The sequence below is a fragment of the Patiria miniata genome, unplaced genomic scaffold (assembly GCF_015706575.1).
Source record: "Patiria miniata isolate m_02_andy unplaced genomic scaffold, ASM1570657v1 HiC_scaffold_28, whole genome shotgun sequence".
NCBI classification, from domain to species: domain Eukaryota; kingdom Metazoa; phylum Echinodermata; class Asteroidea; order Valvatida; family Asterinidae; genus Patiria; species Patiria miniata.
The window spans coordinates 5,753,584-5,873,776 of NW_024037067.1; the positions used below are offsets into that span (position 1 = coordinate 5,753,584).

Here is a 120,193-nt window from a genome sequence, read left to right on the forward strand (position 1 = left end):
AACACAATGTGTTTATCTTGAGTTCCCGATTTCACAATAACTGTGCTGACTTGACCGACGAGCAATTACGGAGTGTCCTTACGGGTGCAACAGTGTACTAAAATTCCCAGTGTTTGTAAAGCGCGCCCTCTTTTGTAAGAAATTGTTGACAATTATTGGTCGCCCCTAGCAGAAATTCCGCAATATTGGTCGTACCTAGCGGTACGCACGTTAATATATACCGCTAGAGGCGACAAAGGGCGCCCCCAGCGGTACAATCGTTAAACCGCTAGGGGCTACAATGGTGGTCGCCCCCAGCGGTACGCGCGTTAATATATACCGCTAGGGGCGACAAGGGTCGCCCCTAGTGGAAGTTCCTCTAGGGGCGATCAATATCGTTCGCCCCCAGCGGTATACCGCTTGGGGCGACAATAACGGTCTCCCCCAACCGTACAAGCATTAATATATACCGCTATGGGCGACAATATCGGTCGCCCCCAGCGGTATACCGCTAGGGGCGACAATAATGGTCGCCCCCAGCGGTACGCGCGTTAATATATAGCGCTAGAGGCGACAAAGGGCGCCCCCAGCAGTACAAGCATTATACCGCTAGGGGCGACAATAATGGTCGCCCCCAGCGGTACGCGCGTTAATATATAGCGCTAGAGGCGACAAAGGGCGCCCCCAGCAGTACAAGCGTTATACCGCTAGGGGCGACAATAGTGGTCGCCCCCAGCGGTACGCGCGTTAATATATACCGCTAGGGGCGACAAGAAAGGTCGCCCTAGCGGAAGTTCCTCTGGGGGCGATCAATATCGTTCGCCCCCAGCGGTATACCGCTTGGGGCGACAATAACGGTCTCCCCCAGCTGTACAAGCATTAATATATACCGCTATGGGCGACAATATCGGTCGCCCCCAGCGGTATACCGCTAGGGGCGACAATAATGGCCGCCCCCAGCGGTAAGCGCGTTAATATATACCGCTAGAGGCGACAAAGGGCGCCCCCAGCGGTACCAGCGTTATACCGCTGGGGGCGACAATAATGGTCGCCCCCAGGGTACACGCGTTAATTTATACCGCTAGAGGCGACGTACCGCTAGGGGCGACGTACCCTAGAGGCGACGTACCGCTAGAGGCGACTTACCGCTAGAGGCGACGTCGCCCCTAGAGGTAGTTATTCCTCTAGGGGCGACCGCTAGCAGTTGCACCTAGAGGTAGTAACCTCTAGGGGCGACGCCTCTATAGCGGTAAGTCGCCTATAGCAGTACGTCGCCCCCAGCGGTACGTCGCCTCTAGCGGGAAGTCGCCTCTGGCGGTAAGTCGCCTCTAGCGGTACGTCGCCTCCAGCCGTACGGTCGCCCCCAGCCGTACAAGCATTAATATATACCGCTATGGGCGAAAATATCGGTCGCCCCCAGCGGTATACCGCTAGGGGCGACAATAATGGTCGCCCCCAGCGGTACGCGAGTTAATATATACCGCTAGAGGCGACAAAGGGCGCCCCCAGCGGTACAATCGTTAAACCGCTAGGGGCGACAATAGTGGTCGCCCCCAGCGGTACGCGCGTTAATATATACCGCTAGAGGCGACAAAGGGCGCCCCCAGCGGTACAAGCATTATACCGCTAGGGGCGACAATAATGGTCGCATCCAGGGTACGCGCGTTAATTTATACCGCTAGAGGCGACAAAGGGCGCCCCCAGCGGTACAATCGTTATACCGCTAGGGGCGACAATAGTGGTCGCCCTTAGCGATACGCGCGTTAATATATACCGCTAGAGGCGACAAAGGGCGCCCCCAGCGGTACAAGCATTATACCACTAGGGGCGACCCTAGGGGACGTCGCCTCTAGCGGTAAGTCGCCTTTAGCAGTACGTCGCCCCCAGCGGTACGTCGCCTCTAGCGGTAAGTCGCCTCTAGCGGTACGTCGCCTCCAGCCGTACGGTCGCCCCCAGCCGTACAAGCATTAATATATACCGCTATGGGCGACAGTATCGGTCGCCCCCAGCGGTATATAGCTGTTACCACTACTCGAAAGTCAAAAATACTTAATCGAGTTAGTAAACATTTTGGTTTTGCAGCAGCAACAAATTAATGAGCAGTTAGATGATCTGCAATCCAATATAAATATTCTGCTTGAACTTAGGGCAGAGGAAAAAGCAGGGAACCCACTGGATGAGCCTGCGTATTACCCTCTTGATGAGGTAAATGATTCCAGTACTTTGAACAAACCTCATGATGATGACAATTCTGATTTCAATGATGAGAGTGAGTGCTCATCTGATGAGGATTTAATTTTGGTCGTTGTTCCAAATGTTGATAAAGTTGAAAACAAACCTCCTGTAATCAGTTCGATTAAGGGAACGAGTCAAATTGGATCTTGCATAGCTCATAGGCCATGTTACACCTGTACACTACCTGTAGTTGGAACACACATGTTCACCCAAAGTCCAGAGGAGTTTGGATTGAGGCCCTCTGAACGTCGTACGAGACTTTGGGGTTGCTGGCCAAATGCAATTACCTAATTTTTTATCATTGATTCTGCTTGACGATCAAGTTAAGTAATGGGTCCTGGTACTCCTATTATAGGACATGGTTTGACCAGCCTATCACCCTGTAGCTTGCTACTTGTTCACGTTTTATAGTTACTATAACAAAGTTGTTGGTTTACAAAATATTTTGATAGTGTGCTAGCTATATTGCTATGCAAACGTTTTCCAATATCTTATAAGAAGCATTTTGTTTTCTTATACTGTGTAAAAGTTGAAGAGCGAGTTTGAATTCTTCTGAAATCTGTTTAACACAGTTTGTATTATTGGAAGTACAACATTGTAACTTCTTTTTGACACCAGTTTTCTTTAAACACTGTAATCTATACAGAAAACAAGATAATATCTTTACTACAGCTTGAAGTTAAAGCTTGTAACATTAAAGTAAAGACGGATGTGTACCTTTAAAAAAAATTGTGTATTTTCCACTTTTAATGAGAGAACGAAGAAAGATTTTCTATAGCTTTTCATTTAAGTTTACTTTTGATTGCAAATGTGATCACAAGAGCTGGTCCAAGTTAGAGCAAGGATGCTGCATGAGTATCTCAAACTCAAACGTTCAGATTGTTGAAGATATCTATTACCCCCATGTTTTAAAGGTTATTGATTGTAACTAATGTAAACTGATGTGCATATCTCATTGGGTCATTATGATGCTTATGTACGTGCCATTCGGGTCGCATGGCATAAAAGCAGGGAAGTTGTGGGAGTCCCGATATAATAGGACACCGCCATTGTGTATGGTGTGTTTGTCGTGAGAGCTTTTTCTCTATGGCACCGCGATTGCGTGCGGAGGGACTTTCCCTCAATGAGAAATAATTTTGCGGAGAGCTCAAGTGGGCGATCGGTGAGAAATTCGGACACATGTAGGAGAATGCTGTACGCTAATGTCAGGAACTCAGGAATGACAACCCTGCTTTCTGAAATGAGACAGAATGGTACAATTTCGGGGGACTAAAGTTCCAGGAATACAGAATGTACAGGCCACTCTATGTACATGCATTGAGACATCCTAACATTTGGGACTGACTGACCCTGGGGGTTTTGTTTTGGGGGTTTTCTATTCCTACCTCCATGATATGACCAAGCATCTGATTGGTAATAAACCGTAGTGATCGAGAAGTGATTGATTGGTGTCCAGCTTTCATCCGTGTCAGTAATCAAGGACGGCCCCAGCCCTAGAATTATAGTACGGTAGATCACCACAGTAAAAATGGCGTCGTAGACAGGATGCAGGGAGTTATTGTCATCAAGCTACCTCTACCGAAGAGACCCCCAGAGTCGGACTGGATGATGGCCAGTACCGGGCGGTGTGGCTGAGGCCATACGCCGGTATCGGCGTGTAGCCACTTTGACATTTTGTCAGTAGTTGTACTTGTGTGACGAGCACAAGTCTGTATTGTTGGCATATGCCAACTTGTTTTCATGGTGTACAGCCATGGGTATTGATGTATAACCCTGTTATGTGAGACTTTTTGACAAACTCACTATTTTCGCTCACAACAGGAGATTTTGTTTAGTGTTGTTGGAAAGTGCCAACATTTTGTATTCACATACTACTTGTAAGGTGTGCTACAGAAATTTTCAGAGAAATTGCAGCCTAGAATATTCTTTTGTATTTGTGCGCTTTCACTGATCTATCCAGGGAATTTTTGCATTTGCATCCCCTGTTGACCCTTGTATACAGCTTCATTTGAAGACCGTTTGTATTGTATGGGTCTACTCTTTTCTGTCTAATTTGTTCCAAGGTGGAATCTGTCAACATTTTACCTTCCTGCTTTGTGTGCAACGGAATTCTTGTTCTGAATTTGTGGAACTATATTTGTGCTCACTGTTGAGTGGTTTTGTGAATAACCCATTGTGAGATTTTGTTTGGCAATTTCACCAGAATATTTGGGACCTTGTAGAGACATATTTTGTGGTCAGTGAATAGTTCACTTTCATGGCTATGCTTTTCCTTATGTTTTGACTGGATTTTTCCTGTTAAGCGTACACATTTTGATTGCATATATTGCATCTAGTCTTATTGTAGACATGTGACATTTTGTATTTGAATTTGGCCCTGATTGTGTTTACATCAGCTGAGATTCTTGTATAGCTTTGAAGCTTATAACTTTGGTTTGAATTATGGCCACACATGAGGTCTTGGTAAATGTTGTTGTGGAATCTCATAGAGCCTTTATTGATACTATTGTTGGAGCACTGAAAGGTATCCGTTGTCCAGTGCCTCAGCAAATTCAAGATTTGAAATGTGATCAATCAAGTTGGGAAAGAGACCCACCTGTTACAGAAAGGGCAAAGTGTAGCCCATATGGCCCAGCAATTATATCTGATTGTGACATAGATGTAGATCACTTTAGTTCAAGTGACCATGATAGTCTGTTACCACTACTCGAAAGTCAAAAAATACTTGATCGAGTTAGTAAACATTTTGGTTTTACAGCAGCAACAAATTAATGAGCAGTTAGATGATCTGCAATCCAATATAAATATTCTGCTTGAACTTAGGGCAGAGGAAAAAGCAGGGAACCCACTGGATGAGCCTGCGTATTACCCTCTTGATGAGGTAAATGATTCCAGTACTTTGAACAAACCTCATGACGATGAAAATTCTGATTTCAATGATGAGAGTGAGTGCTCATCTGATGAGGATTTAATTTTGGTCGTTGTTCCAAATGTTGATGAGGTTGAAAACAAACCTCCTGTAATCAGTTCGATTAAGGGAGCGAGTCAAATTGGATCTTACATAGCTCATAGGCCAAGTTGCACCTGTACACTACCTGTAGTTGGAACACACATGTTCACCCAAAGTCCAGAGGAGTTTGGATTGAGGCCCTCTGAACGTCGTACGAGACTTTGGGGTTGCTGGCCAAATGCAATTACCTAATTATTTATCATTGATTCTGCTTGACGATCAAGTTAAGTAATGGGTCCTGGTACTCCTATTATAGGACATGGTTTGACCAGCCTATCACCCTGTAGCTTGCTACTTGTTAACGTTTTATAGTTACTGTAACAAAGTTGTTGGTTTACAAAATATTTTGATAGTGTGCTAGCTATATTGCTATGCAAACGTTTTCCAATATCTTATTAGAAGCATTTTGTTTTCTTATACTGTGTAAAAGTTGAAGAGCGAGTTTGAATTGTTCTGAAATCTGTTTAACACAGTTTGTATTATTGAAAGTACAACATTGTAACTTCTTTTTGACACCAGTTTTCTTTAAACACTGTATTCTATACAGAAAACAAGATCATACCTTTACTACAGCTTGAAGTTTAAGCTTGTAACATTAAAGTAAAGACGGATGTGTATATACATGTACCTTTAAAAAAAAATTGTGTATTTTCCACTTTTAATGAGAGAACGAAGAAAGATTTTCTATAGCTTTTCATTTAAGTTTACTTTTGATTGCAAATGTGATCACAAGAGCTGGTCCAAGTTAGAGCAAGGATGCTGCATGAGTATCTCAAACTCAAACGTTCAGATTGTTGAAGATATCTATTACCCCCATTGCTTGTTTTAAAGGTTATTGATTGTAATTAATCTAAACTGATGTGCATATCTCATTGGGTCATTATGATGCTTATGTACGTGCCATTCGGGTCGCATGGCATAAAAGCAGGGAAGTTGTGGGAGTCCCGATATAATAGGACACCGCCATTGTGTATGGTGTGTTTGTCGTGAGAGCTTTTTCTCTATGGCACCGCGATTGCGTGCGGAGGGACTTTCCCTCAATGAGAAATAATTTTGCGGAGAGCTCAAGTGGGCGATCGGTGAGAAATTCGGACACATGTAGGAGAATGCTGTACGCTAATGTCAGGAACTCAGGAATGACAACCCTGCTTCCTGAAATGAGACAGAATGGTACAATTTCGGGGGACTAAAGTTCCAGGAATACAGAATGTACAGGCCACTCTATGTACATGCATTGAGACATCCTAACATTTGGGACTGACTGACCCTGGGGGTTTTGTTTTGGGGGGTTTTCTATTCCTACCTCCATGATATGACCAAGCATCCGATTGGTAATAAACCGTAGTGATCGAGAAGTGATTGATTGATGTCCAGCTTTCATCCGTGTTTAATCAAGGACGGACCCAAGCCCTAGAATTATAGTAGGGTAGACCACCACATTTATAACAAAACTGTCAAAATAACAAAAAGGAAAAGTCCGGCCCTTGGTTCAAATACAAAGTCATGTACATGTGGGTTTTTACGCACGTTTACGTGGTCACCGTGAAAAGTCGATTTAAACAAAATCATATAGAGCAAATTAATTTATGAAAAACTAGAAAACACTCAGAGAGCGCCGCCAAAACACGTAAAGGTCGCCCCTCGGAGGTATGCATGTGTGTGTTGTCATCAGTATCTCTGGGGGCCACCATTTTAGCACTAATGGTCGCCCTAGAGGTATGCACGTTGTTTTGTCATGAGTACATTTTTACGTGAATCATACAGGGGTATCTACACTGCAAAAACTGTAGTGTTAATTTAACACCGTTCGGTATCCATATAGGACAACACCAGTAAAATTTAACACCAGATGGTCCTATATAGATACCAATGGTGTAAATTTAACACTGCAGTTTTTGCAGTGTAGTTTATTCAGAGGCGCATGTTATGTCATGGCTGCCACTACAGCCATGATGCAGATAATATTGAGGGAAATACATCTTTCTATTAAAAAGATTGCTTTGTTATTTGGTTCACTGACTTATGATAAATTCATGGCAATAAACAAAACTAGAGAAAATACACAAACCCACTCGTTGTGGAAACGATTACTCAAAACTACCGTTATATTCAATTGAAATTTCGTCTAGCCTATTGGTCGTAATATACAAGACGAGAATATTTAATATCGAGAGAAATTGTCAAATAATTTCCTACGGCTTTTAAAAGGTCAGCAGGCGGATTTTTTTTTAATGAGGGGGTGTTACTAGAGTCAAAAACCCACTCAAAACTAAGGCTTGGTCCACCTTGTAGCCTTCCAATGTTGTCTTTTAGAACAGAACTGTCAAAATAAAGATGTCTGGCCCACGGTTCAAATCCATGTACATGTACATGCATTGTATGCGCGTTTCAGGGTGACCGTAAGGACATGGCCAAATTCTGCTAAATGAACTTCAAAATCTGTCACATATCAAAAATCTGCCAAATTCCCCAGAATTACTCGAAATACGCTATAAACACTTAAAATCACATGCCGATTTGTAGCATTGCCTTTATTCAGGTTCAAATTACAGTATAATCTATAGTCACATAAAGATGTTATGAAATCGCGTAAATTTCAGGCAAACTGCGGTTGTGTCATGACGCCAGTCCGCGCTTCCCATACGCAGTGAACCTCAGCACCTAGACCAGCCAACTTGTCCATTACGCAAGGGTTTGTTTGAAGAGATTGAAGCTTTTTTAAACAAATGTACATTTTTTTCAAAATTGCTATGTTTTTCTGTCAAATAACCATTTTTGCAGAATTCTACCAGAAATCTGCCAAAAAAATCCATTCTGTCAAATTTTCTGTCAAACTGGTTTTTTTTTTTAAAACGTCTAGATTTCTAACACTGTTATTTCGGTTGTGTAAAAATATTACACAACTTGTGTAAAATATTACAAAACTTGTTCAATTGTTTTCACAACTGGTTGCTAGGTTCATATAGTACACAGCCGAAATAACAGGATGGCGACCGTGATCGTATACACTTTTAAGTTCAATGAAGTTCAATCGACTTCATTATGAAGGGCTTCACTATAAAAAGAGACGCAACAATACAAAGCTATTTTCGCTCAAATCGTGCAGAATAATGGCCAGTGAAAATGAAAGAAGTAGGTAGGTAAAAGTTAGCCTAAGGCAAGAGTGAGTTGGATCAGTAACGCCGGCTTGCGCTTTGGGCATACATTTTGTACTTCTTGGCATTGTTATGGGAGTAGCCAATCAGGTAGAGCTTAGATTCGGAATACTGGGCAATAGCTGTGGTTTATACCTAGAGAGCTAGTAGTCTGTTGAGTCACCTCTGAAGCGAGCAATGCGCCTGAAGAGAGCTCTACTGCGCTAGTAAGTCGTGCTTTGCATTCAACATGGTTTTCATATAAAACGCAGTGGTTGTATAGACGTAGCTCTATGGTTGTATAATGCTGTAACACTGTTCAAGGCATTATGGCCATGTTCCTTTGATGTTCGTTTTCAAAAGTGACACCACTCAAAATCCACAGAAGAATATTCATACCCTCAACTGTTGAAGTTTCAGCTCAGGAAAACAGTGAAAACAACTTTTGATCAAGGCGAAACATTTTGTCCAGGTTGTTTGATTCACTTCAATCTTTTTGCTCTGACAGATTGTGGTTGTTCCAACTGTGACCACTGTAACCGCGATGTCGTCGGGGCCGGGGACGTCTCGTTCGGCACAGTAAGTTATACCGTTAGACACCTGTCGCGGGCAAAGTGGGAAGCCGCGCAAAGTTGGAATTCCCACTTTGTCCGGCTGGGCAATGAACATCTTCACCCCTTAAAAATTCATTAAAAGTCCATTTCCCCGTGAAAAGATCTTTAAGAGATGTTTCACGGACATTTACATGGGGCTTATATAGGACTAATCCTGTAATAAGGGTATTTTCACGGTTTTTTAAATGACCCGTGCCACTGAGGATTATCATTGGTTATACATAACGGTACACTGGGTGGGTCTATCTCCATGGGTAATCAAAGGACCTTCTTAAGGGTGTTTTCACGGACTCCTAATCTGGCTTAATGTGGTGGTCTACCCTACTATAATTCTAGGGCTGGGGTCCGTCCTTGATTAAACACGGATGGAAGCTGGACACCAATCAATCACTTCTCGATCACTACGGTTTATTACCAATCAGATGCTTGGTCATATCATGGAGGTAGGAATAGAAAACCCCCAAAACAAAACCCCCAGGGTCAGTCAGTTCCAAATGTTAGGATGTCTCAATGCATGTACATGGAGTGGTGTACATTCTGTATTCCTGGAACTTTAGTCCCCCGAAATTGTACCATTCTGTCTCATTTCAGGAAGCAGGGTTGTCATTCTTGAGTTCCTGACATTAGCGTACAGCATTCTCCTACATGTGTCCGAATTTCTCATCGCCCAGTTTACGCGAAAGTATTGCTCATTGATGGAAAGTCCCTCCGCACGCAATAGTGCGCGCTGTCATAGAGAAAACCCTCTCACGACAAACACACCACACGCAACGGCGGTGTCCTATAATATCGGGACTCCCACATTAATATGTTGAAAAATCCGTGAAAATTTAGTTAACAGTAATTTCAAGGGAAAATGGCTCTTTAACGAATTTTTAAGGAATGAAGATGTTCATGAATTCCAATACTGCCCGGCATAGTAGGAATTCATCCAAAACTTACTTATTGACAATTGTACAAAGTTTTCATCGTACTTTGAGGATTGCCATGCGAACATTTGTGTCCATGCCCAACAGCCCAACTGCCCATTGTTAATATTCCTTCATTGCACTGCATACTACTGAACCTGGTCAAAGTGTGAATTTGTGTCTATTTAGATGTGATTGCTATAGATAAGGGGTTTTGAAATTACTTGGTAATATTCCCACACTGCGCTAGTACCGAACCTGCATGGGAAAAGAGGGAATTCCGGGCAATTTCGATTAAAACGGACATAATTTTTCGACTGATCTGAAGTTACTTGTATCCAACAACTGCACATAATTATTTTTGGATTAGCAAAGTTCAACGAGGATAAGACCCTTGAAAAACATGTGAAGAGATGATTCTTCCTGGAACAAATGGATCTTAATCATGCCATTTAAAATAAAAATGTGAACTCCCCAAGCACCGCGGGAACGGGGGTGCTGTGGGTGCTGCAGCACCCCCAACTTGTTGGATAGGGGTGCTGGAATATACTACAGCCCCCTCCCCCTCCCCATACTGCCGGGCAAAAATGTGTTCCAGCCAGCAGTGTTCTACCATGATGAAATTGCGCCGCTACGCCGTACAAATTTGCTTGCTCTAAATAATAATTTTCTCAGCCCTTCCGTTTTGTATGTTTTTAGCATTGCCGCAGCTTAGCGCGGTCGCTTCGAACGTCTAGCATTAACACTGTAAAATATACAGAGGAGGTGTTTTTTTTAATCTTCAGGCAGTGCAGAATCGGTATTTCTTAAAAATCATGACATGTCCATGATATTATGAACTTGCGCAATGTTGTGGCGCCAGCAGTACATGGAGTAATGGTGCTCGACCCACAAGCAATAACCTCAGCCATGAAAATGGTGGCAAAGTTGTTTATGCTTGCCAGGAATAATTGTAGAGGCACTGTTTCATTCTATTTTACCGTAATAGTGAGGTACATTAGTAACAAAAATGCTAAGGATCGTTACACAGTGGACAAAAGCACCATTTTTTTACCAAAGCATCTCCATGGTATACCTTTTCGAAAAAAAGACGGACGCAAAAAATTGGATGATGGAAAGGGCATGTATGACGTCATTATGACCTCATCAGCTAATTATTACATGAAAAAATATAAATTAATAATAATCTTCAGAACTGCAAGCATCTTAACAACAAATTTGGTATCAAATTAAAGGGGACAACAAGATCTTTCATTTGAGTGGTATGTCATTGGGATGGAATATAGTTGAGGGTGATTTCGTGGGTCAAAAAACCTTTTTGGTCAAAAGACCTGTTTTTTCCGGCTAAAATCATGGATTTTGGGTAGTCACTTTGACACCTTGTTTTAACATGCAAACAGTATGTGGTATTGTGAGATGTTGTTTTTCAGTCAGAGAGAAAGGCTCAAATTATATGATTAAAGGGGTTTTGTAATTGATTATTAGTATCTTAAATGTTTAAACTTGTTCCAAAGATAAGCGGAAAAGTGAGGTACCTTAGTGATAAAATCGCGACACGGGTGGACAAAAGCACCATTTTCACACCAAAGCATCTCCATTGTTTACCTTTTCGAAAAAAAGGTAGGATGCAAAAAATTGGATGATGGGAAGGGCCATTTATGACATCATTATGACGTCATCGGCTAATTATTACACACTTATACATTAAAATTGAGATATTAGTTAGGAATAATTAAGCCATGGATCGTTTTTTTTACATTTAATATACGTTTCTGAGATCAAGGAAATCAGTGTAGTTGCCAATCTTTGAAAGATTTAAATACAAATAGTTTAATAAAATGAGGGATGTTTCCTAATTTAATGTATTAAATTAAACATGTATGTACATGTACATTTGACCCTCGCTCCTATCCCCTGTTGTGATCAATGATTTGTTAAAATGCAATGTCTTACGTCATGATTATCCCATAAATGATTACCTCAGGAATGATGCCACGAGGCATTATTTTCCACAAAAGTTTCTACTGTCACTTCGGCTCCGTATTCTTCATCAACTGGCAATGCATTTATTGCCTAAACCCTTCAACGTTAGCCAGGAATTGAGCATATACTTCTCCGGCGTTACAATTTAATCCTTTTTGTGGACAACGTAGTTTTTCTGGTGTAGTTTGCATGCAAATAATACAAGCAGTCCAAAACAGTTCACATAAGCAATAAAAAGGTAGAATGTTCAAACCAATTATACGTTCCAATGTTGCAAAATAATACCTTTTGTGGAAGTTTGTAAACTTGCAAAGGTATATTTTGCGCAAGATGAATTATATCTACAATTTCTACAAAGAATTCTGTTCATTTTTACCAAAATCTCTAATAATTAATAAACAAGACTACAGATGAAGCTTTTTTAAGATTATTTATTTGCACGATCTCAGTCGCAATCCAGCTTTGTGGAAAATAACAAGAAAGGATAAACTACTCACACAGTGGACCTTCAGAAATGCTCTGCTCGTGTCACGCAGAAGATGATGTCTGATGGATACTTTAATAGGATAGACGGTCCATCAACGACAAGGATGGTGCATTTAATCGAGAAACACACTTGTGCTTGTGCATCATGGATAATTGTTTGTCTTTTTCACGTCCCAAACTAAAAACCTTTACAAACTGCAGGACATGACTTGCTGCACTGGTTACAGCCCGATAGTACGAAGGTTCTTTAGTCCGAAGGGTCATTGGTCCAAAGGTTCGTTAGTCCGAAGGTTCAATAGTCCGAAGGTTCGATAATCCTAAGGTTCGATAGTCCGAAGGTCTCATTAGTCCGAAAATAGAATACGGTTAATTAATCCGAAGGTTCGATAGTCCGAATAGACGATAGGGTTCGATAGTCCGAATTGAGAAAAAGGTTCGATAGCCCGAATTGAGAATAAGGTTCGATTGTCCGAATGGGCAATACGGTTCGTCAGTATGACTCTTCGGACTATCGGACCTTACTGTTGATTCGGACTATCGGACCTTATTGTTGATTCGGACTATCGGACCTTACTGTTGATTCGGACTATCGGACCCACATAGAGTCTTTTCGGACTATCGAACCTTATTGTCAATTCGGACTATCGAACCTTAGGACTATTGAACCTTATTTTCAAGCCCGCTGGAACAAACTTTTGCCAGGGGGTGCTGGAATTTCTAAAGGACGGACAAAATTAATGCGAACGCGGAGCGCAAACCCCCTTACGGCGTGGCTTAAAGGGCCCCTAAAAGTTTTGGAATATGGATGCTCTGTGGTGCAATATGAGGCGATTCCTGGCCACTTTAATATGACTTTTTTAGCAAACGTTTTTTGAGATTATAAAGACAATTTATTTCACTTTTTTGTTTAGAATATACTGTTGCTCTTATAACGTTTCTACTGTACTGAAAAGTCGAAAACCCTGTATTTTTATCTCCATTCTTTGTTTCATTTAATTCTGGAAAAAAGAATTGTATCATTATGCATGACATCGCATGTAAATATTATTGTTGCTAGGCTGCTTTCTTACATTTAGTAAATTCCGTCGTGTATGTTTTGTTTTATTTTACGAGCCCTAACGGCGTGGGGCCACAGGGCCAGGGGCCTGCTTTAAGGCCCCTGAAAATGTTGGATTCTGTATGCACTGTGACGAAATATACTGAAGTATATATACTTAAACTTATAAAACCCGAAAGGATGTTTTTTGGTTGAAGTTAAAACAAAATGGTTCCACTGGAAGCGGGTGAATTTCTGTTCATAAAAAAAATATTCACATAGGCCTAAACGATGTAGCTCTTGATATATTTGCAGTGTTATTTGTTTGTTACAGGGAATGGCAAATATAAAAGACTAACAGAACAAATGCAGTTTTATGTTTATGATCGGTAGGTGGCAAGTTTGCGGCTAGGCAATGATTTATCGGTCTACTGAGTTTTTATGAGAAAAAACTTGCAGAGGGTAACACATTAATAGCTTTTTTTTTTATTAAAACCTAACTACACTGGAACTACTTTCAATGGAAGCCCGTCCCACTCCTATTAGGTTGGGATGTGTGTGAACCTTGCTATTTGTTAATATTGAATACAGAATGCTAGCAACGTCAATGAAACTTTTAAATGAAAAGAAACACCTTCAGGGGAAAGGTATGAACTTTGCCCCTATTGAAAGATCGAATGAAAAAAATCGGGGCAAGCATAATCAACTTTGCCACCATTGTCATGGCCGAGGTTTATTTCGGGTCAAAGCTTCCATCAAGGCGGAAATATCATAGACAAGTCATGATTTTAGATTCATTGAAAGAAACAGGTGCGGCGGAACCGGGGGGGGGGGGCATTTGCCCCCCCCCTGATTTTCCCAAGTGCCCCTTTTGCGGCCATAAATGTGCCCCCTCGACATTAAATGTCACTGATTATATCACTCTCCAATTCCCTTCCCCTCAAAATGTCAAATTAATTACTTGGAATCTCATCACAATGCTTCACTACCTTATTTTGTACAATTAATTACTGTACGAGCTCGGTAGTATATTGTGACGTCATTATTATGTCATAAAGTACCCTTCCTGTCATCCGATTTTTTGCATCCTACCATATTTTTGATCGTAACACATTGGCAAAGCTTTGGTGAAAAAAATGGTTCTTTTAAATACCATGTAACGATCCTTAGCATTTTTGTTACTATAATGTAGCTTGCTATAAGATGCCTCACTTTTCCGCTTATCTTTGGAACAAGTTTAAACATATTTATGATACTAATAATCAATTACAAAAACTCTTTTGGCATAGAATTTGAACTTTTCTCTCGAACTTAAAAACAACATCTCACAATACCACATACTGTTTGCATGTTAAAACAAAGTGTCAATGTGACTACCCAAAATCCATGATTTTATCCTAAAAAAACATGTCTTTTGACCAAAAAAGTTTTTTTTGACCCACAGAATCACCCTTAACCATATTCCATCCCCATGCCATACCACTCAAATGAAAGAGCTTGCTGTCCCCTTTAATTTGATACTACATTTGTTGTTGTAATGCTTGTAGTTCTGAAGATTATTATCAATTTATATTTTTTTCATGTAATAATTAGCTTATGGCGTCATAATGACGTCATACATGCCCTTCCCATCATCCAATTTTGTGCGTCCTTTTTTTTCAAAAAGGTATACCATGGAGATGCTTTGATGAAAAAATTGTGCTTTTGTCCACTGTGTCACGATTTTATCACTAAGGTACCTCACTATAAGGACGGCGTTAGCACAGTGGCGGTTGTAGGGGGGGGGGGGGCTTTACCCAATTTTTTGTCTAACCCCCCCCCCCCTAAAAAAAATTCCATATGTGTCCGGAGAAAATAACCGGTCTACATTTCAGCACGCCTCCTTTAAAAACATCCTACTAGACCCCCAAAAATATTGGCCCTAGAACTGCGCCTGCATTAGCAACTTGCGCTTGACACCAGTTGAATTATGCCATGATGGATGCTTGACCCAAAGTCAATAAACTCGGCCATGACAATGGTGGCAAAGTTGTTTATGCTTGCCAGGAATTGTATTGGCACTTTTTCATTCTATTTTACAATAAGGACGACATTAGCAACTTGCGCGCGGCGCCACACTGTTATTTCGGTTGTGTAAAAATCAAACGGTTGTGTACTATATGAACCTAGCAACCCGTTGTGTAAACTGTTGTTACACAACACAAAATGGCCCCTGAACCAGCATTGATCCAGCCCCGTGGAAGGCAATGATTGGCCAAATTTACACCATTCATACGGTACGGCAGCTTGTAACAATACAGCACTGCACATGCGCGCGCTCAACCACCTTTGCGTGAGAGTGACGCGCGCGTACACAACACAGTTGCTATGGGTGCGCGCGCGTAAGGAAGTTTTAAAACGACATCGTACAGCGGCAGTGCACTATACTGAGGATGTTTACGACGAAAGCGTAGATCTACGATTTATTTTCTTTAAACACTTCACCCATCGACATAATTTCCTAAACCAATCATCTTTGTAATTCTGGACACAAGGAATGTGTAAAAGAAATTTCAGCTTCCTCCATCAGGTAAAAATATGAAAACATTGTAATTTGTTTCGCTACGGTAGCAGAAGTCCAAACCCTGGACGTCGTCAAGGGCGGATCCGGGGGGGGGGGGGGGCAAAGGGGGCCATGCCCCCCCCCCCCCAAAAAAAAAAACGAGACCAATTTTTAATTTTTTTATGTGACATCGCAATAAAGGCAGGCAATGAGTACGCCACCATCTTTTCCTCAAAAAAACATTGGTTAAAGTGGTCAGAAATTGCCTCAGATCGCACCACAGAGCATCTAGAATCCAAAAAATTTTCGGGGCCCTTAAGCGGGCCCCGAACCCCACGCCGTAATTTTTTTTGACCCACTTTTTGGGGGGCCAAATTATTTTTTGGCCCCCCCCCAAAAAAATTGTGTTCTGGATCCGCCCTTGGACGTCGTACGCGTACGCATTGAAGACGTTGTCCGGCGCAGCCTGGGCCCGGCTCACGGTGGTGTATATAACAACGCTTATAGAAGAGGCAGGGTACCTATATAAGTTAAAAAATGGCCCATGAACATGAACACCAAAAAGTCTGGAAATATCGCCGAAAGTAAGTCACAAAATTGGAGCATTTCAACTGTTTATTTCGTTAAAAAGGTATTTATTAATGGGAATAACAGTGTGAGGATCCGGTCTTCACTGCGTGATAATGACTGGGTCATTATCACGCAGTGAGGACCGGCTCCTCACACTGTTATTCCTTATTTAATAACAAATAACAAGGTTCATGCTGCGGTTACACACACATCCCCAACATAATAGGAGTGGAACCGGCTTTTATTGAAACTAGACATGCTTATACCAATTGCAGTGTAGTTTCGTTTTAATAAAAAAGTTATTCATGCTTTACCCTCTACAATTTTTTCTCATAAAAACTAGACCGATAAAATAACACGGCAAATATAATTGGAGCTACATGTACATCGTTTGTTGTTTGATAAGTTTTAGTATACGTTTGTTTTACACTGATGACGTCATCAGTTAAAAAGTCCAATATTGATTTAGTTCAGACAGGATAAACGTTTGTCATACAGTGAAAATATGGACATTAAAATGAAGATACTTACATCTTTTGTAAGGCTTCGGGTTGACCCCAATCCTTTTAAAGCTCAGTGATATGATCGGCGCTAGTCAGAAGCATGCTTTGTGATTTATTTAATTCGCTAATATAAAAAAAGTGTGTTTATTAAAAAAAATTGTTAGGAAAAAAAAACATTTGAGAGTGACCAGGGGGCGACTATGTACATTTTTGAGATCTAAACAAAATAAAAGAGGACTACTTTCTTTATTGAAACATTAGCATTGACATTTCCGTGGGTGATGGTAGCGATGAACCGGAAAAACGGCACTCACCTACGCTGAGGAAACTGAATGGCATCAAGCGCATCCCGTCTAAAGTGAAGTCTCGGATAACTGCTGCTGGACACTGGAGATCAGAACCGTAAGACTCGCCCCACCTCACCTACCCTCCCCTCCCCACCCCTCCCCCTCCCAACCTCTCCCTCCCATCCTCTCGTACCAACTGTACCAACCAGCCCCCCCCCCCGGAATTTTTTTTGAATTTCAGCTGATCACATGTATAGCATACTACGTACATGTATACATACAGGGTGCCCCCCCCCCCCCAAAAAAAAAAACCCTCAAGCAACTCCCTTTTTCACAACGAAAACAATTCTTCAAATTGGAAAAAAAATATTTATTGAGTAAATGGCCAATTAAAAAAAAAGTGGCGCTTTTATTTTTCATATTTTCCACGGCCTGAATAATCACTTGTTTCTTATTGTTTTTATTTTATAATCTTTCTTTATTGTTTCTTGTTTCTTTTTAATTTTTTTGCAAAAATTACAATGGTCATTTCTCTTTATGGAAAAGGACCATTTTGTTTAACAAGATGTTTGCTGTTCTGCTCTGCCCTCTACTAATGGTTGCCTCTTTCCCTGTTGCAAGTTTTGGCCCTCGTTCTCATTGCGGCAGTCACCTTGGACAAAATGAAAAAGCGGCACTTTTTTGAATTGGCCATAACTCAATCAATATTTTTCCAATTGGAAGGAAGATTTATTTATTCATTGTTGAAAAGCTAACGAAATAAACTTGTCAAAAATTTATCGAGATTTCTGATGTATTTTTTTGAAAGCTGAGAAAAAGGGGGCGGCTTCAGGGTTTGGTTTCTTGGGGGACACCCAGTATATTGGATCAACCTGCCACCTAAGATTTTGACTTTCATCTCTGACTTTCATCTCTGAAGCAGTCTTTTATTAAATATAAGTGCTCTCATGTTTCTTTAACAGTAATACTAATTTTGTCAATATGGTTGCAAATTGTACCCCTGTCAGTCAGGAAGAACGTGAAATGAATGGGGCTTCCAACAGTGCGGAGGTTCCTGAGAAGGAAGTTCCCACAGTTCTCGTCAAATTCGAAGGTTTGGAAGAGAATGTGGATGACAAAAAGGTAAGTTAACTATTGTAAAAGCTTGTTGCCTTTAACATCACAATGGTGGAAATGAAAAAAAAAATCACTTTCAGCCTTGGATACGAATACAGAATTAGATATTTTGGTTAATTAAATGGGGGAATTCTTAGGGCTCATTGATATCGTCAAAAGGATAGGAGGTCCAACATGGGTCGTACAAGTGCCGAGCATTTACTGGGAATGTTTGTAAAGTATTTGTGTCAGTCTCGCCGATTGTTGGGCCAATGGGAATGAACAAAGGCATGAATTGAGGGTGCGATCGGCGGCGCAATCATTATTTAAAGAAATGCGAATGTTGGGAATTCTCGTGAGCCATCGTGTCCCGGAGGATTGGGCATTAGCCTACTCAAGGGTTTGTTTAATAAAGAGATTGAAGCTTTTTTAAACAAATGTACATTTTTTTTCAAAATTGCTATGTTTTTCTGTCAAATAACCATTTTTGCAGAATTCTACCAGAAATCTGCCAAAAAAAACCATTCTGTCAAAATTTTCTGTCAAACTGGTTTTTTTTTTAATAGCCGAAAATCGGCTAAAACGGTCACCCTGGCACTTCTAGATTTCTAAGGGTGCCGACCGTGATCGTATACACTCTCAGTTCTAAAAAGTTCAATCAACTTCATTATGAAGGGCTTCAGCACTTTAAAAAGAGACGCAACAATACAAAGCTGTTTTCGCTCAAATCGTGCAGAATAATGGCTCAAAATCGAAAGACAAAATAATGTTCAAACCTAACCTGTTGAATTTTCACAGCTCAGTGGATATTACAACTTTCAAGTGAAAAACCATTCACAACCTTTTGATCACGAAACATGATTTCGTCAATAGCGCTCTTTATTTTCAGAAATCAGTCAATAATAATCGTTGGAAATCACCTTCCCTTTTGTTCTTTCTTCCAGATGAGTGTCAAAGCCGTGCATACCTTGCATGCCTTTATATCAACGTGCGCTTATGGTTGTATAATGTTGTAACTCCTGTTCAAGGCATTATGGCCATGTTCCTTTGATGTTCGTTTTCAAAAGTGACACCACCCAAAATCCACAGAAGAATATTCATACCCTCAACTGTTGAATTTTCAGCTCAGGAAAACAGTAAAAACAACTTTTGATCAAGGCGAAACATTTTGTCCACATCAGGTTGTTTGATTCACTTCACTTCAATCTTTTTGCTCTGACAGATTGTGGTTGTTCCGACTGAGACCACTTTTACCACGATGTCGTCGGGGCCGGGGACGTCTCGTTCGGCACAGTAAGTTACACCGTTAGACACCTGTCGCGGGCAAAGTGGGAATCCGCGCAAAGTTAATTCCAATACTGTCCGGCAAAGTAGGAACGCATCCAAAACTTACTTATTGACAATTGTACAAAGTTTTCATCGTACTTTGAGGATTGTCATGCGAACATTTGTGTCCATGCCCAACAGCCCAACTGCCCATTGTTAATATTCCTTCATTGCACTGCATACTACCTAACCTGGTCAAAGTGTGAATTTGCGTCAATTTAGATGTAATTGCTATAGATAAGGGGTTTTGAAATTACTTGGTAATATTCCCACACTGCGCTACTACCGAACCTGCATGGGCAAAGAGGGAATTTCTGGCAATTTCGATTAAAACGGACATAATTTTTGCGACTGATGAAGTTACTTGTATCCAACAACTGCACATAATTATTTTTGGATTAGCAAAGTTCAACGAGGATAAGACCCTTGGAAAACATGTGAAGAGATGATTCTCCCTGGAACAAATGAATCTTAATCATGCCATTTAAAATAAAAAAATGTGAACTCCCCCAAGCACCGCGGGAACGGGGGGTGCTGTGGGTGCTGCAGCACCCCCATCTTTTTGGATGGGGGTGCTGGAATATACTACAGCCCCGTCCCCCATACTGCCGGGCAAAAATGTGTTCCAGCCAGCAGTGTTCTACTATGATGAAATTGCGCCGCTACGCCGTACAAATTTGCTTGCTCTAAAAAATAATTATCTCAGCCCTTCCGAGATCGAAACAAAATAAAAGAGGACTACTTTCTTTATTGAAACATTAGCATTGACATTCCCGTGGTTGATGGTACCGATGGTATACGGCACTCACCTACGCTGAGGAAACTGAATGGCATCAAGCACTTCCCGTCTAAAATGATGTCTCGGATAACTGCTGCTAGACTCTGGAGATCAGTACAGTAAGACTCGCCCCACCTCACCTACCCACTCCTCCCCACCCCTCCCCCTCCCAACCCCTCCCTCCCATCCTCTCGTACCAACTGTACCCACCAGCCTCCCCCCCCCCCGGAATAAAAATTTTGAATTTCAGCTGTTCACATGTATAGCCTACCACGTATGTACATGTATACATACAGGGTGTCCCCCCCCCAAAAAAAAAAACCTCAAGCAACTCTCTTTTTCACAACGAAAACAATTCTTCCAATTGGAAAAAAATATTTATTGAGTATATGGCCAATTAAAAAAAAGTGGCGCTTTTATTTTTTATATTTTCCACGGCCTGAATAATCACTTGTTTCTTATTATTTTTATTTTATAATCTTTCTTTATTGTTTCTTGTTTCTTTTTAACTTTTTTGCAACAATGGTCATTTCTCTTTAAGGAAAAGGAGAATTTTGTTTAACAACTTAGATGTTTACTGTTCTGCTCTGCCCTCCACTAATGGTTGCCTCTTTCCCTGTTGCAAGTTTTGGCCCTCGTTCTCATTGCGGCAGTCACTTTTTTGAATTGGCCATAACTCAATCAATATTTTTCCAATTGCAAGGATTTATTCATTGTTGAAAAGCTAATGAAATAAACTTGTCACAAATTTATCGAGATTTGTGATGTATTTTTTTGAAAGCTGAGAAAAAGGGGGTGGCTTCAGGGCCAGTTTCTTTGGGGACACCCAGTATATTGGATCAACCTAGCCTGCCACCTAAGATTTTGACTTTCATCTCTGACTTTCATCTCTGAAGCAGTCTTTTATTAAATATAGGTGCTCTCATGTTTCTTTAACAGTAATACTAATTTTGTCAATATGGTTGCAAATTGTACCCCTGTCAGTCAGGAAAAACGTGAAATGAATGGGGCTTCCAACAGTGCGGAGGTTCCTGAGAAGGAGGTTCCCACAGGCCTCGTCAAATTCGAAGGTTTGGAAGAGTATGTGGATGACAAAAGGGTAAGTTAACTTTTGTGAAAGCTTGTTGTCACAATGGTGGAAATGAAAAAAAAAATAAAATAAAATTTATTTTCAGCATTGGATACGAAAACAGAATTAGATATTTTTGTTAATTAAATGGGGGAATTCTTAGGGCTCATTGATATCGTCAAAAGGATAGGAGGTCCCACATGGGTCGGACAAGTGCCGAGCATTTACTGGGAATGTTTGTAAAGTATTTGTGTCAGTCTCGCCGATTGTTGGGCCAATGGGAATGAACACTAGGCATGAATTGAGGGTGCGATCGGCGGCGCAATCATGAATTATTTTAAGAAATGCGAATGTTGGGAATTCTCGTGAGCCATCGTGTGCCGGAGGATTGGGCATTCGTGGTCCACTGGATAGTCCGAAGGTATTAATTGATCTGAAGGTTCGATAGTCCGAACACACAAATTACCGAAGCCCGGGGGTTCATTATAGTCCCCAAATGAAATAAGGTTCGTTAATCCGAGCATTTTGATGCGAAAGCTGAAGGTTCCTTATTAGTCCAAAGGTTCGATAATTAATCCGAAGGTTCATTTGTCCTAAGGTTCGATATTCCGAATTTAGAATAAGGTTAATTAGCCCGAAGGTTCAACTACGGACTAACGAAGCTTTGGACTAACGAACATTCGGCTCATTGAACCGGACTATGGAGCGGTAACCGCGAAGTAACCCAGCGTTCGTTGAATGTTATGGCACAAAGATTTAAGGAGCCCAAGAACTAGATGTGGCGAAAATAACGTCGTGCGTGTCGCGAGGGGGGGGGGGGGGGGGGGGGGGGGGAGAAGATATGTGGACCGAGGAACTACCGCAATGAGTAGATGCGCACCTGTCCTCGGCTGTCTAAGAAATAACAAATTATCTTTAGGGGCGGGGGAAATAATCCCAGACAGCGCTGCCACCAGGCGAAATAGTTAAGGCCTAAACCTCCGGAGTTTCGCCTCTCCGGTTTAGCAATTCTCGATAGCTGACGTAGATCAGTCAAAATATATGACGAAGCGGAGAGGAGGACTTAAATAAATACAGACAGGAATCCAGAAATTCAGAACGAAACTCGTAAGGATTGTTTAATCCTGGTCCGCAACAATAATATCAACAATAACAAGTTATAAGAAACTTGTTGTATCCGCAACAATAATTATTTAAATCAAGTCAGGTATATTTACACTCTGTATTTACAATCCAGTACTATTCCTTTACTCAGTGTAATAAATTAACCTAAGTTGTACGAATCCTCGGTACACCAAGGTGGATGGGGCGAGTCACAAAAATTGAACCAAGTATCGTTTAAACTTGTCCAATCAATTCACAAATAGGCATCGTTTAAGCCTCTATCCTTAGGAAATAAATACACAAGCTTCCTCAGGATCCAACTTAGATTATCTTCTCGATAAAATACACTTAGGCCCAGGCCTCTCTTAATCCTCAATAATACACTTAGGCCCCAGGCCTCTCTTAATCCTCTATGAAATCCGACTCAGCAGCCTGACTCCAAATATATCTCAAGATCCCCTGACTCCTGTCGGTGTCTTAAATTAAAAATATCAGCTCCAACTGATGTAAATCACAGTTACTAACTGTCTAGATATCCACTCTCCGACTCTGGCTCCCCAAAGTTTTGCTCCCCAAAACTTTGCTCCCCAAAAGTTGGCTCCCCAAAAGTTGGCTCCCCAAAAATTGGCTCCCAAAAAGTTGGCTCCCCAAAAATTGGCTCCCCAATTTAATTCAAGTTGGCTCCCCCAACTCAAGTTGTAAAAGATGACTTACTCTCTAAGTATCTCCGCTAGCTCCCAAAACTTGCCAAAACACCATATGTAAAAGCAAACTTTGGAGATCAACAGTGCAGCTCGCAGCAAGTAGACCAACACCAACCAAAGAACCCAGATTGAACAAAATCTGTCCTTTTTATACCCTATGGCCTCCGCGCCCAGTGTGAAGTCAAAAGTACGCGCTAGTAAATAGGCCACGCCCACATTTGTAAAACTCATAGTACACTGAATTCACATAGCGATAGTTTCCCCTAACTTTCTCCAAAATTATACAGCAAAATATTCCACAAAAAGGCTTAAGTTAATCTTCAAGACATTCCTTACAGTAAGTGTGCTCTAAAAATGTGAATAAATTATACAGAATCACAAAAATGCTCACTTTTACCAGTGAATGAATGAATGTAAACAAACCCTAAGTTCATTGAAGAAAATTCATTGATGTCACAGATATGAATATTCACGAGTCAGTCACTGACTTACCAGCTGAACTTCCAGAAGATATCTGACAGAAAAGATACCAAAACTTTCCTAACTTCCACAGTTGCTTAAAACCAGACAACTTAACATCTAAAGAAGCTAGATAAATATTTGTCTCAACTTTCTACAAATATAAATTACTTGTTAGAAGTCCCAGTCTTCCAGAAATAATTTTAGAACTTTCATCCAATCACAAACGTTGTAGCCGCTGCTAAAATGGCAGCCATGTTGGATTTTACCATCATGCTATTAATAGCACAGCTGACATGTGTAAACAAACACGTGAGTGCACACACAGAATTTCGGCAGGAAAATACTCACAACTACTTGGAAATAAAACCTAAAAAGACAACAGGAATTTACCAGACGAAAATGCCAGATCTCTAGGATAATATAGGTAAGATTTAGAGTGAAGAAACTTAAGTAAAAAAATGGGATTTGGGGCTTTTTCGTCACATAGCCATAGGCCTAGTCATACTTAACTCATCATTCATACTCATAGTCGGAGAATTGGTATTATTTATGGCAGTGTATATTTTGCCGGAGACGGCAAACCTTTAGTAAACGTTAGTTTGCCGGATATGCACTGAACATGCGCAGTTACTGTTTTTTTGTACTTAAACATTTTCCGGTGACAAGTTTTAGTCTGGCTCCATGCTAAAATTATCGTTGTTACCTCGTATTCACAAGATGGGATTCAGACCATTTTATAATTTCGGACTTTATTTCCCTTTTAAAAAAAATCCTCCAGAGCCACAAATCTGAAAAAGAAAATGTAATACTCTGCAAAAAATGTTTGATACATGTAAAAATAATAAAAGAAGAATATTCTAATTTATTTGGGGATGAGAAAAAAAACCTTTAAAATGTGGTGCGGTCGGAATCGAACACGAGTCATCCCGCTTACTAGAGCCTTTGCTTAACCACTACACCAAACGTGCTACACAACTTTTGGTGGGAATTTAATACATCTTATAATTCAGCCCTATTTTAAAGAGTACAGCGCCCTCTGTTGATGTGGATTGCCGCCGGCAAACCTTTAGTAATCGTTAGTTTGCCGTCATTACCTCCGGCAAAATATCCACTACCATTATTTATAGAATAGAGTAGGCCTAGGCCCTAAGTTGTGGGGCGCTGTGGTCCAATGGTTATGGTGTTCGAACATGGTGCTTGTGCTCTTGAGCAAGGCACTTTACCATTATTGCTTCGTCCTTCAGATGGGACGTAAAGCCGTAGGTCCCGTGTGTTGTGTAATGCACGTTAAAGAACCCAGTAACATCGCTAAGACTAGAGAAGGGGTTTGCCCGGTGTTTCAAGTATGTGCGGCAGCACCTAGCAAAAAGGTGCTACATAATGGGTCTCATATGTTCATATACTTCATTTACCTGTCTTTGGTTGCGTTCTCCCAAGGCTTTGAATCCTCTGGCAAAAGGCGCTATATAAATACAGTTATTATTATAATTGCCCTCTTACAGTTTTTATTAGTTGACCAGTCCTTGAGCATAGACGACATCCTGAATATTCTGAGAAACAAGTGGGCCATGCAACCTCCCAAGCTGCTCATCTGCATCTTAGGAGGCGATAAATCGGATGCGTGCATGACCAGTGACGTGGCGAAAGAAATTTGTGAGGCTCTGGTTGAGGCAGTCCTGAGTACCGGTGGGTATATCACAGTGTTGCAGTCGAGTCCATCCTAAAGTCCATCACAAGTCATCCCAAGTCCTCACAAGTTCATCACAAATCCATCACAAATCCATCACAAGTCAATCACAAGTCCTCACGACAGTCCTCACAAGTCCTCACAAGTCCATGACAAACCGATCACAAAGCCATCACAAGTGCTCACAAGTCAATCCTAAGTCCTCACAAGTCCATCACAAATCCATCACAAGTCCATCCGAAGTCCATCCCAAGTCCATCATAAATCCATCACAAATCCATCTCAAGTCCAAAACAAGTCTATCCAAGTCCATTACAAGTTCATCACAAGTCCTCCCAATTCCATCACAAATCCATCACAAGTCCATCACAAGTCAATCACAAGTTCTCACGATTCCTCACAAGTCCCCACAAGTCCATCACAAAACCATCACAAGTGCTCACTATAGTCCATCCTAAGTCCATCACAAGTCATCCCAAGTCCTCACAAGTCCATCACAAATCCAGTACAAGTCCATCCCAAGTACATCCCAAGTCCAACACAAATCCATCACAAGTCCATCACAAGTCCATCACAAGTCCATCACAAGTCCATCACAACTTTATCGCAAGTCCTCACAAGTCCATTACAAGTCCTCACAAGTCCATCACAAGTCAATCACAAGTTCTCACGAGTCCTCACAAGTCCCCACAAGTCCATCACAAAACCATCACAAGTGCTCACTATAGTCCATCCTAAGTCCATCACAAGTCATCCCAAGTCCTCACAGGTCCATCACAAATCCAGCACAAGTCCATCCCAAGTACATCCCAAGTCCAACACAAATCCATCACAAGTCCATCACAAGTCCATCACAACTTTTTCGCAAGTCCTTACAAGTCCATTACAAGTCCATCACAAGTCCATCACAAGTCCATCACAAGTCCATTACAAGTCCATTACAAGTCCATTACAAGTCCATCACAAGTCCATTACAAGTCCATCACAAGTCCATCACAAGTCCATCACAAGTCCATTTTAAGTTCCCACAAGTCCATCACAAGTCTTCACATGTCCATTCAAGTCCATCACGAGACCACCACAAGTCCACCACAAGTCCATCACAAGTTATCCAGAACTAAATCAAGTCCGAATCCATTGAAATTAATTGCGACAAAGGCATTGGTCATCCTCTAGATATGTTAATTAGAAATGGACTTGTGATCGAATTTCGGGATTTTCTGATGACTTGCCTCGTGAAGGACTTGACTTCAACACTTGTGTATTGTGCAAGATATTTATTGAAACTTTGAGTGTTAGAAAAATATTCATTCGACTTTCCCTCACCGAGGTTTCAAGGTTAACGCTTATGCACGGGTAAAACAATAACTCTTTGTTTTTTTATATATCCATTGCGTGTATGGGTGGGGTGTCTGAGGAAAACTCCCGTGGCGACATTTGACCTTGTTTTTTTAAGTTGAAAACACAGTTATTTTTGCCTCCATTAAAAAGTCTTATAGATTAAAAGATTTTCGGAGGAAGCACTTTTCAGAACTGCCTCTGCCTGTATACCCTATCCTGTTTTTATTTTCGTTTCTTTTCTCCAAATTTTGCTAAATATTGGAGCAGAAAATAGAGTTTTGCTCATTTTATTTCTCGTAAATTTGTGTGGCCATGCTAGGTTTCGTTGACTGGTTCTTTTTTTGGGGGGGGGGGCTGATTGTATGTTTTACAGTTTTGATTAAATTTGACTTTTTTTTTCCGTAAAACTTTAGATGTCTGGTTGATGACGGGTGGTCTCCAGCTTGGATTGGTGAAGAGCATAGGGGAGGCCTTGGCTGAAGAAGCCACGGGTCGCGCTTTAATCAAGCAGAGGGATCTGGTGGCAATAGGCGTAGCACCTCTCAGTGTCCTGCATCAGAAAGAGAAATTCAGCGTCACCCGAAGCCTCCAAAGGTAACTTAACAAATAAAACCCTGTCAACAACAAAGCTTATTTTTTTCAACCTTTTATGGACATCCCTATGACCATTACATGGAATTAAAAAGTGTGTGAAATAAGTGTCGCGTGAACTTTCTCGGGTCACACGGCTGAGCACCTTTGTGAGTAGTTAGACTATGAGTGTAGATAAGGTTATCCAAGATACCGGAAAGTTAGCGCATGTAATAATTTAATAATTTATTGTTGCTTCTTTTGATTTGGGCATGGGTACACGTATATGTTTTACATGGTTGATTTTTATTCCTTTCATTGCTCCAAAACCGATCGTGCAACGAGGTAATCCTATACGATGGCACTGCCCGGCTCACAAGTGACAGTCGGTCAGTGATGAGTTAGTCAGTTTGTCAGTGAGATAGGTACAGAGACACCAAGCTGGCTTTTTTCATCATTTTCAGAGTACCCCGATAGTACTGGACTATTCTGCACATACGGCCGAAAAGCCGGGTAGCATGCTTGAACCGAATCACACTCACTTCATCTTAGTGGATGACGACGGACAGGAGCTGGGTATTGAAGCCAAGACAAGGAACCAACTGATAGCCAAGACAAGGAACCAACTGATCAACAAGATAGCGACTTGGAAAATAGGAGAAGACGTCACAAATGGTAATTTGGGCAAACTGCAACAGACATATTTGTCAAGATCTCATTTAAAAGAATCTAAAACTTCAGGAATGTTCAACTGACTTCGCCTCCGGAAATAAGAGAACGCTCTTCGGATCACCGAGGGAGGCTATAGATTTACTATTCCACTCGTAATGATCAGTCAATTTTTGTATTAATTGCAGTCGTGGGAAAATCATCTGCTGTTGTTATGTCCCTCTTTAACAAAGTTGATGTTTAGATCTGTTCATCTCACGGTTACTTTTGCTACTGACGTTGCCATTGCCGCATGTAACTGCAGTGTTTTTTCTACATTTTTCAATGTTTAGCCACAATTCCTGCTGTCTATCTCCTCCTTGGCGGTGACGTCACCATCTTCGAGACTCTGGCGGATGCCGCCAATAACAACATTCCGATCGTCGTCTTCCCAGAATCCAAAGGGGCCGCCGAGGTGCTGGTTGAAATCTTGGATGCTCACGAGAGGTGTGTATATTTAAAGTCTTTAAAGCCCGGCAGAAAATTCCAGTTGAAACTGGTTCAAATGTCAACTGGTTTCAACAGGTTCAAACCGGTTAGATTCAACTGATATTCAACTAGTAATTCAACTGGTTTCAACAGAAATCTGTTAATTGAAACCAGTCAAACAAACCAAACATCAACTAGGAACTCTTATAGAGTCAACAGGAGCCAGTTGAACCAGTCACCAAATTCCAGTTCAACTGGTACCAGTTGAAACTACAGTATGTCCTAAAAAAAGTGCCAGTCTGACTATTTTGAAATAACTACAAAACCATGAAGTCAATTTTGATTTTTTTTGATTCTGCAGATACTCCACATCCTTGGCCTCAACCCCTATGAGTTTCATTTAATTTCAGTCACGTATCACTGCACAATTATCGCCAATTGATCACAACAACATTTTTGGACCCTTTGACTTGCAAGTTCCTTGCCTTAATCAATTTCAGTACTGTACGTGTTATGTAAAAGTAGCGTAGAAAAATGGTTCACTAAAGAAAAAATCCTGGTTCAAATGATTAGGTTGCGATTTAGTTTTTTTTAACTGGGACAAAAACAAGAAAGAAAAGGAATCAAGGAACAAAAATAAACTTTTCAAACAAATTTAATTTGTCTCAAAAAAAAAAAAATCTTCCGAACAAAAACAATATCTATCCTTAAGCAAAAACTAGTTTTCAGAAATACTTCCAGGCAAAAATATCTCATATCTCAATTTGGATCAAAAAACAAATAGAACACTCAAAAAGAATTTGCCAAGGAAAAAAAAATAAACAGTTGGAACTTGGATAAAATTTTGGGATTACAAAAAACTCAGTTAAAAGAATAAAAACCAAAGAAAAAAAAGAGGTGAAAAACCACACAGCACTATACAAAATGAACTAAACAAAACTGCTATGAAACTACAGTAAATGTACTAAAGTATATTGAAAGCAACAAATTGGTCCAAATACAAGTTTGCCACTGTGTGATTTACATCCTTATTAGAGTAAAAACTGCAGTTTCTTCTGCATACCGGACTATTTTAGAATGTTCAACACCACTGATGGCAGATCGTTGATGAAAATGGACAACAGCAATGGTCCAAGTAATTGTGCCTTGGCGAGGTACACCAAATTAAATGCAGTGAGAAGCATCTGATGTACAACTTCACCTTTTTGAGTGACCTGCTTTCTCTCTGATAAGTGAGACCGGAACCAGTCCAGCTCCAGACCACAGACATTAATGCTACATAGCTCAAAGTGCACTTTTGTAAACATTTTAATATTTTCTGAGAACTGAGGGCACTGTTGTTGAAGTTTTTGTCTATAAAATTGTAATCCTAAATTCTGTTTATTGAAAACATTTTGTGCGTAAAGTTTTCTTATTTACTTATACTGTCATAATACTGAAACGATAATGAACCACTACCAGAGCATACAAATAACCACAGGAAACAACTATAAATATTCTAGTGACGTTTTATGCGGAAGCAGATGTGAAACCGAAGTTTCCGCCTTGAATGACATCTAAGTGTTCACGAATATGGATATTTGCAATAGCATAAAAACCAAAAAGGCACCAAAAGGCCCTTGAAATGACAATCCAAAACATAAATTCAACTAGTCAGTGTCCAGAGTCAGACATGAATCTAATTTTCTTATTCACAAATCGTGGGCCTACTTCTCAGGGCATAGACTTTAGAAAGATTTCAGATTAGTATTAACTGTTTTTCCAAAAGTTGCCCTCATCTTCAGTGTTGCTTTACCCACTCACAAATGCAGGATCGATCAGAAACAGTTCGGAAAAGAGGCCGTTAAAATTTTGATAAGGAAGCTCCACTTGACAGAAGACACTGCAGTTCATCAATTCAATGGGCAGATTCAGTCTGTTATCGAACGACGTCATCTAATCAAAATCTATCTGCCGAAGCAAAAAAAGGATAACGGCACCATTCTCACTGTCTTGATGCAAGGTAAGCATCTCTCTTCTTTAGACCCTTGTCTACAATTTCTTGTCAACGACGCAACTACCAATTTAGGCCTACTTGTGTGATCCGTTTGTCCAAGTTTACTTCTCCTAAAAACATGAAAATAAATAGAAAATAGGAAAGAAAATGATTTCGAACGTAATGAAATTCGGACTTTATTTCCCTTTACAAAAAAATCCTCTAAATAGTCCAGCGGATATGTCACAAAATTGTGCACTTTTTCAAAAAAGCGTGAAACTTGGCACATATGTTTAAATTCATGCGAGAAAATGTTTTAGATGTGGAGCCATCACAAATTCACCCTTTTAGGGTCGTGGTAGCCATTTAAAAAAAAAGGGGGGGGTAATTATTATGCCCACCTTTGGGAAAAATGGTGCCCACATTACATAAACGAATAAAACTTCCCACAGATGTTTATATTCCTGAGAAAAAAATCCAGATGTGGAGCAGTCTCGAACACACCCTTTTAGGGGCGTAGCAACCATATTTGACAAAAAGGGGACGGGGTTTTCGTTATGCCCACCATAGAAAAACTGTTTCCACAGACGTTGATTTTCACGAGAATAAAAAATTCAGACGTGGAGCCATCGAAAACACACCCTGAAGGGGCGTGTCAGCCATATTAAAATAGGGGGGGGGGAGTCATAATTCTCCTTTAAAAAAGTTGTGCCTACCTTTCATAAACGGATAAAACTTCACACAGACAATATATTCATGAGAATTTTTCTTTTTTCGAATGTGAAGCCATCATAAACCTACCCTTTTAGAGGCGTGGCATCCATTTTTAAAATGGGGGAGGTACTTAATATGCCCACCGTGGAAAATTTTGACAACCTTTATAATAAAATCCACCTTTTCATTAGATAATGACGTACGTATTTTAATTTACAAAAAAAAAATAATAATTTATGCACATAACATAGAAAATAATGTTAGATAATGTATGTAGTCTAAATTGTACATTGAATGTGGTGTAAACCTACTTGGCAGAAAATAATAAATTATAAATGTACATGAAATCACAGTGAAATTATTTTTTGACGGATCAAACGCAGTACAATGTGGTTTGACAAAATTGGTATCACGGATATTAAGAGCTGTGCCATCAAAGTAAAATTTAGTACAATGGTAAAACCATGGTGAAGCACGGTAAACGTTTTCTAACAACATACGTCATGGAAAAAAACTATGGTGAAACCATGATTACCATCGTGTCATTTCGAAGACCACAGTGAAACCATAGTAAACCATGGTAACCATTAATTGACAGTCAAAACCATAGCAAATTCATGATAAAACCATGGTAACCATTGCTACGTAATCAAAACTGTAGTGAAATCACAGGAAAATCATGGTAACCATGATCGTTTTACAGTCAGGACCATAGTGAAACCATGGTAAAAGCGTGGTAACCATCATTTTACAATAAAAAGCAAAAAGAAACCATGGTAGATCCATGGGAACTACCGATTCACCATAATTTTACAGTCAATAACATATTACAACCATGATAAAAACCATGGTAAAAAAAATGTATTTTTGGATAACCATGGTTATACTATCAATTTACCATGGTAACCATAACCATGGGTGATTTGTTAAAATCGGGTACTTTTTTATGAAAGCTTCCATGGTGACCACCACGGAGCTGATGCCAGCCATAAGATGCATGGAGAGTGCCCCACAAGGACTCGACGATTCTGCCGTCGTCACCAAAAGTGTAAAGCGTTCATATGCAGATGGATACACTGGTTCCGATGAGGGTGAGTACCTGGTAGGGCCATAAGAAGGCCGTCTAAATACCATTTTTCTGGTCAGTGCATGTAGGCTCTCCGTTGGGTTTACATGTTCCTTAAACAAGTAAAGAGAAAAATTGGCAAAGTGTTTTTCTTTGTTGTATAATGACACGGCCACTGCACAGTCCTTACAGCTAGGGGCTGATGTGGTCTCAAGTCTGACCTTGAGCTCAGCAGCGTGGCTACGGTTAATTATCTGTTGTGGTTCCTTGCTGGGAGACCAGTGGTGTGTGTTGCAACCATAGAGATATAGTAATTTAATATAGCGCTATGGTTTATACTCCATGCTATCATGGTACTTTTGCTTCCATGGTATAACTTCCACCACCACACGGGCTCTCCCAGTGACTTCGATGATGTCTCAAGCTCCGCCTACAGATATGGAAGAGGAATTCATCACGGAAGGGGAATTGGAAGTGGAGCCGCCGTCGCGTATGTGCAGCCGTGAGTATTTTCTGGAGCAATCGGTTCCATGATCGTTTTACAGTCAGGACCATAGTGAAACCATGGTAAAAGCGTGGTAACCATCATTTTACAATAAAAAGCAAAAAGAAACCATGATAGATCCATGGGACCTACCGTTTCACCATAATTTTACAGTCAATAACATATTACAACCATGATGAAAACCATGGTAAAAAAATGTATTTTTTGATAACCATGGTTATACTATCAATTTACCATGGTAACCTTAACTATGGGTGATTTGGTAAAATCTGGTACTTTTTCATGAAAGCTTCCATGGTGACCACCAGGGAGCTGATGCCAGCCAAAGATGAGTTAAGATGCATGGAGAGTGCCCCACAAGGACTCGACGATTCTGCTGTCGTTACCAAAAGTGGTTCCGATGAGGGTGAGTACCTGGTAGGGCCATAAGAAGGCCGTCTACATACCATTTTTCTGGTCAATGAAACATGACAATCCTTGTAGAGAAAATTCAAGTGATTCTTTTTTTTAGTTTTCACGAAGAGAAAAATTCCAACTTGCTTACTTTGTTCTTTGGGGCAAAAACAACGCGCGTATAGGTGTTTGAATTTTCACGAAGTGACAAATTGAATTTGCCCTGCAAAACAGCGCGCGTGTATGGGCGGCCAATAGGGCAAAAAAAAGACAACAAAATTTAAACAAAACCACAAAATTAAACGGAAATACACAGAAATAAACGAAAATACACAGAAATATTAACGAACAACTCAGAAATAAACGAACAACTCAAAAATAAACAAACAACTCAGAAATAAACCATCAACTCAGAAATAAACAATCAACTCAGAAATGAACAACCGACTCGGTCACATAACCGAACAACTCAGAATTAAACGATCAACTCGGAAATAAACGATCAACTCAAAAATATATACGAACTCAGAAATAAACGAAGAACTCGATCAGAAATAAACAACAATGTCCCCAGGGTGTCGAGCAGCAGTACACGCCCACCATGTACAATGCTCACCAGTGGTTGCGAGTGAACTTTCTCTCATACAATGTACATTATTTGTGGATTTACAGGGGTCTTATAAATAAAAAATCTCTATAACTTTAACAGTGCATTTGCCATTTTACAAGGTATTCAGGGAGCCGCAGCTATACTAGTAGCCAGCTGCTTTCTACGTACTTATGAAAGATCTGGTAGTTCAGCCAGAATATCAGTCCACACTTGGCATCGGCAGCACTTATCAGACAAGGCTAAAATTGCCTTCTTTCAGTTGAGTTTCTGTTGCTTTTCCATCTGGATCATTGATGTAGCCGGCTTGACCACCGTTCATAATATCATGCACTCTGTTGGGACAAATGACAAAATAAATGAAACGGTTTAGCATGAAAAGTTGCCAAAATCTCATCACAAACTATTTAAGACCAGGCCTACAGAGATGTTAATCAAGTTCAGGGAAGTGATGGTGGCAGTGTCGAGTAAATTACAGTGCAATCATCTATCATAAAGCTATATAGTTTCATACCCGGACATGATGACCATGACAGTGACCATGGTGACCCTGTGCACAAACATGGGCTTCGCCAGGATTTTTTCTAAAGGGGGGCAAAACTAATTTTTCCCAAAATGTCCTGTATTTCTCAACATATTCTTGATTTATTAGTTTTAGAGGGGGGCAGGGATATTTTGCCCCCCCCCCAACCCATTAAATTTACACAAATATGACTTTGAGCCTCTTTTTCTTTTCTTTTTTTATTCTTCCTTTTCTTCTTCTTTTGTTGTTGTTGCTATTCCGGGGAGGGGGGCAGCACCCTCTCCCTTGCCCCCCCCCCCCCAGCGACGCCCATGTGCACAAACCCTATGAAAATGGTCTGAAAAAATCAAAGTGTTTTCTCAGTAAATGCTTCAATATGTTCCCCAGCTGATGGCTGTTAGGTCATAACTGCCGGGAAAAATTAGTGATTGAAAGATTGCCATATCTGGCCATCCCCGTGCACAAACCGTATATATGGACTGCATGGTCTCAACATTTCTAAGTGTTCTCTCAGTAAATACTTCAATATTTTTCCCAAGTGAATTTGTACTTTTTACATTTTATCACTTTCTGATGATGATAGGTCACTGAAGGGAAAAAATAGTGATGGCCAGATATAGGAATCTTTCTAACTCGGATAATCTACCGTCTGACCACGGACAATGGTCCGTGGCTGACAACCGCACTGCCGCGCCAGTAGTAGTACAGTGGCCAAACCCGGCCGTACACATGACGTAAGACAATGACGGAATGCCATGGTAAACGTTTGCAAAGTCAACGTTTTCCGTCATAAAAATCAAATTGCAACCAGGCTTACCTTTCATGGGCTCATGCCATATTTTCAATGGGGAGCGCCATTAAAATCCTTAAATCATTCACACTGTATTAACTATTATGCACCCTTGTCACGGCTATTTCTTCTTTAGGGGGAGACCGTTCGCATGTAAATCACAATCCTTCTTTTTGCTAATGCAATTTTTTTTTTTTACGGAATTTATTTTGGGAGGGCTAGACAAAATTTTGGGGGGGCTACAGCCCCCCCTAGCCCCCCGTAGAACCGCGCCTGTTGCCAGGTGTTTCACGAAGTGACAAAAACCTCAATATCATGCAAAAGGTCATTCCGAGATAATCGCCTGGAAGTTAATCATTTTTTCAAAACACCTTTTCGACTAGTTTTTAGTTATGGATTTATTTAATTCTTTCATTGTCAAGTAACGTATGCTTTGTTCTTTGCTAATTCAAAGTTGTTTATTAGAAGTCTCTCTTAATTAAACTGTAATTCATTAATAAAGATCAGTTAAGGTTTTTGTCACTTCGTGAAAACAGCAAAACATAGAGGCCTCACTTTTTTATCCCATGAAGTTGTACACACTCTTTGTCACTTCGTGTAATCATAAAACCTTTTTAAGAAATTTTTACATTTACGCGTCTGACGTCACTGCAGCGCGCGCGCGTCTGTTCTTTATCGACATCGTTCACGGCGTGCGCGTCCACTCCCATCCTAATGCATGTGTAGAGAAATGCATTATTCCTCTGGCCCTGCTAACGAGGTAATTTTTGTCACTTCGTGAAAACAGAAAAACACGGATTTCAGGCTTTTTTCAAATGTTTGTTTACGATAGTTACAAAAGTAAACAATATTTCGCTTTGAAACTCAGCCAAATTCTTCTTTTTGTCAAGTGCAATAAATTGGCTGGCAAAACTCAAAATCGAAAATGTTTCAATTTTGCAGGTTTTTGTCACTTCGTGAATCATCTGAGCTTGGGGTCCCTCTGGCTGAAGAGAAAACGATTGGGCCAATTCAGACTATCACATATTTAGGGTTCGACATTGATGCATTTGCGGGGCAAGTTTGTGTTCCCCAGGAGACGGTCAGGGCAATTACTCAGCAGACACCAATGGCATTGGGCAAGCGAAATATTTCGCTGATAGACATACAGTCCATTGTTGGGTCCCATATAATGGGATAATTCGGCCCATTGTGTACACCAGCCTATATTCCTCTTTGTTCCTGATAGGATCAATGACGGACTGTCGCTACTTCCGACTATGAAAGCTTGATTGTTGGTTGGTGGAGAGAGCTTGGCAGTACTGTTGTATAGGATTACCCTGCATTTTAGGCTAAATCCGGCCCAGTGTGTCCACCAGATACATGAAACACTGAATTGAAAAGAAGTTTGTGGGCTTTTAGGACCAGCTTTACTAGGCTTTCATTGGCTTGTTTAAAATTAAACCAGCCACAGTGTCTAATAATAGTCTCTCACAATGCCCTTCCCCTGCAGTGAAACAACAACATGGACCGGACGACTCGGAGACAGACAAGATATTACGCCGCCAGTACGAGGACATGCACCGGGCTGTCACCGGGAACCAAATTCACACTGCCAAGTCCAATTTTGATGAAAACAGCGTGATATGGCAGGTTAGATAAACGAACGATGTTAATTTGAAGAAGACTAGAATGTCCCAACCGAACACCGAAAAAACAGTGACAATTTTGTGTAACACCACGATGATTGGGTGATTACGTGGGCGTACAATTCAAACGCTGGTTTACCACATTTTCGCATGATTGTAATTGCATGGAGGGCCTACCTGACCTTATTTTTCTACCGACAAATGATATTCCTAAATACCTAATACAGTTTACCCATTCCGATTGGTCGACAGCCCGTCTCGTGGTCGGTCTTGAGCGGATGATAATTGCTGGCTGGTCTTAAACACTTTTCCAGTGTCACATGTAATTTGGACTCCTATGAAATCCGGTGCCATTTACCGTTTTATTGGTTGAACATTCACAATCCTCACGTAGGCATGCACAATACTACCAGTGACTCAGTTTCATAGTCCTAAATTTGCACTACACCGGCACAGCTGTGTTCTGCGCCCCATTGCGCAGTACGCGCAACGCGCGCGCCAATCTCCATATAAGGATTAATTGTTTATCACTTTTTGCGACGGGGAAATTCCATAATATTTCTAGAGGGGTGTTTTTCGAAAAAACATAATTTTAATTTTCCAGTATTAAACATAGTGTTTAAAACCTGATAAGCGCACATTAAATTATTCCCTGATTAAAGACACAATATACATATTACACAATTAAGCCATATTATAATTGAAATGATAGTAAATGTGATGTATAACTTCAACCACCGCCATAATTTATGTATTAGAACTTGGACTTGGTGAAAAAGTTACTGCACATCGCCCTCGTCAATGATCAGCACAAATTTGTCAAGTTCTTCATCGTGGTTGGGAGGATTGACGTCGGGAAAGTCCTGACAAACGATCAACTGAAGAAATTGTACAACGAGGTGAGTACAATGTGTAACTTCAGAAATCTTTATTACAATAGGCTTAGAAAATGTTTTGGGAGATACCTTGCGATGTAAATGCTTCATTTGGCAATTTCCTAAGGGAACGAATTTGAAGTGGGGACAATCAAGATCCATAAGCCCCCATTAGAAAATGTGATGTCATTCTACATCTGATGATTGGGTTGTTGGTTTCACATCCCCAACCCATTAAAGACTACCCAGAAAGAAAAGAAAATTAACTTGCTCCAAAATGTAAAACCACGCTTCTCTGAAAGTTTTAGGAATTTTAAGGCGCTGATCCGGGGGGGGCGGGGGGGGGGGGGGGGGGGGGGGGGGGGGGGGGGGTGGGGGGGGGGGGGGGGGTCTTGCAGTTGACGTCCAGTGTTTCTTTCAAACATTTAATACACATGTAATCAAACACTGAAAACTATATAACTTCTTGTAAGCGGATTAACTTTTCTAAAAAAAACATATTCAATATTAAAAGCTGGATAATAAGAATCTTTTCATTTAAGTCTCCAATTTTTTACAGAGGTAAATAATGATAAGCAAATACATGTATTCCTCTTTAGCGATTGTTCTAGCTCATTTGTGTATTCGTTACTCTGTTAATACTACATTGTACCCACTGCTGTGTTCAGAATGGCAGATACGAAAAACCACAAAAACCATGAATTTTATGGAAAAGTGGAAACGTATACCTGAACTATGCAAATCAACGCTCTCGGGCTAGCGGTAGCAATTGGAAAACAATGGGCGTCTCTTGATATAGGCCTACAATTTAATGTAACTTTAGGTATTACATTTTCAAACTTTTCTGGTTTTGGTTAACCTGTGTAAAAAAAAGCACATCAGCTGAAGAAGCTTATTTGCAAAGTGATATGAAAACACAAATTTTGAAAGCTTTGAATTGGACTTTTACCCGTTAATTTTAAAATCTCAGTTGTCAATCTCATAAATTAATGGACAATGGAGTCAAAATAATGGAAATTACAAATACACGTACCGGTAGCTAATTTTCTCAGATTTAGCGTTATCTCCATGATGATTTCAATTTGTTGACTTTTTGGTTATTTATGTGTACCATAGATAGATAATCGCTCTGTTGTCTTCAAAATATTGGAGGAAATGAAGGAAAATGAAACGGTGAGAAACAATGCTTTTGTTGAATCGTATATCATTTTCAGTGGATCAGGGGAACTCTACATTTCATTGTAGCTGCTCATTTTCAATGATAGGTTTTCCCTGTTACTTTAACATGTGCACCATACACGTTGGAAAGATAAATACCCTAATTTTGATCCACAATATTGCATTGTTACTTCAATGTCAGACTTGTACAAATGGGTACAGCAGTGTAATTCTCATCAAGCATTCGCATTCATCTAAGCTTCTTCTTGGTCAATTAGACAAATAAGGGATGAACATGACACTGTGAAGCTGTTAAATGTTTACATGGGTGTCGCCAGGATTTTTTCTAGAAAGGGGCAAAGTCCACTTTCCCCTGAAATCCCTATATTTCCCAGCATTTTCCCGATTGATCTTTTTTTTTAGTGTAGGCAGGGACATTTGCCCCCCCCCCCCCCCCAACCCATAAAATTAACAACAATATGATTTCGCACCACTCTTTCTTTTTTTCCCTTTTTTTTGGCTTGTTTTTTTTTTTTGGCGAAGCCCATGAATGTTTACATCAATGTACATTACAATGGAACGAATCCATGCATGAGAATTAGGCACACGTAACTTTAATTTGAAAACCAAAGCTTCCCTTTCTCATCAATAAATAGATTTAAAAATACCAAAAAAAAGAATGTTCATAATTAAACTAGATTACCTTTTATTCACAGATGAAAACATGAGTAGATAATTATTTTTCCTGTATAGATTTATGCTTAACCATTTGCGAAATGAAATGACTGGTAGCATTTCTGACCGCGATTTTTTGCTAGCCACTAACGGAATGTAAAGAGACCAATTTGCCAAACATGGGACGAATTAGAATGCTACAGTCGTAAATTGCAAGACACACCCAAAATGAAATCACATTGTGCAAATTTGAAATTGGAATCAACAATTAAGCCAAAGAATGTTGAGGAACGAACTTAGTATTTTAACATCGAAAGAATCTTTCCTTATGAAACGAGTGATAAATTAACTATTGGAAAGATTTTCAAGATTATACGTATTTAAGTAAAAAAAAAATAAAATAGGACTGCTTGTTTGTTTCAAGTATTTTATTTCTGTTATCTACTTTTTCCTTAGATTTTTTTCTGCATTTCAGGCAGAGTGTTTCTGACCAAAATTTTGTGGCATTCTGAACTGACATTATAAAAATATTTTACTCGTTTGTAGAATTCCGACAACAAGTTTTCCCTGGAGGATGTCGATCGTCTCATGAAAGAGCTGATTTTTGACACGTACACGACTCATAGGGATGAGCCTGGTAATTATAGGCCAATTTCGGTACAATCCTATTTTTCCAAGATTCTTGAAAACTTGTGTACAGTATAATCAGTATGGTTTTCGATCTAATTTCTCCACTTCAATGGCACCTATATTGACTTAGCAGAAAAAGTAGGGCGTTAGCCATTCGCTAAGATTTATTACCCACAGTACCTTGCGGCCCACCCGCCATAATTCCTCTTTTCTCGTAGCGGCGCTACGTGAAGACGTATATTTTCAGAGCTCTCGATTTGCTCATTCTTCGTCTTTCTCCAGCCATTCATTATACCTAAGTTCATGGTTTTTATTCAACTATTTTGTCTTCTGTTGTTATATCTACAAGTTGAGTGAGTTTTTGTGACATGTGGTTGGGTTTTTTCGTGATATTTCTTTGGTCGTTATTGGAACATTTCGGGAGTGAGCTCTCATTATGCACAGGTTGCCGGTTGCTCACTCACGTTACACGGCTTTTACAAGACCGTGTGCCTGAGGCTTTCGCACAGGTTGCAAGTAACTCATGCCGGACCCAACTAGCAGGCTTTGCACAGGTTGCAAGCTACGTATACTCGCTTCCCACATAATACACGACCATCATTTAACGTGAGACTTCGTACAGGCTGCAAGTAACTCATGCCGTACTCACGCTTCAGGCGTATTATTCTGCTCTGTTAATTTATCCTAGAGCACTAGAGCGATACATCCTCCATTTTGATAGGCCTATCGCTCTTTTTCAAACTAATTTCCTGGCCGTTCCATGATTGTACCGGCCGCCACACTATCATTGTTCCGGACGTCCCGACCATTCCGGCTGCCGTCCGCTTTTTACAAATCATTTTATACTGGCTTTTATTTAATGGTCTGCAACCTTTATGGTTCCTTGCCAAAATGGCGGTGCGCATACGCTTTATATGCGAAGACAGTGTTTTTTAGGGGCGTGACCTGGGGGGCAGCGTTTCAAATAGGGGTCAGCCAATTACAGCAATTTGAGCGAAAAAAGGGGGTGATTTAGGGGTTGGAAAGAGCTGGAACTTAAAGGGAAAATACAACATTTGCTAACATCAAAAAAAAAAACTATCAAGTTGGAAATATCACATTGATGAGGCTGTAAGTAAAGTTTCTAAGAGTATATGAGTTATCAACAATGGCATGCCTGATAATCTATGCTTTCAAGGTTTTGCCACCTCTACTGGCCTTTACATCTTATTCAATACCTGTATTATTTTCCATTTCTGCCATGAAGAGGAAATAAATGTGTTTCAAAGAAACAAATTCCACTTCTCAAATCTGTGCTCAGGTCCTGTGAATATTGGTCTCAAAAGTTTGTGGGTGCAATTTTGGTAGTTTGACAGAGTTATCAAAAAAAAAAGTTTTCAACCCTTGTGTGCCTTTAGTCAGAGCAAGAAATCAAATGAGTAATTTACACGTTTTGTTATTTTTTATTTATTCTATATCTTCGGAGTTTAATAAAAATTCATTAACGAGAGTTTGTTAAAACTGTCATCAATGATGTGTCTGACCGAAAAAAGTAAAGTTTTTTTTAACATCATAAATAACTATTAACATCAATTAAAACCCGTTAAAAACACGGAAACATGAAAATACAGCTGATAAATATTAACCAGTTTATCATTAAACAAAAAGACTGACCAGTAGTGGGATAGAACACACTTAAGCGAACAAAAATGCACTTAAAAACCAAACTACTATAAAGCAACAAAAAGCACAAACAAACGAACGAGACAAATACGCACTGTGTCTTGCCCCTTTTTTTCATTTCTTGATTTTTTATCTTTATTTGTAAACTTTCACGTTTCACAGCCAAGCACCCATATAAGGAGTTGTTTTTGTGGGCGGTGCTCCAGGATCGCATCCCGATGGCCATGGTCTTTTGGAAGCTTGGCAAGCTGTCCATGGGAGGCGCGCTAGTGGCACTCAAGCTCCTGAGGGAATTGTCAAACCGCCAGGAAGAGATTGACGCAAAGAAAGCTGCCAATATGAAGCAGCATGCCGAGTATGTATGAGGCAGCATGCCGAGGATGAACAACAATCCCAGCATGCAATCAATTCTATCACGGAGGCCCCCTTCAGTAGCGAAAGCATTATGCTAGCAACTGCTCAGATCATCAGTCATGGGGCAGTTGCTTTGTACAATAGAGTAGTCAATGGTTTTTTCCACTGAGGGGTACAAGCATTACATTCACAGTGTGGACTTCCGAAGAAAAGATGACCACATAAACCAGTTGTCACGTTGTTTGGACTTGCCCACGTCCACACAATGTTCCCCTCCCTGGAAAACAGGTAAAGAGGCATTTTTGGGTTAGGTTTATCCGTCGCAAAACCTTGTGAGTGTACAGTGCCGATCATAAGTGTGAAAATGTATTCTATCTGACTTGTTGGGACTTGACCATCGACAGTGAAATACTCGATTATCCACTGGAGAGGTTCTTTTTCAAAGTATTTCAATCTTAAATTAGACCGAAATTTACTCTCGTCATCTGCAGATCTGCTTCCTAGTTTCTTTCTTTCGAAAGTGGCGTGGCCGAAGGGGACATGGGGGGGGGGGGGGACATTTCAATAAAAATCACCCCCCCCCCCTCCCAAGTTGCCCCCACTGGAAATTTTGTAGTCCTATAAGTATAAGTGACAGTGGTTAACGCGTTTAACAGAAATGGGCTCCCCCCCCCCCCACACTGTAACACCCAGCCCCGCCCCCCATGGTGAGAACCCTGGCTACGCCTTTGTGGGTATGACTGAGAATAAGGGGCGTACATCCTTGGGGGATGGGGGTATATATACCCCCCACTTTTTGACCAGGGGGTGGATGGGCTATTGGATCATCCCCCCCCCCCCCAACATTTTCGTGATTATAAAAAATAAGGATTTTGAGGTATTTTCAGACTTCCCAACAACCACAATGTATTCCATAGCACTGAAAAGCGGGGCATTTTTTTTAAAAGCTTTCTGTTTTGATGTAAGGTTAAGGCATGTAAGCGCGCAATTATACAAAAGACGTACCTCACTATCACGAACAGCATCCTGAGTTTAATATGGTTCCTCCCGTGGCACCCCCCCCCCCCTTTAGAATTTCCACAGCCGGGAATTATTTGGATTTTGGTCATCCCCCACCCCTCACTTGCCGGCACAGATTTACGCCACTGCTGAGAGTGTTTTAGCATATTGATGACTCTTTGACTGGCAAAAAAAGTGCAACATTCAGTAAACAAATAATTGTAACTGTTTCATGTTTTTTCTCCAATGAAATTATATCATACATTAAAGCCTGACTATTTCTCAATCCACTTGTTTTTACCCCATTCCATTTGGGCCCCTAAATCAAGAAATACAATCAAAAACTGAAAGGGTTTTCTCACCTGCACATGGTAAATCTGGCTTAAGCATTGAATGGGCATTGAAGTCAGTGACATCACAGGTCAGGGCGGCCCAAGTAAAATTTACACCCTTTCACTTAATTGGTTTGACTTCTGGATCTAGGGACCCAGATGGAATAGGGTAAAAAGGAGGAGATTGAGAAATAGTCAAGCTTTAGTGTAATACACAATTTCATTGGAAAAAAACATTAAACATTTTTAATTATTTGCTTTCAGAATGTTGCACTGTTTTTAGCACTGCACATCAAAGAAATACACAGAACACAGAGAATTGTCAACAGCACGGCAGCAGTTATTGCAACTTTTGTTTTGTTGCTCATTCATATGGAAATTAATATCAAAGAAAAGGCCTAACAGCCTCAGAAACAGCAATTAAATTGACCATTTAGAGTGATTGTGAATAATTATTTGGCAACTCTGCTCATGAAATCATACCCGACTTTTCCTAGGAAATTCGAGCAGATGGCAGTAGATATCCTGGACATGTGCTATGAGGACGACAGACGGCGTACATCGGAACTGTTGGCGCGGGTCATGCCGGAGTGGGGTGGTGCCACGGGTCTGGACATCGCCGCTGCTGCGAAGAGCAAGCTCTTCATATCGCAAGTGGGCGTGCAGAGTCTGCTCAGCGAGCTCTGGATGGGAAGGCTGTTTATTACAACACACACATTTAGGGTAAATATGTTATTCATTGCTAACCTCTATGGCTGGCAAATTCAGCTACACAAATCCAGCACAGCAGTCAAAATCAATCAAGGAACTGTAAGTTACCTCTTTTGTCTTGTCTGTCGATGGAATTTAACTAGTCACAGTGTACAAGCATTACATTCACTGTGTGGACTTCGGAACAAAAGAGGTCCACATAAACCAGGTAGCAGTGACGTTGTGTGGACTTGGGCAAGTCCACACAGTGTTTCCTCATTTCTGGAAAACAGGTTTAGAGGCATTTGAGGGTTATCTGTAGCAAGATGAAGAGAAACACTAATTTAGGGATCACAAAAAAAATTGGGTTGAAAGAGTTTTTATAGTGTGAGTACAATGAGTTTTTTCACAGGTTTTTCTTAACTACACGAAAACAAAGAAATGTCCACACTACGTATGTGACGTATGTGTTCACACGAATGTGTATAAGCCGTATACAAATGCATGGCCAGGGAAGAGGAAGAAAAATTTACCGTCTACCAGAACATTTATTACAAAAATAATATTTAAGTCTGAGGAAAAGGCTGATTTCTCTTCTTTCTTTTTTAATTTCAAAGATATTTTTGTTTGCTGAAACATATTACTTTTCTCTAGTTAGGGTAAATAGAACATTTTCCTCTTGAATGTTTTGTTTTGTTTTGTTTTTGTTTTGTTTTTAAATATGAACGTGTTTCCCACTGTGCGATATGGTAGTAGAATACTTAATCCACGTTGAAAATTGTCGCAGACTTTTTCTTGTAATTTTCCTACAAAATTGAATACATTTTGTAAACATGGGCGTCACCAGGATGGGGCAAAGGGGGGGGGGGGGGCGCTTGCCTGGAAAAGCCAAAAATAAGTCATGAAGTCATATTTGCTATTAATTTATTTAACAAAATGGGTGTCTGCAGGGGTGTGTCAATGGGGGTGGGGTGGGCAAATGTCCCCCTCCCCCCACCCTCGAAAAAAATATAAATTGAGAATATGCTAGGGAAAGTACAAGATTTTGGGGAACAGATTGCTTGGCCCCCCCCCCCCTAGAAAAAAATCCTGGCGACGCCCATGTCTGTAAATATATATTGTTACACATGTATTGTAATTGCTTCCTTGTAATGGTCCTGTGTTATCATGTTGTGATTTCTATAGATCTTCCTGTGTCTGCTCTTTCCCTTCTTCTCAACCTTTCTGATAACCTTCTGTGCCGAGAATGACACGAGTGTTCCACTGAAAAGGAAAAAGGTACAGAAGATATCTGTACAAAAGCCGTATTAAATTACGAGTTTTCCATAGGTTTGTGCACAAACATGGATGCGCCCACCAGGTATCACTTTGTTCATCGAGTCAGCGCTCTAGTAATTTAATATAATCAGCTATACGTTATATTCAATTACTAGAGCGCTGACTCGATGTACAAAGTGATGCCTGCTGGGCACATCCATGTTTGTGCACAAACCTATGGAAAACTCGTAATTTTGTACGACTTTTGTACAGATATTTGCATATCTGCATTTCTATTCTATACAGGTGTGATTATATAAGCCTGTTTACGCCCAAAAACTGAAACACACAATCAGTAAATGAGCATTTTCCTCTGCACAAACAACGCAAACACATGCTCGTATCTGATGCAGATGATTTGTGTATTTGTTTGCGTATGTTGTACTTGCGCATTGCATTGAGAATACATTTTTCAAAATTCATTTCATTAGGTACTACAAACAAAACACGCACATGAATTCAAAATGTCTGCCCCCAGGACGGCTTTAAAGTATCTCCGCGCGTAAGCATGAGGAGTTAGCGCTCTAGTTATTTAATACAGCCTGTCTCCAAAAAAAAATGGTACAATCAGAAAAAAAATTGGTTAAATATGAAATTTCAAAATAAGTCATTCTTACTTGGCACAATATTAAAGAACAAAGACTGGGCTTTCCAATAGTGTTTGTTTGATCTTATTTGCTTTTGTCAATTCAGAGATACAATCAATTTAGTGCGATACACCAAAATCGATTTTGTGCCACTTTTATGCATGGGCAGAGTTGTTTCTAGTACTGTGCCATGCTGTCTTGAAGCTCACAAAAGATTGCAACTTGGCAAAAGAAACAAACTCGATTTTTGTGTTCCGCAGTAAACTGGAGTTATCTCTAGATTGACAAAAGCAAATGAGATGAAACAAAAATTATTGGAAAGCCTAGTCTTTTTCTTTAATTTGATGCTCAAAACGACTTACTTATGTTGAGATTTATTGAAAAAAAAATCGTTTGCGATTGTACCATTTTTTTTTAGACAGGCTGTATAGCTCTATGGTTTAAAGGCATATAGGATCATTTGCATATACCCCACAAGCAACTTGCCAAATTCATCAAAAAGCTTATGACCTTACTGGTACTCAACATCACGTGAAATTATTCCGTCTGGCTTGCTGTCATTTAGAAGAAATCAAGAAATGAGGTGATTTCCATTGATCAGTCTGTCAGTTTACTGATTTTTGGAAAGAGTGATATATGGACGAAATCGTGTTTCGTGATCGAAAGGTTTGTGCATGTTTTTTTCACTGTTTTCTCAAAAAGAGTAATATCCACTGAGCTGACACTTCAACAATAAGGTTTTAACATACATGTACTTGAATTTGGAGTGGTGGTATTGTTGGAAACGAACGATATGCATGAAAAGCAAACCGATCCTCATTGCACAGTCATGTTAATGCTTTTTCATTGACAGGGACGTGTACCTGCGAAAACGTCGGGTAACAGTAATGGAATGGCTCAGAACGACAGGTAAGCTAGACCCTTAATTCTTATACAGGCAATCTAGAAGTCAGGAAAGTACCCCAAAAAAACTGGTAGTGTGATTTTTGCAACATTTTGTAAACAAGGTTCATTATAAATTAACACCAGCCTACTCTGATGTCTAATTAGAAAAAAAATTGTGATTATAACCACAAACTGCATGTTTTAAGCCACCTTTACTCCTAAATATAAGATCCATTCGTCAGGTCACTAGCTTCGCCTTCCAGAAGTACTGTTTGTTAATTGTCAGTGAGCTGTGGACATACAAGACTTGGCACAAAAAAGTGACTTTTGGCAAATAAGGCCAAAAAAAAAAAAATTCGGTCTCTGGTCAGACCAAAGTTCCGGAATTGACGCGGGGACGTGGCGTTTTTTTTTTTTTTTTTTTTTTTTTTTTTCTCTCCAAGCTTGGATTGTACAGACAAGGTGGGGTACTATTTTGCTATTTGGTGTCCTCATGTACATTGGTGTCTTCCATAATTTGCCTTGGTGCTCTCGATCATTTGCCTTGGTGCAATTTCCCATTCCTTGGTGCTCTTTGGTAAAAAAAAAAATTGAGGAGGTGCGGCAATAGAGGGCGCTGTTGGAGCTACTGCGGAACATTTTGGAAAAAAAAAGATTGACGCGCATGATTAAAATCGACGCGCGCGCTGACCAGAGACCGACTTTTGGGGGGGGGGGGTGGGGGCCTAATCAGAAGTGAATTGGACGGTTTGGTAGAGCAAGAGTTTTGCGAATAGAGCGCACATTTAATGTCTATTTAAGTAAAGATTTTGCGACAATTACGTTTTCTCCGAATCGGTTGCAGAAATTGTGGATATGGAGGGGAATTGGACGAACTCTGGTGGTACGAGAAGTTGAAACTTTTCATGGAGGCACCTGTTGTATGTTTCAGCTACGATGCGGTAAGTGGATTTATAGACTCGAAGAGGCGAGCACAACTAATGTACACAAACATATAAATGGGGCTTTTCAGAAGGGCTTTACTGTGTTTAGGAAATTCTGGGTTAACTCTGCAACCCAGGCCGAAGGGGCTCTAACAAAGTGGTTTTATGTTTGAATGAAGATCTTGTTAAAGATATTAACAAATTAATAAATGTCAGAGTAATTACAAATTACGCAAATGTACTGCACTTTTTGGTACGTTTGTACTATACAATGCTTGGAACGGCAGTTCCATTATTAATTATTTTTTACATCACTTCAGAAATCTATTTGATGTTCACATTATCAAATCGGTCATGATCTTTTTTTCAGGGCTGTAGTCGAGTCAATCACAAGTCCCTGCAAGTCCATCACAAGTCCTCCAGTCCCAATTCAACTCACAAGCTATTCACATGAGCTTTGACAAGGCATTTCTTTGTTATTTTTCATCCACCGTTTCTTGTGACTGAACTTGTGACTGAACTTGTGATGGACTCCACTACAATCCTGTTTGACATATCGCAATTGTCTATGGAAATAAAAAAAATCTTTCCATAAAAATGGAGCAACAATGACGCAATTTTTAATTTGGTAGAAATATTGATATAAATTCATATGAAGTCTCAATGTTTTGAGAGTTGTTAGTATCTGCACGATTTGCTTGTGAAGGCGTTTGTAGGTTTGTTAAGTGCAACATGGCGTTTCCCTCGGAAACTACAGGTATATCTGTTATTTTCAACTTTATTCTGTATTTTACTGCAATTTTAATTTAAAAAATACATGAGTATCCCGAAATGCACTTTTAAAGAAGAAAGAAATTATGCGACTCGTCACACACTTAGAATTGAAGTCTATAGAGGTGTTTTTCTGCTTATTCTATAGATTTCCCACATGGCGTTTCTGGTGCTGTTCAGCTACATCATGCTGTCCAACTTTCATCCAGAAGTCTCAGTCTTTGAGATTGTTCTGATGTTCATGGTCTTCACAAAGTTCACCGAGGAATTACGCCAGGTACAATGGCTCTTTGTTGTAGCTGTCATAATGTATACAGGCATGAGACATTCCCATTCGATACATTATACTTCAGTTGAAGGCTCCTTTTTTACAATGAATTCTGACTGGATAAAGTGACCTACATGTATATACTTTTCTTATTAATGCGTATGTTGCCATTGACTCAACCTTGATGGTATGGCTAGGCTTTATTCACGAGTCGGCCATATTGAATTGAAAGGGAGGTAAGCTCTTCATTTTGGAACTTGCGAAAAGAAATGAAAGCAATGACATAGATTTAATTACAAATTAACATCAGTCTGCTCTGATGAATAATTTAAAATTTGCAATTAAACATACCCTAATGTCTTAAGCCACATTCAAAAAAAAATTGAATGTGAGGCTTGAAACGCATAAGTATTCTGGCACCATCCCATTCAACAGTTTACAATTTATAAAAAAAATCAAGGAATACAATCAAAAATGGCTTAAACTAGTGACTAAAGGTGTATTGCCGTGGAGATCTGTCTTGTTTCCATAGTCTATTCAGTCCGGTGATTTAATTTTAGTAGTACAAAATATTCATTTTAGTAGTACAAAATGTTCATCCAAAACAATAATTTCAATGATCTAATTCAGCATATGATATAGGGGAAGTGTATTCTTCTGTGATAGATACTTCAGGAGGAGTACAACACGCTGCTGCACCGTTTCCAAGCCTGGCTGTTGGGCTGGAACATTGTGGACCTGATCTCCCTGGTCATGTTCGCTGTCGGTGTCGGCCTGCGATTCCACCCAGCAACCTTCGCCGCGGCGCGCATTGTGCTGGCTCTGGACCTCATGGTGTTCTACCTCCGGATTCTAAACATCTGCTACGCCAGCAAGCTTTTGGGTCCAAAGCTCATCATGATCACAAGGATGGTAAAGATCTCATATTTCAATTATTTCAATTATCAGTTTGATATTTGTGAGAGGATAGGAGTTTTAAATCCCCCTAGCGGAAACTAGAAGACTTAGTTTTTTTCTCTTTCCCGTGTATGTGCGATAGACCAAGCAGTTTTCGGGCATTCTCACCACAAGAATGGGCATTCAAACAAATTCATAGTTTGAGAGCGTATACTGAACTCTAACATGTCATGTTAAGGTTGGATTGTTTTCCATTTTTTCCAGATGGTGGATTTGATCAGCTTTGTCTGTATCCTGCTTGTGTTTCTGATCGCCTATGGAGTAACCTGTCAGGCCATCTTCTATCCTAATTCCACCGATCCAGAGTCCATCGCTAAAGGAGTCCTGTACCGATCCTACTTCCAGCTGTACGGCGAGCTGTTTCTGGATGGTTACGACAGTAAGTGACAACATTCACTGAATGAATGATAAAGGGAATCAAACTATTGTTAAAAAAAGAAAAACTTTCAGCTGATCTTTTTAATGGAAGCGAATTTGAAAATAAGACCGGGCAAGCCAAGTTAATCTTATCCCAGAATATGGACAAAATTCTAATCGGGTGATTCAGAATGGTAATTCAATGGAAGGCTAAGTCACAAGAGGTTAGTGGCATTCAGTGAGTCAGTGAGCGATAAAAACAACGATTTAGTGGATGTTCATTGAATCACAGCAAATATTTTTAGTTCCACTAAGTCTTCCGGGCGGGGTCCTCTGATCAGATATTGTAGTCAAGACCTCATGAGCTAATATCACAAGGCTGGTCAAAGGAAATCACACGTCAACTCACAGGTCCGGTCACAAATATACAGAAAACGGACGGTCACCGACGAATACGTTCGTCAAATTTGAATAGCAAGTGACTTGTCTTGGGATTGACGGATCCGTGATGCACCCGTGATGCACCCGACTACAGCAGTGCCTATACCACTCTGACTCAGCCGACACCTCTTGCCTATTTGTTCTAACAGACTGTGCTACGGACGAGACGCAACTTGAAGGTGGTATGGTGTCCTGCCCCCAACATTCCTGGTTCTCTACAGTTAGTTTAGTCTTCTACCTGTTCATCAGTAACATCCTTCTGATCAACCTCCTCATTGCTATGCTGAAGTAAGTCAAACTAGTACATGTACTCGGCACTGTTCCTCTTAACCAAAGTACATGTTTCCTTAAAGAGAATTTCAATTCACAAAAGTCAAGTTAATTCAGAACAGTCGATTTGTTAAATGGTGTGAATAAGTGTCAAGGCTTGTCATAACTTATTTTTAATGGGATGAATGACGCTCATTATCTAGGTACACTATTATGCATTGCTTTCATCTTAAATGCATTTTATAGGATCATTCGCTTTTTGTGCATTTGGTTCAATTGTTTCCAATAATAACACCACTCAAAATCCAAAGACGAATGTTCAAAACCTAACCTGTTGAAGCTCATGCAGTGGATAATATTCCGTTCCAAAAACATCGAAAAACCATGCAACACAATTTCGTCAAATAGCACTTTTTAATATCTTTTTATCAGTCAATTGACTGATCATTGAAAATCATCTATACAGTTCATTATTTCTTCAAAATGAAAACAAGCCAGACGAAAACAAATTTCGGTATACATTTGGGATAAATGCAAATGATTCTATATGCCTTTGTAAATTCTAAAACACCTTATTAATTTGGAATTCTCTACCTTAGACTTCAAATGAAACAAAATTAGATAAACTTCATTTATATTTTGTTTGTGTTCATAAAACAGCTACACCTTCACAGCAGTTCAAGAGAACACGGATGCATACTGGAAAATTCAGAGGTACCAGCTGATCAAGGAATATTACCGCCGCCCAGCGTTAGTTTCCCCTTTCATCCTGCTGGTTCATATGTACCAGTTGGTGCGCTACCTCGTGGAGCGATTTTCTGAATGCAAATTGTACAGGGTGCCTAATCTCATGAGTAAGTATGTAACGCCGCAATTTTCGCGGTACAAACATAAAAAACCAAAACTACCAATTTATTATGAAAAACCGTACTTGGCTGAAAGGGAATACTACTCTTAAGCATCCTGTGAAATGCACCTGGGGTGCTGTCATTTTCAAGAAAAGTGCATTTTTTTGTATCAATTTCCAGCGATGGCTGCCGTTGGAAAAAATGACCTCTATTTCAAATACTGCCCTCAATTTACCAAATTTATTTTCCACATTTTGTTTGCAATCGGTTGCACATTCGTGAACGGGCAGCCTCGACTCCATGGGAGCGTGCGCGTTCCTTACACTAACCCCTGGCCGTGATGATGACGTAAATGAGGCTGATTGCCCTTACAGAAATGTCCCATGTAATTCCCATGGGAAATTTTCCCATGGGACCCCATGGGAATTGCATGGTGAATTGGACACCATGTAGCATGGGATTTTTCCCATGGGATTTTTCCCATAGGCTTTTTCCCATGGGAAATTTTGTATGGGCTTTGTTCCATGTATGGTTTCCTTTCATTTCTCAAAAAAATATTGCTCCATGGTATTTTTCAATAACAACTTCCTATACATTTTAACCCTGTGTGTTAAGTACTATTCACCAAATAGGTGAAGCACATCGCGGAACTCCAATGGGGGTTGTTCCACGTACTAGGAGTGGTTTGTGCACTCTATAATATTATTGCTCCCATACCACTTGTCAAGTTGTACCATATTATCACAGTGTTCCCAATTTATTTTCTCATAAATGTTTCCAACCATAATAATAAATGAATCAATATTATCCAAAGTTTGAATGACACATTGTCCACATAAAAAATACTGTATTCATCATTTAACTTCACTTATCAACAGAAATATTCAAAAATGTGCAATTACAACACTCGTTATTGTAAGAGATTCTCACAAAAATGTCCCATGGTGGTCCCATGGTGTCCCATGGTGTTCCCATGGTGTTCCCATGGTGTCCCATGGTGTTTATCCCATTGTGTTCAATTGGTGAACATCCACAGGAGTTTCCCATGGTCAGCTTAACAAATAGAATTCTTGATAACCTCTATGACCACAAGGGAAATATTTTTAATTGAATTCAAATTTACAGCTAGGCGAATAAGTAATTAAATCAAAGAAAGGTTTGCCTATAACTTGGGAGTGCAATTGGGTCTATGATGGTTTTTCATGGCACATGCATGTTCTCCAGTATAACCCGGCAGTGTCCCCGTGCTGCCTTTTAAATCTCCATGGTGTTCCCATTGTATCCATAATTTATATCACCCACATTATGGTGTTCCCATGGCGTCCGAATCCTCATGGTGTACCCATGTGTCTAAAATCCCCATATCCTCATGGTGTATCCATGTGTCTAAAATCCCCATGATGTTCCCATGGTGTCCAGTAAATCCCCATGGTGTTCCCATGGTGACATACAATCCCAATGGTGTTCCCATGGTGTCCATAAAATCCCCATGGTGTTCCCATGGTGTCCATAAAATCGCCATGGGGTTCCCATGGTGTTCCCATGGTGTCCATAAATTCCCATGATGTTCCCATGGTGTTCATTAATTCCACATGGTGTTCCCATGATGTCCATCAAATCCCCATGGTGTTCCCATGGTGTCCGTAAAATCCCCATGGTGTTCCCATGGAGCTCATAAAATCCCCATGGTGTTCCCATGGAGCTCGTAAAATCCCCATGGTGTTCCCATGTTGTCCATGCAATCTCCATGGTGTTCCCATGGGTTTCCCATGATGATCATTTTAACTTACATGGTGTTCTTGATGACCCCCATGGGTTTCCCATGGGGTCCCATGGGAATCCCATGGGACCCCATGGGAATCCCATGGGATGCTCATGGGACATTTCTGTAAGGGTGGATATTCACAGCGTATTGCGCGCGCATTTTGAAGATTGCACGCCGGGCGCGCCCATGATGCGTTTGCGTGCTTTGCACGTAACATCACGTACGAAAAAAGATTGTGATTCAAAAGTCGCGATGCCTGTACGATATGGATTATGGCAGCCTAGTTTTTCGCTAAAAAAACCCCTGTATTTTCGGTTGTAAAGGGACGAAAAGGGTACACATCTTTGCTAAATAACGCAACGTCCAAACGTTATGTTTGAAAGGATTGATTCTTCAAAATCACAACTTTTAACATTTTAAAGATGGCGTCGGAATGTAAAACGGATAAAATGAAGCCTAATTATAATGTGCCATATTTTGACACATTTAAATTACACAATTCCAGGGGTTAAGATCGCACAAGGCATGATGGGAAACAACATGGCGCAGCAAGATCGTACCCATGGGGAACGAGGTTGGTGAACGGGTGCAAGCCAGCTGGTCTGGTTCCCCGACCTGACAATTTCCCGACGTGTATAAATTGCTCCGTTTCGTCTGCCGTAGAGTCAGGGAACCATACTACAAGAACAGCATTCTTTTTATTCTTGGTTTTTTCAGCATCTATGAACACAAAACTTTTAACAGGTCATTTTAACAGGGCTATTTTAAGTTTAAGGAATATACCATGCACCATTTAAGAGATGTGTCAACCACAATGGAGAACAGGGACATTTCGTGTACTGAAACGTTGCCAACGTTCGCAAACAAGAAGATATAGCGAACGTTGGGAATGTTTGTGCTAGAGGAACGCAACTCCTGATGTGATATCCAACGTTTCGATTCGAACAGCTGTCCTGAGACTATTTATCAATCTATTATGTATGCCATAGCATGAAAAGGCTGATTGTCTTGTGTCATGGTGGTCATTAATTTGCCTGGTTTGTTAACTGACACATCAGAGAGAAACTTTCAGCCCAAGGTGATGGCGGAGCTGTTGGCCTTTGCGAAGTTGAAGTGCCAGGATTATCTGACCGATCTGAAAGAGAAGAAGGTGGACAAAAAGAAGAAGAAGATGGCGAAAATCGAAAAGAAGTAAGTTTTTTTTAGAAATGCAAACATGGAACTTACTTGAACTTTTATTATAGTATCACCTGAACTTTTATTATAGTATTTATACCAAACACTTTGTCAAGGAATTGCCTTTTACGATGTTACCTGAACTCCCTAACAGTCCTGAATCCTCCGAATTCAATATGATTTTGCACACCCCCTAGGGAGTTAGGGTTGCTATGGATGCACCTGAACTTTTGTCACTGGGACTTGATTTTAAGACCCTATTTATCTAAAGAATTATGAGATTGATTGTGTTGAAACTCGGTATGTAGGTAGACCGGGATGTGTTATAGACACAAATTGAGCTGAGGTGACGTCGTCATGAAGTCATAGGTTGATATTATATCGATTTTGAAGTTTTGGACATTTGAGCCATATCTCACGAGCGCAATACTCTAAATTCAAAATTCTTTTTGTATTAGATTTGTTAAGCAATAGGTTTATGTTCAAAATTTTGAAAAATCTGTGACGTCGTGATGACGTTATCAAAAATGCGATTTTATAAAACACATGTAAGGGAATGTCTGATCGTCATGAAACTTGGTGGGTAGATAATAGTACTAATGCACAAAATCTGAAATGACGTCACGATGACGTCATCAGCAGATTTTTTTACGATTTTAAAAATATTTACAATTTTATTTTGCTTACAAACTGTAACACTTTTATTCATCCGATTGCCTTCAAATTTGGTACGGACGAAAAAGCACAATAAAATAATGAGCATTGCCAAGTATTGTTGCAATGACGTCATCACGGGACATGTGACGTCATCATTGATGCACATTTTTCAAAGTCTCGCATTGAGGAAATTATTAGTCTGATTGGCTCAAAATTCTGTTTGAACATAGTCTAACGCGTGTTATGTGAGGAAATTTACCGCTGAATTTGTGATAAACACCATCGTTGTGTTTTTATGAGATTTAATTTCAAAGAAAAAGTCTATCATTTTAACGATTTATCAGACATGATAATATTTTGCAGATCGGTGGATTTGACAAATTTTAGCAGAAAATGTACGATCTTCCAACACATGTAACATGTGTGTTCATTTTTTTGTTGAGTATTTCTCATCATTTAATCACAGATTTTTATGCATGAAACTGAACATCATTAAAAAAAAATATGATTCTGCATGGACACACAAAGTATAAACTTGAAACATCATAGAAGGTAGAAAAGCCAGTTGCATTTTCCGTAGACAATCAACACGTCTAGTTTTAAAATTACAATAGTCTTTCTTAAACTACTAGTCTTTAGTCAACACTGTCTTCCTCGTTATCTTCCTCTTCATCTTGTTGGAACAGTTTGTCAATGAAGGCTACCCAGAAGCAGGTGGAGGAAATAAAAAAAGAGTGAATTTTTTTAGAAATGGAAATATATAGTGGACGGGGGACTAGCTGAGGCCTCCAAAACTCTTAAATGCCACGAAAGAGGGAGAGAGGGAGGGATTGTTATTAACTTGAAGTTTTGTTATGGTATCACCGGAACTTTTATTATAGTATCACCTAACATTTTTTCAAGGAATTACCTGTTACGATGTTACCTGAACTTTAAAATTGCTATGGATGAGCCTGAACTTTTTGTTAGGGATTACCATAATTTGTGTTAGGCGCGTATCACCTGAACTTTTGTCAGGAGTAGTACACGGCACTCGACGTGTTATATCGTTACTGTTATAATATTATTTCCACTGCTATGACCCACTATGTAACTTGTAATTTTGTGGTACGCACTGTCAACGAAACCGTGAATGAAGTCGGTCATAATAATAAGTGGGCGGGGTCATATATGCATGAGGGAATGGGCCAGCCGCGTATGTAAAATTCGTTTGAAATGGACTTGCAATCGGAGTAAAGCGCAACAAAACAAAACTTACAAATCTTGATTGGACAGAATTGATATGCATGAGGTGTGAAGGAAAACTGTAGCAAACCATAAAATCTCTGGACAGGAAATGCGTGACGTGTAACAATTAAGAACAATGGCATGCCTTAAAATCTTGATTGGACAGGATTGATATTCACGAAGCATGAAGGAAAATGCATGACGAAATTGAAAGTTACATTAGTGTCCAAAGGACCTATGTTTGAAACACCGTGTTTTGATTTGTCTTTTTCTGTTTTTTCCCGATATCTTTCTTCGCAATAAGCCTCTGTGCTGATGACGTCACACTTGGTTTACGTGTGTGCTTTCCTATGGTGCTCAGTGGACCGTGGGCCCCCACTGGCTCCATAGGAAAGTGCACATGTAAACAAAGTGTGACTCATCAGTACAGAGGCTTATTAAATCGTTATTTTCCTCAATGTAACGTAATAGTATGAAATTACAATAATGGATTACTGTAAGAGTGCCTATTTTCTTTTGTACCAAAGACACTACTAGATTATGTTAAAATTACAATAGTCTTTCTGAAACTACTAGTCTTTACTCATCACTGTCTTCCTCGTTATCTTCCTCTTCATCTTGTTGGAACAGTTTGTCAATGAAGGCTACCCAGAAGCAGGTGGAGGAAATCAAAAAAGAGTGAGTTTTCTTAGAAATGGAAATATGTAGTGGACGGGGAACTAGCTGAGGCCTCCAAAAATGCCACTGGGAGGGATGATTATTAACTTGAAGTTTTGTCATAGTATCACCTGAACTTTTATTATAGTATCACCTGAAGATGTATTATCGTCTAAGAATGGCCTGAATTTTTGTTATGATGTTACCTGAACTTTAAAATTCCTATGGATGCACCTGAACCTTTTTGTTAGGGATTACCATAACTTTTGTTGGAACCTATCATCTGAACTTTTGTCAGGGTATGATCTGAACTTTTGTCATGGTATTACTCTAACCTTTTCTTTTACCTGAGTTTTGTTATGGTATCACCTGAACTTTTGTCATGGTATTACTCTAACCTTTTCTTTTACCTGAGTTTTGTTATGGTATCACCTGAACTTTTGTCATGGTATTACTCTAACCTTTTCTTTTACCTGAGTTTTGTTATGGTATCACCTGAACTTCTGTCATGGTATTACTCTAACCTTTTCTTTTACCTGAGTTTTGTTATGGTATCACCTGAACTTTTATAATAGTATCGCCTGAAATGTTGTCAAGGAATTGTATGCATTTCTGTTGTGGTGTTACCAGAACTTGAAATTGTTATGGTATCACCTGATTATATGATGTTTTTGTTAGATATTACCATAACTTTTGTTATGATATCACCTGAACTTCTTTTACATGGACTTTTCTTCCCAGGCTCGAGGCACTGTCCTCACGCATGAAGAGGAATCAGGTGAGTAGTGCTGCACGGCAGTGTAAGGTAGTGCCTCACCCCTTTTTTGTACACGTTCTTTGGGGATTGTGGAGTGAGGAAATGTGGAGCAATGTGGATCTATGTATAAAAGGGTGGCCAATAGGTAAGAGTATTATAAAGAATAAGATAAGAGGATGAAGAGGAAGTCAATTTACAGTGTATTTTGAAGGGATTATGTAAGAATTTCTATTACGTGCGGTGTGCTTGGTTGCCTATTGGAAGTACAATATAAATTGAACCTGAAAAGTGTGATTTCGTCATTTCGTCATTTCGACTACGAAAAAAGTAATTTTGACAATAAAAGTGTCATTTTGACGAAGCAAAGTGTAATTTTGACCCCCTAAAATGTCATTTGGACAATGAAAAGTGTAATTTTGACAATAAAAACTGTCGTTTTGACGATGAAAAATGTCGTTTTGACGATGAAAAGTGTCATTTCGACAATGAAGAGTGTAATTTTGACAAAGAAAAGTGTAATTTTGACCCCAAAATGTCATTTTGACAATAAAAAGTGTCATTTTGACACTTAAAAACTCGTTTTGACGATGAAGAGTGTCGTTTTGACAATGAAGAGTGTCATTTTGACAATGAAAAGTGTCATTTTGACAACGAAGAGTGTCATTTTGACAACGAAGAGTGTCATTTTGACAATGAAGAGTGTCATTTTGACAATGAAAAGTGTCGGGCCAAATAGAACCCGGAGTAATTCCCGCTCAATTCTGACCAGGACTTTTTAGAATGTCGTGCAGATGTAAAAACCTGCCATCTTTGAAGCGCATATATCCTTCAGTTCACACAGTAAGTATACATCATATATTTCTTTTTAAATAATCAGATTCTGAGTGAAAATTGTGACGTAGGAAAAGAAGTAACAACCCGAACGAGATGCGACAAGAAAAAAGCAACAAGGCCCCAAACGGCTTATGAGTAGTGATGTAGGGTGGACGGAACACCTGCTTGGACTCCAGTTTGCCCTTTTCCTTTACTGAATCCCACCCTTTCGTCCAGTCGAGCAGGATAGACGGAAAGCTCTTTGTTTTTCGTTATTATCTTGGAAATATAGCTACAACCATCAGAGAACGATAACTATGCCAAAGGATGTTGCGCATTCATGTTGAGGTATAGCCTTGGTCAATGCTCTCGTCGTTATTCGTCCCGTACGCGGTCAATCGTCGGCATATATCCTCACGCACCATGCACATGCATGTAAAAATACAGCGCGAACAGCGATCTCATGCGGCCACTATTTTTTTTATGCAAATCAGTTGAGGACGATCTCGAGCCTTGGTTCAATCGTCGGCAAAAACTTATGTTTTTCTTTATTTTGCGCTGGATTTCTAGCGCACGACCTCGTATGCGAATACAGATAAGTGTAGGCGGGGCTAATATGTGGAGTGTCCAATCACACCTTGGTAAATCCGGACGTCATCAAATTATTTGCAGCTATTCGCCTTTTGCGGACGTGACAGGAACCACAGTTTTTGTGCATTGGTGCCGTGTGCAGAGACACACAATGTGTACGTGTATGGATTATGTACGGTGCCACGTTTCACTATGCAAGTTTCCACGCAACGATCAACCAATAAGAAAACGACATTTAAGGTCAGTTAAGGCTATTAACATAATGAGCACCACCCCCAAAACCTCACATGGACGATTGAACCAAGGCTCTCGATCGTCCCCAACTGATTTACATATAAAAATAGTGGCCGCGTGAGGTCGCTGTTCGCGCTGTATTTTTACATGCATGTGCATAGCGCGTGAGGATATATGCCGACGATTGACCGCGTACGGGATGAATAACGACGAGAGCATTGACCAAGGCTAGTTGAGGTACAACTGTTTAACGGCTTGGTTTTTGCTGTCACGATTTCGAGGTCTTTTTTAAGCTCTGACAGGAGCTTCTACGTGTTGATCACTTGGTGGTCAGTCGGTCGGTCGGTCTGTCTGCCTGTCGTCTGTCTGCCCCGAAAATTGACCCAAGTGTGGTGTTCCATATGTGCCATCGGCGCTGATATTTTTAAGCTCTGGCAGGGATAGGCCTAAGTTTGGTCGATTTCATGCAAGACTGTCAAGTATGACTTCTTGCAACACGACCAGAGCTTATTGTGCACTCGCACTTTTTGTATCCTCCTAGGAGTACCAACTGCCACTACCTTTTTTCCTACCAGCTTAGGGGTTCCTAATAATTATTTTCTATCTTCCTATAAAGGGGTTTTGTGATGCCTATTTTTCAATTTCCTATGGGGGTCTTTTCAAGAGGAGTTTTCAGGGGTTTTCTCTATAAACACTTCCTATTTTTAAGCTCTGGCAGGGGCTTTTATACTTGTCACTTGGTGGTCGGTCGGTCGGATGGTCTGTCCGTCGGTCCCGAAAATTGACCAAAAGTATGGTGTTCCATTAGTGCCATCGGCGTCGCATTTTTTTTCGGCGTCGCATTTTTAAGCTCTGGCAGGGATCGTTTTAATCAATTTTGCATGCAAGACTTTCATACAAGGCTTCTTGCAACACGGCCAGAGCTTATTTTGACCTCGCACTTGTTTTTAAATGTCGCGGCTACAGTGATTTAGTCAAAACATTAAACTAAAGGTATCATAGTTTTACATGTTTTGCTTAGATTTTGTAGATCTTGCCGACAAAATGTGGAAGAGTCCACCCTTTTTAATTTCACGCTAGTGCCTTGATATTGTGATATAACAAATGGTAATTACTCGGACTGTTCTCCAACATGTTTTTCGCCATCATGTTTATGCTGCACCAGTGTACAATGATCATGTGACGCGATTTTCCCGGAACAATTTGAGAGCTGACAGACAAAATGAATGGTTCGTTTTTGGTAAGGTACACTTAAGATGCCCGATACGTTGTGGCCCATTAACATTACTTTTCAGCATCACCAAATAGGACACATCAATATGTTCACGTCAAAAGTGTAAAACTAGCAAAGTTATAACAATTTTTTTCTGTAAAAAGATATTTACTCTTTAAAAGCATAGAGATTTTGAAGTAAACAGTAGTAAGGTATAGAGTTAAGTTGTAGCAAAAGGTGTTTATGTACGAATATATTTTTAATGTTTAAAATACAAAATAACTTTAGTATCTAAAACCTTGCATTGTTTAATATACCAAAAAAGCTTCACAGACTTAGTTTCGATCTTACCTTTTTAACAACTGTGCTACATGTCATCTCATTTTGTCCCGTTTGAGCATTGTGTTCATTCCATTGAACATGGTAACTGTCAAAGGGGACCACGGTTTTACAAGCCCCAAGATTAACACATTTTCTTCGTGAAAATGACAACACTCTCAAATGACTAGTCAAATTAAGTTGTTAGTTCAAAAGGTTTGTGGGTAATTGTTTGGAAATATGTGAGCAGTTCATTGACTTTACAAGGTTGTTTGTGTAGTTTTTTGTATCGTTTAGTTTGAGTTTTTATGTTAAGTAGGCATAAGGAACAGTGGCGTATCACTAGGGAGGCTGTTTGCAACCTCATTTTGCCAGCATTTACGCAATACCTCTGGACCACCTTTTATATGCTATGTAGGAATCCGACGCCACCAAGATCTAAAAACCTTAACATGCTGCCACTGTAAATATTATCAAATTTAGTTGTTCAAATTTACTATTATAAGAAATTTTGAATTAATCATATTTTGTGGCTTTTCATGCATAAAACTCAGTGGTATGTATTTGGTATACGAGTGTTTTCTAGGGTGCATTTCAATTTTCTATGAAACGGCATGGGTTTTGTATTTTTTAAAATAAAGTATTTTTATAATTTGTAAACAAAAATTGAAAAGCTGTTTGGTGTTTTGTTGTACTTTGTAGCCCCGTTTGACCGCCTTGGAAACCCCTTCAAATCAGTCGAATTTCTTCCAAAGAAAATCCTGTTTCTGTAAAGACACGTTCTTGCATCATGATTTTCAAAAGGTGTCTAGAAGAGATATCCCAAAGTAACCTACTGAATTATTGTGGAGTTACTTCAATATTTGGATTAAAGCACAGGCGTAGTTAGGAATTTCAAACAAGAGGGTCCTAGAGGGCGGGCACATTTTTAGGGCTGATGCGAGCGGGAAGCGCACCCCCCCCCCTCCCCTGCGGCGTGGGGTCCGGGGCCCACTAAAAATACGCTCTTGTGCAATCTGAGACGATTCCTGACCACTGGGGGCGACCGATATTGATCGCCCCCAGAGGAACTTCGGCTACGGGCGACCTTTCTTGTCGCCCCTAGCGGTATATATTAACGAGCGTACCGCTGGGGGCGACCACTATTGTCGCCCCTAGCGGTATAATGCTTGTACCGCTGGGGGCGCCCTTTGTCGCCTCTAGCGGTATATATTAACGCGCGTACCGCTGGGGGCGACCATTATGGTCGCCTCTAGCGGTATACCGCTAGAGGCGACGTCGCCTCTAGCGGTAATTCGCCTCTAGCGGTACGTCGCCTCTAGCGGTACGTCGCCTCTAGCGGTACGTCGCCCCTAGCGGTACCCGTACCGCTATGGGCGACGTCGCCTCTAGCGGTATATATTAACGCGCGTACCGCTGGGGGCGACCATTATTGTCGCCCCTAGCGGTATACCGCTGGGGGCGACCATTATTGTCGCCCACAGCGGTATTTATTAATGCTTGTACGGCTGGGGGCGACCGTTGTTGTCGCCCCTAGCAGTATACCGCTAGGGGCGACGTCGCCTCTAGCGGTAATTCGCCTCTAGCGGTACGTCGCCTCTAGCGGTTAGTCGCCTCTAGCGGTAAGTCGCCTCTAGCAGTACGTCGCCTCTAGCGGTACGTCGCCCCTAGCGGTACCCGTACCGCTAGGGGCGACGTCGATCGCCTCTAGCGGTAATTCGCCTCTAGCGGTACGTCGCCTCTAGCGGTTAGTCGCCTCTAGCGGTAAGTCGCCTCTAGCGGTACGTCGCCTCTAGCGGTACGTCACCCCTAGCGGTACCCGTACCGCTAATAATAGTCGCCCCCAGCGGTATACCGCTGGGGGCGACTATTATTGTCGCCCACAGCGGTATTTATTAATGCTTGTACGCCTGGGGGCGACCGTTGTTGTCGCCCCTAGCAGTATACCGCTAGGGGCGACGTCGCCTCTAGCGGTAAGTCGCCTCTAGCGGTACGTCGCCTCTAGCGGTACGTCGCCCCTAGCGGTACCCGTATCGCTAGGGGCGACGTCGCCTCTAGCGGTAATTCGCCTCTAGCGGTACGTCGCCTCTAGCGGTTAGTCGCCTCTAGCGGTAAGTCGCCTCTAGCGGTACGTCGCCTCTAGCGGTACGTCACCCCTAGCGGTACCCGTACCGCTATGGGCGACGTCGCCTCTAGCGGTATATATTAACGCGCGTACCGCTTGGGGCGACCATTATTGTCGCCCCTAGCGGTATACCGCTGGGGGCGACCATTATTGTCGCCCACAGCGGTATTTATTAATGCTTGTACGGCTGGGGGCGACCGTTATTGTCGCCCCTAGCGGTATACCGTTAGGGGCGACGTCGCGTCTAGCGGTAATTCGCCTCTAGCGGTACGTCGCCCCTAGCGGTACCCGTACCGCTAGGGGCGACGTCGCCCCTATCGGTATACCGCTGGGGGCGACCGATATTGATCGCCCCCAGAGGAACTTCCGCTAGGGGCGACCTTTCTTGTCGCCCCTAGCGGTATATATTAACGCGCATACCGCTGGGGGCGACCACCATTGTCGCCCCTAGCGGTATAACGCTTGTACCGCTGGGGGCGCCCATTGTCGCTTCTAGCGGTATATATTAACGCGCTTACCGCTGGGGGCGACCGTTATTGTCGGCCCTAATTTTGAAAAGCAAATCTAGCCAGAAATCGAATTGGAATGTGATCATTTAGGGCACCTTATGCATTCCTTTCACCAAGTTATTTTTAGGAAAACATCTGATGGTAGTGTAAGCAGTGCCTGCCTTTATTGCGACTTCACTTAAAAAAAAAAAGTTAGGTTCGTTTGGAGGGGGGGGGGGGGGGGCAATCCGCCCTTGCGCACCTCAAGTAAAAGAAAGGCAAATTCGTTGTACAAAAAAAAATCACTTTTCTTTTTCCGGAAGCCCCAGAAGTACTTTTATTAGTTCACTTAAATTCATAATTATCTATATATATCAAACACAGTTTTCAATGAATCAACTCCTGGTTTTTATTTTTTTACAATAGTAACATAAATGTAGAATATTGGTACACTGATCGATAAGATACTAAAGTTAAAATTAGGCCTTAGCATTCTTGCTTATCGGGCAAACACAAATACTGTCGGTAATCACATAAACGACCTTAACAATCATACTTTGCACACACCTTGCATAATTTTAACAGTTTTTGTTCACGCTGTTAAACGAAGTTAAACTTTGTGTTTCCCGCCAATGGCTGAAATCAAAATGCACTGTACGATTGTGCAATGCCGTTCGATGTACGGACCAAGACTACATCAGTATGTTTGGACACAACTTAATTACTTACACGAGTATACAGTTTTTGTATAGTATTAACTTTTGTACATTATTACCCATAATATACAATGTATAACATAAACGTATGGTACAGTTGTTATATATAATCACATTGTATCGGTTCAAAGAACCTTCGTTGTATAAATTACATGTACAGTACGCGAGCAAAAGTCAGTTGCTAACAACTCCACCAGACATAAGGAAAATCTGACTAAAAATAGAAGTAAAGTCTGACAGATAAAATCAGGAAGAATAAAAAAATCTGTTTCTTGTTAGTTCTTCATCCGTACAAATCATTACTCCTCTTAACCGTCGGCAGCATTGTTTTTTTGTTGTTGTTGCATAGGCAACAAACATCGGTGCATAGCTGATTTTTCTCATTTTGTTCTCCAATCAGAGACCTTTCTCCTTGGAACACAGTTGAACTGTCCGAAATAATAAAATATCGGTTCTCAAGACTTCTTATAAAAAGCTCTGGTTATGTACACATGCAGTCTGTTGGAAAAGTGGAACACCGAAACGCCTACAACGAACTACGTGTACACCTACTACGGTACCCAGAAACAGGACAGTCAATGTCAAAGACTTTAACTTCTTAACAAAAACAGTGAAGTTCATTATTGAATGGTGCACTGACTGACAAGTGTTTCCCCAAACGCTCGTTGAGATAAATAGATTATGCATTTGCACCCGACGGGGTCAAAAACTCGTCTTAACCGAATTCTCATTTACCAAAGTTCGTATTAAGCAGTTAATTTCCTTCTAGGAATGTGCACACTTGGGTCGGGACTGGCGAAATATGCTCGTCTTAACCGGATCCCGTCATAACCGAGCTCGTAATAACGAGACACATTCGATTGTAGCTTGCAGAATAATATACGACCAATTAAGATTAACCCGCGACCTTGTGTGATAAGTTAAGGTTAGAATTCCTCAAGGTTGACTTAAAACAAGAAATATCAATGTCTTTCAAGAAGCTTGGCACCACCACCAAACCCACCTACCCAACTCCCTGCCCCCCCCCCCCCCCCAAATATCCACGCGAATTTCTATGGAACAAATTATGCACATTAAATTTCATACTGAACTCCAGTTTTACCATACATACTGCTTTCAAACACTTGTATAGTTAATCACTTGTATAGTTAATCACTAGAAACAAAAGGGGATAGGTCACCCAAAATACCCGATCTGGTTGAACTGGTTTTGAACTGAGTTTGAACTGGTTGAACTGGTTCTGATCTGGTTGAACTGGTTTTGGACTGGTTTTGAACTGGTTTTGAACTGGTTGAACTGGTTCTGAACTGGTTCTGAACTGGTTGAACTGGTTTTGACCGGTTTGGAACTGGTTTGAAACTTGTTTATCTGGTTCAAAACCAGTTAAACCAGTTCAAAACTAAGTTTTACCTGAGTTGTGCATGGCATCCCTACCTAAAATTAGCAACAATAAAAAACCTGATAGTTGAAAACAGCACCACTGTCTCACCTAATTGGTTGATGCCCATCTCCTGGAGGTCTTCCCACGTGATCTTGGACACTGCGTCCATCGTGCCATAGCTGTTACTCAAAAAGGTGTTGTAGTACTGGTACAAGTCTAGTAACTTCAGCCACATCACCACGTCAGGCTAATAAGAGAGAGAGAGAAAAAAAAAGAGTGAGAAACTAGAGATAGAGATTAGGGGTTGCAATGAAAGTGTGATAGTCTGTGACTTTTTCAGGCAACACCACATCAGGGCAAAGATGACTTCAAATTGCTCTACAATCTTTTTCTCCTTTTTGTCCCGTTTTATTTAAAGCTAAAAACTATTTTTGTTTTTCTATTTTACATGTTTTCAACCACCTGAAAATATGCTTGTATCTGGGGTTACTTTTGCGCCCATTACGCACATAAGATGCGCCAAACTTATTGTCAGGAGGCATATAATTTCAACATTTGTAAAGTAATTTTTGCCATATCTGAACATGGGCCAATTTTTTGGGACGATGTCTCATTCAAAAGTGGAACACTTCTGTATTGGTAGAAAAATACCAATTTAGAAAGGAATCTGTTTTCCCGGATGAAACTCGAAAATAGCTCAGGGAATGCAACTTTTAACAATGACGAAGTAGTGACACTAAAAATACAACCGAGGTATGGCACCACACCTATAGTGGAAAACGAAGTACGTTTTTATCTGTGATGAAGCATACTTTTTATAAGAACAGAAGTGGCAGCTTTGGATGACATGAGTCAGAAGTTCTTTCAATGTGCATGACTGACCACTTTTTTACAAAAGCATGACAGTCAAAGAACCAAATAAGTTTAAAGCAAAGATAGGAAAAAACTGAAAAGCAAAAAAAAAATCCATCGCAGGTATAGGTTAAATAACTGAAATAAGACAAAAGACTCCCCTCAGATTTGGCCCTTAACAAATAAACAAAGACTTAACAAATATTGATTGAACATCTTCTGTTTTTAAAGGCAGATAGGAAAATTTGCTTTTCATGCATTTTGTTCGATTCAAATAATTAACACCACTCAAAATCCAAAGAAGAATGTTCCAAACGTAATATCCTGGGTGCGTCACTGGAAAAAATGCCAATGATCCTATATGCCTTTAACTTGGAATGGCCAGGCTCAAAACTGGATAACAACGATAAAATGAAGACAAATTCTGAACTATTAACAAATTTACCGGTTTGTAGTTTGGTATCCCGTCAGGTTCGTTGAGTTGGCTAATCATGGCCGATATTCTCTTCCGATGACCAGGCTTAGTAACTCCAATGGCCGTCAGATCCTACAATTAAAAGCAATATAAAAAAACCAGTTAATTTTCCGAAGAAAGCATGCACAGTGGAACGTCGCTATACCGAACAAGGCTATTGGCCTTATTCACGAGTCGGCCATATTGAATTTAAAGTGAGGTGAAATCTTCATTTCTGTAACTTGCGAAGTGAAATGAAAGCAATGACATAAAGTAAATTACACATTGTACCTGTCTACTCTAATACATCATTTTAAATTTGTGATTGAACATGCCCTAACGTTTTAAGCCACAACAACTGAAAGTGAGGCTAGAATGTATAAATAGTCTGGCGCCGTCCCACTCAACAGTTCGCAATTAATCCAAATACATTCGGGGAACCCGACCAAAATGGCTTTGTGAGTATTAAAGGTCCACATCGAACATTTGTCCTTGGCTCCAGAAGTATTTTACCGATTTTAAATAAAATCTAGTTAAAAGCCTGTTTACAAAGACAAGTCTTAAACTTTACGCTTAAACAAGTCCATGGACTGGGAATGGTGAATGTCAGCAGGCAACGTATTCCATACATGTAATTCTGGGGCTGCTGACAAAATGAGATATTAAGTCTTCATCGCCAGTAAATTTCCCCTCGGCCCCGTTGAAATTTTTTCTTCTAGAAAAAAATGACAGTGAAGAATGAGCGTGCCCATGGAATTCATGCCAAAATTTTCAGCATAACAGGAAGGCAATGTGGCGTATGTGGTGGAGGGGGAGTGGTGGAGGGGGAGGGGTGGCGGGGGGGGGGGAGGGGCAGAGCCTACCTCGGGTGTCATCCTGGCAATGGTGGGCATGTCGTATCCAGCCTTAGAGAAGTTGTTGGTGTATTCCAGCATGCGCTGCCTTCGCAGCCATTCGTATATCCTGTCAGCATCCTGCAAAAAATAAGAGGAAATACTCTAAAAGTCTGCCTTTTAAGCAAGTAGGACCATCTCAAATTTATGCAACTATCAATGGGCCTCATGACACCCCCAACCCCCCCCCCCTCACATTTCATCATCTATATAGATATAAGACACAAACGGTTTGAAAATCGACAGAAACTGGGATCAAACAATAAATAAAACAAAAACAAAATCTACACAGTGTAAGGGCACTCCCGCAAATTTTACCAACATCAATTGCTTCCAAAAGAGGGCGCGCTACATCAATACTGGTCACCACCGTATTACGCGGATTACGATCCATGGATCTGCCCAAACGAAGTCGGCTTCAGCTGAACAAAAATAAAGCACTCTTTGAGGAGACGATAATCAAGAAAAACACATTGTACTGAAAGGAACTTGCGTACAATAATTGTTTGAGATGGGACACAAAATGAATATTGAAAACAAGGATGCATTTTTAATTTTATTACACCAGTACCCGGACGTAATGAAATTCCGACTAGTATGATAAAAACCAAGCTAGTATAAGCTTTTTAATTTCATAACCTAATAATTCGGTTAATTAGACTACTAATTGTTGAATAAATAATTTGCTTCATAAATGCCGGTTGGTGTGTCACAATCCAAGGGCGATTTTTTTTGTCTCTCAAACTACATCCGCAAACATGGTTGTTTAGCGCCCTCTACAATACATTTATGATACGTACGCAGGTATATAATTATTTTTCCCCATAAATTTAATTGAGTCGTGCGATAGCTCAGTCGATACAGGTCGCGATGGTTGCGGGTTCCAAACACCGATTGGAACTAGAATCATTTTTCTTTTCTATCCTGAGGCTTCGGAGGATTTTATTTATTTTAGTCAAAATTTCTTTACGTCCAAATTCATTTTTTCTAATTTTATATTTTCTTCTCATGTTTTTTTAGAAAAGTATAATCCAAAACACCACATGTACAACCATATGCAGATGTCGTTTGAGAGAAAAAAAATAATCGCATCCGCGGGGGGGGGGGGGGGGAAGAAAAAAACGAGCCGGAAGCCGGCAGCTATAGGCCTTCACAGTCACATGGGTAGCCAGATTTCACGAACATTAAAAAAAAAGTGAAAATGTCTCTTTTAACAGGATGTCCTAGGCTTGAAATGTTACGCACATGCTCGCGGCACATGGTAGATGAATCATCTGTAATGGAATTAAAGGCGGCAAACCAAAATGTTCCAGTAAGTCACTGCATCCGGAAACGCAAGGAGATTTTAACTCTTGAATGATTGAGCTGAAAGCCACTCCACGCTCTCGGCTGCCTATAATCCGCGGTTTCGATTTGTCAAGAGGACCAACGGATATTTTCGAGTAGCAGTGAAACCTTTTAGTGAAACCTAAAAGTCAGACCACACTGTTGTGTATTTTGGGCGTGCTGTGTGAAGCGCATTATTCTCTGTTGAGTTGAAACCTGGAGGAAGAAAGAGATCGCCTTGATGGCACACACACCGGGCTTCTTATGAGGGTGCAGAACATCCCATGGCGTGAGCACAGGACTAAAGAACAGATTTACGGAGACATTCCACCTATCTCTGCTATTGTTGCTCAACGACGAGTTCGCTTTGCTGGCCACTGCTACCGTGCTGTAAACCAGGTCATATCTGACGTATATGTTGGCGACTTCCATGCCCTAATAGAGGACGAAGACCCTTCAACTACATTGATGTGATTGGCAGAGACACCCAATGCGAAATTCAAGATCTTCCGCACATAATGAGGGATAAAGACACCTGGCGTGGCGCTGTGAACGAGATCTCGGTTGCGACTGCTAGACGATGACAAAGAAAGTGTGAAAGTTGGACTGCTTTAAAAAAAAAAATACTGCGCATGTCGCCAATTCAATGAGCACACATTATCTGACTAAGGTCCGCATGTACCGGATTTCAACAAGTCCAACATTCATGTATTGGCCTATTGCTGTAATTTTCATCATCGCTTCACATAATGTGCGTCTGCCTTCTGTTATACGAGCGAACGAGGCGTATGTGGTGTCATCGACCGTCGTTGCCATGATAACGAATCTCGGATGCGGTGATGCGTGACTTGTTTTCACAAACGTCACTATTCGTCGTAGGCGTGCGTGCGCGCACACACACATCATCGCACGTACACATTTTCGTCAAGCATTGACACCTGCGAGAGGAACGTGTTTTCGCAATTCGTTGTTTGTAGAGAGTGTAACGCATGTCGTCACTTGACAGACCATTAGCCTATATACTCGATTTCGCCCTGTCTGTTAGTCCGTCTTTTCAGGGGTTGCTTTGAAGGGTTGGTTAAAGTCGCCAGCTTGCAACTATCTACGATTCGTCTGTAAGAACTTGAAGGTGTACCCCTCATTGAAGGGATACATACGCATCATGGCGAATGGCATGGTGCAGCTAGTTCTCAGCCTTGTTGCTGGTATGACTTTCGGTCTGGCAGTGGAAAAGAGCCGAGGTGAGTGTATATTTTCTTCCTGGTATAACAACATTATTGATTCCAGATGTGTTTTCATTTTACAGAATGATCTTGGTTGTTTAAATTGGACATTTTTGATCCATGATTCCAACAGGTAGTATTTTGTAGATTCTGCTTGGGTTGGGGACTGTAAGAGTCCATTTCATATTGCGGTTTGTGATGAGCTTAATTTAATCACGCAGTCAATCTATGTGACTGTGCACACGTTTAATTGGAATATCCTTATATCCCTCCTGCTTGAAAACACTTGTCACGGTACTTCGTATATATGTGTGTAGAGGTTTGTCAAGGATGTCTATCAATGTTGCGCCTATACCGGCCCCATCACCTCCCCTAGCGGCCCTGATGTGTTCCACGCGAAGGTTTTGTCAACAATATTGAAGTAGAATCAACAGTCGTCTTCTGTATATGTTTGCCTATGCTTACTTGATCCGTTTGTGTGTCTTTTATAGCTTTATGTTATACCGTATTTTGTATGTATATTGAATCTCTATAATATTCTTGCAATTTTATGGGTGCATTTTTCTTCGTCAGGTTTCAAGATATACACACCTTTTTGTGTAAAAAGATGGGGGAGGGGGAACGGGCAATCCCCCCCCCCCCCAAATATTGTGTATTTTCAGGAAAGAAATTGAAACGTTTATCCTGGTTTATAACTTATCCAGTTAAGTGTGCAGGACCCGTGGTTACACACACCTTTTAGTTTTAAAATATTTACACTATATTTATAAAATCCCCTCCCTTTTTTGAAAAAAAAAACCCTCGAGCCCTCTTGATCCGCCCTTGTCCTTTGATTCCATTTTGTATTTCCATGACAGCCTAGCATAAATTCGGTTATTATAAAGTTAAAATAACACGAAATAAAAATGTGAGGGTATATATTTTCCCAACTGATTTTCGCCTAGTATAAGTCATCGGAAATCCAATTTTATAAAAGTGTGGCTGCTTTTGGTCACCTTATACATCCAATCAGCTAAAATAAATCGGAGTTAAAAAAAATATAATCGAGTTATCATTTTAAGTGACAACCCATCTCTTGCGGTTGAAGATGCAAGTTTTGCAAAGTCATGCTGATCCACGGCGTATCATTCATGCAGCTGATTGAAATTACAATACATGCAGCGATAATAGATTGCTCAAACGTCGCACAATGATATAGGTGAGGTTGAATAACCTTTGTTCAACCTTTTATTGCAACCAAGGTTATTCTGCGGCAATTGAAAGGCAAACAAATCTTTTGAATTTTTTTCGCCAGTATTCAAAAGTAAAGAGCAATTCCATCTCATAGGAAGGCCAGCTGTAAAATAGACAAGCGCTAAGCAATATGTGAATGTATTGCAAACAGGGGGTGTGTATGCCCCGAGTTGCACCTGTTGACAGAGCACAATGGTTAAGTTAAAGGCACGTACGATCATTTGCTGTTTTTTTGTATGTTGTTCATTTCCGATAATAACGCCACTCAAAAACCGACCAAAGAAGAACGTTCAAAACCTAACCTGTTCAAGTTTCAGCTCAGTGGATATCACACTTTCCGAGACTAAATTGAAACAATACAAAAAAACATGCACAACCTTGTTGATCACGATTTCGCCCATAGCGCTCTTTATTAATTCCCAAACTCCATTATTGACTGGGAGTGTTGGACATCACAGTCTACAATTCTTGATTTCTTCTAAATGACAGCAAGTGGAAACATTTCACGGCGTTTACACTGTGAAAAAACTCCAGTTGAAGTTTAAGTCAGTCAAACTTGAAACCAGCCATTGCAGCTGACCCATGTATACCTGACTCAAGACGGACTTAAGTAGATATATATCCATGCACAACGCCCGTTGCCAAAGCAGCCAGCCCTTAATTCCATTCATATAGTGAGTACAAAGTCTGGCACCATCCCATTCAACAATCCACAACTTATGAAATACATTCCGGGAACTAAAAATGGCCAACTTGTGCATAAGGCCCATAGGCGTATTAATATGTGGCACTTGACGCGCTTCTGTGAAGATGTTCATAATAGTCTCGCTTCCATTTTTTTTTAAATGTGGCTAAAACAGAGTATGTTTTATAATCATTATTCACCAGAGCAGACTGGTGAACAATAGCCTCGACTTGGTTCGAGATGGCGTTTGTGATTTTCCACCATTTCTGTTCTTCTTGGACAGTGTTCGAGCCTGCCACGATCCGAGATCAGTTCGTCTACTCCCGGTTCATCATGCTCAAGGTCTTCCTCTCCGCCCTGACCACAAGCATCATCTGCTTCTGCCTGCTGGCACTCATCCCGCCGACCCGGAAGCACTTCCTTCAGATCCGTCAGGGTTACCTGGCCTGTCTGACCCGCAAGGGGGCGCTCGTGGCGGTCATTGGAGGGATGACCCTGGGCGCAGGCATGGCGCTCTCTGCTTCGGTAAGTGTGCTTGGATGGGCAACTTGCCCTTGCAAAAGATTATAAACAAGTCATTTTGTTTTGAAGGCGTTTCGAAGTAAACCTTTTTTCATCCGGTGATTTTCTCTTTTGGAAGTGTTAGTTTTTAAAATTTTAAGAATACATTAAAAAAATAAAATTAAAAAAATAAAGGTCTTTTAAGTTATGTTTATTTATTTTTTATATTTTTTTTAAAAAGTATTATTGGGATTTTTGAAAAAATTTTTTTAAAGGAATTTAGAACTACGCCTTATGAAGACAACATATTCTAAATATTATCCGATTGAACATTTCAGTATTAAAAAAGACAAGTTCTTTTAATTAATTGCAGTGTTCTTGTTATCCCGACAGTGTCCTGGCATCGTTCTGGCTCAAATCGGAACTCTGGTGCCAAGCTCAGGTGAGTTCTTAATCATAGCTTCGTACATTTTATATTATGACACACACGGCAAAATATGATCACTTACTAATAGCGTAAATTCAGAAAAAAACTAACGAAGACCTTAAAATTGCTTCAATTTAAACAAAGACAAAAACTTCTACTTTTTTTTCTTTTTCTTTAGCCACAGGCGTGTTAAATGTTAAACTGATTAATTTACATTGGCCAAGATATCAGTTCCGGTTTTAGTATACATTTTTCGTTTGTTCTTAGGCTAAACATTTTCTTTTAACGCAATTCGAAAAAAAAGTCGGTCGGATCCGGTATCTTTTTGACGAGAATCAACACCCATTTTCATTGATGATCGATTATTATTTGCTTTTCTTATATTATATTTCGTTGGCTTGGACTTTCCCTGTTCACAGTTTACACTCTGCTGGGCTGTTTCGCCGGAGTGGTGATCTATGCACTGACAGAGTCTTCAGTGATTAACTTGTTCGCCTCGACGCCCCGTAGGCCTCAAACGTGAGTAGAAGGGCCACGCCACGCGTGGCACAAGCCGCCAGGGGTGCAGACCTGCAAATAGGCCCAAAATTGCCTACGCGAGCCATATCACGATTTGTATGCTCTCAAAGTCTTTGCTATTAGAACATTTTGTGGACCATGAACTTGAATGTTTTTTTTAAATATGGGTGGAAGCTGTGCACAGGAGTGCGAGCTCGTATTTCTGTGAATTTCGGGGGAAAAATGGGCCCTAAGGCCAAAAAAAAAAGTCTCCGGTTTCTGGTATGCGCGCGCGTCGCCGTAGCCATGCACGTCGGCAAAATGAAAAAGGTTTTTTTTCAATGAAAGATGATGTCTCAAAACCGCCAAACTCACTGGTTTGACTGGAATCCTGCTGCTGCACAATTTTAACGTGTTTTTAGATTGGGTTATGGTCGAGAATAAGCTTTATGTGGCCTCTCTGGACTCCCATATATTTGCACTAAGTTTAGTCGGGCACCATTTGCAGTCATCAGCCGACATTTGAAGCAAAAAAATTAGGTAAAAAAAAAGAGCCACGTCGCCGCACCACTTTTTGGGCAAGATCCATACCAGAAACCGGAGACTTCTTTTTTTGGCCTAAAATTGCTCTGTTTTGCAATGGAGCGCAGGCATCATTTTTCAAAATGGTGATGAGCCACAGGACTACTTTTAGGGGTGATCATCCTTGGATGAATTTTTCTCCAACAAGTCCTGGAATTACCACCCGAAAATTGAACAGAAAATGAAAGAAGATGAAATAAGCTTCAATTTGATGGGTGTCTCAAACACATTGGAGAGTTGTGAGTATTTTATACATGTGTAATTTTTGGAAGTGCGCGTAATTATCACTGAGATCTACAGGAGTCGATTTGCAGGCCTGTACCCTCGGAGCAAGTTGGAGCCGACCAAATTGCACAGCCGGCTGAGTGAGCTATCAGAGCCGATCACCCTTCCAACCACACCCTTTTGGGGGGTGGGGCGGGGTTGTGGTGTTGGGGGGCGGGTGGTTGGAGGTCAGCAGTAGAAGTCCCCCAGCACAATATATTATACAACTGGTATTTTAAAAGTGCATATTTCCCAAAACCATTATAACACCAGTATTAACATTAATGCGTAATGACCGAGATTCTATATAAACACTAGCGTGGAGGGGGGGGGGTCCCGTTCAGCTGCTTAATGTTTTTATACTATATAGTAAAACGGGGCCGATAATAATAATAATTTGACTCAAAGTTCCTAAGTGTATTCTCAAATTGCCTTAGAATGGGGGGGGGGGGGGGGGGCATGCTCCCAGACTCTCTATGCAGGCGTACGCCTTCACTCCGAATACCCCCCCCCCGCGCCTCAATGCATTTCCAGAAAGCTAGATCCACCTATACACACATGCCCTATTTCGAATCTGTGCAATTATGCTTCGTGAAATACGTGAAACCTCATCTTTGAATCAACGAATATTGCCAATGTAACTGTTTTGGGGTATTTTTGGGTAAAAACTCCATTTTTGCTATAAGATTAAGTTTACGGTTGCACTTTGTAACGAATCTTCTTGTTGAGTCTGTGAGGTTCTAAAAAGAACCGGGGAAACTCAACGTTTCGGACAGTATGCTCCGCCCGTCGATAGGAGACTTAATCTTATTGGTGTGGCCTTACCATGCAAACCTTCAAATCTTACCGGTACATTTTTTGCTGTTTATTATTTGTCTGTCCTCGTCACTTCTCCTGAATCTGTAGAGTGGACCGGTACCTAGGGATCCCGTACCCTCTGCTAGGCGTCACTACGGCTGTACTGACGTCATCTGTTGTCTTCATCTTCGAATCCTTGTTTCCATGGCAAACTGAATATAAGGTAAAACAAAAAATACTTTTAAAAACCTCAATGTTTTGGTACACTTATTTGTGCAGTTTCGAGTCTGGCAGCGAAAAAACGGTCTTTGGACTTTAACTTCGACAATTCAAGTCAATGTTGAGACCAAAATATTTTGACCGAAAGCATGGGCCTACACTCCAAGTACAATTAATGTGAACCCGGTTTTGTTAATTAAGCTATCATGGTTGAATACGTTTCTTTGTACAGAGTGGACTCAAGTTCGGATTAGGAATCGGACTCAAATTTACAGGACTCGGAATCGGACTCGGAAATGGTGGACTCAACTTAGAGTGAACTTTTAGGATGGAGTTTCGGTACCGACTAATTTCTGTCGATTGAAACATCATGCATGAGAATGTGTTGCCATGCATCATGACTACTTTTGTTTACAATGAACTTTTGTTTTTGTGTTTAGGGTTGGAATGTGGGATCAGGGGATTCGTTCCTATCGCAACGGTCGTGGCCGCCATACATGTCAGGTAGAGTACAAGTTTGTTCTGAGTACCTGAATTCGTGCACAGTTAAAAGTAACCCAATGTATGTTTGTATGCTTTCAACTGTTTAAAGAAGGCTGGCCGAAATCTGGAAGATATCCATAAAGAAATAACCCCAGAAAGCTATTTTCTTTATTCTTTAAAATACGCACTGTCCGTGCCTTTCAATGAATTTATTTTCTCCTCGCGATATTTTATCATGTATATTTTTATTTTAACAACCCCCCCCCCCCCCCACTGTTTTTGTCTATTTTTGTTCGTTGTCTGCAACTTTGTGATAAACGGGCTTTTATTTTAGGTTGCAATCTGCGCACAAACAGATCCGCCCTGTGAGTAGACTGGTTCGCTGTCCCTAAATTCTCGATTCTGAGAGAGGCCGGGAACCAGTCCACCCATCGACGATTGAATTATCGTCGGGCCACACATTATTAAAAAAAAAAAGTCAAGCAGCTATTCCATAACCAAACGAGGGCCGATTTAATTTGTTCGATGTCTCACTCAAAGGAGAAAAACTTTTGTATTGCCTGAAAAAAATAACATTTACTTTGGGGGGGGGGGGGTTGAAAACGTTAACAGCACAGACAGTACATCTTTAAATGATTTGGTTTCAAATCGTCAGTTATCGGTTTCAATATATCGTAGGGAATGCCAGGTAGCAAACACGCCCCCAAAAGAGAAGTATTTTTTTGAGCCGAAAATTCCGGCCGCCTTAAATGTAACTTCTTTTCTTTTATTATATTAAAAATACATGTACTATTGTTTGCATATAATGTATTTCCAGGCATTTTGATCGGTCTGCTGCAAGTCCCTGTGATATTCACGGTGGGGGACACTGTGGGGGGAAGTCAGAGTTTCTGCACCCTATTGTCACAGTTTTTAGTCACCAAGAATATGGAGCAGAGGATACCGTATTTGGCGCAGTACAAACGGGGTATCGACAACTGGTGGCAGGTACGGTGGTTTTTCTTCAACTCAGTTGGTATTAAGTAAGAACGAAAATAATAAAACGTATTGAACTACTAAAGGGAATTCCAAAATAATAATTTTCTAATTGATTTCCAAATATCTTCGGAAAGGTCAAGAATAAATACCCTTGCGATGAAGCTACGGACAGAGATATTATTATTATACATGAAGCCAAGTGACGGACTTTTTTCTTTCAAATTTCGATATAAACCAATTGATGACTTTCTTTTTTTGTTACATTATTTGCTTTAGGTGTTGTTTGTACTAGGGGCAGTTGGCGGAGCGTACATATCAGCAATGTCTTCCAGTTCCTTGGGCGTGGCTGGCGGGGTACCGCCCACTGCCGCCTTTGTGGGTGGGGCCTTGATGCTGTACGGAGCCCGAATGGCAGGCGGATGTACTAGGTAAATATGGAACACAATATGAAGCAATTCCTATGTCTAATGTAACACCTTGTCTTACGAATTGGTCTGATAGGACTATTCCAATTTTTCTACTTTAAATTCATCTCCATCTTTTGTGATATACCCCGATATCCTTTGGGAAATTGTGAAGAATTCACCTTTATAAATTCGTCTCTTTGACAGCGGACACGGCCTGTCTGGCTTCGGCCTCATGATGGCGCTCTCCACAGTCACCGTTCCAGCCATGTTTGCTGGTGGCACGGCGATGGGCTTTTTGGTCCGTTACCTTGGAAACGTATCATAAGTTTGCACAGGGGAGTGGATATAGCCAAATGTATATGGAGTTTAACAATCGTTTTCCCCAAAATAACTATGATTATTGCTCGAATTATATTCAGTTAATTTTTAACTCAAATTTTATTAGCTAAATTTTTTATAATATTTTTTTTGGGAAAACGATGTTATTAACTATTGTTATTGTTTTTTAACTACACAGTTCGTTTCTGTTATACATAATTCACCAACATTATAGATTTAGCTAACTGCAACTATTATGATACATTTACATGGAGTAAATGCATCTCTGAATATCGCAGTCGTATTTAGACCAGATGAACAAAATAACTTGTTGTTGTTAAAATAGACTAAGTTACTTTAGTATCCCGTGGTGTAGGCCTATACATTCATTGACCAGCATAGCTTTTTGTATACCTGTCGTTAATTTATAGTTGTACAATTCCTTCAACTGGAGAAAGAACAGCAGCTGATAGGAAACCTTAACTTGAAAGTTATAGTTCATCAAACGTCGAAACAACACTGACTGTAAACTCAGTGATGTTGGTCTCTTTGCTGATGAGGTTTTAACATTTTCCTTTTTCCTCCGAATAAACTTAATCGAGATTAGAACATTTTTTCAACCCTTGAGTACTATAACGAACCTATGTTTGTTTACGGAATTTCTTTGTTCAGGACGAACTGTTGTGTATGCAGTTTACACATTAGTGGCCATTCCTTGGCGGTTTTGGAATTCAACAACCATTTCGTTAATTTCAGATGATATTCCGAACAATTTGTGACATTACTAATTCCATTGCCTTGTTGCCTTGTGGAAGCCTGAGCGAATACACAATGTTTAATTTGATGATGTTTAAGGTATAGTTCAGAAGAACCAACAACAAGGAAGTCGGCGTGGGCGATATGTGAGGATAGAGAATAACAAGTCACACGTGAACTTTCCGAGACGGAAGACCATTCACGAAGTAACTATGTGTATCCTAGGCAGGTAAATATGTAAATTCTAAAGTGCCGATTTACCAGAAATTCGACTTTTAGCCAGTGAATGGTCTTCTAATGATACTTGACCCTCTAAACATGGGTTAGACGCCTTCCTTGTGTAGTTATGTGCTATATTGGCCGAGATTTGCCAAAAACATGATTTTTCGGTAATGGCGGCACTAATTTGCATAAAAATAATACGTGGGAAATTTTTTGAATTTTTTAACATAGCAAATCGTTTTCTACGCATTTTTCTGATCTAGAGACGTTGATTAGAAGTTGATTTCCGAGGGTGCACGATACCCCCTTCTTCCCACTCAACTATTGTTAGTGTTGGGCTATGTAAAAAAAAATATTGTTATGGACTTCACATCGTGTTGGAAGGGATACATAGGCTAAGTATCCCTTAACGCATTTGTAAATTGATGTACATCAATTGTTTCTTTCTTTACCATAAGCGGACAATTTTCGGTTTCATATTTGTGCAATATATTTGCACTGTATATTTTTTTGCATTGATAAGTCATTGAGACTCTATTTTCATTGAAATCCCACTCTGATATCCCATTTCGAAATGTTTTTGCAGAAATTGCAAACAATTTGGAACAGACTCATATTTATAGATTCCTACGTATTGACATTTCTGTAAGATTTCGATTGTTATATAAAGCAAAACGCGTTAATAGGGATCGATTTCCGTTGGCATCTCACGTTAGATGTCGAGTGGATAAGGCACCGCCACCTAGGGTGAAGGTAGCTTCTTTGAGTGGAGTTTTGTTTCTTTAGAATAACGAAGGGGTCGTGAGCAATATATTGAGATGCAATTCGTACGTATACGTCACTCATTTTCAAGGCTAGCTGCGACAGGCTCTTTGCTTGAATACAGTTGTTTATATCATTGGACTCACTCCATCTCGCCTCCACACTAATTTGTTTAAAACTGATTAGTTCGTGGTTTATATTATACCGAGTTACAAGCCCCATTGAAAACAACCTGTAGTTTCATATCTGCACAGAGAGCTTAATGAAGATTTGATTGTCCATGCTTTACCTCATCAGGAGGTGGCACTTTCACGCAGGGCAATGTTTCTAAACAAGAAATAACGAGTTAGACCTTTTTTTCTGGCACGAGGTTAAAGAATATTAGATTCAGCGCCGTATAATTTTGGTTAACTTTTGTTGCGTCCTATCGCTCGTTAACACTGTAATTGATTGATTTGATGTCGCATAGGTTGGACAGGTGCATCTGTACCTTCTTTCTCCGAAGGCCTACACCATCCCTCATGATTGCCCTCCACTTAACAGATCGGGGGGGGGGGGGGTGGCGGACAGATACATAACGTCCGATACTTTAGATTAAACAAAATTTTGATTTTGAACAACCCTGATTGAAAGGTAAAGCTTCTATTAAAAAAACGAAATAAAATGAGGGAGGTTTTGTTTTCAAAATGGCGATGAAATTCATTACTTCTTTTAGGGGTGGTAAAATGATGTTAAGTCATAAAAATATCACGAGCTAACCCCCAAAACAGTTTTAGCGAGGTGGGCCCCTCAACAGTAAATGGAGGGAGCCTACGTCCAGCATTGATTTGTTAACAAAGCCACACAAAAGCGAGCGAAGACATACGAGCCAGACAATGGTGAGTCACACAGACCCGATCAAGACCCCCCCCCCAAAAAAAAGGCAGACATGGAGATTTCGAAAATATGAGTAAAGAATTCTAACTAACTTGAAACACCTGTTGTGATGACTTCCATTTTGCTGTCTTGGGCACGTCGTCCATTGCCAAATCGATTTTGTGGACTTTTTCATTAGTGGGAGGGGGAGGACTGGAAGGGGGAGAGGGAGGGGGAAAATCAGTGTACGTATAAGGAAAGAATAAGTATCTTTTTTCTGTTGTAGCAGATTCTACCATTGACAATTAGGGGGAAGCGGGGAACAGTAAAATGCAATAAGGTAAGTTGTTGCGGTAGCACCATGTGGCAAAATCTCTTTTGTGAGTATGTGTGGTTCTGAAAAGAATCGGAGGATACTCAACAAGGGCACTCAAATAACATGCAGCAACCGTATAGCTATGCCAACATAGTTCTCCAGGCTTTCTGTTCCAGTGCAAAAACATGTACCTCACTGTTTGTACGTGACTATCATTCTGACCTCACTATAGTCTTCAGTTCTGAGGAAGATCGAATTTTGTTCTGACCTCATAAAAAAAAGATCACAGCTTATTACTTTTTGGAAATCATTTTGAAATTTGGGAGGTATATGGTTGTGCTGTACGTGCAATCAAGTTGAACGTGCATTTTAGGGAAGGGACACTGGATGGGATTTCGAAACACGATATTGTTGGTCGTTCTCAGGCTCCAGAAATCCTATCAGATTTTCAATCAAAATTCAGTGCCATTTTTCTGTTGTTTGGGTCAGAAGCTTTTAAATCGTCTTCAGGGAAAGAGAAGTGTGTGTGTCTCAAACCTGAGCTAGTGTCTCTGTACGTGTGACAACACACGTGCATCTATGTGAACGTGTCTGCAATATCTATGGGCCTACGGCGAGTTCGGCCGACTTCTCTGTTGGGATATAATGTTAAGTGCTATAACCTGGTACGGACACTCGATGCGCCATGTTAGAAACGCTGGTTTAATGTGTGAGGGGGAATGGAAAACACGCAGCGCGAACCTAGGAAATCAAGTAAGATTGGGTCTTCTGGCGTGTGCAGCAGATCACCAAAACGGACTGAGGAAGTCTGTTGAAATGTTATACAGTGCCTACGGGAACAGACTATTTTGACGAGACGGGATATGCCACATTGAAGACGAGGAGAAATGAGAGTGCGATGTTACATTGATATCGCATGGGATCGATACCGATTAATGTGACAAATACGATTGCAGATATCACATTAATTTTACTACAATATGTCCGCAGTGCAAACTCAAAACGCCATAAAACAGACAGGTATACGACGAGGCAACTTCGACGGATCGGACCACGACAACGAGAGGCAACGACCACAACAACGATGACTTCCACCTTCTCTAAAACCAGAGCTGTACCCTTGCAAAATCCTCACAAAAGTTCCACCTCTGACCCAATTTTAGACTGTTTCCCGCCCCCTAAAAATATGAGGACGGGTAGCTAGCTCCCGTTTAAAGTCATTGGTTGGATGACCTCTGCGCGCGCAGCACAATTGTTTATTTTTGAATCACTATTCAGCTTGTGCATGGACCATACTTGTGTTCTTATTCCTCCATGCTTGAACACATGGTCATCACAAAACAAACTCTTGTCGTACCACGAAAAGTACGCAAAATTGCCAGTGTCTCCATGAAGGCAACTTCCAAGCATTTCAAATCCATAGGTTTTAAATACTGAACAGTAATGCCCATGTCTTTGATATTTGCCAGAGACACTTTCGAAGTTGGAAAAATCGAAGCTCATGACTTCCGAAATTGTGCATTCGTGGCCTATTGTCATGTTGCAATATGTTGCAATATGTTGCAATAGGCTGGTTGCACGCAAACATTACCCTTGTGATTTTGAATGCATATCAGGAGGCAGGATTCAGACCTATCCACGTCATGCATATAATTTGCATACATTAGGAGGAAAGCCTCCTAATGTATTCAGGATTCACTGCTAGTTACCTGTCCCCATATCTTGAAGCTCGGAGGACAATGGGGACAGGGAACCAGATTAACCCAATTTGAAACTTTAACTCTGTCCTAACCTTACTTAAACTCGACTCCACGTAATAAAAGCACATGATATTCATTTATCGAAAAAGTTACACAGCTTACTTGTTTAAAGATCGTACGGTACCAGACATCCCGTGAAAATATTCCGTCTGGCTTGTGTCGTTTAGATCATAGAAGAAATCAAGAAATGTATGATTTCAAACAATCCGTCAATTGACTGATTTTTTTTGGAATAAAGAGTTATATAGACGAAATCGTGTTTCGTGATCAAAAAATTGTGCACGGTTTGTAACTGTTTTCTCGTGAAAGTGATATCGACTGAGCTGAAGCTTTCACAGGTTTGTTTTGAGCATTCTTCATTGGATTTTGACTGGTGTTATTATTGGAAACGAACAAAATGCATGAAAAGCAAATGATCCCATCTGCCAGTATAGAGTTGAACAATAAAATCGACTTCAGCGGGGTTCGATCCTGCGATCTCCCGAATACCGTGCCATCTGAGCTATCCAACCCTCATAGAAACAGGGTTGGGTACCCCAGTTATTGCAGTATGTCGGAGATATCGCTGGTTCGAAATCCCGTTCCAGGCGATTAATTCGCTCACTTTGTGAAACTGATGATCATCAAATTAGAAAAACAATCCTAATTTCAAATAAAAAAAATCATTTTAAATTCTTTTTGGCGAATTGGCTAATCGTACAACGGTTCAAGCTTGTGAATATATATATAAAAAAAAATGTGTATAAACATGAAGGTTAATCAATTTTATACAAGAGTAGCCTTTATTTTTTTAAAAATATATTATTCAAGTGAATCTGTCATCTTTTCCCGAAAGATTACTTTCAAAGGAAAGTGAGATTCCAATCTGAAGTATGGCAACTATACCTCAAATTATTGATCTTGACATTTACGGGGTATAACAAAATATTCAGCCAGTTCTATATTATCGGTTAGACTCGCAGGGTATTAAGCCTATACCATAGCAAACGGAGACGGGTGGATATTTCTGACCACGTTATCTGACCAAGAAATCGTCAAAGAAAAACAGATGAACAAAGCCAGGATGAATTAATTCAGTCGACGACTCCAAACGTGCGTGAAAATGCGTCAAGAATTGGCCGGATTACAGGGCAGGTGGATCTCACACATGGGTGGATGGAGCGCGTGTGGAAGGGGGGGGGGGGCTGGGGCTGCTTGCACAGTGTGGCCGGAGATGGGACTGACGTAAATAAGACCAAAAAGATTACGAAAAGATAGTATCTATAGGCCTTAGGAAAGTCTTCAATAACAAACTGGTTCAGTGGTAAATAATTGTTTATTTAAAAGAACGATATATTGAAATTATACTGTACGGGGTGGGTCCGGAAAAAACACACACCAAAATGGCAGGTCAATTTTTCTTTAGAGAAGTTCTGCATGTAGCACTTTCAAAATCTGAGATATCAAAACCCAATCAATACGCTTTCTTTCAGTATAACACTCATTTAAGTCTGATGTTGAGAAGTTACGGAATTTGAAAGTTCTGCCAAGGATCACAAAAAGGTAAGTGTTCTTTCAGTTTCAGCAAAACAAAAACAATTCGCGTACATCCCTATGTGAATTGTTTTCGTTTTGCTGAAAGAACAGGTGCCTTTTCTGTGATCAGTGGACAGAGCATTAATTTAAAACGGTGTTTATGTTTAAAATTCCGTAACTTGAAAAGTACATGAGTGATGTGAATGATTCTTGAACTAGAAAGAAAGCTTATTAATTGGGATTTCATATCCAAAATCGATAGTGCTACATGCAGAACTTGATTAAAAAAAGGTCCTGCCAGTTATGTTTCCAGTGTTTTACTCATAACACCCTGTATTGGCTGTTTATAACATCCAATTTCTTTCATATTTTGATGGGAATGAATATTCCTATCGCGACAATCAATATTTACCCATGTTTCCTTTCAACTCATAAACATTTCTATCGTTTGACAGAAAATGAGTGACTTGTCCATTTCTTTGCTTCAATTTTTTTTTAAAGTTTTATTGTAGGTAATTTAGGGAAATATTTCAGTTGTCACAAGAGCTCGTATCGAATCTGTCGTTGATAAAACGTTCATATCATCGCTGATAAAATAAAAAGTCGCTGCTAATCGAGCCATAGGCTTGATTTACATACCAACATATCATATATACTTTTGTCCCAAAAACAAAATTTACTATAATAGGCCTACACCAATCAAACCTGTCGTTTGAATTCAGACCATTTGTTTTTTTTAGTGCGACAGTGATATTTGACAAGGCGTTAATTCAGTACTGCGATGTGACATACTTTTCCAAGCTTTTTGTAGCAACATCGAAAAGTTCACGGGCAACATGCGTGCACAACATGTTTTGATGCGCGTCTCTGCGTGCTTTTCTCCTTGATTGTCTTGACATATCACGCTGCGTGGATAACAAAATTGCCCTTCCCTTCGCAGGAGCTAAGCATGTCTTACCCGCCGATGCACTCTCCCGGCCCGCGGCCCCTGGCTATGGTAAATTAAAGATCACCTTCTCCGGCATGCTTTCTAGTACATGTAAACAACATTGAAAGAGCCTAAGATGGCGGCGCCCATTATTCATAATAAATTACATCGCGGACGGTTGCCTCTTCCTTCAAATACACACAAGAATGAAGTTCCTTCATTTTTTTTCAAAACTGCTCGAGGTACCAATTTGCAGGAATTTCACGTCGGGATTGAGGTATGTGCCGAGTTTCTGAAAAGGATCTGCACTCCTGTATAGCACTCATTTATTTTGATCTGGCGGCAGATTTCACACGTGCTCCCAGGCACCTGTGCATCACTCCCGTGTCTGCGAAAAGGTTGCGATTGCCCTTCAGGCAGGGCAGGTGAGATAGTGTAAACAGGAAGCACCTCAGACGATCCCAAAGAAATGGCAATGGAAGTATAAATTACTTACTACAGTATGACTTTGAGATTGAGACTATTTTTCAGTGTCGTATTTACTTGTGCCCCTCTCCTTCGGAACAGTGAAAAAAAGTAATTTGCACAGCTGACTTTTTTTAATGCATTTTTCACCTGAACAAGTCTAAAAGCCACTCCAGTTAAACCATGGGGCGGGCTACAAGAGAAATTAAAAGAAGAGTCTATATGTACTCAGGAAAACAGAAGGTTCCTCTTGAAACGGGACTTCCTCCATGGTTGCGGAGGGAAACAAGCACCAAGCAAGGAATGCCAAAGAGATGCAGCACGTGGGAAAAAGCTTTTGGAAATATCCTTTCGTTATACATCTATACTGCAAAAGTATATTTTTATTCGTGTACTTGCTGCTATATAAAGAGCGCCACCCTTTATTCTCTTTCGCGGGTTCCCTTCAACGGGTTTTCATTATCAACGACTACACAGATTGCATGTAACTGATGAGGAAAACAATTGTAATATAATCGATAACCTTATATGAGGAACATTCTGTAAACGGGAACCAGTGATCGGAAAACACGCAGATTAAAATAAGGAAATATAACATTTGTGCATTTGATGGGCCTTATTCACAAGTCGGCCATATTGAATTGAAAATAAGGTAAACTCTTCATTTTTCGAAATTGCGAAGAGAAATGAAAGCAACTTAATCTTTAATAAATTCCAGTCTGCTCCAATGAATAATTTATATTTGTAATTTTTAGAGCCATGTTTAAAAAAAATGACAAGTAAAATAAGGCTGCATTGTGCCTGCATAAATAGTCTGGCGCCATCCCATTCAATAATTAACAATTAATGAAATACATTTAGCCTTCAGGGAACTCGACATAATGGCCAACTCGTGAACGAGGTCAATTGGGCCTCGGAATTAATGCATCACTTGACGAGAAACTGTGACTCTGTTGTAGTTTTCAGCTCGGCCAGTTGCAAATTTGTGGAAATCGAATGTCCCGTAAAAAAATAACCCACACGACGACAGATTTTACAGTTCTCCAACCTAGATATTTCCCCAGTTCACATTGAATGTCTCATTTGCATAACCGTGTAGTACCAGGACAAATCATTATACATTTTTACTTCATCATTTACATTAGTGTCACGTTGAAACCAATGGCGATAATGAAAAGGCGAGCCTTTGAAGCCATATAAAAGTGGAACTATTGGTTTTATCAGGCAAGACTGAAGCAAATAATTGGGCACAGAAGCTTGAAATGGTCCGGCCTAGGCTTTTACGCTACTGACTCTCCTATGCGGTGGATAACGGAGCAAAACAGTAACCTTTTCAAGTCGACTGGAAGATGTGTTGCGTGACTCCTGACATTTTCAAACCAGCTTTGGCAGGTGGGCCATGCTTGACACAGCGGGCGCGCCGCGCTTCGGCCTGCCTGTATTTACCCTTTCTCCACCCGATATCGTTGGTGACAGGGAGGTATTGGGCTGTCAAGAACGCGAAGCAGGTGGCGGTTATTGGTCTATTGGCAACGCCGCAATGTGATATCATAACGAGCCTAATGAAGTAAAGGAATTGGTAGCCCCAAGAAGCGAACTTAGAGAGAGTTTGAATTTGAGAACTTGACAAACTTGGTATAACGTTCGCACCAATACACCTGATTCCATCCATGTATCATATTGCGGCTAACTGATAACATAAACAGACCAGCGTTAGAAGTATTATTTCTGGACGAGTAGTTCTGAAACTGGATCTTTTGAATCAGCTTTTCATCAACTTGAGTTGCCCCGGAAACCACAACGCCTTCAGGGTGTAAGCCTGTCTGGCATTACGATCGGAATCCCGCATTTGTTGCTTGACGTGTGATTGATTTTAAGGATTTATACGAAGTGGGTTGCGATGACAGAATTAATTCCCATATTTTTTTGGTCACGTTGATTGATAACAATTTGCATGTCCAACGGATTGTTTTGAGAACAAATCTGGCTTGTTCATGGGCGGATCCAGCTTTGCTGTGACAGGGTGGGTTGGTGTCGGGGGGCGGATCAAGAAAACAACTTTTTTGGGGGAGGGGCCCAAAAAATTTGGTCCCCCATAAAATGAGTCCAAATAATTACGGCGTGGGGTTCCGCTTAAGGGCCCCGACCCATTTTTGGATTCTAGATGCTCTGTGGTGCGATCTGAGGCAATTTAAGTGATGTTCTTATAGGAAACGAACAAAATGTATACGAAAAGCAAATGATCCTATATTTTTCTCCAAGAAGAAAAATATACTACTTCCCTTTTTGCAATGTTTTTTTTTTCAAACTGCTTTGATACCATCTTTTAAAAAACAACAACATTTAGCTATAGCGTTTGCCTCAATGAAGACAGTACGCCGTCCTGAAGTATGAAGTACTAGAAAACACAGGTGTCGATTGGGAATATTTTCATGCAACTGTCTTTTAAAGCGGCTCTCAATCAAATTATGAATAATGCATACTGACTGACTGCTTGATTTAAATATCGGTATATCTTTATTATTCAATAGATCGCTTTATACCAAGTTACAAGCATGCACATTTCATATTGTTTACAGCTCTGGTAAATAAATAATCCATAATTGTTTTAATAATAATAAATTATATATATATACAGATTTTTGACAATATTTAGTTAAGGCTATGGTGATCATAATATATACATATTTTATGTACATTTTATAATACCTGTCATAATCTTTGTATTGATGCATTGTTGTATGTACCCTTATTCCTAATTGGACAATAGGTCACTATACGATGCGCACAACGTGTCAATCACAGGCATTCACATTATACATTATTTACCACAATACTTATAACTCAGATGAATTAATGGGATAATATAGACATAATTAGGTACGAAGTTTTTGTGTGTGTACAGCTGCGGTATTATGTTTCATTTGTTACTACACGGTAAGTCAAAAACAAAGTGACAGAATCAGAAAAACATGATACAAAATATGTGGCTAATTAACATAGGGATAAAGTGCATGTTATTGACTAGTAACTGTGAACATTTCACGTAATTTGCATACTCCATTCCCAAGTTACATAATAAAAAGATCACAAAAATAAAAAGATTACAAAATTCAGCTGTCCACCACTATCATTTACCGTTCCACCTACGAGCTGCTGAACACCCATAAAATACAATGAAATACGTTTCCCCAACTCAATGAATGAACGAAAACTTGCAAAGGAAACCAAAAAAAAAAAAAATCGCCATCGACACTTCGGGGGGCAAAAAGAGTTCACTTGTTAGTCATAATCAAAACACAACATCTTGCAGTAAAAATTATGTTTCAGTGTGGATCCAAATGATCTAAATCTCATTTGTATCTGAATGACTGTGTGTAGTCTGTAATTCTCACCCGGCTGAATAGCTTCCAATGGCATTTGCTTCTTGAAGTAAAATATGTACAACTTCTGATGGCATCGATCAATTTCAGCAGGGCCTAGTTCGTTGTTTTCTTCAGATAAGTGGACGAACATACTATTTTAAGACATACTTTATATGAAACTTGATTTCTTTTTAAGAGGCAAAAAATCATTCATCCACGTCCAGTTCTTTTCGAGTCACCCTATACAGGGCGAGTCAAAAAAGCGAAACCTAAATGTCGGGACTATTGTTTTATTAAAATTCTGCATATATCACGTTCAAAATCTTAGATATGAAAGCCCAATTCATAAGCTTTCTTTTAGTACAAAAATCATTCAAATCAATCGTGTACTTTTCAAGTTACTAAATTTTAAACACAACCACCGTTTTAAAGTTCTGTCCACGGATCACAAAAACAGTGTGCGCCCTTTCGCATGTGAATTGTTTTCGTCTTGCTGAAAGAACACTTACCTTTTTGTGATCAGTGGACAGAACTTCAAAACGGCTGTTGTGTTTAAAATTCAGTAACTTAAAAAGTACATGAGTGATTTGAATGTCTCTTGTACAAAAAGAAAGCTTATGAATTGGGCTTTCATATCCTAGATTTTGAAAGTGCTACACGCAGAACTTCAATACAACAATAGTCCCGACATTTGGGTTTCGCTTTTTTTTTTAATCACCCTGTATTTAGAAATATCTGCAGAATGTTCTATTTGGGGGGGGGGGGGGGGGCTGTTGCCGCAGAGGGCCAGCCTATAGGGTCCTCAGCATACCTCACTGAATAAGCTGACACATTGTCTTTGTGAACTACCATCGGTTCCTTATCTCACCGACTGTCTGTCAATTGTAAACTACACTGATCTGGGAGCACTTTTACGAGTCTCGTCTATTCATGTTGCATCTGCACAACATCTACATGTGCATTATTTTAGTCTGGCGCCGCTGCTTTCATGTACGCTTTCACGACACATTGTGAAAGAAGGGCGGATCCAGAACCAAAGTTTGGGGGGAGGGGGAAAAGGGCTCGAGTATTTTTGTTAAGGGGAAGGGGTTCAAGTATATAGTACCGTGCGCTATTGCCACATTGTAATATTAAAACTAAAAGGAATGTGTAGCTGATGGCTTGCGACGGAGATGCGCACATTTTAATTTATTTCCTGAAAATTTATTTTGGAGGGGGGGGGGGGGGATGGCCCCCATTGGCAACCCCGGATCCGCCAATATGTGAAAGCACCACTAAGTAAAGTGTCCATGCAAACGATGAAAGTGGATGTTTCATTTCCCTCACGTGACCATTATACGAGCTTCCAGTCATTCTAAATCAACTGATTACCTTGTCTTTTTTTTTCAATGAAAAGGGAAGGGAAAAAGGGAAGCCAGAAAAGGAAAACTTTTCCCGGCGGAACTATTTTAACTTTTGTATATTTTTGAGACTATAAGCCGGTAGTATTGAGGGTAGTCAAGGGTAATATTGAAAATTGAAAACGCCAAACTGAAAATGCCAAACTTCAGTTTCACGATAGTACTTCTTATCAAGGTAATTTAATTTTCTATTAGAGGTATCACTGTTCGCATCTGTTTTAACCAAGTGGAACAAGTACAAAACAAAACATTTAGATATTGACAGAAAAGGTTAATTGTGTTCGAATGCGTGCATACTTTAATGTCGTCAGGGGAAAGACAAATTAACAATTTTCATTTTGAAAATAAATGCACAGCCATTACGTACGGTCTGTTACAATGCGCGATTGCTTTTACGGGCATCAGGAGAATATGTAAGAAAATATTTTATTCTACATTTTGAAAACCAATTCATTGCCGAGCGCACGCTTGCCATAATATATTGCGAGATTGGAATCCCCGACAGCACCCAGCCACGCACGGAATGGACCATATGGGGCTGGGGACGATTTTATTCTCGATCCCCGCACGGCTCGCAAATCGTCCGATCGCCAAGACTTCCATCTAAATTGCGGTTCAGCACAGGGGGGCTATTGAGGCCTGCTCTTCCCAGCATCCCGCCGCATCACGCGCGATAGACCTCGGTCGTTCATCACCGTTGTATTTTTATCGCCCCGACTTAATAGGTACATATATCACGATGGATTCTTAGTCGTTTATGATCCATGTCTATAGACCCTAATATAGGTTTGTATATAAGTGCCCAAAGTCACACAAAATAAAAAGTCGTACGAATTCCTTTTAATTGCAAATAAATTCGGTGCAGAATGGTATAGGTTATGTAAGGTGCAATCTAGCTTTCTGAGCCAAAAAAGGGAAAACATGAAATCATTAACATCATGCCATGAAACTCTTTAACTCTTTCATATTTTTTAAACCATTTTTTTTTTGCTGTTTTGTCGTATGGCGAAAAAGTAAATCATATAATAAGGTTCCACAAAGAAAAAACAGACATGTTCGTTTGTTCAACTTAAACTGAAGAGAAAAAGGGAGAAGATATCTAATCATGTTCCTTATGTGGTTTACTAGTTGTTGCTGAAAAATAGAATATTTAAAAATCAATGCCGTAAATTACCAAATGCAATATGTGAACGTACAACCTTGATTACATTCATTTGCTTCTTCCCTGTTTTCAGGGACCTCCTCTCCAAGTCTCTCTCAGTTCACCCACTCCAAATTTCCACCACCTTAGCTTGATTGCTCTTACCCCCATTCACTCTCAAGTGCTCGTTCCAACATCCAATATTCACGCTTTGTTCCCCACGTCTATACTCAAAAGTGCATTGCTAACATGTAATTTGGCGAGGAACCTCATTTAATTATCTAAACAGACCGGCATGGGGAAAAAAGAGTGGTATCTCAATTCAACTTCCAATTCCAATTATGCTGCAGTGCACTTCTTTCTCACCTCAGTTCATGCAGAACGCTTTCTTTTTCTAGACATGCATGTGAATATATTGCTACCTCACAGGAATGTAGGAATGTTTAGATAGTGCGCTTGCACCACCGGACCAATGCACACTAACACCTGGTAATGTGCTTGATGTATACGTCAAGACATTACCCACTAGAAGCCAACGACAGACCGAGGACATCCACCTTTATCATTCCGCTCACGCATGTCCTCATCTTTCACGGTCCTCACTTGTCTCTGTCCGTTCCATACCTTGACATCCGTCAGCTTGTCTTTCCTCACATCGCCATATCTCAACTCGATTTCCACCTGCCTTACACACGCAACCAGAATCTGTCTTCTTTCACGATCTGCGCTCTCTCCCAATCCTTTTGCAACATCGTTTACTATTCTCATCTCAATCCTAAATGTTCTAGTGCACATTTTTATCAAGTATGATCTTATAGATTATTTGTCCAGATATTGTATGTTTTGATGTCATCTGAAGTTTAATGGGGAGTTATTCTATCTGGTTCGTTTAAAAAGAACTTGATCAGTGGTCTAAGCTTATCTTATCTGATCCGATCTTTTATGTTATATGAGCACACGGCTATACCCATTATGGTATTATGTCTTACATTTTTTTAAATTGTTATCACATGGACCCTCAGTTATTGCGGTGATTCTGATCTGCTCTGAACACTGTCGAATCGATCTGACCTGACTTGGTCCGATCTGATTTACCTGATCTGATCTGATCTGACCTGATGTGATATGATCTTTGTCAATTCGATCTGATCTGACATGACTCGAGCTATCTGACATGACCCGATCGGAATTTATCTGATCTGATCTGATCTGATCTAATCTAACCTGACGGGATCTTACCTAACCTCACTGATCCGATCTAAGCTAATCTGTTCTGATATGATTCGACCTGATCTAACCTGTCTGCTTATGACCTGAACTGATCCAATTTGATCTGACCTGATCTAATCTGATCTGATCTAATCCCTACTTCCTCTTTCACCTACATCAACATCTATAAATGCAGTCATTCCTCATGACTCGCTCTCCTGCTATGTTGCATCTCCATCGTTTGTATCACATGAATTGCCTCTCATACCACATATTGCCAAACTGGTCATCATTCTATGAATTTAGGGGTCAATTTTATTTCCTGTCGCTGATGTCTAAGATTTTGTAATTCTGATGCACTATGCAGTCGTCCTCCAAGGTTGATTTTTAATAACAACAAATAAATCATTTGAAGTCATTCTTAATAATACTTGAATGGTAAATCACAAAATACTTACTTCACAGGGACAGGAAAAATGTCAAACTTTGTACCCTAAATATTATAGAATGACCCGCATATCTGTTTGACTTTGGTAGGCCTAGCTATGTTCACATCATTATCTTCTGAATCAGTTTATTTCATCAGATGGCAGACATCTGTTCTTATATTACATTATCCATCGGGGGGGGGGGGGACAAACAGCATGGATTAGAGTCCTGAAAGACAGAAGTTCAATGGGGCGTAAGGTGTTGATCACATTAAAATCGATTAAAATGTGGAGTTCGGTGTGGGCACATAATTAGATTTACTTTAATTTACTAGCCGTTGGGGAAAACGTCGCTTTCGGCTCATTATAGTAAGCAAGTGCGAGAGCACAATAAGCTCTGGGCGTCTTGCATGAAAGTCTCGCGTCGCGTAACGTTGACCCAGACAGGGCTCTGGACGAGTGCTCTGAAACGTGCAAAACTAAATCAGGCCCACTTTACTCACAGTTTAGCCAGCAAAGTTCTCCCAAATTTCCACTGGGGCAAAGAAAATGTCCTCAGTATTCCACCTACCAAGTTTGCAGACTCAATTCAATTTTTTTCAATATTTTGCACATGAGAGGGAAGTCAAGTTATTTCAAAACGGGGCTAAATACTAGACTGGTACATGTCCATCCATGGTACAACCATTTGAAAAGACTGACCTCTTCATTCAGTGTCAGTAGTCTGGTGGCTTGACTATGGAGAAATGTGTAGTAAATTGAGACTAGTTCCCGCTTCATGCCACATGTTTCTTAAATTCTTTTGGCATGGTTGATTGATGCAGTACTGAAGCTGCCTTGGACTGGTTGTTTTAGGTGCCAGTCTATTTTCTTGTTTTGCATGTTTTCAATACCTTATGTTTTGGGACTCTCATCTTTTTTACACAGTATTGAGAGTCCCAAATTTTCGGACTAACGTTGACCGGAGATTGTGCGTACAAGCCCGGGCCGCCGTCCCACACGAAAATCACGCAGCGCTTCTCCCCGAAAATTGACGAAAATAAACCCCCTAAGTTTCCCATAATATATAATAATAATAATAATAATAATAATAACTGGATTTATAGAGCGCCAAATTGCCAAAGGATACAAGGCGCTGAAACAAAGAAAGAAGAACTACAGAAAGAACAACAGAAAAACAACAAGGGCGTACGACCAGCTATGGTGTGGGGGGGGGGGGGGAATGGGTTTTGAGAGCCTTCTTGAAGGTTGGCACAGTATCGGAGTTTCTGATAGGGATGGGTAGACTATTCCACAATCGGGGAGCAGCAATAGAGAAGGCCCGATCACCTGCGAGTTTATTTGTCCTCTGGACAACAAGAGATTTCCCATGAGAAGAGCGAAGGGAGTGAGACCCGGTTCGAATTGAGAGGAGAGAAGAGAGGTAATCAGGGGCAGAGGAGTTGAGAGATTTGTAAGTGTGGACCATAGTACGGAATTGAATGCGTTGTGCTATAGCGTGGTATTATACCACGTGACTATAACATTTCTGCACATATTTTGCCTCCGTTTACACAATTTTGATAAACAACTTTACGAATTGTTACAAACAATTTTTGTTAAATATTTAGTTATTTTGTTTGTTTGTTTTTTGAAAATTAAAATTTGGTAGTTATATTTTATGGGAAACTTATGGGGGCAGACCGACCACGACGTGACATGTAGAAGCTCCGCTGCCAGAGCTTAAAAACGTTGGTCAAAACATGTCACTCGGCTGTTATTTCGTGAATGTGACAGGTTTGAGAGATGAATACTTCATGTGCCATTGCAATGAACTTGTCTGCTGTGATTGATACGTTAAGAGAAACTCGCCCTGCATCCCGAAACACGATACCATTTTGGTATACGGGCCTTGAATGCATGCGGCATGTGACGTGCGTGATTGCATTCATCCCAAATATCCAAATATACTGAAGAAGTTAACCACATTGGTAAACATGCACATGACTATAGGTTAAAAATTGATTTAGCATACATTTGCAACTGACTAGCCAGCAGTCTGTCCTATCATGGAGCTATAAAACACATGGGTTTTTATTTTACATCTGCATAAATGGGAGCCGGTGTGAATTCCAAACGGACGCCCAACGTGCGTCCGTTGATATACCAACTTCCTGTACAAATCGACAGGGCAATTTCTAACCTCGAGGGTGAAATTATTCAAGGTGAAGCTATTAGGGAAGATAATACAGGCGTGCGATTGCAAAAATAATCCGATCACAGGTTCACTTTAACTTGTAAACTACTGAGTTGTGAACGGTTCAATTTACTTCGGGATTACCCAGCACACTTCGGGGTTGAGTTCCACAGTAACTACATTTACAGCGGACTGCTGGATCACAAACGCGATAGATGAATAAAAAATAAATAAACTGGTCTAGAATCAACACCTACCACTGAACATTCTGGAACCAATTTCATTAGCATTTTTTAAGTATGGAAGGACACAATAGTAGAGCGTTGATGGAAACGGGTGAATGTGAGTAGAAAAGAGTTTACCAACTAAAATAGCTGTCTACTATTGTGTTATCCGCCATACTTCAAAAGGCTAATGGGGCTGCTTGGAGCACAGAAATTAGCTTCTCAAAAATTGGTTACAATAAAAGGGCCATAACAGGAATTTTACACCAGAAATTTTATTTTGTGTTAATATGCATTCCTCCCAAATGTATGAAAGCAATGTGACATCTCTTTTTGGTTAAAAGTTTTGTAACTCCACTTTTTTTAACATTAACATAATTATTTCATGCCTTTTCTGACAATTGAGGGCACTGCTGCTGTGATGTCACTATAGGAACACACTCTTTATTTGAGGGGTTTTCTGTTCAAATTGGGAACCCGAATTTGTGGTTATCATAATTTGTGTTCATAGACTTACTTTCATGTACTGATACAACAATGTGTGTTACATTGTACATTGTACAGAGCAAAAAAATGTGAAAAAATACACCCACGATTCCAATCCCCGCCCCCCCCCCAATAAAAATCTTTCGACTTTTGATGCAGGAACACTGAGGTTTCTGCCTAAAATGACATCACAGTTTTGCTCAAAATATAGACATTTGAATGAGCAGCAAAACCAAAGAAGCATTAAAACACACTTGAAAATGACATGGTAAAGATTGAAAGTAAAAGATGAATGGGTCATAAAGGTGCAATAAAAAGTATTACATTAAAAAAAAATCCATTACATCGGCTGTTAAATTTAAAGTGTCGTGCTATATGTATGCTTAACACCCACACCAGGAAATCATGTCCAGACCCTCGCACGTGACATGAACCAAAATCAGCAACATTTTTAGCAACCTGAAACTCACATTTTTACTGCAAATTTGAAAACGTGTGTGTAATGATTGCGCTGGTACCAAATGATGGTGCCTGTAAAGTTATTGCGTTTGGATTGATGGCAATGTAATGAAGAAACCATGAAGCGTGTCACACACACAAAAATTCCACTTTTAAACTATCCCCCAGCTGAGATTTCAGACGGGTTAAGACAGTGTAACACGTACTGAGCTCAACTGATACGGACATTGGCCATCGATTTAATGGTACTGGTCTACATAACAAATTGCTAAGCTCAGAATACATTCGCTTAGCCAAAACAGGTTACCAGTTTTGAAAAAAAGTCGTACAATGTATACCCTATGAATGGTGTTCAGCTAACACCAGTTCAGCATGGAATATACATTTTCTGCCTAGCGTGTCAATGAAACTTGGCATGGACATTATTCATGAAGTGAACAGTCCCGGTCACAACTACACAGTGCAAATGTCAAGCACTTTTACAGGGCGTGGCCCAAAACGGTTGCAATAAATAATGCATGTATCACAACACAAAACATGGCCATATTTTTAATTTTTTTACCAAAGTTAAAACCATGCGATGCTGCCCATCTTAATATGACACTTGCCCCTGTAGTAGTGTACTTGTACACGTAATTCACTTAGTTCGAGCCGCTGGGCTGCAGCAATTGTTCAAATAACAAAGTTTATGATCAACGGAGCGCGGTCAAGTCCAACAGGAGCAAAAACGCTTAACAGCCGTCAAGCAAACCGCATTTAGGGCAGTCAGGCGAAAGTCATCTCTAATAAAAAGCCACAGGAGAAAAACAAAACGGACAGAGAAAATGCGACGAGGGATGTTTTTATAGGAACTAGCCTCGAGTTAAGACCCTGACTGCGTACTTGACGGGCGTCTTATCTTTGACCTTTGCCGTCAGTCACAGCTGTCAGCCACCATTAAGCTCTGACCACACTTTGACCGAACATGTGTTTTATAATGCGACTGACATAACAGGCGAGTTAAGAATGTTAATCAAGTCACGGTCACGCCTACGAACCTGCTCCAGCTGACTTTGGCAAAAACATCAAGGATTTTTAATGAGTGATATCAATCATCTCACTGATTAAAGATTATACAATATTTTTCCTGCACTTTAAAGAAACACGTGCGAATCACCAATGTCCATGATAGCATATCATGTGACTAAAAGTAGCAAATTGCTCTTTTGGTAATAACGGTGAACGTATATCTCACTGGTCATTTTCAAACTGAGAAGTGGTCATCTGCTAATGCAATAACAGTATTGAAAATCTAATTCCATGACGCCCAACGCATCAAAGATAACATCTTTCTCGCCATAAATGAGACTTCTTCGGTCTGCCAGCAATGCTACGGAATACAGTTGCTTGCGCCTGACAGCAGAGGCTTACAGTGTTTGTTTTTCTCCACTCGGTCGAGCGAGAATCGAAAATATTGAAAATTGCTTTAGGCGAGTTTGGGAGCGATGAGAAGCGTGTGCGGTGACAAAGCAGGTGGGCAGGCTTGATGAAAGCTGAAAATATTTCGCGGATGAGAAACTTGTTTATTTATGCTAGCTTCTCGCATCGAAGACCCACACAAAGAAAAACACCTGTATTGTGTAGCGAATAACCAATATTTTTTGTGGTGTCATGTTTACCTCGGGCGACGATATCTACGGTTATATTTCTTCCATCTGCTGTCATTCATGCATGTTGATTGTGCATTGATAAAATATGCCTCACGGTGTCAACAGGGAAACTGAGCAGTCTTGGATGAGAAAACCACGTAGGCCTATACTTTCAAGACCTATATACGACGACCGGTTGTGCTTACTTTTGTGGCATTAGGGCGACCACCGTGAGACGGCGACATTTTGCCGGTCGTTATACTACGCAAAAGAGCCAAAGAATGTTCTTGTCGCAAATTGGCTTAATCGATTGTTCTTGGTCCAAAACATAAAAATACCAAAATTTGTTTGGGTCGGATAAGGTAAAATTGGGTAAGGTCACATTAAAGTTTTTTTTAAATTTTGTACACATGTCTATGGAGCGGTCGCCTTATATATCTATAAATAGTCATATAGGCCTATAGGCCTACTCAGACTGATGAAACATAAGTTGATTTGAATGGCCATAGGTTGTTATGGCCATATGAATGGCCATAGGTTGTTATGGCCATATGAATGGCCATAGGTTGTTATCAACAAGGTTCACGTCCTCCGGACCGTTTGGACGTTAAGCCATCAACTACACGTTCAAGGACCTTATAAACCTGACATGTTTTTATAGCTGGTCAAATCCGTGAAAAATTCTCCCCACCACAGATATTTTTTTCTTCTCAGTTTTATGACATTAAATCGATAGAACCTTTAATTACAATACGTTTGTACCGCTTAATAAAACGGCAACTCAAGTAAAAGCTTATGTAAACAGCATTTTGGCATTTTCTGCGATTCAATTAAAACAAAGTCATGACAAATTTACTCACATCGAACGACTAAGATATTGCCCACACAATACGCACACAAGTATGTTTGAGAGCTTTTTAAAAACAGAATTGGAACATTTGGGTACTTTTAGCCAAAACGAAATGTAAACAATGACTTTTTGACATGTTAAGAAAAATATGACATTTGTCACTGTATTAGGTGAAAAGAAATCGCTGCACTCTTCAGACAGAAATGCTGCTTTTTTCAGGTTTGTTTTTTTTCAAACGGAAAGCGTAAAAACTCGATAAATCTACCAACGAATACCCATAAATAGTTCAAGTTTAGTTGCAAGGTAAAAAGTTAAGTAATGATCTGAAATGAAATAAAATGATAATCTAAAGTTAATATGAATAAAAGCAAAAAACCAAAGAGGAAAAATTATTCAAAAAATTGATTATTAGACAATTATCTTTAAACAGGGAAAGATGTTTACTTTAACAGAACTTTTCATTACTATATTTTTTAAACAATAATGGTTTGTTAAGGGGGAAATTGTATTTTTCCCCTTTAACATTTAACAAATTCGCAAAACAAATTATATGGTCTACTGGTAAGCTCTCGAAATTTAACTTGACGGACTTTCCCTCTCGTGAACAAAATAGCGAAAAGTGTAAATTTCAGGGCTGTTTGAATTATGCAGCAATGAAAGGTCTAATATAATGTGAATACCAATATGATACAGATATCAACATTATTTTTTTCGACTGGTATTAGCTTGTCTGTAACTAAACGGTAACTAATCTTTCGAATATGTTTCAATAAGATAAGTTTTACATTACATAAAAAGACGGTAGATTGTTTGAAACTCAAACGTTAATTTCAGTTTCGATCAGATTTTCAAAAACATTAGTGTCAATTTAATTGATTACACATTTTGATTGTCAAGGAATTTTTCGATGTCAAATACAATGTAGCAATTTCAGTGTAGTATTATACCTAAGATCGTATCGTTTTTACCTTCAATTGGATTTTCAAACATGAAACGATCTTTTGGATCGCAGCAGCTTCAATCGATAGTGGCGGGGCACCACTTTCGTCCTCTCCCGTGAACTTGTACACCGCGCGATACACCTCTTCAACGCCTGCCGGAAATTCTCGGACATGATGGAGTAGATGATGGGATTGAGGCTCGAGTTGAGGCTAGACAGCGTCACCGCCATCATCTTCAGGGCCAGCGTCCCGTCCGTCAGGGGGAACTTGCCAAAGTTGATCCACATGTACATGACGTGGTGGGGCAGCCAGCAAATACCGAAGGCCAGAACCACCACGCTGACGATCATGGTGACTTTCTTCTTGGCTTTGTTGGACGAGGAGTCGGTGTCCTCACTGTTGGGCTTGAAAGTGCGCCACAGTGTCCGCAGGATGAGCACGTAGGACAGGATCATCAGCAGCAGAGGCACCATGTAACAGGCTGCGAACAGAAAGGCGTAGTACCGCTTCCTCTGGGTGCGGTTATTCCATCCCCACTCCACGCAGTAAGACAAGACCACGCCGTCTCCGTCCTCGATCGTGTGGATCAGGAACACGTGGAGGAAGGGCGCCGAGCAACCGACAGCTAGGACCCAGATCAAAACGATGATGGAGATGGAGTTTTTCAAGGTGCGCACGCCGAAGAATTTGAGCGGGTAGGCCACGGCGAAGTAGCGGTCCATGGACATGGCCACGAGGGTGAAGATGCTGGCGCACATGGAGACGTAAGTCAGGAACTGTACTATCTTACACATGAAGCCGCCGAAGATCCAGGACGGGAGGGTGATGATGGTGGCTTGGAAGGGCAAGCAGATGAGGAGATACAACAAGTCGGCCACGCTGAGGTTCAGAATGAAGACACTCATGGATTTCTGGAGTCCCCTCAGACGGCCCGTGGCAGCGACAATCACCAGGATGTTGCCTAAGACACCGACCAGGAACACCAAGGTGAAGAGGACCGTGATGATGACCTTGACAGTGCTGACCGGGTCCCCGATGTCTTCATCATCCCCGGGCCCAGCACCCAGGGAGCTGTTCCCCTCATTCTTGCCATCTCCAGTGGACATATTAACTATTCCCACGAACAACGGCATCTCATCACTTGTCATTGACATTCTTGCCTGTTTGTATCCACACGTTCGAGGAGCTAAAAAACAAATCGCACTGCGAGCCTTATGCACGATTGTTTTGTGTCAGTGTTAAAGACAAGAGATGGCAGTATTAATGAAAAGGCACACGGGACAAAATCCCGGATAAAATTTCGAGGCACGAGTACAAAGGTCAACGGTTAATTTACCTTGGATAGAAACAGTGTCAGGCTCAGTCTCTCACAAGCAAGTCAAAGAAGATGCCCCTTTCTTGCATCGCAACTCGTCGGCAGAACAAATGCGCTAGCCGGTAACAACGAGTGGCCTCTTCAAGAGCTGGTATGACACGAGAACTGACCTGAGCGAGAACTCCCGAACTCGCAGCAGTGGGTCCTAGCTCTATGGTTAAACCGAAGGATTGGCGGGAATGCCGCCGGCAATCAAATCAATCTTGAAGATTTCCCGCAGTAAAATCCGGTTACTGTTCAATTTCCGCACACCAGTACCAACAGTCGAATTGGAGACACGGGCAAGATCCTCGTATCCTCCCTCCGCATAAGCCGATCGTGTTCCTGCCGGTGTTTCTCCAAGTAGAATGGCGCCAAGCCCCAGCATCAGGCGATAAAAGGTTGAAGTGGGGTCAGTATATTCGGATTTCCGAGGCCTTGTCGATTCTGGAAATGCGCATCTGCCAACTCCTCCCCTTACATCTTCTGTCGCTTCCCCTCCTCGTGTCTGGGGCGTTTAAGTCCTCCCACTAGATCTCGCCCCTGATACAAAAAAAGCCGGTTAGGTTGTCACCCTAGGCGACGGACCGGTGGGTAAAGATATAACATCCTTCCTGCGAAAACATGAAGCCTTGATTATTTTTGACTCTGTGCCACAAGCGGTCCCCTTTTAAAGCTTCAAAATCACTGTTTGATGTGACTGATTTCAGTGACGTGCTTGCTGACTGCGGTCGGCGTTCCAGCTAAACCGGGGGTTGAAATAACACTGAGCCTGTCGTCTGAAATCGTCGTCAGCTATATGTCGACGTCATGACGTTGAACGAGGACAACGCACGAGTGTGATTTGTAGTACGCTGTATGGCTTGTCTCTATGGCTAGTCTGGGCACTCAACTAAGCAGCAACTGATGCGCTGTATGTCGCCGTCACGGTGTGCTATCATCCTGGTGACAGCAAGCGGCCACGTGACCGCCACCGACCAATCACCGGCGCTGGAACCGCATGGCGTTACCAGGAATTGCGATACGCATCAGGCATGATGTAACCTATGATGTGATGTGAAAACTGAAAGCGGAAAATTCAGGGACGAATTATGTCCATCAGGTATCCACTTCTCATCGCTGCCTCCCGATGCCAAACCTCCCGTTTCTCCACAGCCTCGATGATAAGTGGTGCTTTCTGTGAAGGGTTTTCCGTTCTTCGAACCCCCCAAAAAATGATGGGGGCAAGAAGATTCGAAGAATGAAGTCCCGTTGAGTAGAGGTCAGGTTGTAATTTAGCTCGCAAAAAAAAAACCCCACATCTGACGAAGCCTGATGAAGAAATAAGCATGCACATGGAGGGATAGTTAGCAGTTTGGTCAATCACAGGCGGTTTTGCGATAGCTGGGGATGGGCTATTGCACATTTCATAAGTAATACCCTTCAAGTAAACACGTACTGTTCTTTATTAAATCGTACATTTAGATTAACAACAAATTATCTTCGATTCATTTTGGCAACTATTCTTATATCCTGAGAATATATTAAAGGGACATAATTCGGCCTGAAACGCCCGAAAATGCCATGTTTTGGATGGTTTACTTATCATATTTCAACGGTCTAGTTGAAAGGAGACAAACCTTTATGTCTTTAATACCGTTCCTGAGAAAAGACGAAAAAAAACACCGGTTGTTCACATCGAACGCGGCGGACATACCCATACGTCTATTCAATGCAGCGTACATGTTGTGTGTGTGGTGTGGTGTGTGTGTGGGGGGGGGGGGGGGGGGGGTGCTGGAATTTACTACCTTAAGGAGACATGCACACAATAGGAAACAAAAGATTGTATACGTCTCCGCAAGAACATTTCTATAGATGAATACGCTCCACAAGAATTTCACGAAATAGATATATGGATTTTACTCAAAAACTAGGAATTTCCAAGGTAGGTTGATTTGTCGCAAATGGAAGGGTTTTAGAAAAGGGATATTTAGTCCAAATTTCAGCCCAGGAAATTAATTCTGGTTAAAATAAGAGCATTTTGAAACTTTAATTTCAAACACGAAAACTTCAGTACACGAGAACAAAGAAATGTCTCCACAGGAATACAAATTCCAGAATGGGTGGGGGTACACTAATAATATTACAGATAAATGATGTTGTTTCTTATATGTCCGCAGAGTGGGAACCACACGTGCGGTAGGATCACAGCTTGATTTTTCGGGGACAAAATTGTGACCCCCGAAATTCGTTCTTGCATGGTTCTCGCAAGAATAACACAACAAACGCCCATTTTTTTAAGGATGGTTGTGTGGAAGTTTATATTCTATTTTTAAAGTTTTCTTTCTATTTAACACAATTTCGTTTAAAACGCGTTTTGTAGCCAACTGGGAGCATTCCAGTCCGTAATGTTCCTTTAATTTCCGAAATTGACTAACAAGACGGATCATCTTTATTCAAACTGACAAATTTGTTTTGTATGCGCGTGCCAAGATGTGTACCCTTAAGTGAGAAATGTGGCGTAACATACGAACATGGACCACTGATTTTATTTCCTGGCCTCGGAAAGAAAAAAAGAGTGCAATACAAATGTTTATAGTCAATAATGTAACATTTATACCAACTGTATCCTGTCAGTTTTAATAGGATATTCAACTCATTAATCAACTCGCAAAGTTAATATTTGGATTTCAGATTAGATTTGTGTAAAAGGTTCCGTAACCATACTGCCGTTTTCAAGTTCCCCTTAATTCTCCATATAGACTTTTTTAAATCATGCATGCTAGCAAATAACATTCATCATCATTTACGTTGAGAGAAAAAGTGACGTCGGAAATGTAATTATACTGTCCACCGGCGAACACGTGTCTTTTTAACTCATTCGTCACGTTTTAGTGAGGCGGTGAAATCTCTGTCTCTTTTTGAAGTGAAATGGAGCTGGCGCCATTTATTTAATCACGAGCGGGGTTTGATTCTGTGGAAACGGTCGACCCCCACTTGTGATCGTATTGGCCGGAACGTCTCAAGTGCGGGGCAGGAGTTCAAACCGACCCCAATGGGACTCATTCGCAAGATCGCGCTCCCGATTCCAATTCATTTGTGGTACACTCTTAAATTGAAAGGTGCCAGACTTTTGTTGTTGTATATGATTGCAAGGTTCGCCAGGCTTCATAAATATTAAGGGCCGCGCAAGAAACGTGACTTGACTTTTTCCCTATTCATCTGAATACAATGAGGCTAATACATAGGCCTACCTTTCATCAACTTTATCATCTTAATTCTTGTACTCATCCTCAGTTTCTAAACATTTTGCCACGCTTTTGATTCAAGTTAGCCGACTCGAAAATATCGGACAATTGGTTTTACCGTTAATCGCATACGAAAAAAAGAGGGAATGCCCTTCGCTGTGATCGACTCAATGTGCAACTGCACAAAAGTATATTGTAGCAGTCTCAAAACGTAAGTGTTACGGATATCATTTCGTCATATTTTTCCCTTTACAGAATTTCAGGGCCAATGGACGAACTTTAAAATGTATTCCCACTGAAATCGTGGGCCTCCAGCTGACATAAACAAGACTAACACAAAGGGAAATGTCACTCAGTGTCCTACAAATGGCATATCACTTATTATATAGGCCTCAGCTTCGATCTAATTTAAAAATGCACTTAGTATCCTCTCTTCAGTATACGTTATAGCCGAAAGAAGTTTTGGAGGAAAAAAAAATCATCATTAATTTCAGAATCCAGAGACAGTAATTTTTTTTACACAGACTAGACGTTGAAAAACATATACCCAGCAGAATGACGCCACACGTACTGCAATATCTAGGACGGAAAGATTCCATCACCAGGCAGCAATTATTGCAATCAAAGGTTTGCTCCAATTTCATGCTCTCTTTTTTTTTAATGTACAAATGTTAGTTGTTTGCTGCCGAAGGAACAGAGTGCGTCCAAGTTATATTTTTCACTTTTGTTATTTCATCGCAATTTGTTAGGCCCAGCCCAACGGGCCTCTATAATTGCGAGTCTCTTCCTTCTTGTGTAGAAACAGGTGAATTATGGCCGGCGCGATGTAATTACAGAATGTTGACTCTGCCGGGGAAACAAACACTTCAGTTTCGGAGCAATAAGCTAAGTTTGCTCTCGAAGTATGTATCCCTGGTTACTCCAAAAAGAACCCCCCCCCCCACCCCGCCCCCTCGAGAAAATCTGAGACAATTTTCCCTCTATTACAATGGAGATGCATTGGATACGGTGGGGTCAAAACCAAACACAACGGAGCGCATCCGGCAATTTCTATAGGATAAGCACTTGCCTTGAAATGTGCTCCGAGCTGCCTCTCATGCAGCGTGTCGAGTTGTGCCGTTGCACCGGAAAGAATATTCCTTATTTTGTCATTTGGCACTAAGTGGCATATTTTTTGCGAGCTAATGCGTCATATCTCCCGAGGCATGATGTTGAATCTGTTGTTTTTGTCCATTATACCTGTAAAGGAGGGTTCTACAAACGGAAACGAACACTATACCGTTTCAACGGAGCAGCGTGCTTGGAAAATTATTAGTAATACATTTTTGAAATTGAAAAAAAAAAGAAACGGGATACTTTTGGAATAATATCGGTTTTTTTTTTAACAAACACAGAAGATTTTTGAATATTTCAGTTTTCTTTCAGTTAAACTTTCATCCGGAAACAGAGCTCCTATCTCGAATAGACAACACAAACGTGAAAGAACAGTTCTTTATGATGACGTGGTACGAGAATTTAATTACAATACTATCAAACAAAAATATCGACTGATGTCAGTTTGAGAAATTAATTTCGTTTTATTCACAAACAAATGTTGGAAGTAAATGAAAGACCTATCGATCGCACGTCAAGTCATTCTTGTTAGTATCGATTTGTATTGATTTCCCAACATGAATGACAATTTATCATAGTGTATGTCTGCGTTAGGAGTTTACTCAGGCCTGTTATATCGGTTTATTTCGGTCGATTGGAACTAATCGATACTATTTTAACAAAATTTGATGTGATGTATGACGGTCATTTGGAATATTGAAAAACATACCCAGCTTTATGCTTTTTCTCGGAAGAGATGCGTTGGGATGCAAACACATGAAAATCACCATATACTCAGCAACATTGAGTATCGATGCAAAATGAGATTACTCCTTTAACAATTTTCAATGTATAATTCAACGGTATGGAAAACACACGCATTGCCAATTATTTAAAGGCATATATGATAATTTAAATTTCATGCAGTTTGTTTGATTCCAATCATAACACCACACACAATCCAAAGAAGAATGTTCAAAACCTAAGCTGCTGAAGTTTCAGCTCAGTGAATATGACACTTTTGAGGAAACAGTGATGAGAAACCATTGCTTCTGTCCCTGGCTTTCGTGTCATGAAACTGACCGAGTATTTCCAATCTTCCCTGAATGAGATGCCAGTCCATCACAAAATACTTCTGTTAATTCTGTCAACACCTGGGTGGAGAGGCAAATGGGGGTGAAGTGACTTGCCCAAGGACATGACATTATGGTCAGCACCTGAAGGATTATGGTCAGCATTTGAAACCATCTCACAACTCACGCCGCTGATTCACTGACCGTGCCTCTAAGCATCCCCCTCCCCGGCCGCTAATCAGGCCCGGATTATCCAATAGGCACAGCAGGCACTGTGCCTAAGGCCTACGAAAAATTCGGGGGCCTACGAAAAATTCGTGGGCCTACGAAAATACCGCAGTGTGCCATAAAACATGCCTACCCACACACACACCCACACGCAGAGAACAGCTTTTAAAAAGTTTTTAAAAAGTTTTAGGGTCTCTCTCAGAATTTTCGATTTCACCAACTGACGCTGTACGGCATGCATTATGTCCTACGTATGCAATTTAGGTGTAAAGTTTGTCGTTCAGAAGCACGGTGCCAACCATGGGCGCAGATTGGTGGGGGACGCTGGGTCGTGTCGTAACCCCCCCCCCCCCCCCGGCCCCCAATCACGATTATTTTAGTTTCGATTATTTGATTCTATAGCTCAGAATAGCTCAATCAATGACTCCAAACTCGAAAATGATGTTTAAATGATGATTGTTTTGCTTTATAAAACAAATGTTTAAAGAGGTCAGAAATTGCCTCAATTGGTCAGAAAGAACCCCACACCGTTAAGGCTTCGCACTCGCATTAGTTTTGATCAAGATATACATGTATGTATCCCCCCCCCCCACTTTTGAGAAGCGATTGACGTCCTTGGCCGCTGCTTTGAGCTACTAGGACCTATATAAAGTTGGTCTGGCTTGATGCGTACAGTGCTTTGTTCTTTAAGCATCAACATAAATTTGGTGCCGTGCCTCGGGCGGAGTAGGGCCTACGTAACACTGGTGCCCAGGGCCTACGAAACACTAATAATCCGGGTCTGCCGCTAATGCAATCCCTTGGACATTATTTTTTCGAATGTTCCAGACGCCCGAGTGCCTGCCTATTATGTGGAGATGCAGTCTGCTGCTGATCCATTCTGATCGATATCACTATGTCAAGGCATTAACCAACCGCCTCCTATTGCTTCTTCCTCTTCAGATTCATCTCCGATCCTCATCCCTGAACACCATCTCCTTGAGGATGCCCAGGAAGGCAAGACAGAGAGGAGACGGTCGCTTACAGTCTCCAGCACGGCTCATGTACAACTCCGTGCAAAAATGCCAGTTAGCTACACCAATCGGGCGGCGCTGGCAGTATCAGCTGTTTATTGATAGCGAACATGGATTTGTTCAGCGATGTTTCGGGCAACGCAGAGATGGACACAAGACAGACGGATGGGAGACACGAGCATGCTACGTCAACATTTCAAGAGGGAGACACGACAGAAATGTTTAAAGGGGTGAATCGAAGGACATCCGAGACCCTTTCATTGGGACTAAAATATTGTCAGTTTGTGTTTCGTCTTTTGTCATTATCATAATGTTCATTTTGGAGAATCTTTGGAACCAACTAAACGAACGTTTCGAAGCAAATGGAGGACAGACACGATCAGGCTACGTCAACATTTCAAGAGGGAGACACGACATAATGTTTTAAAGGGATGAATCGAAGGACGTCCGAGACCATTTCAATGGGACTAATTTGTCAATTTCTATTACGTCTTTTTTCATCATTATCCTTTGCATTTTTTGGAGAATCTGATTTTCAACAGTTCGGAATTTGTGTCTCAGATTGGCAACCGCCATCTGGAAATGTAGACATACGCATAGATCTTTCTGCTTAACACGTCGCGGGACGAACTTTAAGTAGCGCTTAGGGCTAGAAATCGGACACACTACATTTTCAATCCTCGATGGGTTCAAGTATAGTGTGAATTTCAAGTATTTCTATGGTAGTGTGCCCCGAATGCTTGCGGCTGGATTCTGAAGAGTACATGCGACGTAATACCACAACCACGTGTCATGCGTATACCTCATTACTAGTAATGGCTAGCATCTACATTTACCAGTGCCTGCTCCACTTCACACGTTCCCGTCATAACTGTGTTTAAGTTTGTGTTAAATGTTTAAAGATGATAGGTCCTTCATTTTTTTCGTCCCACATGAATGGTGCAGGCTGAGGGCCAAATTGCAGTCACGTCTGGTCAATGGTTCCTTTACTTGGTTTGCTCTCTCAGTTGTTGTGGTAGTAAGTTAAGGTTCAATGGTTCCTTCAGTTGAGGTTCAATGGTTTCTTAAGTTGAGGATTAATTAGTTCCTTCATATAAGGTTCAATGGTTTCTTCAGTTGAGGTTTAATGGTTCCTTCAGTTGAGGTTTCTTGGTCCCTTCAGTTGAGGTTCAATGGTTCCTTCAGTCGAGTTTCAATGGCTCCTTGGCACAAATGTTCCTTGGCATAAATGTTCCTTCATTTGTTGCCACAAATGTTCCTTCATTTGTTGCCAAATCGTTCCTTCCGTCGGTCGCAATGGTTCCGTTAGTTGTTGCCCAACGGTCACGAGTTCCTACAGTTGTGGCCAATGGTTCCTTCAAGTGGATACCCTATGGTTCCTTCAGCTCTCGAGAGGTTCCTTCCGTTGGCACACTTGTGGGCAATGGATCCTTCAGTGACCCTATGGTTCCGTCAGCTCTCAAGTGGTTCATTCTGTTGGTCCCGATGGTTCCTTCTGGTGAGTTCCAAGGGTTCCACTTGTTGCCAATGGATCCTTGTAAACCATATGGTTCTTCAGCTCTCAAGCGGTTCCATCCGCTGGTCCCACTGGTTCCTTCTGTTGAGTTCCAAGGGCTACACTTGTGGCCAATGGAATCAAAGGTGACTTAATTGTTGCCAAATCGTTCCTTCCGTCGGTCGCGATGGTTCAGTTAGTTGTTGCCCAACGGTCATGTGAGTTCCACGAGTTCCTACAGTTGTGGCCAATGGTTCCTTCAGTGGAGACCCTATGGTTCCTTCAGCTCTAAAGTGGTTCCTTCTGTTGGTCCCAATTGTTCCTTCTATAGTGATTCCCATATGGTTTGTTCCATTTACCCATCACGGACGAATGGACCATGACCCTATGTTGTATCCATTGTTTTCTTCGGTTGTTGGTCCAATGCTTCCTTCAATTCTAGGCTCCCATCTTCTTCTTCTTTTTCTACGTGGACCCACTGTTCCTTCATTCGGAGTTACATGGGTTTCTGCCAACGATGTATACGTTTTGGTTCTTGGCTGTATATTTGGACGGAACGATCACTCACCTAGTCCTTCAAAACATCGCTTATAATTTTAACGAAGCCGGATGCCTAACTCCGGGTGTGTAATTTGTCCTAATTGCCGTCTTGGATGGATGCTGGCGGCTATACAAGGAAGCTGAAGAACAGCATAAAATATGTTCTAATTGGCTAATTGTGATCTTTATATATCACAGACGGTTGTTCTGAGAGTAGACGACCACGGAAGCACTATCTATTGTCCAAGATAATTAGTGCCCGTAGCATTTAATTGGATGTCTGAGATATCATTTTTGTTTGTGTGTGTTTTGACTTCGGAAAGACGACTGTCCTCCAAGCGTATTACAAAAGGCCTATTTTTGCGCATCCTTGTCCCAAAAGAGTGTCCAGAACTACGGATCTATCGTTAGCCTTTCCCTATGTACAGTGGAACACCTTTATAACAAGGTCCTGGGGACTTAACAAATTACCTTGTTATAACAGGTACCTTGTATTATCAGTAATGGAAAACAAAGAAAAACAAAGACTTGGGACCTCAAATGTTCTTGTTATAAGCAGGATGTTGTATTAACGGTACTCTTCTTATCAGGGTTCGACTGTAGTTGTAATATCTGGGGGCGGGCTGACGTCATCCGAGGTAAACATCTATTCATACTGCACATTAGTTTCCATAGCTAAAGATTGCTAAATGTGTAGCCATTCAGAAATTCAGACTCAAGAATGATTGAGTCTGGAACTTGGAACGTAAAAAAATCCTCGATGTCCGCACCGACCTGTTGTCAAAGTCCAAGACAATAGCTCTCTAGACGAGCAATTTAGACGCGGCCTCAGACACGCCTTTGTAATGTCATTAAGGGAACAAAGACGCCCTCTCCGGCGTGAGTTTGAGCGTTATACAGATATTGGGGACACTACCCAACCCTCTTCCTCCCACGTAAGCTCCTCATGCAGTCCACGAATCCAGACCTCAAGGCATGACTCGTGCAACATCCTGACAGCTTGACTGCTTTCCTGATTCCAGAAATTTGTTGCCCAACGTCTCAGATAATTCAGGGCTAATGGCTCGTAATGCACACCCTTAAAGGCTTTTTCACTTCCACTCAAAAAGCTTTGGGGAATTTTCTCTTAAAAGACATGTCACTCAGACTAGTTTTTTTTTTTATCTTACCAGATAATGCTGCTTTTTTACTCTTTCTAAAACCTTTTACAAGGTACATTCCATGAAATTATTGTTCAGCAGTCAGGCATGCATTAATTGTGCAGTGACAGTTTGAAGTGAATCTCGGCGGGGGTCTGGGTACCCGACAGACTCATGCCATTTCAAAGATGGGTTGCCATGGACAAGTTCGTTGTCTCCCCCACCCCCATCTTCTCCTGAGACTGAATACATATTGAAGCGGAAACACACTTTATATGCCAATCGAAGCTAAGTGCATGAACAGCCGCCTTTCACAAAATGCTAGAAAAGAAGAAAGTGTTTTCAGTTGAAAGTCATTGTCACATAGCAATGTCCTGTGGCATTGCAGGAAGTTCCTCCTTTCATCACAAATTAATGCCACTTCAGTTCGACGCGAGGGGCACTCTCACAGATGGTGCGATGATGTTTTCAATTTCCAGCATGTTCTTATACAAACACAAGTGACTTTTAACTTCACTTTACATTGATTTTCCCAAGTGACTTTTAACTTCACTTTACATTGATTTTCCCCTTGCTAGGTGTCACTGTTCCATGAAAGGGTTTTGTAGAGGTGATCCCAATGATTGCAATAACATCCTCTGACAAGTGTTGATCCACGAGGCACGAAGGCCAATCATCGAAACTCGAACTGTTAATGGAAACTAAAATTGAAAAAACAAATTAAGTCACAAGTTTAATAAGACAGAAACGTAATTAACACGCACTTTCCCACCCCTCCAGTACCGTTGGGGTTTTGACATTAAAGAGAAGCCAGGAAATCAGGACTGTCGACAAGAGGTCTGGGGGAAAACAGAAACTTAAGGAAAACCAATTGGGAAAACTAGACGTCAAAAACCGTTTGCCCAAACTAATCGTGGTTTAAAGACAGATCATCGCCTGAGGAATTCAAGCACAGTCTAACAAGCATTCCTGACATTAACTTGCCGTAAACATGTTATGGTTTTGCTACAGAGTATTGAAAAGTAATAAGGAGAGTAATGACCATTTTTACTCGGTTTACTCTGCCATTACTCTTGTGCACATGTATATACTCCTCTCCTACAACTTGGAACTGACGTAATAAGGTCTGACCAGAGTTAGGTCACTAAAGTGTTTGAATCCAGCCATCCGGTGTTTTATCATTTCTCTAAAACCACCCATGTGATGGGCTCTCAACCCATAGGAATGTGTATTCTGTCTTAAGAATTTATGAATAAAAGATAAATAGAACGGGTAGCATAATATTGCCGTGCTCAAAGGTTTCGAGTGCAGCAACCCGCTTCGAACTAGAAGGCTCATTCGACCAATTTTCAAGTTGCATTTGTCGGTATATTCCAAAGGGATGCACTGCTCATCCCCATACCCCCCCCCCCACCCCACCCGCATGAAATCAATTCCTCTTGCAGCTGTGAAAGCATGTACGTGTTGATTCTTTTCATTAACTCCCAAGGGAAGCCGCTAAATTCCAACACTCCTACTTTTTTTACAACATGAAGACTGAGATCCAAATGAGTTTCCCTTCCTCCAATCCATAAGATAACACAATCGTATCCGGCCCTGGGAATATCAAAAAAACATGCTTTGCAAAGTGTCGGTTATCAGGGCACATATTTCGTGGCTTAGATTAGATTGTATTGGATTTCCAACGTAAGCCCGTAGGGGATTGATTTTGATAGGCGAGGGCTGATGTGGCCGTATTCAGTTAATGCCGATGTCATTTTTAGGTCAACTATTCGATATTTTCTTTCAAATTGCCCACACCCATGCACTTTCAGATCCTTCTGATCTGATACATCAAAACGTCTAACATGGAACAAGAAACGCAAGCGTTTGTGGCACTCACGCGAAAACATCTAAAGTTTACTTTTATGTTGCTCTACCCGTCGTCTTCAACATATCTGATTTCTTTTCTCCAACAAAAGTAGCGATCCAAAATTATATAATTTAGGGGTATGCAACTTTAAACAAGGATCACATTTTAAGACGAGTCGCAGACAGTCGCAGATAATCCTGTGTTGCCTTACGCGTAACTTGGCGTAATGATTAATAGGGCCTCCTAAATAGGTGCTTTCATTTGCCGGTGTTACTGTCTGCCACTTTGGACACACGGAAAAGCATTCTTTTCATAATGGAAATTGTTCCGAGTTTATAAACCACGTTCTGTTCAGAAGTTAAATTCTATTCAATGGAATGTCCCATGCAGGCCTACTAACGAATAATGGAAATAATCAATGTTTGAAACGACGGAGGCATTATTTATTTACACATGGCCAAAGGAAGATCTCCTCGACACCTTCCGAAATGCTTCAGTGCAATTTTGTCATGATCCTATTCAATCGCATCAAAATACTTCTTCTTTTTTTGCATAAAGGAGCTTTATTTTACTCTCAAGTTTGTTTCCCGAGTGCTTGCATCACTTTACAAAAGTCTTCTACTTGTCCCAAAATGAGGTCTATCGGACAGAAACCTTAGACAAATTTAGGTATTAACTCAGCCCCGCGAACAGACTGCGTAGGCAGTCATACACACGAACACTACTTGACATTTAATTCCACATTCTCAATCAAAACACAGGGATGTTTTATTTTGTCGTCACCCGGCCTTATACATCTTGACATTATCAACCTTTACAAGGGTGGCTTCCCAATGTTATTACATCTCGAAGAAATATCTGTTCAAGTCCAAACATCGCGGCATCGTGTAATAACAGGCGAAAACAATAACAGGTTGTAAGATCAGGGTTATTTTTTGGGGCCATTTTGGGAGGGGAAAGGAGTGGACTGGATGTTAAAGTAGATGTAGTAGCAGCATGCTGGAATTCGAAGGAGATTTACCGCGGCGTGAACTGAATGAGGTACGGCGGGATATGATCTGATTTGAACGAGGTCGACAGATGGTTGTCGGGTCTTCTGTAAGCTCGTTGAATTCTTGTTACCTAATGCTGAAACAACGTTCAGCTCGCCTTTTATACGCACCAGGGCGTGAAACTAGGACATGTTTCCGGAATGAAACTTTTCAAACGAATAATCAATGAAGTTCACTGCAAACGGTAAGTGCATGCGTAACGGTGCAAAAGCAGTCTTTTTATATACCGAAAAGGAGAAAAAGTATTTGCATTGCTGTAATGTCAGGTTTTGATTGTATACGAAACTAAAGGTTTCAAAACACGCACGCAGTGAATGAACAAATATGCCTAAGGTAACGAGCGTACTTCTATGAATTATTCGGATTTTTTTTGGGAAAAACAATTCTAAACACATCCTGACACTACAGCGCGACAAGATGTCATTTTTACGATAAGAGTACATATGCTCCAGACACAAACAAAATTTCTCAATCCTTCAGAAACATATTGAAAATCAAACTGGAAATGTCGCTGACTTAATTAGGCCTAATAACTTTTAAGAGTGTTGCCGGCGTCTACTGTTCTTCAAAACGACAACAAAAGCAGAATAACTTCATGAATTTTCTATGAGTTGTGCCGTGAAATGTGCAGGCTTTGGATACAAAGGGACACAATTTGTGATGTTTATTCTCTTGGGATGAAAAAAAAAATCCCACGGATTTGAAGAAGATATTATGGACATAAAATATTCAACAATATACGCTGATTTATAGCTACCAGCTGAAATTGAAAGGATTATTACGCATTTGGTACGCATGTATACCGTACAGGCAGTTACCAAGGCAACCGCTTACGTCAGATAATCAGCCTGTTGCTAAATATTTGTGTTAAATTCGACGCACACCTCTACCCCGACCATGTTAGTGCCGGTGCATCAATTTTTTACGATCAATAAAACGAAGCACGGTGGATAATGTACCGCATATATCAGTATCAGACAAAGATATATTACATTGATGCTCAATATGGCATTTTGTTATGAATAGCTTGCGCTTCACCCTCCCTGTATGATCAGCTGTAAATACAGGATATATCAACGATGTAAGTGGAACATTTCTTGCAGGAAACTGATACCTGAAAAGTATACACACATGTACGACTCCAATATGGTATTTACAACTTGAAAGTTAGTCTGAACTCCCGATGTTAAGACTTTCAACTTTGATGATTGTCCACGATAGATAGAACTATTAACCCCATGACAAGCATCGAACTGGTTGAAAGCAATGACTGAAAAAGATATATTTATGCATATATACTCGAGAAACTCGTCTCAACCAATTCAACACGTTCAGGAGATGGGGAAATTTGATTGGCGCGATTAATTACCTACAACATATTTTAAAGCTTGAATAAAACTTTAAAGAATTAATAGGCAGATGATCAATATTCTACAAAATAAACAAGATACCGGTAACCATTTCAAAAAAAGGTCCATATACTCCATTACTTAGTCGCACGAAGACGACTTCTTTACGACTTTCAGTCCTCACGAAGTATCTTAGTTCTTAATAGGAGGTAAGATACAAACGTGGCAAAGCAAACACTGCAGCATTAAAAAAAAAGAGGAAGTTCCTATATATACGAATTGCATATAGTGCAGGAGAAACTTTGTTTCCCACTACTTTTTGGGATCAAAATAACAACGTATTCTGAAACAGATACAGTGCCGTACCAATATATTCACCTCAAGGCAATTCAGAAGTTTGCTTTTGGGCAATTCCATAAATTCGGACGTACATGTCAGACAGTTTAATGAACTTCCGTTAGTAGTGTAATGTGATACATTACTAATACGTGACATCTTTAAAGAGAAAACAATTACAGGCCAAACAAAAAACTAATACTGTTATTACGGCCTTAAAATAACATGGTCGGACGCGCAAAAAGAGCTGGAATTTACGGAATTGTCCTTTTGTATTGTACTTTGTATCAGTCTGATTAGATCGAGACTAGACATCTGGAAAGTAACAAATGATGATACATTGTGCAGCCACTACGGGGATATAAAGAGAGAAACCCGAATTCCCCCATTGTATTGGAACACGAAATAAATGGATTATCAGCTCTGTACCACAGACGTATGTTTACACCTCAAACTTGTTATATTACAACTCAGGAGAAATGTACTTTCGCAAAAAAAGAAGAAGAAAGAGAGACGTCTGAAGGGCTCAGATCTCATCAACCGAAGTTGATGTATGACTCGCGGGGACGCACACGATCCGCTTAAGGCATCCATATAAGCCAGCCAATTTGCTCACCATCCGGCCTTTTCCCTCAAAAGCCTTTATCTTATATCGCTGTGAAGGTGTTATTGTCAGATAGAGTTACAAAAGTAAAACCTCGGGATGAATATATTAGACCGATATATCGATTTTCAGGTATTTGAGGGTCGCTAAGGGAGAATTCTTGAAGTCCCTCAACGAAACTAGGAGAGTCTCCAAGAGTCGGGTTTTGGGGACCGTCTTATGGGGGCGGGGCACTTTCCGTCCTCTCTTCTGTTCTCGGATATGCAATAACCGATTGTAATGTAAGTTTCTGTCCTTAAAGAGGGAATTTAGGCCTAAAATGAAGTCTGTTTACGGTTACCCGATCTCTGGAATTTTTAAGGCCAAATTGCCCACCTCAACCGTTTTATTGCCACATTTGGCCAAAAATGTAAAATAAAAGTATATTTTGAAAATAAACAAAGTATCCCCTATGCGACATTTTCTCGGCCAGCAAACAAAAGACTGATGTCAGTATACCCCGCATCGAAAGTAAATTTGACATTTAGTGCGAACGCTATGTCTGATATAATGAAATTAGTACACCCAAACCAACAATTAAGATATCATTCTACTAACTCATACAAGCTCGACCCAAAAAAACCAAAATCGCTCGGCGACGATATCGAAAAAGAAATGAAATGTATATGGGGAAGTGGCGGATTCCTCCCGGCCATTTGGGGATAAAATACCCATTGCTCCCACATCTTACTCCGATTCCCTGTCATTGTTTTTGTTGGAGTATTCTTGGCTGTTTGGAACCGTTTTACTTTCAAGATTTTGCAGAAATATTTATAAGTAGGGCCTGTGATAGCTTAATTTCATATGAATATTATATTCATATGAAATTAAGCTTCGAGTACGTTTTCGTTAGCGATTTGATTTCAAATATCAGATATTTAAGTCGCCTGTATACACTTTATTTAATTGCTGTAGAAACACTGTATTGACGTCCGTTCGTCGTATTTCTTGGAACAATAGTCATGTTGACGCAATTTCAATTTGCATACTTGTACCATAACATTTGCATACAAAGTTTCAACCAATTGAAGTTTGTTTCTCTGATAAAGGACATTGGATAATACATATTTAAGGTGGCGTCACTTCACACATGATGACGTCGTTATGACGTCACTTGTCCATGATCGTCGTACGCGTCTGTGCCAAGTTTGGGGTCGATCTGATCACATTGTCAAAATTTGTAAGTAGAAAATATATAGAAACTTCAGAAATTCATTTAAAAATCAGCTGACGTCATCGTGGCGTCATTTTAAATGTGCATACTACATGTGTAGTAACATTAACTAACTACCAACTAAGTTTTACACGATTGACCATTCCCTAATGTTTTACAAAATCGAATTGCAGATAACATCAATTTTGTGCACATATCTAAGACCTACACCAAACGTACTAGAAAAAGAATCAAGAGCTACGCTGAAAATACTTTCTTTATAAAGCCAAAAATACATATAAAAATACACAATAACGTCATCATGACGTCACGTCAATTGTCACCTATACAACGATCATCCACACCAAGTTTCGACCTAATCGGACTTGCAGTTCTCTAGACAAAGGACTTTGAAATATGCACCCTTTTAGTGGTGGCACGTGACACCTGATGACGTCACGGTGACGTTAATTTAAATGACGTTAAGAGACAATCTTGGAACAGGGTCTTTTTTCCCGGCAAAGCTTGATTCTGGTATGACACTATTTAATTTCTAAAATGACTTACAGAAAAACGTGTACAAAGTCTATGGGATTTAGGAAAGAACATGAAAAAGAATGGGAAATCAGAACAAAAACAAAGGCTTTTCCTTAACATTCCGGAAAAGCCAATAACTAGTGTGCATGTACATGTACATGTATTAACACAGCTTCAACAAGAAAACAATTAAAAACAATAAAACCCACAACAGTGAAGTTTGTACTTCACACATAGTTCATTTTACTTATAGTAAAATAATTAAATAATGTTGCAACCTGAGTTATCTGACGCAACTTTTTTTTCTTCATAATTATATCATCTCAATAAAGGTCAGTCATTAAAAAAATGTTGAAAAGACATGAATCTTGGATTGAGAAACATTTCCAATTTTGTTAGGAAATACTTCAAAATATTTCTTGACTCTCCATAGACTTTGAACACAACCGCTGAATTATGTTGCAGTCCCCCCCCCCCCCAAAAAAAAAAACTAGGGGGATCCGTGCTTCGATTTTGTTTTTTGTACATGAATAACTTATACTTATATAATTAGCCTACATGACATTTTTTTAGAGGTAGCTTTGTGACTTAGGCTATTGGTTCAAATTACTTAACAATACTTGTATTAATAGTACTAGTAGTTTGTATTCCTCCTTGGATCACATAGCCTAGTATAGGATCATGTTGAAATCATACAAAAGTATGTAAAGACATAGACGATACCAATCAATCCCCGTAGACGTATCTTGTACGTTTACGACAGCTTACAAGGTTCAAACAGAAGATGAGAGAATAATAACACGGCCTACCTTTTACAATGACTCTGGTATGGCGGCCTTTCAACGACTCCGACATGCATGCCGACGTAAGCATGCCATGCCCACGTACGTCTCTGGCTGCTTATCCGAAGATTTCGGCTTCTGCTGGCTTCAAATCCTTCCATTCAGTGACACAGATGAGAAATCTTTCAGCTTTGTTTCCCGAAGAAGATAAACACTTCGATTTGGCGTTCCAAACATACAAAATGCCCTTTTGTTTCGGACACATTATCGCTGTCAGATCTGGACCTCATGGGAGCCGCCATTACTGTTCAAGCGGTGCCTTAAGCTCTAGCTTACGGCTCCCGCTATTGGTCAATTTACCACAACAGGCCGGGCCAAGACAAAAGGGTCTCGTTGATTGGTTAGTGGTAACATGATGACGTAATTATCTACTCAGAATTATTTTAAGCCAACGACGGGGAAAACCAAAACTTTTTAGGCGCATTATAGGCGCATTATTGTAACTAAATTGAAAGGGAAACCGGGAGGTGCATTTGTTTTCTTCAAGGGGGGGGGGGACCTGAAACCAAAAGGGTGTATATTTTTTGTTAAATTCAACATTTCAAATAGGGCAGAGCTGGTTTTTATTTTACTTATTTTCTTATTTTTGGGGGTGTTTTTTTGGGGGGGGGGGGGGGGGGGGGGGGGATAAGGTCTATTGCCTTACAGAACAAGTGTCAATGAACCGCAATGCCAAGTATTTTACATTCAACACGGAACCTGTCAACAAGGTGAACAATTTGTGCAAGTGGAAAAAAAACTAAAATAGGTCAGGAAATTTTATCCAGGAAAAAAAATCATGTTTGAAACGGTGTTTGACTTCTCTTTCCGGACAGCAGCAGGGTATTGATACGCTGAAAGAGACACATACATGGCCCCTAGGCTGATCTATTACCCTTGCATTCCCCTCATGGGACACAAGCTAGATATAGACGAAAGGTACAAATTACTCGGGGAGGGAAATTTACTCGTTCGAGTGCGGTTGCTTACCTAAACGGAGCGGGATTTCCCAGGTGAGCTCCCCAGGCTCCCTTGCTCATTCAGATCCCGTTTTGCAGGGGGCAGAGAGCATGGAGCAAGCAATGCACCGTATGTTGAATGGAAGTTTGCCCCCTTTTTTCCCCGCTCAAAACAGCGCTCCAGTTCATGCATGCCCCAGAGGCGTCTAGAAGATTAATTGTATGTTTGTTCCCTGATTTTTAATCAAAGAAATTGCACATCTGGAGAAATGATCACTTTAGCGGGTGAATACATTTGCGTTGATGGCGGCCGTGCGCCACATGACGACATGAATGAACGCAACTGGGAATTGGCACAGATGAATTTGCTGCAATTTAATCATGATTCCTCAGGTTTTAATCGTTTGTCCTGTTTTGGGGAATTC

General features: G+C 40.6%; 4 protein-coding genes across 9 annotated transcripts; 2 read left to right on the top strand and 2 right to left on the bottom strand.

The window, feature by feature from the left end:
* The first annotated feature begins 24,091 nt into the window (after positions 1 to 24,091).
* On the top strand, positions 24,092 to 60,462 carry LOC119734707 (transient receptor potential cation channel subfamily M member 5-like). 6 transcript variants are annotated; one of them, XR_005272097.1, is made up of 28 exons: positions 24,092 to 24,249; positions 25,328 to 25,511; positions 27,267 to 27,447; positions 27,888 to 28,098; positions 28,425 to 28,578; positions 30,372 to 30,562; positions 32,203 to 32,340; positions 32,692 to 32,817; positions 33,110 to 33,226; positions 36,626 to 36,765; positions 37,520 to 37,660; positions 38,753 to 38,809; positions 40,016 to 40,106; positions 41,924 to 42,116; positions 43,944 to 44,169; positions 45,322 to 45,414; positions 46,894 to 46,949; positions 47,770 to 47,866; positions 48,768 to 48,896; positions 49,554 to 49,799; positions 50,049 to 50,223; positions 50,792 to 50,930; positions 51,573 to 51,766; positions 54,584 to 54,716; positions 56,045 to 56,092; positions 57,984 to 58,020; positions 58,877 to 59,160; positions 59,875 to 60,462. XR_005272097.1 is itself a non-coding variant. In XM_038208248.1 (27 exons), the coding sequence occupies exons 4-27, from the start codon at positions 27,942 to 27,944 to the stop codon at positions 58,970 to 58,972; spliced, it is 3,174 nt and encodes a 1,057-aa protein (XP_038064176.1). In that variant the 5' UTR covers positions 24,093 to 24,249; positions 25,328 to 25,511; positions 27,267 to 27,447; positions 27,888 to 27,941; the 3' UTR covers positions 58,973 to 59,240. The 6 variants fall into 6 exon arrangements, 1 of the variants encoding a protein (XP_038064176.1); XR_005272096.1 differs by lacking the exon at positions 56,045 to 56,092 and adding an exon at positions 57,216 to 57,263 and having other exon boundaries at positions 24,093 to 24,249; XR_005272098.1 differs by lacking the exon at positions 56,045 to 56,092 and adding an exon at positions 57,216 to 57,263 and having other exon boundaries at positions 24,093 to 24,249; positions 32,719 to 32,817.
* Positions 60,463 to 65,912: 5,450 nt separating this feature from the next.
* On the bottom strand, positions 65,913 to 75,740 carry LOC119734883 (caskin-1-like). Its single transcript, XM_038208501.1, has 4 exons — positions 75,664 to 75,740; positions 68,048 to 68,158; positions 67,176 to 67,277; positions 65,913 to 66,125 (listed from the first exon to the last, which is right to left on the bottom strand). The coding sequence occupies exons 2-4, from the start codon at positions 68,117 to 68,119 to the stop codon at positions 65,928 to 65,930; spliced, it is 372 nt and encodes a 123-aa protein (XP_038064429.1). The 5' UTR covers positions 68,120 to 68,158; positions 75,664 to 75,740; the 3' UTR covers positions 65,913 to 65,927.
* On the top strand, positions 69,463 to 79,147 carry LOC119734882. The gene is made up of 9 exons (XM_038208500.1): positions 69,463 to 70,644; positions 72,828 to 73,069; positions 73,439 to 73,487; positions 73,892 to 73,991; positions 75,723 to 75,837; positions 76,274 to 76,337; positions 77,134 to 77,303; positions 77,571 to 77,722; positions 77,906 to 79,147. Exons 1-9 carry the CDS (start codon positions 70,566 to 70,568, stop codon positions 78,024 to 78,026), a joined length of 1,092 nt encoding a protein of 363 aa, XP_038064428.1. The 5' UTR covers positions 69,463 to 70,565; the 3' UTR covers positions 78,027 to 79,147.
* A 19,784-nt stretch (positions 79,148 to 98,931) lies between these two features.
* On the bottom strand, positions 98,932 to 102,287 carry LOC119734884 (galanin receptor type 1-like). Its single transcript, XM_038208502.1, has one exon. It carries the CDS (start codon positions 101,057 to 101,059, stop codon positions 99,947 to 99,949), a length of 1,113 nt encoding a protein of 370 aa, XP_038064430.1. The 5' UTR covers positions 101,060 to 102,287; the 3' UTR covers positions 98,932 to 99,946.
* Positions 102,288 to 120,193: the final 17,906 nt, after the last annotated feature.

What these genes read in the sequence shown, in the direction of transcription:
- LOC119734707 (XM_038208248.1), top strand. Translation starts at nt 27,942, where the DNA reads ATGCTTGAACCGAATCACACTCACTTCATCTTAGTGGATGACGACGGA. An exon ending in GCCGTCGCGTATGTGCAGCC is followed by an intron (nt 32,818 to 33,109) that starts GTGAGTATTTTC and finishes TTTTCATGAAAG; the next exon opens with CTTCCATGGTGACCACCAGG. An exon ending in GTTTCTGGATGGTTACGACA is followed by an intron (nt 50,224 to 50,791) that starts GTAAGTGACAAC and finishes TTGTTCTAACAG; the next exon opens with ACTGTGCTACGGACGAGACG.
- LOC119734883 (XM_038208501.1), bottom strand. Translation starts at nt 68,119, where the DNA reads ATGCTGGAATACACCAACAACTTCTCTAAGGCTGGATACGACATGCCC. An exon ending in TTGCCAGGATGACACCCGAG is followed by an intron (nt 67,278 to 68,047) that starts GTAGGCTCTGCC and finishes TTTTAATTGTAG; the next exon opens with GATCTGACGGCCATTGGAGT. An exon ending in GGATACCAAACTACAAACCG is followed by an intron (nt 66,126 to 67,175) that starts GTAAATTTGTTA and finishes CTCTCTTATTAG; the next exon opens with CCTGACGTGGTGATGTGGCT.
- LOC119734882 (XM_038208500.1), top strand. Translation starts at nt 70,566, where the DNA reads ATGGCGAATGGCATGGTGCAGCTAGTTCTCAGCCTTGTTGCTGGTATG. An exon ending in CATGGCAAACTGAATATAAG is followed by an intron (nt 75,838 to 76,273) that starts GTAAAACAAAAA and finishes TTTTGTGTTTAG; the next exon opens with GGTTGGAATGTGGGATCAGG. An exon ending in ATGGCAGGCGGATGTACTAG is followed by an intron (nt 77,723 to 77,905) that starts GTAAATATGGAA and finishes TCTCTTTGACAG; the next exon opens with CGGACACGGCCTGTCTGGCT.
- LOC119734884 (XM_038208502.1), bottom strand. Translation starts at nt 101,059, where the DNA reads ATGTCAATGACAAGTGATGAGATGCCGTTGTTCGTGGGAATAGTTAAT.